Source organism: Pyrus communis, chromosome 12, assembly GCF_963583255.1.
Source record: "Pyrus communis chromosome 12, drPyrComm1.1, whole genome shotgun sequence".
Lineage (NCBI taxonomy): Eukaryota > Viridiplantae > Streptophyta > Magnoliopsida > Rosales > Rosaceae > Pyrus > Pyrus communis.
Window position 1 is genome coordinate 25,464,789 of NC_084814.1, and position 139,533 is coordinate 25,604,321.

At 37.6% G+C, this 139,533-nt stretch overlaps 16 protein-coding genes, 1 long non-coding RNA gene and 1 pseudogene across 23 annotated transcripts; 7 read left to right on the plus strand and 11 right to left on the minus strand.

Annotated features, from left to right (window-relative positions):
* The first annotated feature begins 626 nt into the window (after positions 1-626).
* LOC137710689 (uncharacterized) lies at positions 627-6,078 on the plus strand. 4 transcript variants are annotated; one of them, XR_011064999.1, is made up of 11 exons: positions 627-1,467; positions 1,608-1,865; positions 2,129-2,371; positions 2,546-2,695; positions 2,832-4,141; positions 4,293-4,366; positions 4,500-4,581; positions 4,664-4,789; positions 4,907-5,003; positions 5,345-5,502; positions 5,617-5,756. XR_011064999.1 is itself a non-coding variant. In XM_068449791.1 (11 exons), the coding sequence occupies exons 1-11, from the start codon at positions 1,027-1,029 to the stop codon at positions 5,866-5,868; spliced, it is 3,201 nt and encodes a 1,066-aa protein (XP_068305892.1). In that variant the 5' UTR covers positions 636-1,026; the 3' UTR covers positions 5,869-6,078. The 4 variants fall into 4 exon arrangements, 1 of the variants encoding a protein (XP_068305892.1); XM_068449791.1 differs by having other exon boundaries at positions 636-1,467; positions 4,897-5,003; positions 5,617-6,078; XR_011065000.1 differs by lacking the exons at positions 5,345-5,502; positions 5,617-5,756 and having other exon boundaries at positions 4,675-4,789; positions 4,897-5,003.
* Positions 6,079-6,405: 327 nt separating this feature from the next.
* On the minus strand, positions 6,406-9,205 carry LOC137710690 (surfeit locus protein 1-like). The gene is made up of 6 exons (XM_068449792.1): positions 8,917-9,205; positions 8,721-8,818; positions 7,931-8,169; positions 7,291-7,465; positions 6,928-7,211; positions 6,406-6,824 (listed from the first exon to the last, which is right to left on the minus strand). The coding sequence occupies exons 1-6, from the start codon at positions 9,095-9,097 to the stop codon at positions 6,755-6,757; spliced, it is 1,047 nt and encodes a 348-aa protein (XP_068305893.1). The 5' UTR covers positions 9,098-9,205; the 3' UTR covers positions 6,406-6,754.
* Positions 9,206-10,549: 1,344 nt separating this feature from the next.
* On the minus strand, positions 10,550-12,821 carry LOC137711749 (non-specific lipid transfer protein GPI-anchored 3-like). The gene is made up of 3 exons (XM_068451002.1): positions 12,433-12,821; positions 12,014-12,049; positions 10,550-10,849 (listed from the first exon to the last, which is right to left on the minus strand). The coding sequence occupies exons 1-3, from the start codon at positions 12,782-12,784 to the stop codon at positions 10,734-10,736; spliced, it is 504 nt and encodes a 167-aa protein (XP_068307103.1). The 5' UTR covers positions 12,785-12,821; the 3' UTR covers positions 10,550-10,733.
* A 2,319-nt stretch (positions 12,822-15,140) lies between these two features.
* On the plus strand, positions 15,141-18,340 carry LOC137710809 (ABC transporter G family member STR-like). The gene is made up of 4 exons (XM_068449940.1): positions 15,141-15,841; positions 15,950-16,129; positions 16,214-16,482; positions 16,613-18,340. Exons 1-4 carry the CDS (start codon positions 15,488-15,490, stop codon positions 18,270-18,272), a joined length of 2,463 nt encoding a protein of 820 aa, XP_068306041.1. The 5' UTR covers positions 15,141-15,487; the 3' UTR covers positions 18,273-18,340.
* A 120-nt stretch (positions 18,341-18,460) lies between these two features.
* LOC137710810 (TPR repeat-containing thioredoxin TDX-like) lies at positions 18,461-21,698 on the minus strand. 2 transcript variants are annotated; one of them, XM_068449942.1, is made up of 10 exons: positions 21,431-21,698; positions 21,288-21,321; positions 20,445-20,594; positions 20,259-20,346; positions 20,081-20,161; positions 19,901-19,965; positions 19,649-19,789; positions 19,467-19,580; positions 19,155-19,185; positions 18,461-19,011 (listed from the first exon to the last, which is right to left on the minus strand). In XM_068449942.1, exons 1-10 carry the CDS (start codon positions 21,538-21,540, stop codon positions 18,677-18,679), a joined length of 1,149 nt encoding a protein of 382 aa, XP_068306043.1. In that variant the 5' UTR covers positions 21,541-21,698; the 3' UTR covers positions 18,461-18,676. The 2 variants fall into 2 exon arrangements, with proteins under 2 accessions (XP_068306043.1, XP_068306042.1); XM_068449941.1 differs by having other exon boundaries at positions 20,445-20,597; positions 21,431-21,694.
* Positions 21,699-22,732: 1,034 nt separating this feature from the next.
* Positions 22,733-27,252, minus strand: LOC137710919 (protein TIFY 6B-like). The gene is made up of 7 exons (XM_068450082.1): positions 26,778-27,252; positions 24,675-24,868; positions 24,213-24,508; positions 24,000-24,090; positions 23,580-23,916; positions 23,379-23,439; positions 22,733-23,070 (listed from the first exon to the last, which is right to left on the minus strand). Exons 1-7 carry the CDS (start codon positions 26,860-26,862, stop codon positions 23,004-23,006), a joined length of 1,131 nt encoding a protein of 376 aa, XP_068306183.1. The 5' UTR covers positions 26,863-27,252; the 3' UTR covers positions 22,733-23,003.
* A 4,237-nt stretch (positions 27,253-31,489) lies between these two features.
* Positions 31,490-39,916, plus strand: LOC137710442 (probable serine/threonine protein kinase IREH1). 3 transcript variants are annotated; one of them, XM_068449464.1, is made up of 17 exons: positions 31,490-32,328; positions 32,918-32,988; positions 33,101-33,283; positions 33,376-34,752; positions 35,173-35,345; positions 35,553-35,790; positions 36,223-36,315; positions 36,399-36,539; positions 36,633-36,725; positions 37,148-37,352; positions 37,752-37,837; positions 37,977-38,062; positions 38,584-38,635; positions 38,738-38,794; positions 38,903-39,076; positions 39,193-39,270; positions 39,491-39,916. In XM_068449464.1, the coding sequence occupies exons 1-17, from the start codon at positions 31,623-31,625 to the stop codon at positions 39,572-39,574; spliced, it is 3,897 nt and encodes a 1,298-aa protein (XP_068305565.1). In that variant the 5' UTR covers positions 31,490-31,622; the 3' UTR covers positions 39,575-39,916. The 3 variants fall into 3 exon arrangements, 2 of the variants coding, with proteins under 2 accessions (XP_068305565.1, XP_068305566.1); XM_068449465.1 differs by having other exon boundaries at positions 32,918-32,982; XR_011064977.1 differs by lacking the exons at positions 38,584-38,635; positions 38,738-38,794; positions 38,903-39,076; positions 39,193-39,270; positions 39,491-39,916 and having other exon boundaries at positions 37,148-37,379; positions 37,977-38,029.
* Positions 39,917-41,617: 1,701 nt separating this feature from the next.
* LOC137710677 (probable inactive receptor kinase At1g48480) lies at positions 41,618-44,638 on the minus strand. Its single transcript, XM_068449774.1, has 2 exons — positions 43,075-44,638; positions 41,618-42,442 (listed from the first exon to the last, which is right to left on the minus strand). Exons 1-2 carry the CDS (start codon positions 44,420-44,422, stop codon positions 41,823-41,825), a joined length of 1,968 nt encoding a protein of 655 aa, XP_068305875.1. The 5' UTR covers positions 44,423-44,638; the 3' UTR covers positions 41,618-41,822.
* Positions 44,639-57,430: 12,792 nt separating this feature from the next.
* LOC137711021 (large ribosomal subunit protein eL42) lies at positions 57,431-59,125 on the minus strand. The gene is made up of 4 exons (XM_068450215.1): positions 58,996-59,125; positions 58,002-58,181; positions 57,774-57,848; positions 57,431-57,684 (listed from the first exon to the last, which is right to left on the minus strand). The coding sequence occupies exons 1-4, from the start codon at positions 58,996-58,998 to the stop codon at positions 57,625-57,627; spliced, it is 318 nt and encodes a 105-aa protein (XP_068306316.1). The 5' UTR covers positions 58,999-59,125; the 3' UTR covers positions 57,431-57,624.
* Positions 59,126-60,541: 1,416 nt separating this feature from the next.
* Positions 60,542-63,596, plus strand: LOC137710254 (uncharacterized). The gene is made up of 3 exons (XM_068449184.1): positions 60,542-61,750; positions 61,913-61,997; positions 62,782-63,596. The coding sequence occupies exons 1-3, from the start codon at positions 60,542-60,544 to the stop codon at positions 63,594-63,596; spliced, it is 2,109 nt and encodes a 702-aa protein (XP_068305285.1).
* Positions 63,597-63,605: 9 nt separating this feature from the next.
* Positions 63,606-64,766, plus strand: LOC137710255 (uncharacterized mitochondrial protein AtMg00810-like). The gene has a single exon (XM_068449185.1). It carries the CDS (start codon positions 63,606-63,608, stop codon positions 64,764-64,766), a length of 1,161 nt encoding a protein of 386 aa, XP_068305286.1.
* Positions 64,767-65,098: 332 nt separating this feature from the next.
* LOC137710256 (uncharacterized) lies at positions 65,099-68,061 on the minus strand (annotated as a pseudogene).
* Positions 68,062-68,945: 884 nt separating this feature from the next.
* On the minus strand, positions 68,946-70,950 carry LOC137711629 (nudix hydrolase 17, mitochondrial-like). The gene is made up of 5 exons (XM_068450884.1): positions 70,503-70,950; positions 70,101-70,206; positions 69,903-69,986; positions 69,659-69,787; positions 68,946-69,543 (listed from the first exon to the last, which is right to left on the minus strand). The coding sequence occupies exons 1-5, from the start codon at positions 70,682-70,684 to the stop codon at positions 69,418-69,420; spliced, it is 627 nt and encodes a 208-aa protein (XP_068306985.1). The 5' UTR covers positions 70,685-70,950; the 3' UTR covers positions 68,946-69,417.
* Positions 70,951-86,018: 15,068 nt separating this feature from the next.
* LOC137711201 (NF-X1-type zinc finger protein NFXL1-like) lies at positions 86,019-96,115 on the plus strand. The gene is made up of 10 exons (XM_068450410.1): positions 86,019-86,398; positions 86,713-90,252; positions 92,330-92,552; positions 92,640-92,882; positions 93,036-93,089; positions 93,458-93,718; positions 93,845-93,897; positions 93,985-94,102; positions 94,192-94,446; positions 94,953-96,115. The coding sequence occupies exons 2-10, from the start codon at positions 86,833-86,835 to the stop codon at positions 96,029-96,031; spliced, it is 5,706 nt and encodes a 1,901-aa protein (XP_068306511.1). The 5' UTR covers positions 86,019-86,398; positions 86,713-86,832; the 3' UTR covers positions 96,032-96,115.
* A 7,831-nt stretch (positions 96,116-103,946) lies between these two features.
* On the plus strand, positions 103,947-105,882 carry LOC137709798 (homeobox protein KNOX3-like). Its single transcript, XM_068448781.1, has 4 exons — positions 103,947-104,265; positions 104,473-104,592; positions 105,342-105,495; positions 105,604-105,882. The coding sequence occupies exons 1-4, from the start codon at positions 104,125-104,127 to the stop codon at positions 105,612-105,614; spliced, it is 426 nt and encodes a 141-aa protein (XP_068304882.1). The 5' UTR covers positions 103,947-104,124; the 3' UTR covers positions 105,615-105,882.
* Positions 105,883-106,115: 233 nt separating this feature from the next.
* Positions 106,116-109,520, minus strand: LOC137710731 (dihydropyrimidine dehydrogenase (NADP(+)), chloroplastic-like). The gene is made up of 7 exons (XM_068449839.1): positions 109,046-109,520; positions 107,967-108,230; positions 107,704-107,874; positions 107,359-107,471; positions 107,089-107,275; positions 106,539-106,648; positions 106,116-106,430 (listed from the first exon to the last, which is right to left on the minus strand). Exons 1-7 carry the CDS (start codon positions 109,316-109,318, stop codon positions 106,274-106,276), a joined length of 1,275 nt encoding a protein of 424 aa, XP_068305940.1. The 5' UTR covers positions 109,319-109,520; the 3' UTR covers positions 106,116-106,273.
* Positions 109,521-117,262: 7,742 nt separating this feature from the next.
* LOC137711016 (mitogen-activated protein kinase kinase 9-like) lies at positions 117,263-119,009 on the minus strand. The gene has a single exon (XM_068450208.1). It carries the CDS (start codon positions 118,678-118,680, stop codon positions 117,628-117,630), a length of 1,053 nt encoding a protein of 350 aa, XP_068306309.1. The 5' UTR covers positions 118,681-119,009; the 3' UTR covers positions 117,263-117,627.
* Positions 119,010-133,362: 14,353 nt separating this feature from the next.
* On the minus strand, positions 133,363-135,508 carry LOC137711498 (uncharacterized). Its single transcript, XR_011065063.1, has 3 exons — positions 135,397-135,508; positions 135,114-135,272; positions 133,363-135,003 (listed from the first exon to the last, which is right to left on the minus strand). It is a non-coding gene; the product is annotated as an uncharacterized lncRNA (long non-coding RNA).
* Positions 135,509-139,533: the final 4,025 nt, after the last annotated feature.

The following is a 139,533-nucleotide window of genomic DNA, read 5'->3' on the forward strand; positions in this document are numbered from 1 at the left end:
TATGTTCAAGTTATTATATTGCCCATAAGTTTTATTTTGGTTATTTCTTTACACTATGTTTGGATGAGGAAAATAAACTTGGAATTTAGGTAAAAATCAAAATTTATAAATTGACATGCACCAATTTCCTTGTTTGAATTCATAAACATAGAAATTTAGATTTCCGCATGGAAAAAAACTTTGGATTTGGAACCTCCAATTCTCAAATTTAAATTCCATATAAATAGATGTCATTTTGCAATTTCTGTGATTTAAAGTTTAAAGATAACAAATTCCGTGTTCAATTTCATTGTTCTTTTAGGTTTACCAAACAAGAAAATTCACAAATTATAAAAAATAAAATCTCGTCATTTCAATTTCCGTCAATTTAAAATTTCTTAGTAATCTTAAATTTTTTCATCCAAACATAGTGTTAGTTTCGCTAACCGGAATAATTTGGTCTTTTCATTTTTTTTTATTCGATAAATTGAATTTTGTTAATATGTGGTGTAGATTAGAAAAAAGACAACCCGGTCTAGCGGAAAAAAACGGAGACAAACAAAACCCGGGAACCGGCACGACGGTGGCGGGATCTGCAACCGCGCCACCTGAACGAACGAACAGCAAGAAAACGCGTGGCGGGTCCCATAACTGCTGTGTGCATGTAGGCCAGGTGTCTCCAAATTATTACGCCTTCAATTTTGGGAATTAATTCCAATTCATTAAAGCCTACTCCCGAATTTCTCAGACTTACCAAATCCCAAATCCTTTCCAGTTTCCACCAAAAATCGAGAGATCACTCTCGTATTCCCAATCATTAATGTCTTCATGTTCTTCTCTCGAATACTGAAAACGTCTCTCTCTCTCTCTCTCTCTCTCTCTCTCTCCTCTTCTGGCCACCGCCGCGGCTCCTCCGCTTCTCTCTCTAAAAACTCCCTCTTTTTCTGTCTGGAGTCGTGCTAATTGACAATTTAGCTAGCGGTATCACAGACATGCGATTCCGCGTCGTGAAATTCCGAGATTGACCTGGAGAAGTCGCCGATTTCGATGGCGGTTGTCACCGGAGATCGCTACCTGGAGAAGCTAGTCCACTTCGTGGAGCAGCAGGCCGGTTCGTTGATCGACGGGAGCCTAGTGCTGAAGCTGAACCCGGCTGGGTTCCACTACGTCAACTCCCGGCTCGAGGCCTTGCACGAGCTCGAGAGCCTCCTCGCCGGCGCTCCCGTCGATTACCTCCGCGCCTACGTCTCCGACCTTGGAGACCACCGCGCGCTCGAGCAGCTGAGGAGGATTCTCAGGCTCTTGACATCCCTCAAGGTCGTTTCGGTGCTGCCGCCTTCCGCCAGGGACCCTACGCCGCTGTCGTTTTGGCCGTTTGGGAGGCTTAAGGTTTTGGAGCTTCGAGGATGCGATTTGTCCACCTCCGCCGCGAAAGGTTTGCTCGAGCTGCGGCACACCTTGGAGAAGATCATTTGCCATAATTCTACTGTGAGTTTCCCTGCATTTTGCTCTGCTTTTCAATGTTTTGATTAAAATCTGCTTTTCTCAGTTACTTAATCAGATTTTAACTTCTTAATTTGGTTAATTAGGCCCTTGATTTGATTAAATTGTTGGGAAAATGATGTTAGGATGCTCTGCGGCATGTGTTTGCGAGTAGAATTGCAGAGATTAAGGACTCGCCGCAGTGGAACCGCCTGTCATTCGTTTCGTGTGCTTGTAATGGCTTGGTTCTCATGGATGAGTCTTTGCAACTTCTTCCTGCTGTCGAAACTCTCGACCTTAGCCGGAACAAGTTTGCAAAGGTTGATAATCTTCGCAAGTGTGTCAAATTGAAGCACCTAGACCTCGGTTTCAATCAGCTCAGAACGATTTCGTCATTTGGTCAGGTTTGTGTTTTAGTCCACACTTGATTGCTTTGAGAAGTTGTATGCATAAATTTTTCCGAGAAGAGTACATTTTTATAGTCCCTAAGATTGAACAAGATTTGATCTTTTTGGTTAACATTCTGTCAAGAATGTTTAATTTGGCGCATATTACATAGATAAAAGTACTAAGAAGTGCTTTTTCTGTAGTTCGTGTTCTATTGCTGTAAATTTTCTGTTTAGGAAATAGATTTGGACCCATACTCCGTTGTTGTTGGACCATGCAGGTCACGTGCCGTTTACTTAAACTTGTTTTGAGGAACAATGCTATAACTACATTGCGTGGGATTGAGAATTTGAAGTCACTGGAAGGGCTTGATGTTTCCTACAATATTCTTTCCAATTTTTCAGAGTTAGAATACCTTTCTGGACTTCGATCTCTTGAAAACTTGTGGTTGGAAGGGAATCCATTATGTTGTGCCAGTTGGTATCGGTCACAAGCATTCAGCTATGTCACTAATCCAGAAAAAGTAAGTTAAGATTCATCATTTTATTCATTTCAGATTATTTTCTTCGTTCTTCTGGACCTGAAGTACATAGATCTTAAATATAAAATTTTGAAACATTCATTACGTATTTTTCACGTCATTTACTAATTTTGTTTTTCTAACTTTTGTCTTTTGATCTGTCGTATGGCTGATTAGTTGAAGTTAGATGATAAGGAGATCAGCACCAGAGAATTTTGGAAGAGGCAACTTATTATTGCTAGCAGGCACAAGCGACCTGCCAGCTTTGGGTTTTATTCTCCTGCAAAGTGCGATGATAAAGGAGATTCAATTATTAACAAAAAAAGGGTAGGTCATTATTGTTCACAAGTATTGGTATAAATTCATGCTAAAACCTTGGTATTGGGGGCTGGTTGCTATATATATCGTCTACTCCATTATAAACTAGAAAGTCATAAAATCTTGCATCCTTGCTGTTTTGCAGAAAAAGGTATCTCGTCTTGCATCAATTGTTAATGAAGAGGAGAACACATGTTCTGACCAGGACTCTGTGTCTTGTGACAATGAGATTCAAAGCAGAGAGGATGGTGTCATATCTGACGATGAAGCTGAAATTGTTGATTTGATGACTAGAGTTGAGCTAATGAAGAAAGAGCGCTCCGTTCTTTGGTTGCGGGAGTTCAAGGAATGGTTAGATCGTGCTTCTGAGAATGATGCAGACATCAGTAGATATAGCAGGGCTAGATTGCATCTTGAGAAGGAAAACTATATAAAAAACAAGGCAAGTTGGAGGCAGCTAGGTGAAAAATCAACATATGTTCAAGCATCAGGAGACGAGAGTAGTACAAATGTTTTAGAATCAGTGGGGAATGTTGGTAGGGTCGGCCCAGTTGGCATGGATAGTAAAGATATCGGGGAGAGCTTAAAAGCATATTCGTATGAAGGGACAAGTACTTTCAGTTCAGAGGCTAAAAGTTCCCATACTCAGACATTCACCACTGATGGAGGTCATAGGATGGTCCAAAATTTGAGTATGTCTGCATTGTCTGTCATTGATGATATTTCAGAGTCTTATTCATCATCTGCTAACCCAGGATCACCGCCCCATTATCAAAAGGACATTCTCCATCGTCGACATAACTTAGAGGAGGAAATTTTACAGTTATCCGCAGAGTCTTATTCAGTGGCATCATCTGATAGTAATACCAGCTCAAGTGAAGATGAAAATTGTGAATCTAGGCAGTCGGTTCCTGAGAACTTGTTGAATGAGAGTGCCGAAGAATACCCATCTAAAAATTGTTTCAAGTATTATGACATAAAACATGAGGTTGACAGATGTTCGGTCGGCGTACGTGCCAGTGACATTCCTGCTGATGCTCATGATGTTGAAATTACTAATTGCATTAATGAAGAGGGTGATTTGCCGGAGAGGAGGAAAGGAAGACAGAGGACTAAAAGAAGAGTTATCGCTCTAGTAGAAGATGATAACATGATTAGGCAAGCAGAACTGTCACCAAAATCAAATGGCAATCTAGATAATCATGTAGGGCAAATCGAAAATAAGCAAGAGAATAAATATTTCTATGGGAGTGATTTTCAAGAAGTTGTTGATAAGAAACAGATATTGGCAAATAGAAGCAGTGCCTCAATAACCGAAATCTTATCTTCAGGAAGTGATGAATTTATTGAGAATTATTTCAATACAAATATCGCAGATTCACGAAATCACGAGATATGTAGGCAGTATTTGTGTTGCTGTTGTGTACTTGAGCGGGATTTTCTTTCCCGAGAAAGGTGAACAATTTTTTAATTTGTCTTTTTATGCTTGAATCGTATTGTCTCTAACAATGTTTTCCTGTCCATTCTAATATTTGTGCTTATGTCCGGTCAGGTTTCAGACTTCTCTGCTTTTTTTATATGTTTATGTATTTTATTTTACATGCAGAGAAGTTGCTGTTGTACTTAGTAGTGAAGACAAGCTTTATGTACTGCCCATTGGTATTGCAGGAGATGGGTCAGGTTAGGTTACGCAGTCCTTGCGACTGACATATTTCATAAAGTTTTCCTCTTTGACAATTATTACTTGGGCAATTTGTTCTTCTCTTTGATTAGATTTATGACTGCTGATTTTCAGTGTGATCGTTGTTTGCAGGCACCATCTTAAAGTTACAGGGTCGTCACAGGGTTGAGGATATCAGAGAAGTTGTAGTTGGTATAGGGCTTCAGGTTGTGAGGTTAGTGCTTAATGGTACTTACTACATATTGCAAATATGTATAATTGCAACGTAATTACGGTGTTGTTTCCTGTTGGCTTAGGGTGTATGTAGGAGGCAGAGCGACTTACCTGTTTAAAACTAGAAGCATTGAAAAATCAAGACAGTTACTTTCTACTTTAAAAGTTATCGATTCTTTTGCCCCAAATGGAGAACTTTGCTTAAGAAGGTAGTTATCGTTTTTCCCCTTCAGATGTCTATTATTTATTTGATAACCGATGCGAATATTTTGATTTCCTTGTTGTGATAGACGGGTTTTGGGAATTTAAATGGCAGTTTGGAGCAGGTTCAGGTGGAGTTATTTGAGAAACAAATATGTGGAGGTTCAAAAGTGAGCATATTCCAGTATTCCATGGTACAGTTTTGGTGTAGTTATAATGAAGGTATGCTTAGGTCATCAGTTTTCTTTTCATATATATCGCCGTCGATTGTAATCTTGTCATGAGTTGAGTTGGTTAAAATCAAAAGGCACCAAGTTTATAATAATCATTTTGGTAAACATGTCGAGAACATCCCATAGTTAGCTTTTGTTACGCTACTGTTGGTTTTGTATCATGAAGTTTGATGATGGTCAATAATGAGATTTCACTATCATATTCTTCGAACGTCACTTTGGAGTCAAATTTTCAAAGCGGGGATGGCCTTTTTCCAAGTTATTCTGATAAAGAAAAAAAAAAAAACAGAAATTTTATGCTCGGTAACATTCTTATCTCGTATATGACAGGTGAATCATGGTTTTCAAGATCATTATTTGTGGCTGGAGGGCACGTATTTTTGTGCTTTGAAGACCTTATGCAGTTCAGCTCTTCATGCATGGATGCGTCTTTGCCCCCATATTTTTCACTTGACTTGTGTTGCTCTATTGCCGACATATCTGAGTTGGTAATGCCTCAAACTGATTTTTAGCTTTTCCCTTAAAATTCCATCTAAACGTACCTGGATTCAGTAACATTTTCGTTAGAGCTAGGGGTTGATGTCTCGTTTGTTGTCATTTAGGTTGTCGATGTCAGAGAAAGTCGGTGTGTAACCATAGCTGTTGCGTGTGCAATGTCGGAGTTCTGCCCTCCAGGCTCAGCCGGAGCGGGCAGTTCAGACTCAAGTGTAAATGATAAAAAGATTGCTCCAGGCTCCATGACTTGGAAGCTCCAGTGGTTTTCCGACGAGAGTCCATTCAAGTTTGTGGCGTTGTTGAAGGCAATCCATGAAGGGATGACCGCTTCCCCCTTGCTTGTAAGATGTATATCGTGAATGAATCCCTTCCTCGCGGTTTTGTTAGTTTCCATATTCATTTCATTCTTTTAAATTTGTTTCTTTACCCACGTAGTTTGTTTGCCTGCCGGCGTTAGTGTTCGTCGGCCGGAATTCTTTGATTTGTTTTCTTAGTTTTAGCAGTTCTTTCTTATGTACAATTCTGTACAGTGTACAACATACAGGAAAGAAAATCGACAGTTTTGCCAATTGTCTCAGTTTGTACACAAATTTGGTTTCAAGCGAGGATGTTAAATGCCCTTACCTTGCAACACTCCGTCATCGCGCAATCGGGATTGTAAGTCACCACGGTGGTCACGCCAAGGGTTGCAAGGTGAAGGGCAAGCGACATCTTCACCAAAATAGAAAGATCAAAAGGGATATGATTTACGCACACTTTTCCATTTCTGCATACGCCCGTTTATTTCTGTAGCTTGATTTTTCTTTCGTTTTATTCAATTGAAAAGCCGGAATAAACCGTGTAGGCGGAGAAAAGATGTGTGAGAAAGTTGCAAGGAACACAAAAGAAACCGGAACTAAATACAACAATGCGCAAGTATGATTGAACGAAGTTAACAAAGAATACCTCCAAACAGAAAGGTACTAAAGAATTCTGATCATTATTTTACATCGGCCCTCCCTCGTAACGCTGCTATCTTCGCTACGAGGGCAGCACGAACAGCGAAAACATTATTGTCCTTGGCTGCGATAATTCAGCTTGGAACGAGCGGTTTACTGATAAAAACAGCCAATATCCAACCGGAAATGTTTTCCAGTTTCCAATCATCAAGAATCTAACAGTTCGATAAACAAAATTGACTCGACGGCTCAATGTTACAGAGCATCAAATTCTCTCGTATAGCTACCGGAATCTCTTGCGTATCTGCTATCTCCGGCTCTTTTTTGGTTTTAGTCTCAAGAAAGCCATGAATGTAACTGCTGCAGAGAGGGAATACCTAACCAAGAGAAAACAAATGTAAGAGAACAATGCCACAGCGGGTCTTCATATTTTTCGAGTCTTGATGCATGATATGATGATATGAAGAAACAAAACCATACCATGTCAAAGTATAATTCAGATGGTCCTGAGGCATGACAGAACTCCGAATCAAGGTACTGACATCCTTTGGAAGCGGGTAAGGGTTACTTGGATTGACATTTTCATTTGCGTCTTCAATGTAAACAGTATCCTCAGGGAGTCCACACTTACGAGCAATTGCAGGAACATCAATGTAGAACCATTGACCGGAGTTTGGATCATTTGGTGGAACAAATATGCTAGGCTTTTCACTCCCTCGAACTACTCCAACGACTTCCACAGGAGCAACAGCAGGGGTCTTATCCTGTAAGTGGCACAAATTAAGATTAGTTCTTCAATGTTCTCCCCATCAAACGGTGATTGATACGATGAAAACAAACAACCTCAACAACTTCAGGCTTCTTTCTCCACAACCTCCACCAAGACCTTCTTTCAGTCTCTTGGACAGACGAGGGTTTTATATCAGAAGGCTGTTCACCATCTTTTGAAACTTTTGAAGCCTCATCTTTCCAACTTCGGGGTACCCATCCTCTGTTGACCAATATTGGTGGCTGCACACTGGAAGATTTACATTTAATATCATCATCAGCGAACAGATAAGCGTTGCAATTAGCTTGAAAGTCACGATGACAAATAAATATAGTATCGAAACATAAGATTAAGCGAGGCCTAGTGGAATCTTCAAGTTCTTTATATAAGGCTAGAACTTAAAACCATATCCACATAACGGAACAAGAAACTATTTGTTTCAACCCAAGGATGTTCTACTGGAGCCAGAGTTTGACGTTGTATTAAATCACTCAGATTCCTAGCAACTTAACTAACATTTCTTTCACTCCGTAGTATAAGAGAAACTGTAACAATAAGCAGGAAGAACTTCTGAATGTTTCCATGTAATTTAACACCCTGTTAATGCTAGAGGCCCTTTAAGCACTTATAAGAAAGACAAAAAGTAACACGATATGTAGCAGTTTCATTATATAGTCACAGTTCATTAAGCATATGAAACATCAAAACATTTACCTCTCCGGTTTTTCAGGGATCGGGATAAGAGGTGTGATGATATAGTAACCGTTTTCAGTCACGCCGGAAATGCTTCTTGAACGAGGGCCCACGTAGATTGACCTTTTCTCATCAAAATAACCTTTGCATTTCACCCTTCTAAACTCCAACTGATCCAATTCTTGACTTGACGGAGAGGCATTGCTCAAGTTTAAAGGTTCCAATTCCAACCTCTTCCGTCTATAATCTAACATTTTTATCTGTACCAAGAACACACTCGTCAATAGTGATCGTATTTTAATGCAATTCTAAGCTTGAATGTGAAGTACACAAGGAACCAATTCTTGAAAGTTTCCACTACATGCAACATTAGAACTAATTCCCTAACCAGATCCCAGATTCTACTTTTTGGGTCTAATTGAAGCTAAGTACAATTTTCTTCATATATTGATAATTCGTAGAACAAAATGTTCAGCTTAACCAAAACATACAGAACCTCTAGTGATTGTTTATATCACAACAAGCAGTGCTTGGACACATATATAAAACCTATGAAATCTTTGGACTTCAAATAATTTTAATGTATGAAATGTTTACAACAACAAAACCATATCCCACTAAGTTGGGTTGGCTGTATGAATCCTAGAATGCCACTACGCTCGGTTTTGCAATAAATGTTTGTCAAACAAAATGTCAATCCTGAAATACATTTCAATATTTATGTGTATTACAAAAACAATCAGTCTCCAAACTTGCTAAATCTGCTAATTGTTTAAGCAGGAAATAAAAGATATTCAGAGAAAATCAACACCTTCTCTTGCCTTCTGATAATCTGCCAAGTCCCAAGGCCAAAAGTGATAGCTCCAGGAAGAAACAGCAACCATCTCGACAATCTCGACCTTTCCCTCTCTACACAAAACAAATCAAAGCATCGATCTTTAGAATATTTCGAGCAAATTAAGAAAACCCCAGAAGCAGAAAACACACGAACAACACATAAGGCCCACCTGGAGATTGTGAAGAGATGGTTGATTGAGACTCGGCTGCTGAGGAAGCATCGGCAGGGGAGGAGCTGGAGAAGGAAGAAGAGAGTGAGAGTGGGGCCAGATGTTTGCGGTGAGAAGAATGGGAGCCGCTAGAATAATAAAGCTTGGTTATGGTTTTGGCAATGGAGGTTTTTGCTGCCATGTCGACGAATCTAGCATTTGGCTGTGTTTCTTGCTGCGATCGAGGAGAAGGGCTTAAGGTTTTAATGCCTCTGCCTGCTCTAAAGTTTTGAACTTTTATGAACTGCGAGAAAGAACTTCCAAACATCATTGTGGTTTAAACGGGTCCAAATCCAATTTCAAACCCAAGTGAAGCCCAAAAAGACTGGTTAAATGGCCCAAATTCAAGGTCCAAAGAGAGATTTGCAGTGCGAGAGTCGCACGACTCACATTGTCACATGTTATTACTAATTTTTTTTCATGTTCTAATGTGTATCTAGTCATTTTGTGAATAATTTTTTTAATACTAGTGTTACATTGTCACGTGATGGTATAACATAGTTGCTTAACGAGAAAATTTTGTATGAGATAGATTGACTAGCTAGATAACCAACTTGAATTTGTGTGTATCTAGTTATTTACATACTCATTTTTAACTTGCACATATCCCTTGTTAATTTATGTTCTTTGATATTCTTTAATACATTTGATTTAACGGCTGAAAATTGAGAGCCATGTATGAGAGGTAAAAATTAAGGTGTGAATAGCACCTCTCACGTTATAACATGCATTATAATTACACCACGTGACAGTACGATAGTTTAACTAAATTAATGGGTCCAAAATTCGAACCCAAATCAAGCCCACAAAAGATCGTTTGAATGGCCCAACTTGAAGATCCTAACTAGGGTTTTAAAACAGCCACACTCGACACACCTCTATATAAAACCTTTCATTCCCTTCTGCAGCTTCATCTCCTTCTTATCATCTTCTGGTTTCACTCACTGTTCTTGATTATTTTTCATTTGGGTTTTTGTTAAATTCGATTTCAGTACAAGTACAAATGGTTTTTTAGAAAAAAAGGCAATTCGTTACTGGCGCGTTTGGTCCTCCGAATCGGAGGACTGATAAAATATGCAGACAGTCCTTTTAGTTGCCGAGATTTCTTGAGCAGCTATGCTTGCAGGTGTCGCTTCTCCCTTTGCGACTCTTGCATTCAGACGCTCGTAAATTTATAATTCTACCCCAATTTTTACTCGCTGCCCGTCTCAAGTCCGAATAAAGGATGAGAGGAGGGCGTGAGATGGTCGGCAGCCGATTTTTTGTTTTTCATGTCGAATTTCTTTTTCTTATTTTTTCCTCTCTGTATGAATCAAGTTTTGGATTTTTTTTTTTTATGATGTTTAATCAGTTTTTCAGAATTTTGTGTCCTTAAAATCGCTTCTTTTTGCATTTGGGTTTGTGGGTTTGGACAAATCACGATTTTGTTTGATTTTATAACATAAATTCTTGTGTTGGGGGTTTTGCACTTCTTTTTGTTTGACAGTACGATATTTTAAACTACTTTTATTTTAGAGATGAGCGGATTTGAATTCGAAAGCAATGAAACGAGTACATTACTCTTATCAATCGGCTTAACTCACACATCTCCGCGGACATAAATCTACCAAGATGATAGCTAAAAAAACTCGGCGTATAGGATGTTATGGAGCATACTAAGAAGTTACAGCAATAAGAAGATACATAGAAGTCGAAAAGAAAGAGCATTGTCATTTGATTACAATAATCATTAATCTGATAATACAGCTTATGTCTGATGATTAACTAAACTGACAACCCTAAAATGCTGCAATGATAAAGGCCAAGAAGACGGCAGCAAAGCCCGATCCACCGAGCGCGGACGGTGCGTAAGCTGCACTCTCTGTACCGCCGGGAGAGTTGCCTGAGGAAGAACCTGGCACAAAAAGAAACACGTACAATGTACAATTAGTAAGATCATCTCCAACTGACTCGGTCAAAGGGTCATAAGACTAAAAATAGTTCGGAAGGAGAGCTAGGCCAAGGGGTTTGTGGGCTTCACTAGGCCCAAACCCCCAAATCAGGCGTTAGCCATTTCCAGCCAGCCCAGTCATCTAGCGCCAGAATGTCAAGCTTGACATTTTACCAGCCTTCAACTCCAAAATGTCAAACTTGACATTTTGCCAGCCCTCCAGCTCAGCCCATTTGAATGCCAATGGGTACATGGTATCAACATGATGCCAGCTAGTTAACGTCATGCTGTCGGTTATCGTTAGAATTTGAATTTTTTTTAGACGAATTTAAAAAAAAAAAAATTCTAATTTTTTTTCTTATAAATACCTACACCATTCCGACAACACTGAAAGTTGAAGATAAGAAGTGACACGTAGATAAAAGTCATATCTAAAATTTGCACAACCAATTACATCTCGACACGTGACACTTGAAATTCTATCCGAAAAATTATTAAGATTACATAAAGATAAGAAATTTAGAAAGTTACTCAATTTAGCAACACGTGTCACCCAAAATCATATCCGAAAAATTATTGAGATGACATGAAGATAAGAAAGTTGGAGAGTTATTCACGTTAGCGACACATGTCACTCGAAATCCTATCCAAAAAATTATTGAGATTATATAGATAAGAAATCCGGAGGCTTATTCATTTGGCGACAAGTAACCCTCAAAATATGTTCGAGAATTTTATTTTAATATGATAGTTTAATTTAATTAACCATATTAATTTAATTAAAATAATAAATTATGTATGATGTATGATCCTTTGGCCTCCTCGGTTGGAGATGATTTTTTTGTCAAATAGTTATGTTTAACCTATAACCCTTTGGTCTCATCGGTTGGAGATGGTATAAAATATGACCTAGTACTGTTTATTAAAATATAATTTATTGCAAGGCTATAGGACTAAAGAGAGCCTCTTAGCCCTCATTCGATTAGAGATGACCTAAAGACACTAATCTAACCGTGAAGCTTCGAAAATCCAGCATGTTTTTGCCGTCATTTGATCGAGCAATGATGCTAATCTAGGCGAGACACGACATGATTCATGTTTATGCAAGAAAAAGTAGTAGGAACTTACTATTGCTAGAAGGTGAAGTGCCTGGTGATGCTGCATCTGTGATGGAAGAAAACAACAAATTAAGATAAACAATCATACATAAAGATTGAATTATCTGTTAATTAGCAGCCACTAACACAGACTAAAATACCATGAAATCATTTGGAGAAACAATAGGTGCAATCGGGAGTATGCTTGCCAGAGAAAAAAAAAGGGCACCATGATATATACATCTGGTTACACCTAAGATTTTGTCTTGATTTCAGAGTTTCAGATAAAAATTAACATCTTCCCTTTCTTTTTCTCCCAAACAAGCAAAAAAGAAAGAAAGCATCGATAATCCATGGAAACAAACATATGAATCCCACAAACAAAATCCAAAATGTTTAAATTTACTTTGATTTTATTAAAAAAGAAAGAAATCTCAAGTTTCTGTTTACCCTTTTTGCATTGTGAAATGTCAGCATTGGCACCACAAGCCTTGGAAAGCTTCAAGGCATCAGCCTGCGTGATGTTAAGGCTGCTCAATATGTCCTTGTTGCTGAAGAGGGTGCAAAGGCACTCGGCATCATCCGAAACCAACTTCTTGAGCGGCGAGCAGCACGTCGAGGGAGCCTTCTCCGGCGCCTTCAAATACGCCTGACAAGGAATCAGTTTCTGCAGGCATTGCGTACCACCAGCAGCGGCCTTCTGATCCAGCAATGCAGTAAGCTGCCGGCCTTGGGAGAATCCGAACAACTCGAAAAGGGACAGAAACGAGAAGAGAAGCAAGTGTTTTGAGATCGAAGCCATTTTTTTTTTGAGAGAGATTGTGTGTGTTTTTGTTGGTTCAAATGGTTTGGTTTGTGAGACTTGTTTGGTGAAACTTTATATAGAGATTAATGAGTCAAAAGTGATTTAGACAGCCGCTAAAAACTTCTATTTGTGGGTTTGGTTTTTTGTGACGGGTTTTGTTACTCCCATTGAGTAACCGTTTTCTTTGGCAGTTAGAGGTTTCTTCTGATCCAGAGATTATTTGTTATATGGTTTTTACTTTATTCTCTATGGAAGTTTTTTTTTTTTTTTTTTTCTGGTGAAATCTGCTGTGGCGGTTAAACTACTATGTCGTGTTACTAATTAACGAGTTATAATAACGGTGAAGGACATTGTTGATGTCATAGAGTACAATATCAACAAACATATCTAAGTGTTATAACATGAATAAAATGATAATACTACGTGACGGTGTGACAGTCACGCTGAAAAACTTATCGAATATTGCTAAACTCTTGGGATGAAATCAAAGTAAGAAAGTTAGGCAGTCATGACATTATGGTAAGTTGGTAACCCTACAAAGTTACTTAATTACTTGATTACTTGTTGCTCAATCAATTTTATTTGTCATGTTTGAGCAATCATAAGGCAAAGTTTACAATACAAAAAGGGGCTTTGGTATGAAAATTAACTTCCAACTCCAACCCCTTTACTTGTACAACTGGTTGAACCAAATCTATAAGTTAACCCGAACCCATACGAAACATCGAGGCATGATTGGAACTACCTCGTTTGTGGCATTTTCACAAAATGTTTCGGTGTATCTTATACAATAGAAATTTTAGCTGTTAAATTTTTAGTTAATGGATTCTTAATCAAAGATATAACAGCCAAATATCTCAATGTATAGAACATTTTTTCGACAATCAATCTAAAAATATAGGTGGTTGATAACGCGAAATTCATGCAGGAAGGTGAAGGAAAGGAAGTGAGAGAGCTGCCTGAACACCTTTACTTGTGTAGCTAGCTGAGACAATGCTATAAGTTAGGCTAACCCCTTTATCAGATTTTAGATCAAGGTCTTGTAATAAATATTGGAGGAAATTGAATATATATGCAATATTTAGAAAACGAGTACCTAGAAAATGAACAGAATCACAAGATTGCATACGTTGTGAAGTAGGTTGAAGTAAATATTTGATGTTTCATTAACTTGCTAACTGATTATCACTAATCACATGAAGGCTACTATAAACTCGTAATTGATATAGCGTTAGCGTGCTTTGCAGTTGGAGATGAGTGTTTGTATAAGAAGTTCGAGTTTGGCACGCCCGGATATTGGCACGGCTCAAGCAAACCATGGAGTTGAATCATGAATCAACACAAGGGTAAGCTTGAACCGTGCCAATGCCGAGAGTGCTATTGCATACCTCAACTCAACGTGATCGGAATGGAAGTTCTGCTTCAAACTTCTGAATTATATCATTAAAGCTTCAAACTTATCTTACTAATTTGGGAGCCAAAACTGAAGAAAACAAGGCAAAAACTTTGGAACATTAAACAAAACATTCTCCAAGAAATATGAAGTATCTGTGTTTGTCCCCACATTAATGCCGGCAGAGTTTAAGAATTATTAATAACGCAGCTGGTTGATTGCAAGGGCCAACGCTTTTAACTTTTTTCTCGACTAGCAACGTTCTCATTTAACTCTTCTCGTTTTGCTTTTTTGGCTTTCTTTCTTATCTTGTAATGTTGTATGATAATCTAAACCGTCTATTTTGTTGTTCTAAGAAAACCCACCAACCCAAAGCTATGAGACAACGACTGCATCAAATCAAGAACAGTCGCTTATGCGTGCATCAATAACATTATAGATGTAAAATCAGAGTAACCAAAGTCCATTCGGGAATAACATAACCATGTAGGGCTAGCACCTAGATGAATGGTCTGTTAACTCTTTACACTTCTGCTTATAAGCGCTTTTGCTATAAGCACAACAAATTGCCAAGTAAAATTCAAGTGCTTCCATAACCCATAACTCTTTTTAACTTTTTTTCTGTCAAAGGTCGCAAAAAGCCCTTCTGGTTATCAGAAAGCACTTTTGAAATGAGCCCCTTAATCATGTTACAAATCATATTAGAACAAACAAGCTGAAATTGGGTTCTTGAGTTTGGCAGGATCAAACTGTGTTTTCGTTTAACAATGACAGGATTGGAAATCTGCCATCAAACTATGAGTTTCGTTTTTCTTCTTTTGTTCGACCGACTACAGTAAGGGCGGTTCGGACTTAGGTGCATAGGGCGCTAACGCTTGTTCTTTGCTCTAGCCAACTTGACTATGTCTAGGGTCCGTAAACTATGTTTTCGTTTACTCTAAAACAAAAACGACAGGTTTGGAAAACATTAATTTTGCCAAGTATTCTTCAAATCGCCAGTGAAGAGGAAGTTGTCTCATGTGCACAAATGAAACAAGAACAGAACATCGTCCGGAAATAGCGAAGCTATTTACTGACAAACCAAAGGAGAATCGAAGGCGACTGGTACACGCGTAAAACAGTTTCCCATAATTCTTGCCGTCTGATTGTTCACAAGCTTCAAACACTAAAGTTAGTTTGATTTTTACCGTCACCTTTTGTCCACATTCACCTGCCCTCTACCTTCTTTTATACCATTTCACACTTCAATCCTCAGTCCTCAAAAACTTCTTGAGGCCTGAGACCGAACTGAGCATCATCGGTTGAAAATGGCGAAGATGGGGCGGAATGTCATCAACAGAAGCCTCGAGAGTCTGTTGGACATGGACCAATCAGTTGCTACGAAAGTCTCTGGCCCTCCTCGAGCCACGAAGATGATTCCAGGCCATGGACTTGAGTTCAATAACCTTTCGTATAGTGTAATGAAGAAGCTGAAAAAAGACGGGGTTTGGATCGAGAAAGAAGCGTATCTTCTCAATGACATCTCTGGCCAGGCAGTGAGGGGTGAGATCATGGCCATCATGGGACCTAGTGGTGCTGGGAAATCCACATTTCTTGATGCCTTGGCGGGACGGATTGCACAAGGGAGTTTGGAAGGCTCTGTTAGAATTGATGGAAGAACGGTTAGAGATCTATATAAGTTTTTCTCTGTGCAGGGCGTCCAGTCTTTCTTATATTTTCGGAAACTAAAAGACAATGATTGCATATATAAAGTGGATTCATATTTTCAGGTTACTACAAGCTACATGAAGATGGTGTCGTCTTACGTGATGCAGGACGACCAGCTCTTTCCTATGCTGACTGTTTTCGAGACGTTCATGTTTGCAGCTGAGGTTAGGCTTCCTCCCTCCATTTCGAGGAATGAAAAGAGAAAGAGAGTCTATGAACTCCTTGAACAACTCGGCTTGCAGGTAAATTCCAAGTCTCTATAGCACAAGTGTGTGAACTTACTGCACAAATTACATATCTTGATTCTGATGAGGTTATATGTGCAGAGTGCAACACATACTTACATTGGAGATGAAGGGAGGAGAGGAGTGTCAGGAGGAGAAAGGCGGAGGGTGTCAATTGGAATTGACATCATCCACAAACCTTCACTGCTGTTTCTTGATGAACCAACTTCTGGTCTTGACTCCACAAGCGCTTTCAGTGTCGTGGAGAAGGTAAAGGAGATTGCTCGAGGTGGTAGCATCGTGATGATGACCATACATCAACCTTCATATCGTATTCAAATGCTCTTGGACCGCATGACAATCCTTGCAAGGTAAAATTTTGCTCAAATGTTCAGAATCAAGGCCTCTTGGTCAATTAAGGATTGAAGTGTTGCAAACACAGACATATAATTTGACATGCATGATGCTTGTTAACTAAGCTATCTAATAATATGGTTGCAGAGGAAGACTGATATATTTGGGAAGCCCGCACAGTATGTCTGCTCACCTTTCTGGATTTGGAAGGCCAGTTCCGGATGGTGAGAATGGCGTCGAGTATCTCCTGGATGTGATTAAAGAATATGATGAATCAACCGTGGGACTAGACCCGTTGGTGTTGTACCAACGTGACGGGATCAAACCTGATCAGGTGGCCAGAACCCCAGTTTTAAAAACACCAAGGAGAACTCCTTACAATAAGACCCCTGCATCCAAGCACGCAATCAGCCTCCGTAGTCAAGCCTATTCCGTGGGAAACAGGACACCTGGACCAGGCCAATCTGGTCGGTTTGATTACGAGGATGCTGATGAGGATGTTGAGGATTTTGACAACTCCCTTGAAAGGAAATCAGTTCATATGACACCAAAGCATCATCTGAGCAGTGGTGTGTATAACCCTCGTCTAGCGTCGCAGTTCTACAAGGACTTCCCTGTCTGGATATACCATGGAGTCAAACGAACCCCTCGTCGCCCACCATCATGGACTCCAGTTACAACTCCAGGAACGACACCTGGACTGACGCCACTCTCAGTCTCGGGTATGAAGTATCAAGTTTCAAACCAGTATCCAACACCTCAACTCATACTGCAGCCACCAAGACGCACTAGTACTAATACCCATGCACTCTTCACCCCTTCCATTAACTCCTCCAATGCACCTTCTTACGAAGAATTTGAAATAGAAGACGAGCTTGATGAGCCTGACCTCGGGCCTAAATATGCAAACCCGTGGCTCCGTGAGGTTGCAGTCCTCTCGTGGCGCACAGCGCTCAATGTGGTTCGCACTCCTGAACTCTTCCTGTCGCGTGAGATTGTGTTGGCAGTCATGGCACTAATTCTGTCTTCCCTTTTCCGACACTTGGGTGGTGATACTTTCACAGACATAAACCGTCTTCTCAACTTCTACATCTTTGCAGTCTGCCTGGTTTTCTTTTCGTCCAATGACGCTGTCCCGACTTTCATCCAAGAAAGGTTCATTTTCATCAGGGAAACTTCTCACAATGCTTATCGTGCTTCTTCCTACGTCATCTCTTCCCTCATTGTTTATCTCCCGTTCTTTGCCATCCAAGGTTACACATTTGCTGCCATTACCAAATACATTCTTCGCCTCAAAAGCAATGTTTTCTACTTCTGGATCATCCTCTATGCCTCGCTCATCACCACCAACGCTTACGTGATGCTTGTGAGCGCCCTTGTGCCGAGCTACATCACAGGGTATGCCGTTGTGATAGCTACCACAGCTCTTTTCTTTCTGACTTGCGGCTTTTTCTTGAAGCGCTCGAAGATACCAGAATACTGGAGGTGGGTGCATTACATCTCTGCAATCAAGTACCCATTTGAGGCAATGCTATCAAATGAATTCAAAGGAATACGTTGCTACCATGGCACGCCGGCAGATCTTTCCCCCGGACCTCTAGGAGATTTGAAGATCAGTAACCTGCACTTAACATCCCCATTAGTAGCTAAGAACTGTGCGATTATCGGACAAGACGTACTCTCCACGATGGATATCAACAGAGATAACATCTGGTACAATGTTTTAATCTTGCTAGCTTGGGGTGTTCTCTACCGAATCTTATTCTACATGGTCCTCAGATTCTATTCCCAGAACCAGAGAAAATGAGGACTCTTTGTATTCCGGTACCTTTGCCTCTACTTCGAAATTGATTCTCGGAGATGATAGCCGGTACTCGTTCATAGATCATGAAAACAAGTTATCTTTCCACATTTTTTGTTTAAAAGACTATATCGTAAATAATAACGCTTACATTTCGATTCTTGACCATGTCTGGACACATGCATAAAGAGAAGTAGAGGAAATACACATGATTTCATATTGGTAATCTCCAGTAAAAGATCCGACTGGGCGAGAAAGTAACATTTTATTTCCAGTACACACACATAAATTAGTAATTTTACGACACAACTTTGTCGGAATATAACAATCTTCCCAGATGGAAACCTCTTTCAGTTTATGACTTAAGAAAGTACCATTACAGAGGCCAAGAGAATCGCACCAGGATTTGCTCAGATTGAGCCTGCATGTTGTGCAATCTTCTTTTCTAGTGCAGTTTTGTCTGCCCCCACCATCTTGTCAACCTCCTTACCGTTTTTCACAAAGAAAAAGGCCGGAACACTGCTGATATTCCAGTTTGCCGCCACATCTCTTGCCTCATCGATGTCAACTTTAAAAAAAACGACTTTTTTGTACTTTCCAGCTAAGCTTGTATACAAGGGAGATATGAAGCGGCAAGGACCACACCATGTTGCTGTGAAGTAGAGGATTGCAAGGCGCGATGTCTTTGAAGCAGCATTCAACTTTGTCTCTAATTCTCTGGCTGAGTGTATACCAATTACTTCTCCTGTCAAAACCAAAAAATGATAGAATCGAAAATAAATAGATGATATCTTGCAAATGGTGTTATCAAGTCGACATGAACCTTTAAAATACCGGCATTATTTTAATACAAAATGGCATACGAATAAAACAAACCAAATGTCATACCATCCTTAAGAGCAGACGACGCATCCCGTTCCTACATGAAATTGAAAGAATTGTAGTTTAGTTTCGTATGAAGGTTCTCTATTATTTTGCCATCGTCTTTGTCTTTGTCTCAAATTATGGGGTCAGCCATATCTGTCCCTTATATGAGGTCATTATTTAGTGACACAAGGAATTAAGGGAAAATGACTACTGCCTCCACAAGGCCTTACAATGCATAAAATGAATGAATGAGCAAACAAATACCGCCACATCTACCAAAAACGATGTGATATTTCTTAACAAAAGCATTATTAACTCTAGTACAATACTCACTCGAGCTTCAGCTTGCCGCTTTCTCTCCTGTTCAGCTCTTTTTGACTCCCTTTCTTTACGCAAGCGTTCATACTTTCTGTGATGCTCTTCAATTTTGTGAACATTAGGTTCAACCTGAAATAAAAATGAAATTGTAAAGGAACAGTTTCATTAACTTCTCCTTCTAGAATGAGGAAAATCACCTTTTTAAGCACCGAACCAATCTCCTCATCATGATCTAACTTTGATGCTACATGCAGATCACTCACTGCCTCTTCCCATTGACCCAACATGGCCTTAGCCATTCCTCTCATTTTATATCCTTTTGCAGAGTCGGGGTTAATCTGGAAAAAGCATATACATAGAGATCACTTGTCAATATTCACTACTGTAAAAAATTCAAACTTCTTGTACAGTGGATACAAGAACGAGTACAGTGAGGGTCATCAACCAACCTCTAAAGCTGCATTAGCATCACGAATTGCCGCATTTGGTTTATTCAGTTTGACAAAGAAACTAGCTGAAAGCAAGGATACGAGGTTTCTAAGGGAACGATACATATGAAAAAAGGCGACCAAAAAGCACAACTAAATAAAAGCAACAATTGAATTTAGAAAAAATAGTAATCAATTTACCTCTGGTTGCTTTTAGTATAGCTGAAGCTGGGTTCAACACTATGGCTTCTGTTATATGATCTATGGCTTCGTCCAGCTTACCTGAAAATGATAAACAACCAATTAAAAGACAGTGAAACAAGCTGAGAAATGTCAACTAAAATGCTAATTAAAGATTCAGAACAAGCAGATGCCATGCCTTCAGAGATAGCATCAATAGCTTTTGATTTTTCTATTTGTGCAGCATCCTGCATTTCTTCTGTAACTTCAATTGACGGATCTCCCATCTGGACATGAAAAATAGACCCGGTACAACTTTTAAAGGAAGGATCATTTAGAGAGGTTAAAAATTAAGCATAATAGGCGAGGGTGTTCTAACCCTTACCTTCTGTGGAGGATCGTTATCAGGCTCCACAACATCAGTAACATCCAACTCGATATCAGATTCAATGATGTGATCATCATTATCCCCAGATGGTTCACGTTTGACATCAAAATGTTGTTTCGTGTCTGACATGTCACCGTCATCTTTATCCTGCTACCAGAACCAACACAACAAAAATATCAAGCAAAATATAATACAACCACACAAACACAAACACAAACAATAAAAAGAATGCTCAAAGTTTTAGGGAATTCGTCAACGTAGCGTTATGGGTTATCCCGTTATTTCTTTGTCTGGTATAATTCATAGAAATAAATAACACTGAAGAGGACCAGAACAAGAAATTCTCCTATATGCATGAGAAAAGTGACCAAGCGTATGGATGTTCAGAGCCATTGAATTGCCAATCACTATTGCTTTCATTCAAATCTTAGCAACCCAACGGCTTTAAACATCCATGGTTTCTCATGGTCATAATAGAATTCCTCGAACCACAACACGATGCAACCAAAGTACTTAGGAAGTTTACTCATGCGTGCTTGTGCGCGTGCGCGTGACTGTGCCAAACTGTTATAAAACAACATGGGGAAATCCGAAATTCCTGCCACTTACAAAACCTACTGAAATTTGAAATTCTGAGAAAGTGAAAATTTCCTAGACAATTTCAAATCGAGCAAAAGTTGGAATCTTGACTGATCAGAAGCACAGCATTCCCAAAACGCTAATTATGCAAGTCCATAACTCCCATATGCATATAAACATGTGATACATGAATACAAAGTACAAAAAACTAAAATTTGCACAAAGATTGAAGCTTTACTGTGAAGAAATAAGAGCTCTCACCATTTCCGGAACCGGCGGAATCCGAGCACCGAGGCTGCAAACAAATAAACCCACATGCCAAAAACAAAGAATTAGATTCCAATCACATACAAGCATACACAATCAATATATACAATCGTATACAAAGATAGCAAAGTTGATACCTTTGGAGATAGGACTTGAAGAAGGCGAGAGAAGGGGTGTGAATAATTGAAGGGTTTGACTTGCACTTGCTGATGAACTCCTTCAGCTCTCGTACCTTTGCAGCATCCATTGTTCTCTCTCTTTCCGTGTCTGTCTCAGTCGCGAATCACAAGAATCACTTTTCAAAAAAGTCGAAAGTCAAAAGCCGAAAGCGCTTGAAGCTTGTGGAAGGAATTTTTGAAATTGGGATACGGTGAGAACGCACCGTGTTAGTAGTGATGGACATTTTTTTTTTTGGAAACTAGTAGTGATGGACTTTGCCGTTACCCAACCCTCAAATTTTTACAGCGTTTCGGCCCTTCTTTTTAGGGCAAAATCCAAAAGTAAGTGCAATTTAAAAAGAAAAAAAAGAAAAGAATAATACGTTACTTTACAGATAGAACTGTCCATATTATAAATTATTTTACAAATATCATTTTTGTAAAAAATTAATTAAAACTAATGTCTTTTGGTTATCGAAATGTATAAAATCAGATGAATGAAATTAGTAAAAGTATTAAGAATCGACTCTATATTTGCTACAATAAATTGACTAAACAACCTTAGTTTTAGTTTTTTTTTTTTTTTTTTTTTTGCCGAGATGATCTTTACAGAGGACTCATAATATGAACAGTTCTACTCATAATATAAAACTATGTGATTCGAACACAAAGAGTTTTGAGTATGTCTTCTTACTTATTCTTGAGTAACCAAATATTTAAAAAAAAAATAAAGAGTTGGAGGAGACAAGAAGGCATGCGGAAATCACTTTCGAAATTTGAGATTGACTAAAGTGCAAGGGGACATGTATAGTAGTACATTACTCTGATCACTTGACCTATTTCATGTACACTACTTTTGTTCGTGTGTTTAAAACTTAATCCTAACAAGTTTGCCAATTATGTCATGTAATCATTGCATTTTTTTTTTTCTTTTTGGTGCTAATTGCCATAACTTTTAATTTTGACTTTAATAAGAAGCACTGAGACAAAGAGAGGCGAACATAGGACCTTAGGTGTAGAAGTTAGACAAAGAGAGGCGAACATAGGACCTCAGGTGTAGAAGTTAGACAAAGAGAGCCGAACATAGGACCTTAGGTGTCGAAGTAACTTCTAACCGCTTGAATTACAAGTCAAATACATTCATTTATCCTCTAATTGTAATTTGCATTCTTAGAAGGCAAAATCTGTTTGCTTTCATTCCATTCATGTCAAATTGTCCAAACATAAACATATCAATACAAAAACATGGCCTCTAGATTTTGCCCTTACAACGCAGGAAGGTAAAACAATACATTTTTACAGCATAGTGAAAAGTAAAAAACATAAAACTTTAACCATATATCTATATTATCTAATCCTTCAGGTCAAAAAATTGATCTTACAACTACCAGCACACAAGCAACTGTTAAAACAATGATCTATGCCAACATCTCCGAAGCAATTGGAAGCTTTTGTCGTTTCTTCCCATTTCGACCGCACCCCACCGCCGTAAGCGCTAATTTATAGACTGGGGAGGACAAGAACTCGAAGAGTTGAGCGAGAAACTCACACCTTACGATCCGGGAGTGCTGCAGTCTGGAGATTTTCTACTGACACTGTATGGCGCTGTGCTCATCATCCTAAACACACAAAGTTCTATGTCAGTTGATAAAACTCGGTACTCAAGTCTGGATGCGATAAAAGAATCGATAAGCAAAGTGTTAATGACTGTATCAAATTCACGTCAAAGGCAATTAACTTCAATCTATACGTGTAGGGTTTTTATGCAAAAGGCCTCGATGCAAAAGAAGCGAAACCATTTGATATAAGTTGTGATTTGTTTTATGAGATGGCCGATGTGGGACTTTTTGCTTTGTTCTACAAATTCGTTTCTGTATAAGTTAATGTACGCATGTACTAGAGGGGAAAAGTAACCGTTGAAATTTACCTCTCTTTGCGCTTCTCAAAAAACCGGGCCAAGGATGCTTTACGTGATTGAGGCACAGGTACTGCAAACACGGGAACAGAGATGTTATTCATGCTCATATATTAACAAATTCAATGAAAAAAACAAGAACAGAAGACATTGTTTATCGCAAAGTATTAACAGTAACACTAGCATACATAAAAGAAAGCACACAAATTATACCTGCTGGAATCAGGTTTGTCATAGGCGATCCCACTGAACTGACTTCTGTAGAAGGCTCTGAGCGGTCAACGGGAGATGCTGAAGTTCCTACTGGTTTCACTATAGCTATTTCATTGGTGCTATTAAATGCTCCTCCAGAGTTAGAACTCATGTATGAAGTTGCAGAAAGAGGACTTGGAAGTGCAGAGACTGAAGATGTAATATGGGACTGGTTCCTGAAAAAACCGTCGCCTACTAGTGAAGGCCTAGGTATCGGTGCATGCACTTGAGTTACGGATGTTGCCTTACAATGAGTTGGAGATGATCCATTTCCAGCCAGAAACATAATAGCCTGGGCCTAAATAGAGAAATAAAGAGATTATAAACAAAGAACCTAATTTATGTGCAAACTTAAGAATCAAATATTCAAATATACAATACCTTCTCTGGAGATATATCATTATAAACGTTCACAGAACCAGCATAAAAGATGGTTAACTGAGCAGGCGCCCCAGAAGAATTGGATGCATTCCTGCAAAAGTAATTCAACTTAGCATCTAGAATTTCCAACTAGTTATGATTCAATATACGTTGTACAATTGCATTTGCTTACAAGCAGAAATGTGGTCTAAATATGGTCTGTGTTAAAAGTACCTGAGATCAGTGGTACCAACTACGGAGGTTGTAGAAGGAAGAGCAGATACAGGGGCCAGAACCGGAACTCCTCCAAGTGGTTGCAGTTTTATGGTAGAACCAATATGCCCAACAGGAGCATGGGACTGAAGAACTGGAGAACTCAAAGTAATCGGAATCCTTTGGTTGTGTTGGCTGACTACCGGGTATATCATTACATCTTGTGATTGATGAACTGAATGTGCATCAAATTGAGGCATAGGATATACCGTCGTTGCACAGTGGTTTCCAGCTCGCTTATCAAAAACGAAATTTTTCTACAAAATTTGTGCAAAAATGAGCCTACATTAAAGCAACTGTAAATAAACAATGATTCAAACTTCATTTGTGCTTCTAGTAAACTGATAAGTAAGAATATTGTTCCCAAATCCTAAATACCTGAGGCGATGTTGAAAAAGATTCAGAAAGTAAGAGAAGAAATACCTGAATCCCACCAGAGAACAACTTCTGGCTGGAGTGAAAAGCATCAGCAGTTGATATAGTAGTAAATGCAGATGAATTATCATGAGCAGTTTTTCTTGGCCCATCTTCTTGAGGAGAATTGAAAGACAGGAATTGCGGAGGTGCAGAAACCTTGTTTGAAAATGACCACTGCATCCCTGAACTTCTTGGCACCGCTGCAAAATCAATAAAAATGGAGTGTCGGGCAAATAGTTTGAACAAATAAATTCCTTCACTGTGCTGATGATCGCTTAAAGTACCCCACATATAAGCAATATGGGAAGTTTGCGGTTATATGGCTCTGTAAATAGATGCCAACAAGAAACATTTCTTCCTCGGAATGTAGTTACAGTAAATTATACCCGAGATCGAAAACAAATCTCAACAAGTGTGTTCATCACAGCTGTCTAACTGAGATGCATAAATTCTTAACACAACGAATCTTTAAGCAAAGAGATTACCATAACGATAATACAAATACAGCCATATGTAACGTGCAAATTGTTAACTTACGTTATTTTCTAAATAGATGAGGAAGCAGAAAACAACCAATGACCTCAAAGAATTAGCAAGCTCCTACAAAAGACCTCAAAGATCTAGCAAACTCCTGCAATATTTTATAATCCTCCTTTTGGAACATTTGCGGAGCACACTTTGTGATAAGAAGCCATACACTATAAAGTATTATTATTATTAGTATACTTTATATCGCGTATGTATATTTAATACGTACTTTATTATAATTCTAGGTACGATCCAGAGAGGCAGAATCTATTCACAAGAGCAGATTTAAGAACAATATATATAAAATTCAGAAGACCACAAGTTCCATGTTATCAAAAGGAATTATTCAAATACATTGCATTATAAAATTCATCAATCATAAACTTAATATAAATGTTTCACATTTGCATAAGGTTTTTTAATACAAATGTTGTACTACCTGCCAGCCTTGATCAATGCAGAAATTCTTTAACTATGAAAGCGAACGTGACACGTTGCTTTAATCCATGACATCTCATACGCACGTTAGCGGAAAAAAAAAAATTATACTGCCTAACCCAACAAACTAAAATATGGAAGAAAACAAGGGGCACATTATATTAAGTGCAAGAAGGAGTGTAAAACTAAAGACAACTACACCGTGTTCTTGTAACCAAGTCACCAGCAAGCAAACCCAAACGTTTCTATAAGACTGACTGACAGACTCACAAGTCAACACAATTACAGTCAGCAACCCCAATTTACCAATTTACATATAAATCCTTTTTTTTTTTTTTTTTTTTTTTTTTGTTATTCAAGAGATATTCTACACTGAATTCTTTAAACTACGGAGAGAGGCATTCAAACTTGGGTGTATAGGGAAGAGCAAATTACTTTGGCCAACTTTACTAAGCTCAAGTATGGTGTATGTGAAGAAAGTTGAAGTTTCACCGTAAAACCAATTGGCAATATGAGGAGTAGCTCACTATTCATAAACACATGCAAGGTCTTTTTTTTTTTTTTTTTTTTCCGATGTGGGATTCGCTTTCAGCATGCCCCTTCACGTGTGGCAAATTTTCTAGCCTAACTTGTGGACAACACAAATTAGATGACTGGAGCATGTTTGGCCATTAGGCTTCACATATGAAACAATCTCTTTCTGATACATACATGAAGAAAGTTGAGGTTCCACCGTAAAACCAATTGGTAAATATGGAGAGTGATCCAGCTACTTACAGCCACATGCAAGGTCCTCATTTCCAATTGAGTTAAATCGATATTTATCTTTACTGCAACAGACTTGTAACTCAAGTAATTAAGAGCATTTACCTATGCATACGAGGTCATGAGTTCAAAAAATCAAATCCCCCTCCCCCAAAAATATCTTTACTCAGTCAGCAAGGTGGATGCTTTTGATCAGGAAAGTGGGATTAAGAAACTAAACTGCAAATTAGACTTAACTGAGGTTCCAAACTCCACATGCAACCAAACAGATTCAACACAAGCTCAAAATACTAATTACAAACAGAGAAATTCATCCACAAGAAAATCAAACTCCATAAAATACAATTAATAACTAATAAAAAAGACCTGAAAGCAAACCTGAATTCTTGGTTTCTTTATTGGGTTCTTCCTTCAGAGTCGCACCACCACTGTTTGAGCTCAGGCCCAGAAAATCCCTCTCCATTATTCCAACCTTTCAGCTCAAAAACCCACAAAAATTTCAGACCCAAATTCCACCAAAACCAACAAAGAAGTTAACTTTCTCGAATTCTTTAGAACCCCAGCAGGAAAAAAAGGCCTGAACTTTCAGAAGCAGAGCTCAAAATTCTTGCTTGTTTGGATAGAGAGTAAGACAGGGACGAAGGGAGGAAGAGGTCTAGCTATATAATAACTTCTCAGTAGCTCCTCCTTTCTCTCACATTTCAATTGGGTGACAGTGTTGAATCTGGACCGTCGGATTTGTAAAGAACGTACTTTTTGTGGGGTGGGGGCCACCGGCCACCGGCTGGTTCTCGGTCTCCGACATCGAGTTGCCGGTCGAAGCCCACGTGCGGCACCCGAGCCTATGATGCGTCGCAGCTGGTTTGAGTAGTGAGGAGTGATGCTGGGTGGGACGCGTGTCGGGGCTCGGGACTTCCATTCTATATAATTTTTGGTATTTTTTATTTTTATTTTTGTTGGAAGTGTTGTCGTTTTTAATAAGACTGGGTTTTTGCATGTGGGCATGTGGGTGACGTTTTGAGGATAAAGAGGGAAACGACGCTTTCTCTGACCCTGGTGAAACGACGGCATTTAACCATGAAGGCGCAATCAAATGCCGCCACGTGGCGTGACTTTACGCTGGAAAGCTAAGTCATTTTCGTTACATGTTGTAATTTAGATAAATTTTTGTTATGTTTACGTTATTTGGTTTTTTTCACCTAAGTTTAAATTCTTTTCAACATGTTATGTTTACGTATTAATATTTTGGTACATTACATATTACTAATTTTGGTACGTTATGTTATTTTTGTTTTAGTATGTACCATGGTATTGGTACAATGTGTTAACTTAACTTTGGTTTGTACAATCTAATGATACGTTATGACCCTTAAAAAAGAGAGAATTTTTCATATTAAAACTTTGTACTAAAAATTAATTATATCAAATTCTTAACAATTAATTATTAGGATAATGACTCGATAAAAAATTTCAAACTTATTTTCTTTCCAATAATTTAGGGATTTTAGATCTAATCAGTTTCAATATAAATAACTCTTATTTTCATTTTTTTTTTTGTTTTCTTTAAAATTTACTTAAAATGATGAGTTGGAAATTAAAAAATGACATGGATAAAGACGGAAGCACCTTAATCAAAATACAAAGTGTTTTAATAAAAAGTTGAAAACCCACTAATGTTTAATTAATAAGATGTAGAATTGGAGCGCTTTTATCTAATTTTGCCAATAATATAATCAATAAGTATTTAAGCAATACATGCACTTTTTATTGGAGTTTTGAAAGAAAAAAAAATGCTAGATAAATCAACTATTCGCTAAATTTGCAAATTATATCATAGATTACTAATAAAAATAAGCACACTAAATTAACAATTAGAAATAATTATAATAATCAACAACTACATCGTATAATTTATAAAATTTAGTATAAATATTTTGTTTCTCTAACGTTACTTTTGATAAAAACATATATGTCTTTGTCTCTCGAAAATTGATTCCTTTCTTGTGGTCCTAAACATGACGAAGTGTGTGACGCACTTTGTAAATTAAATAATTTACTACTTATTATTCTATTGTCCAATGTGCACATGAAGGTGGGCATGTGGATGGCCTGAGAAAAAAATAATCCAAATGCTTATATTATTGTATATAAAATAGACTTGTGGAATGCATTTGTCCTTGTATAGCATTATAAAATGCGATGATGCTATTTACACATTATTTTTACATTTTGTAAACTCTATCAATTTTCAATCGTTAATTTTAAATTAATTAAAGAAGATTAAAGGATAAAAACTAACACTAAGAGGTAAAAATATAAATATGGATAGCACCATCCCATAAAATATCCATTTGAGCATAGTATATGTAACCAACATAATTGGTTTTTGTGAAGGGTGATATTGACATTTCAAAATAGTTATACTAAGCTTCGTTTGTTCCTCTTCTTCTTCTTCCTTTTTTTTTTTTTTTTGTTTTTTGTTTTTTTTTTGTTTTTTTTTTGTTTTTTTGTTATGGGGTTGCATAAGATGAAATTCTCACCAACAACTCTTATTTTTATAAAAAAAAAAAAAAAACACACAATATAAAATTTATGCTCGGGTGTAAAAGTGTAGAATATCTGCTCTTTATCGACACTAACAAGTCACTTAGTATAGGTAATAATTATAAAAAAAAAAAAGGGATTGACGGTACGCTTTTTGTATGTTGTTGCAATACAACTACAAGTGCATTTTTGCTAATCACTCTCAAGTGGTAGTAATATTTATTACCTTATTTATTATCATCGGATGAGTTTAAATTTTGAAATTTGTGTATAATACTATACAAATCTCGAACATAAATCTCAAAATTTAAACTCATCTAATAATGATAAACAAAACAGTTAACAATTGAGCATCACCATCACTTGAAGTAGTGAGCAAAAATATTCTCATACAACTACAATGCAACTTGTGCCTAAGAATAATATAATTAGCTTATAAGATCTTTGGCTCTCTCTTTTGCCTTTTGACCATCCAAAAGTTTGTGGACTTAATAACTTTTACATTTGGAAAAAAAAAAAGTTTCCAAATTAAAATAGTTGGTGGTCTTCCTCACTCGGGTCCTTTGTTCTCTGGATTGAGATTTTTTCTGAATCTCTGAGACCGAAACGGATGGATCGGAAAATTCGGAACACTATTTAAATTTTGTGATTTCGATTAACACATTTTATTGGCATACTTCACACAAAATCAGCTCTTAAACCGTCAATATCTCTTTCTTTCTCTTAAACAACTTGAATTTTCAAGTCCTCAGCACCAGACACAAAAGACCTGAAGAGAATCTCAATTCATGTTCTCCCACCCTCTTCCTCCCTTAGGAGAGATTTTTCAGTGTGACCGGAACACTGAATGATACACGACGTGTTACTATACAAATTGTGGATATGTGTGTTAAAAAGTTAATAACTTAAATAATAAAATTTCTCATTTATATAAAAACACGTAATATACTACCCGTATTCCGATCACAATAAAAAATATTTCCTCCCTTATAATCCAACGAAAATATTTTTAAATAAATAAACAAATAGTTGGTAGTTTGGACCACGTCATGGCCCATGCAGCTCTATTCACCCGATCCGTAATGGAGGCATTACCAGAATCCGGATTACAAATTGGCAAATTTAACCCAAATCATTTTGTGACGGGCCTTGTGTTGGGCCTTATGATGTTAAATGGGCTCAAATGTTAAGCAACTTGCAGGCAAGACAAGCCCAACTAGTGCGACTGCTTCAATGGGTCAATGTTTACCTAAGGTACCGTTTGGTACGTGGGACGGGACGGAACAGAGTGGGACAAGGCGTTCCGTCCCACGTTTGGTGCTCCTAAAATGGGTGGAACGAGCTGTTCCACGGGACGAGTTTTGGGTGAATTTTCGTTCCACCTCACCCCCTGGAACGACTCATTCCACATCCGTGGAACACAAAATTATAACATCTCCGTCTCCTTCTTCTTCCTCCTTGTTTCCATCCGAGGGCATCTTTGCTCCCGCTCCGTTCCGTTCCGTCCTGTCCCGTCTCGTCCCGTCCCGTCTGCATACCAAACGACTTCTTCTGGGCAAGCTTGAGGTATCAGTCGTCCCTTCTACTCCTCGCTCGTAAATTATACCAAATTCATAATATCAACTTGGAACAAAATAACCCCTTGATAATGCGGTATAGCGGGCAGTTAGTACTACGATCCAGTAATATTCATATTCACTCGTAAGTAAAAAATCTTAGATTCGATTCTCACCAAAGACAAATTTAAACCACATTATTCCTAACTTATTATGAGGCTAAGCCCACATTCATTGTGTGATTAAGCCTATAACTTTCTTTTAGTGTAGATAATATCGTTTGTTAAAAAAAAAAATATGGTACAACGGTATTTAACTAAAATTATAAGTAAAACATTTTAAGTTTGAATCTCATAATTGACGCTAATTCATTATATTCATGTAAAAATATATTTTCTTCATGTGGTTTGACTTTCACCCTACTTTTTTTTTCCCCTTCCCTTCCAATTTAAGTTTTAATGCATGTGACCCTTTATAAGTTTTTTACTCTTATAAAAAAAAATACAAAACATGGTAACATAACATTCCCTCTAAAAAAATTTAAAAAGGTCCATTCACAAAATTCCTATAAAGTCTTAAAACGTTATATTTCATTTATTGTTTCTTTTGTTTTTAACTCGAGCAAATAGTCTTGCGAAAACTAATTAAAGTATAAGAAGATATTTGATTTTTTAAGTTTTACATGAGCGATAATGAACCGAAATTTAGACTTAAAATCTCAACTGCAAAAATAAATGTTTTGATATAAACGTCATGTAACGTTACAAAAGGGGTTCATTCAAAACACAAACGTATATAGGTACAAAATTAGAAATATAGATTTCAAACGTAGAAAACTGTTTTAATAAAGTTCGAAATCGAGATTTGGGAAAAATGATTTAGACGAGGAGACCGCTATATCCACGCCTTTGGACTCGAAGACTCACATTCTTCTCTCTTTCTTCTGCAGCACCCTTCTTTCTCTCTCTACATTCAAACCATCGACTGATCGACACATCCATTTCCCGAACTTCCAACCAACTCCACCCTCTCTCTCTCTCTCTCTCTCTCTGGAAAGCAGCCCTATGCTTCCACGCTAGGGCTGCTTCGATTTCGGAAGCCGTAGAAAAATATCCACACAGTAATGGTGTTCAAGGCCAGGTTCTTCTCCTCCAAGAAGTCCGACTCCTCCAACAGCCCCGATGGCTCCAATAATAGTCCGCGATCTCTGGGTTCCAACTCCCCTATCCGATCCGATAAGAAGAAGCCCAAATCCTCGTCCAAAGACGACTCGCCGGGCCCGAGTACCAGTTCTGGCGGCGGCGGCTTCAGTCGGCGGAGTCTAGTCAAAGACTTGTCAAAGAAGAAGGATGTGAAGGGGAAAGAGAGCCCAGCTCAGCTGAAGACGCCGGCGAAGTCCGCGAGCTCGACTGGCGCGACTCCCAAGAAGTCGTCTGCGTCCACAACGGGGGTGGCGGAGTCTGCGGCGTCGGTTTCTCCCATTCTGGCGTCGTCGCTGGGGTTGAATAGGATAAAGACGAGATCGGGGCCGTTACCGCAGGAGAGCTTTTTCGGGTTTAGGGGCGACAAAGGGTCGGCGCTGGGCTCGAGTAATTTGTCTAGGCCGGGCGTCGGCGGCGATCGTTTAGGGTCGGGCAGTGGGGGCAAGAAGAAGGAGGCTGCGAGTCAGACTAGGATTGGGTTCAATGAAAATGTGGTAAGTGGGAATTGGGCTGATAATGGCAGCAATTCTGATGCTGCATCAACTGGTAGCTTGCCTTCGAGAGACCAGAGCCCGAACGTGGTGGCGCCATCGCGGTTGCTCAACGGGGAATCGTCGGCAGAAGCTGGTACAATTTTGAGCAATTATGCAATGCAGGGTTTTTTTTTTTTTTTTTTTTTAAAGTTGTGCTAGTTTAGTTTATGCTGTAAGTACTGGGTTATGGTTAAAGATTTAGCCTTTAGGTCGTGTTTTGAGCTTAGAACTTAGGAGTCACTTGGTTTTGAAATCACTCCAGTAGGTTGTAGGCATTACCGCAAAAGTGACTTGGACTCCAACTAAAACGATTAAATGTTTCTACATTTGTAAAAGGCATCGATTTCGAATAATCTGTAGAGCAATGCAAGCTTTATCTTTTGATGAGTGCAATGGTATGATGGGTGGATGTGGCTCTGTTGACGTGGGTTTCCCCGTCTGCTACATGAATCTAGCTTAATGGTAGTACTCCACCCATCACTTGGTGTACACTTAGGAAAACATGGACGACAAGTGTGGTGGTGCGTAGTGACTTAATCAAGCTTCATGAGTTGATACTAGAACACCTTTGCTCTTTTATGCAAATTACTGGATTTTTGTACACTTTCATTTTTCTATGATGAGTGGGATGCCTGTTGTGTTTCCCCTCTAATGGCTTTTGATACCTCCATCATCCTTAACAGGGAGAAACATATCATCTTGGGGTCACTCTGGCGGCTTAAGAAGTTCGGATGTATGTACACCAGAGGTGCGGGTACAATTATTTTATTTATTGTCTCCACATATTTATTTCTTATGTCTAACGGTTTCCCTGTTCTATTATTTCTTGTCATAATGTGTTTGCGATTGATATTTTTCTTTAATAGACTGCATATGATTGTGAAAATCCTAAGGAGTCCGAGTCTCCCCGTTTTCAAGCTATACTCCGCTTAACGAGTGCACCAAGAAAGAGGTTTCCTGCTGATATAAAAAGTTTTTCCCACGAACTGAATTCAAAAGGTGTAAGACCTTTCCCATTTTGGAAGCCTCGAGGCTTGAACAACCTGGAGGTACGTATGTCTTCCTTTTATACGACAGTTTTTAGTAGATAAATTTGAACTAGGAAATTTTACCTGCTTGGAATAATGCTTCTGATATGCAGGAAATCTTGGTTGCGATTAGGGCAAAGTTTGACAAAGCAAAGGAAGAAGTGAACTCTGATCTGGCTATATTTGCAGCAGATTTAGTTGGAATTCTTGAAAAGGATGCAGATAATCATCCAGAGTGGCAGGAAACACTTGAGGATTTGCTGGTTTTGGCTCGAAGTTGTGCAATGACATCATCTGGAGAGTTTTGGCTTCAGTGTGAGGGCATAGTTCAGGAATTGGATGATAGACGTCAAGAACTTCCTCCGGGGGTGCTGAAGCAGCTTCACACTCGAATGCTTTTCATACTCACAAGGTGTACTAGGTTGCTGCAATTCCATAAGGAAACTGGATTGGCTGAGGATGAACAAGTTTTCCAGCTTCGTCAATCAAGAGTTCTGCGTTTCTCTGATAAAAGAATTCCTCCAAGTTTGGCAAAGGATCCAAAGAGTTTAAGTGTTGCAAAAGCCTCTAAAGCAGCTTCAGCTAGGAAATTTTACAGTCAGGAGCAACATGGCTTGGAATGGAAGAGAGACCATGTTATACAACTGGGAAATTTGTTCACACCTCCTGTTGATCAACCCTCTAAGAATTTGGAGTCTCCTGCTGGTAGGGACCGGATGACATCATGGAAGAAATTCCCATCTCCGGTTGCAAAAAGCATGAAAGAAGCTACTGAATTTAAGGAGCAGAGTGATTCTAAGGTTGAACATTTGAAAGGTTCAGACAACAAGAGAGGGACTTCTGACATCGATCCTACTTCTGTTAAGCCTCCTGAGCCTTCTGGCAAGGGTTCTCATGAACGTTCTTCCAAGCACCAGCACAAACCTTCTTGGGGTTGGGGAAATCAACAAAATGTATCTGACGATAGTTCTATAATATGTCGCATCTGTGAGGAGGAGGTTCCAACTGCAAATGTGGAAGACCATTCAAGAATTTGTGCAATTGCTGATCGATGTGATCAGAAAGGTATAAGTGTGAATGAACGTCTTGTCATAATTTCTGAAACCCTTGAAAAACTGATGGAGTCCTTTGCTCAAAAGGATATCCAGCATGGTGTAGGAAGTCCAGACATTGTGAAAGCATCTAGTTCAAGCGTGACAGAAGAATCAGAGGTTTTATCTCCAAAACTTTGTGACTGGTCCCACAGAGGCTCAGAGGACATGCTTGATTGTTTTCCTGAAGCTGATAATTCATCTTTTATGGATGACCTGAAAGGTCTACCTTCCATGTCATGTAGAACTCGTTTTGGTCCAAAGTCTGATCAAGGAATGACAACATCATCTGCAGGCAGCATGACTCCTAGGTCTCCCTTATTGACCCCAAGTGGCAGTCAAATTGACTTGCTCCTCGCAGGCAAGGCTTCTTTCTCTGAGCAAGACGATATACCTCAGGTATCTTATTAATCTGTTTGATTTTACAAATACTTCTTTGCTCTGGGAGTTGCCCAGGCACATGCTTGTGATGCTTGGGATGCAATTGTACGGCATTTGAATATCAATTTACAACATGAACTATAATCTTTGTCAAATACAAAATGCAATGGAAAGAACTTGCTGTTCTCTCCAAGTCCTTAAGTTTTCTTATTAAATGAAAATTGTTACCTCAAGTACTGTGCACCTCCTCCAGATTATGAGTGTTTGCACATGCTGAAGTGGGAATATATATGTTATTCAAACTTTCAAAGTAGCATGAATTTGATTTAATTTTAGTATGCGTTTTGCTGGCCTTGGTGCTGTGCTTACTGGTACCGAACTTTATATCAAAGTTTTATTTTTCATGCTATCAAAGCTAACTCCATTTGAATGATACAGATGAATGAACTTTCTGATATTGCTCGGTGCGTAGCAAATACACCTTTGGATGATGATCGCTCTATGCCATATCTACTGACTTGTCTTGAAGACTTGAGAGTTGTTATAGACCGCAGAAAGTTTGATGCACTTACCGTGGAAACATTTGGGGCACGCATTGAGAAGCTGATTCGGTGGGTACTTGCTGCTATTTTTCTTGGCTTTTACAAGCTTGAAGCCTTCAACTAAAGTGTTCATTAATATACCTTGAACTATGGTATCTACATTTCTCATGAAATGTATTAGTAAACAATTCATTGAGTAATCATCATAACTACATGTAACCTTCTCAGTTCCTTTTTTAAGTTCCATTTTACAATATCCTAACGTTGATTTTCCAGGGAGAAGTATTTGCAACTTTGTGAGTTAGTGGATGATGAGAAGGTTGATTTAGCAACTACCGTAATTGATGAAGAAGCTCCTTTAGAAGATGACGTGGTTCGTACAAGCCCTATACCTTTTTCCAAGGACCGAACATCTATAGATGATTTTGAAATTATCAAACCAATAAGTCGTGGGGCATTTGGACGAGTTTTCTTAGCTAAAAAGAGAACAACGGGGGATCTTTTTGCGATTAAGGTACCACATAATTGGACATGTAATTTCTTGCTAACTGTATTGCGCCATGTCACCCTTAGTTGTTTAAGCGTACTGTTGTCCTTGATATACTTTTCTGTACATTATTGTGTTGTTTTTTTCGTTGATTTATTCATGTTATAGCCGGTCTTCTGTGTGCTTTTATTTATTGGGATAGCTTCTTCATCTCTATCTTTATTTTTATTTTTAATTTGACCGTGGAAACTTTTGGCATAATCAATTTAATGGTTTTTAAGTACCATAATTGATGAAAATGATGCTACTTTGGATGACATCTAGCCTGTCTAGTCTATAAAATTTAGTGTTTCCATCTCCACAAACACCCCGAAAATAAAGAAAATAATGTTTTGGTTTTGTCCTGTTGTTGAGCATGAAGAGGATTTGCTCATTCTTATTTTGTATCATTTGTAACAGGTTCTTAAAAAGGCTGATATGATCCGGAAGAATGCTGTTGAAAGTATATTAGCAGAACGTGACATCTTGATTTCAGTCCGCAATCCTTTTGTGGTGAGCAGGTGTTCTAGTAAAGCGTTTTACCTTGCATTGAGAAACATTTAGTTTCATTCTAACACAAATTTGAACTGTATCAGGTTCGCTTCTTCTATTCTTTTACTTGTCGTGAAAACTTGTATCTTGTGATGGAGTATTTGAATGGAGGAGATCTATACTCATTGTTGAGGAATTTAGGCTGCTTGGATGAGGAGGTTGCTCGTATATATATAGCAGAAGTGGTATGGGCTTGCAACTTGTTCAGAACTATTTTGCTGCATACTTTTTGCTAGTTTATAATCTGAGGTCCTGTTTATCTATATTTGATTTTGCAGGTTCTTGCTTTAGAATATTTACATTCACTTCGTGTGGTTCATCGTGATTTGAAGCCTGACAATTTGTTAATTGCTCATGACGGCCATGTTAAGGTACGTACATACTGATTTTATCTTTATTAGTTTTGTTGCATTTCAGTGTCAATATAGTAGTGGTTATATTATCGTTTAGTTTTTCAGTTGAAGCTGGATGGTGAAATTTGAAAAACCATCTCTACTAGAGGTCGTGATGGTAACTTGGTTTAGCTTTAGTTGGATGCTTATTTTTGTTTAAGATAAATGAAACACTTTGTATTAATTTCAATTATTTCACATTATATTATGGAGCACGAGCACTCATGTAGGCACATCCGAAGATTGCTTTCAATCTATTTCTTTCTTAAATAAAAATTTCAGTAGTTTGTGCCTTGTGGGTTGGAAAGAATTCATTTTTGTGTAGCAGTTAATTGGGAGTTATAGATGGTTGTCACTTCTTTCACCACCCAATTTTAACCTTTTGTGTTTCATCTGAGCAGTTGACAGACTTTGGGCTTTCGAAGGTTGGTCTCATCAACAGCACTGATGATTTATCTGGTCCAGCAGTTAGTAGCACATCCCTTCTAGGGGAAGATGAACCCGAATCATCTCTCTCCGAGCATCAACGAGAAAGCCGAAAGAAACGTTCTGCTGTCGGTACACCTGACTATTTGGCACCAGAGATACTTTTGGGAACAGGACATGGTTCGTATAGTCTTTTCTAAGTTTAAGGTGCTATTATTTCCTTTATTTTGTTTTAAAACTCTCCAACCTTAGGTCAAGCTTCAACATCAAGAAAGAAATACTAATTATTCAGTAATGTTCAACTATGGGCTAAAATGGTTTAATCATTATTCATTGGTACTGTTTAGTCTTTCATGGAAGCTGAAACAATGTTTAAGGGCAACCAACCATAATGCTCTTGTTTTCCCTGATTTTCCCCACACATTTAGCTGTTCTCTTATTTGGTTGATCACTATTTAAGTCTTTAAGGGCGCAACCATTGTGCTTTCGTGTTTTTACCAAATAGCTTTCTGTTCTGTTATTGGTTGATCAGTTAACCGTTATAAGATTAACAACTTGCTGCTGTTTTATGGTCCACAGGTGCAACTGCAGATTGGTGGTCTGTTGGTGTCATTTTATTTGAATTGATTGTTGGAATTCCACCCTTCAATGCGGAGCACCCTCAGGTTAATACGTTGCCTCTAAAATATGTTATAACACATAGGCTTGGTGTTTACTTTGTTTACAACAAAAATTGTTTGTGATTTCATAGTTTGTTTGAGTTCTAAATCTCTTATTTTAACCATTTTCTTCTTTTTCTTGTAGACTATATTTGATAATATTCTCAACCGTAATATACCTTGGCCTGGGGTTGGTGAGATGAGTCCTGAAGCACGGGATCTTATTGATCAGTAAGTGAAGCATTAGCAATCTTTTTATGCAACGTTATTGCTTTCAAAGATATATTCTGTCATTGCATTGCTTAGGTGGAAATATTTGTTTCTGTTGAAGTTAGAATCTCCATGAAGTTGACCATTAGTCAGTTTGTGTGGAGATCAAGGGATGTATCGGACTAGAATTAAAACCTGTCAATTAGCCAATTGGTTGCTCTGTTTTGGTCTAGTTTTGAGATACTCATGTTAATATTCTTAAACTTCTCCGTACTTTTACTTCAAGTTATGAACCCATCACTTATGGTTTCAGTTAGCAGAAACTCTGTTCTCATTTTGCAAATTAGCCTAAATGTAGAATACCAATTTGTATCAAATTTGTTAAATTGTTCTATGAATCTGTAAAACTGATCTTAGATTTTGACTGAATTTGTGTTCCTGTTTAAGGTTCAGCATGTTCAAACATGTATATATGCTGATGTCGAGTGATAGTATGTAGTTGTGATGTTTGTTTAGTTGATGCTGATACAAATAGTTTCTAGGTTATTGACAGAAGATCCTAATCAAAGACTTGGAGCTCGAGGAGCATCAGAGGTATTTGTTAGTTTAGTTTCTTATTCTTTATCATTATTTTTTAGGGCGTGATCTTTCAAACTTCTTCAATAAACTTAATAGAATTGCAACTTTGTGATACAGGTGAAGCAGCATCCATTCTTTAAAGATATCAACTGGGACACACTTGCCAGGCAAAAGGTGCGCTGCAAGATATTCATAAATCATAAACATGTAGATCAGATTTTTCATCTTCGGTTAGGTTGGCACCACCGCACCACTCCCTTATGACTTTTCCATTTCTTGCAGGCTGCTTTTGTTCCCTCTTCAGAGAGTGCATTAGATACCAGTTACTTCACCAGTCGTTACTCATGGAATCCTTCAGATGAACACGTATATCAACCTAGTGACATGGATGATTCCAGTGATTCTGATAGCTTAAGTGGCAGCAGCAGTTGCTTGAGCAACCGTCATGAGGAAGTGGTACATTAGTTCAAGAAACAAGCGCTTTTAACTACTGATGCGAATATATTTTGTATTTGCCGTATTTCCATATAATTTGCAGCACTGACGTGATCTTGGGCAACGTTCATTGACAGGGTGATGAATGTGGGGGTCTGACAGAGTTCGAGTCTGGCTCTTCCATCAATTACTCTTTCAGCAATTTCTCATTTAAGGTATTTCTTAACTTACAAGGCTGTCGTTTCTTTTATTATCTCTAAAATGACCACTCAAGGTGCGTATACTGTAATTGGTCGTGAGTTTGCCTTCATGAATAGCGAGTTGGATGCCATGTTCGATAGATTTCCACTGTGAATGTTGTTGGGCTGTATTTCAATATAATTTTCGCCTTTTCCTAATATATGATCTTACTATTTTCTTATGATCGTGGTCCAGAATCTCTCCCAGCTTGCATCAATCAACTATGATCTGCTTTCAAAGGGTTTTAAGGATGATCCGTCACTGAATCCCAGCACGTAGCAAGTTGCTCCCGGTTGTCAAAAGCCGGGATTAGGGTTCTAGCACTTAAATGATTTGGGCTTGTTTTTTGGGGCCTAAACACCTCATCGGTGTTTGTATACCCTGTACATATGATCTCCGATTGGTTTTTTTCTTTTTCTTTTATAGTATGTGCAGTTGAGCAATTTGAGTGATGAATTTGCACCTGCCGAAACTGGTTCGGAATGTGCTCTTTGCTCTTATAGGTAACTTCTCCGCCGCAGGGGCGGCAATTTTACGGTCGAGTAGTCTTTTGTATCTTAAGGAATTTGATGTATCCCAATTCATATCCCCTGTGCTGGTTGAGCTTGAGTATTTTTGTCACCGGTCTGTTGGTTTTCGCCATGGCAATGTGAAAACACATCCCTTTCTGTTCCAAATTGCCTTGCATCTTGTTTTACTCAATTTTTTGACCTGATGTTCGATCGTTGTATAAAATCTTTGGAACTCGTCTTTCGAAAATCTTTCTTGCTTCACACGCTAAACATATGATGGATGTTTCCCAGTTATAACTCATTCAATGCAGCATAAAACTCTCCAAAACTAACTCAAAATCGTTACTCTTCGTGATTTACCACTTTTTTGTGCCCTATATGTAATTTTTATGAAACTTGGATGTGGGTGTTTGAAGGTTATTTCGAAAATTTAGTCAAATTGACCACCTATCTAATATCTAACTAGCTCTTGGCTCCTTAGCACTCGCTTGCGTGTGTGCCATATCAATTAGTAACATGTACCATTTAAGCTGAATTCGTGTTTTGAATTTAACTGTGTTCAGAATCGAATATATCATATTTGCTCTTAATGCAAGATTCAAAACCAAATAGATGAATAGGTATTTCCGTAAAAGAGTTGTCTTGAAGGTCTTATTGATAACTATTACTACGTGGATGCAAATTTCTTAAGACAAAACATCAAAAATGTGTATTAACTTATTACACATAGGTTATTAATTGTCAAAATTGGGAATAAAGTTTTGTTACATAGACAAACACCTAAAACTTTGGTGTCCTTTCTGGTCCAGAAGTTACCGTTACGATTTTTCATTTTTTATTTATTTTCTTTTAAAATACGAGGATGGGACAGCACAAGCCCGGGACAAAAATATCCCATACCGAAAAAACCAAAATTTTGTTGTCTTTTTTTTTTTTTTTTTTTTTTTTTTTTTAACAAGCGATATTAGCTATATCAAGAGGAATTAGGACGGGCGTAGCCTTATAATGTGATAGCAATAATATAGATCAAATTCACCTTTTACAAGAATCGAACCTAACAACTTTCACTTACAAGTGACATTTTAACAAACGATATTAGCTACATCAAGAGGAATTAGGGCGGGCTTAGTCTTGTAATGTGCTAGCAATAATATAGTTCAAATTCACCTTCTGCGAGAATTGAACCTAACACTTTTCACTGATCGTAGTACTAAATGTCACATCCAACAAAATTAAGCATATTTTTTAAATAAATTCTGTTATAGTTTGCTTTGGATGCCAACTCCCAACAAAATTAACCATACCGAGGACCACTGCATCACTGTCTGCTCTCTTTTTACACTTCTTTCCCCCTTCACGGACCCTCCACTTCAACTGCAATAGTTTGGTCCACCACCAAGCTTTCAATCGTTACCACAAAACCTCAATAGGAACCGAACGTGACTGTAATGGTATCTCATGTCATTTACGCATTGTTATAAAGCTTTCTTCATCCTCATCTTCGTCAACAACCATCAAGTTACTTTCCCTCTTTCCCGAATTCAAATTTGTTATATCATCCCACATGAGCGGGGAATTCTTGCAAAACCAGATCACGTGATAAAAGAGATACTAAAATATCCTCGGTCGTATGGTAGAATTTCAACAGATGAGAAACAGAAATTGGAAAATGACCAACGCAGGTTTGCTTAATTTCACAAAACTTTGACCAAACTATGGATAGACATGAAGCAACCAACACATCTTAATTTCGAGTAGCTAAAGAGTCGTAATAATAACAACAAATAAAGGAATAAAGGCAAAGGCAAAGGCAAAGGCAAAAGCGGAAGTGATAATTACAGAAAAGAAAACCATCATCCAACAACAACAAATGGAACAGATCTCCACCCCAAAAGGGCAGTTAGAAAAACTAGAGCAATGGGGAACAAAAGGGTGAATAAAAATTACAGCAAGGAATTTCCCTGCAAATCCATGAGGGAAGATGGTCGAGGTGCCGTTGCCCTGAGCAACCCAACTCATCGAGAAGACACATCGTCTAAATCATGGACAACCTCGGGCTGCTCATCTTGCAAGCTAGAACGACGTAGCTCCTCAATGCGCCTTGTCACTTCGGAGATTGAAGGGCGTTTGTCAGGGTACTGGGCTGAACAATCTATTGCAAGTTGCAAGAGCTGAACCATCTCCTCCTCTACATTCTGGTACCTGAGGAGCTCAAGATCGAAAACCTCTGAAGTCCACTCCTCTTTGACTATGGACTGAACCCATCTTGGGAGGTCAACTCCTTCCTCATTCAAGAGGGCATGCGTTGGGGGCTTCCCGGTGAGTAGCTCCAGGAGCAACACCCCAAAGCTATAAACATCGGCCTTTTGGGATACCTTGCGAGGATCAGTAACCTCCGGTGCCCGGTAGCCAGCAACTCGGTTGGGAGTGGATGAGGGGCCAACAAGGTGCGCTAGGCCAAAATCAGAAACCCGAGCTTCATAGGACTTTGTGAGCAGGATGTTGGAAGACTTTATGTTTCCGTGGGAGACAGTATGACCTTGAGAGTGTAGGTATTCAATTCCACGGGCAGCTCCAAGGGCAATGCCGGACCTGATTTCCCAATTCAATGGAGTCCTACCTGCTCCTTTGTTTCCTGTAGATTAAAGATAGAACACAAGATGGCAGTAAAGATAAAGCTCTTCTATATTATTCTACCATTGAAAGTACGCATTGCCTCGACATTGCTGAAAAGATGGAAGTTGAAAACTTATTGATGTCACACTTTGAAGAAAACTCAAATGGGAATACTGAACCAAAGATCCATGAAACGGATTTGAAATCATCGCAAACTCCAGATAATTGTTGCATATATATAAGAATATACAGACAGCATAACTGTTAAATCAGGTAAAACAAAGTACCAACACAACTGAAATAAGCAGCATTGTATAAAACTCGGTTGTATCAATGCTAACAGCGGAAACAAGCACACAAAAATAATTAACACGGTGTTTGTGGAGACGCAAAATTTTGTACACCAAATCCTCAAACACAACTCAAAGAAACCAATAACTTCTAATCATCCAGATCAAAAATTGGAAAAGAAAGGGCGAAAAGATTGAAGCAAACATCCCGAACTAGAGGAACTGATGATGTATCAGAAAAAAATCATATCCATCATCGGAAAATTTCCAGCACAGAAATAAAGTAACAACAATCGAACCGAAAAGGCAGAGCAATGTGTGAACAAAAAAAGCAAGCAATCAAATAGCAAGAAACACTGACCATGCAAAAGTGCAGATAAGCTTCCCATAGGCATGTAATCATAGACAAGAAGCTTCTCATCTCTGCTGAAATAATATGCCCTCAGAGGCACCAAATTCTCATGATCCTTCGCTCCCACAGCCTCAATCTTTTCCTTAAACTCGCTCTCCGAAATCGTCACGTCCTTCAGCCTCTTCACAGCCACCACAGTCCCAGCCTCCAGAACCGCTTTGTACGCTGTCCCGAAAGTCCCCTTCCCCAAAACCTCCGCCGAAGCTCTCAACAGGTCCTCCAGATCAAACACCCTCGCCGCATTGCCAAAAAACGCCAGCTTTTTAGCACCACTAGCGCCACCGGCTTCACTTTTGCCATTCCCCACCATCGCCGCGGAGGCAGCATCCGCCACCGAATGCCCATTTCCATATCCTCCATTCTCAGCCTCCGCAGGCAGCTTCTCGCCAGGAATCTCGACTTCCCGGTGCTTCACGGTGGCAATGTCGACGGAGCTCGTCTTCTTGCTCTTCTTCTTTCGGCAGAAAAGGATCAAAAGCATAACAATCACGAAAAAAGCCAGCACAGATCCGATCACAATACCGGCAATAGCACCACCGGAAAGCTTTCTCTTTTTGTGGTGGTCATTGATGTTTATATCTCCTCCTATGGCAGGCTTGGCAGCTCCGCCACCGTCTCCAGGACAAGCAGCAAGGGGACGCCCGCATAGAGAATTACCCTGAAACGAGCTCGAAGAGTAAGACTGCAACTGTTTTGGAACAGACCCGTTTAGCAAATTGTTGGATACATTGAACTGGTCGAGATTGGGCAGCTTCAGCTCCGGGATCGCCCCCGAAAGCTTGTTGCTTTCGAGATACAAAGTCCTGAGCCTGGTGAGATTGTTGAAACCCAGAGAGATCTCACCGGAAAAATTGTTGGAGGCCAAGTTCAGCCGGACCAAGTCGTGCAGACTGAACACAAACTCCGGGATTTCGCCGGAGAAAAGATTGCCCTGCAAGTAAAGGTTACGAAGAGTAACGCAGGCAGAGAGATCTGAAGGCAGAGGACCTCTTAAAGCGTTGAGACGGAGACTGAGAGTGCGGAGACTAGTCAGATTTCCGAAAATGCCACTGGGGATTATGCCGGAGAGAGCCACGCCGGGAAGACGAAGCACCGTGACGCGGTTATTCTCACAGTTGACGCCTGCCCACAAACATGGGCTGGTCTGGCTCACATCCCAGAGCAGAGTTCGGCCGCCGACGGCGGAGCGCAGGGCTAGCAGAGCGGCGCGGTCAGAAGCCAGATCTGGTCTTGCAATGGGGAGCAAAACCAGCAGGGAGAAGAGGAAAAGGGACAGCCTTTGGCTTGGGGAATGCATTTTGGTGGAAACCAAGATGGTGTTTTTGGTGAATTGGGTAGGGGGTGTGGATTTCTGGGGTTTCAAAGTTCATACATTGTTTTGGTTTATGGGTCTCAGAGGAGGAGAGAGAGAGGAGAGAGTGCTATGGGAGCTGCATTTCCTCTTTTCTTTTTGGCCCTTTTTGTTGGCCTTCTGGTTTCCCTTGAGGAGAGAGAGAGAAGAGAGAGAGAGAGAGAGAGAGAGAGAGATAGTACAGGCTGTGAGGTAGATACTAAAATATGGAAAGAAAAAAGTAAAGCAGAGAGAGTAAGAAACCCTAGCTGTATGCAGTGACAGTGAGGAAGAGGGAGGAGTGGGGAAAACTTTTATTTTTTTAAATTATTAATTTTTTAACATATAAATTTTACCATTAATATAATAACACGTAATGAATCACTGAATAACATTTAAAAAGCTCTCGGGAAGAGTGGAAACCTGGCGGGTGGTAGTCAACTGTCATTTACTATTTTACCTTTGCTTTTTTGTCTTTTTCTTCTTCATTTTTCCTTTTTTTTACTGGATAATTTTTTAATATTTTTCTTTGTTTTTTTCTCCCCGTATTTTGATTTTAGATGTGTGACAGTTAGATAGGTTTGTTTGTTTTCTGATATTTTGTTATTATTTATTTAAGAAATTGGCTTTTTGTGTATTTGGATTTTTTTTTCTATGGTAGATGGTATTGAGATCAAATTGCCAAATTTTCCCTGAGCTTATCTATATTCCCCTTCAATTGTTTTAACATTTTTGCGAGTGTGACTTCAATACTACGGGTAATAAGATAATCATCTGTAACCCTTTTTTGTATATAAGAAAGAGTAATGCTATCTACATATTGATTTTTACTTCTAACATATCTTTTTTAATTTTTGATCATCTGATCAAATAATAAATTAAAGAAGATTGATAATAAAAAATTAACAAAAGTGTATGAAAGATAAAAATTAATACGCGAATATCACTTTTCAGAAAGAAAAAAAACTACTACATCATTTTGTTTTGGTCTACGAGGCTTCAACAATATGTCATCAGCCAAGACATCTAAATAAGATTGAACAAAGCCCAAATTAAAAAGATGAGTTGGAGATATCTTTTAGCTACAAATCTGGCTTTATGCCGTGAAATGGATCCATTGACATTCTTGTTTAATTTAAAAAGGAAATGAATGTTAAAAAAGAAATGCCTCTTTTTAGATATATCAGCCTTAGATCTTGTCACCATGATAGGATAAGATGAGGAGTATGTCGAAATAAAAGTTGATAAGGAGATTTCATACCAATGTTTCCGGAAGACATTCTAGTAATCAATAAGTTCGCTGTGGAACATGCATGGTACCAAAATTTGAGTGCTAACAAAGTTGTAGGCAACAAGTTCATTCTAGTTTTCATAAGATGACGATGTTTTCTTTTAGTTATCTTATTTTGTTGTCGAGTGTATAGCGATAACCAGAAATGGCAACATGTGGGCTAGGCCTTCATACATTAGAGTGCACCTTATGAAAGGGCTCACTAGCTCTATTAGGCTATTAGCAGAAGGAAATGGTAAACGAGACATTTTACCATGTAAAATATATCAACTAATAAATATAATTTCTGATTTTAAACAAAATTATCAAAATAATTTCCAATAGTTCCTTTTGGTGAGGAAAAAAATAAAGAAACGAAGTTCTTTCGGACTTATACCCCGTTGTCAGTTAAAAAAAAAAATTTCTTTCAGGCTTATGCCTAGTTGTTAATAAAAAAAAAAGAATTGTTATTAGCACTTCAAAAATCTTATTCTACACTCCAAACTTTCTATATTTGGAAAGAAAAACACTTATGAGAAGTGTAGAATGAGATTTTTTGAGTGTCAATAACATTTAAAAAAAAAAAACAAATTTGTAATGATTAAAAGGGCAGGCCAAGTGGATTTTTTTTGGGGATTTTGAAATGATTTTGTCCTTTTTTGGGGTTAGAAAATAGATATAATATGAGTGCACTTTTAAGATCCATATGGCGATTTGCATTTTAATCACAATGGCCTAATTATTCAGTCCATTAACGTCTTGGCACAATTAAGCTGTTATTATCAGGGTGGCATTGAACAACTTGCAAATTCAATTCAACAGAAAAACCAGCATACCCACTTAGAAATGCAAAACACTCAATTAGTTTTCTTCTCCAATGTCAGCAAGTGGATGAAATTATCGAATAATGCTTGGCTGCTGAAAGAATAGTAGCATGTTATGTTGGACTTAATTGAAAATTGATACGTGTTCATTTGTTTGGAGTGAAATTGTTTCCCGTTTTTAATTTTTTAATTGTTTAGGCACTTGTTCATTTCAGTAGGATTTGTTGCTTTTTTTTTTCAGCAACCAAGCATTATTCTAAATTATCCTCAGTTTATTGATATAACTCATTTCTGCATTCATTTTAGTACCCAGTTGTAATTTATTTGTAAAAGAGATGTTTTGGATTTTCCGATTGTTAAGCATACGAGTAATAACAAATATGTACGTTTTTTATTTAAATATGAAAGAAATACATTACAAAGAGGCAGACCCTTTAAGAAAAGAGATTCTTAAGATTAGATGTGGGACCCATTCTATATGGAACTTCAATGATTCTAACCTTCTATTTTATAAGTCTTGATTCATAAATCATCTTTGCAAAAATTCAATTTAATTCGAAACCAATTGCCTGTTTAATCATCACAATGAAGTTTCATTGTTTCTTATAGAATAAAGTGTTAGTCAATTTCTTTGAACTCAATTAAATGTCTCAAATATTTCCGATTTGACAAATATTTCCGATTTGACAAATATTTTGTAAGGATGATCAAAAAGGTACAACTTAAAAAATAGACGATTTGGATAGTAGAAATTCGATGTGGTGTGAGCCCCATAATCCCCATCCAGAAAAAAAAAATAGAAATCATTTTCCTTAAAATCTCCTACAAAGAGAACCCCGAGCAACTAAAATTACAAAAATCTCAAAGCCAAGCTAATTTCACCTCAATATGTAAGTCCTTTTTCTTTTCTTTTTTTGGAAGATAGGATAATATATAACCAGGGCAAAGATGCCAAACCACAACAAAAACCCACAACGAGGCAAGCAACCAAAACAAACCCGGAAGTGCAAGGGGAAGAAGAAACCCGACACTAAAAGGAAACAACTAGCGTCACCCATTGTACAACCGAACAAACTTAATGTGGGCAAGGTAGTCAATCATTGTTTAGTACATGAACAAGTGAAGATGGGGGTCATTCGACCCAAGTAAAGTCAATCTCCACACAACTCTGCGACGCCAAACGATCAGCTGGCATATTGGCTGATCTTGGCGTCCAAGACCAGAGACAGTCATGGAAGGAATCCCCAATTTTCTTGCACTTCGCTAAGGTTGGAAATGCCTCCCATCTGCCATTTGTTATGCTACCCTTTAAACACGAAATAGAATACAAGGAATCAGATTCCACGACCACAAGATTGAGTCCTAAGGATTGATCCACCTTACATCCCCGCAGAATGGCTAACGCCTCAGCAGCCACCGCACTAGGGGCATGAAGATGAAATCTGTGAGCAGCAGTGAAACTACCAACAAAGTTTCTCACCACCACCCCAATAAAACCCTTTTTCGTAGCAGCTACCCAACTGGCGTCAACATTGATTTTGACATATGGATGGCACGACATCTGCCATCTCTCCCACGTAGGATTACTAAAACTGCGCTGCACCATACTCCCCGTGGGAATCCAAGAAGCCTCCCTGAAAGCTCTGACATTTGTAGAGATTGCCGCCAACACCTGAGAAGGGATGATAGGCTTCCGTTGGAATAGGAAACAACACCTAGCCTTCCAAATATGCCAACAAGAAAACGCTACCCAAGCCAGGATCTTTTCTCTGTCAACTTTCAAACATTCGCAAGCCCTGATGATAGCCAATATCCATTGCATCCATGTGGTGATCTCTTCTTGATTTACCTTGTAGTTTAGGATTCTACCCAACCAAATAGTTTCCACCCATGGGCAAAGGACAAGAAGGTGTTCAATCATTTCCTCCTAAGTGTTGCATAAGGGGCAGAGGGGGGAGGAGGCAGATTTCCTACGGTAGAGGGCCGCCATAGTAGCCAAGGCATTATGCACCGTTTTCCACATAAAACATCTGATTTTTGGAGGGGTTTTAAGTTGCCACACCAATTTCCATAATGTCACCGGGATGGTAGGAGACGATGACGATCTAGAATTGGTCTGTGGGATCCCCCGAGAGTGCACCCAATGGTAGCCCGACTTGACGGAGTAAATCCCTTGCTTATCAAATGGCCATATTAACTTGTCCCTGAGCTCGGGGTCACCAAGATGGGTTGCCAAGATTACCTCATACTCCGCCGACGATTTGAATGGTTTTAAGAAATCAATATCCCACTCACCACTCACTGCATTAATTAATTAAGCCACTTTGGTGTTGCGACTTACTTGCACCGATCCAAAAGGCATTGGGTATCCACTCGGGAGGGAAGGCAACCACCTATCACCCCAAACCCGAATCTCTTTCCCGCACAAGACTTGCCAATGAGTCCCCCGTAACAAAAGATCACGCTCCATAAGTAGACTTGACCACACCTAGGACGCACGTCCGCCCCATTTAGCATCCAAGAAAGAACAATGGGGGAAGTATCGAGCCTTCAGAACCTTTGCCCAAAGTGAGTCTAGTTCATGGATGAGCCACCAACATTGTTTCGCCAAGAAAGCATCATTAAAATCCATAAAGGATCGAAACCCGAGTCCCCCCATCGCCTTGGGAAGGCCGAGAGTATCCTTGGAGACCCAATGAATGTTTTTCCTCTCCTTTTCCTGTCCCCACCAAAAATTAGAAATCAAATAATCCATTTCCTTGCAAATGATAGCAGGAAATTTGAAAAAGTTCATCGGACAGGCCAAGATAAGTCCTTTTGTACACTTTAAGCTGCATTGGATACTATTATTTGAAAAGGGCACTTACCAACAATATATTTGTCCATATTGAAGATAATCAGCTTACTTTTTTCAAAAGCCAAAACTTGAAGTTTATGACAAAACAAAATGTCGAATTCTAAAGAGGTTGACGATTTGGCAGTGGCACTGTTTTGCTCAGGTTATAATCTAATAGCTTAGCATATTGTATTTGCTAAAAGTTAAAATATTCCTAATCTTTGTGTTTTGAGTATTTCATTTTCTATTTCTTAGAAAGATTTTTAATGTACCAGAAACACAGCTCGGTAATGAAAAATTAGTTAGAATTTAAAAAAAAAAACAAAATTTTAACAAATTATATTATGACATTTAGTGTACCAGACCTTGTTCGACACACTAAAAAATTTCTCAATTGAGATAATTCCTAGGTTGTCGGATATTGTAAGCAAAAGGTAAAATAATACACTAACTATATTATAATAGTCAAGACATATTATTTAGCCAAAAACAAAATTAAAGTATAAAATATTATTTGAAAGACGAGTATACAATATACCAAAGTAGTACTGATACTTGTATAAAAACACTGTAGTAATATACAAAAGAAAGAAATACATATATTATAATAATGAAGACATAAATCATGGCGGACAACTACGAACTGAACGGTAGTTTTTTGGTGTCGTGATTACAACACCGTGCAATGTTACTCATTCATTTTATACGATTACATTATAACACGTGAATTAATAATAATCTCATTAAGCGGTAGTTGAATCTTCTCAGTAAAAAGTTTCTTCAAGTAATTAAACATCTGGAAAAAATAAAATTTTGTCTAGTTGATTGGCTATTTCTTAATTAACACTTGCTGGTGATGTAAAACAGATTAATTAGTCCTAACACCTTAGATTTGGTTTTGGTCACTGTGAGCCGTCGGATGCATTAACATGATTGCCGCAAGAGCCACCGACGAGGGGGTGGTGGGATGAAATGTCTTACTCAGGTCCACGTTGGAAGAAGATATATATAGGGGTGTGATATACACACATCTTTTTTTACTTCTCTCACATCTTTTTAGTTTTCGGTCATCGGATCGGATGAATTGAAGAAGATCAACTGACATAAATTAACAGGAGTGTGTGAGAAGTAAAAAGGGGTGTGTGGATATCACATCCCTATATATATAGGATCAAGGGACAATTATTTATACAAATACTTTTACACTCTTTTTAAGCCTTTTGATTATATGACATTCAATGGTTCTTATTTATTCATTAAATGACATAGTATGTGGATTTTAACTAATATTAAAAATAAAATAAAAAACTGAAAAAAAAACATAAAATCTGGAAAATTAAAACTAAAATTAAAAAGGGAAGAAACCCTAGTTGTACGCAGTCCTCCATCTCCCCTTTTGCTGATGTGGTTTTGCAACTTCATGTCTTGGAAACGGTAGTTGTCATGGAAACGGCACTTTGTTCATTGGAGCACAACTTGGCAAGACCGAAATCCGAGATTTTGGGTTGAAGTTGTCATCTAATAGTACATTGTAGGTTTGATATCGAAATGAAGGATTCGTTGGTCACATCTGTGGTAAACTTACTCAATTCCTTTGGCTATTCTGAGAGTAATATGTTGCAGTTTCTCCCAACCAAGAAAATGGTTCTTGCTGTCTGCTGACGATATGAGTTTTGCAGTGAACAATTTGGTGCAAATTCATAAACTAAGGCTCGTCTAAATCCATCAGCTCAATAGCCAACCAAGCGAACCCCGTTAATATGGTGGATCCGACCTAATGTTGACACTTCATTGATAAACTCTTCTCCATTTCCCTTGTAATTGTTGAAACAACAACAAAGATCTCACTCAAGAGTTGTCCTTTGAACATTGTTCCAAATGTTCCTTGTCCCAACTTGTCTCTAGATTTATTTGTAATCCGCTTGATATCAGCATATGAGTACCTCGTAGGCCTGAGAGCTCTGTAGTTTTCCAAAATTCTTCGATCATGGTTTGCCACTCCTTTTCTATTCAGTCAATAAGTATGTACACGATGGAGACCGACAAGTATCAGCACAAGTGAAAATGAACCAAGGACTGCACCTGCATAGTTTACGTTCAATGAAGTATATGTATCCAACTGGCATTCTTGTAAGTGGTTGGTTATATTAATGAAATTCTATCGATTCTCTCAAAAAAATAATAAATAAATAAAGAACCTCTACACTAAACTTTCAAATTTTCAAAAATAAAAAAAAAATCTTTCATTGTGAATGCATATAGAACGAACTTGTAACAACTAGTTTTGCGTGGTACCTGTAGAAAAATTTCAATCCCATTAGTTCTTCATTTGTACCAAATCATTAAATCATTGCATATTTGTTTACAGAACATTCTCTAGTTCTCGGTTGTGAATGGAACATTTGATAACTATGAAGCACGGGGGTCTTTGCTTGCAGGTTGTGTAGGGGGTAGTTGCGATTTCTGCAGAGGGGGAGACAGAGGATTGCGTACAACTAGGTTTCTTCCTTTTTTTAATTTTAGTTTTAATTTTTCAGATTTTATGTTTTTTTTTTCAGGTTTATTTTATCTTTAATATTAATTAAAATCCACATAAGCATTCATGTCATTTAATGAATAAATAAGAATCATTGGATGTCATGTAATCAAAAGGCTTAAAAAGAGTGTAAAAGTACTTGTACAAATATTTGTCCCTTGATCATATCCCATATATATATATATATATATATATATATTATATGTTACCAATTTTCTTATTTTTGGGTTGAAATAATAAATTTGGATTAAGACCGTATATCTACCAATTTGCAGGTATACATTTCGAATTATATATGAATGATGGATCCACACATATTCCAAATGCTACCTTGTGTAGTTGTAAATTAAACTCTCAATTGGGCATTGGATATTAAAAAAGGGAAACTAATGAAATGAGTTGAAAATTTTGAGTTTTAATGATAAGAACAAAATAAAGGGTAAAGTAAATAGTACCAGGATTCTCTTTTTAGTATAAAATTGTGGTTTTTTATTAAAATGAACTGTACTGGGAGATTTTCGTTAAAGTTCCTTATTAAAAATCTATAGCCAAATAATCTATTTATTCTTTTGAAATGATGTAGTTCGAACTAAAGAGCTATCATTATTTCACAACTTTAATAGTGAGAACATAAAATATCCCGATCAATGGGTATGCCACGTTTACAATTTATCAAATATGATTACTGTGCCTTTTGACAGAATACGTTAATCGTTAGTCAAACCCTAATGAACTAACGTACCACATTCTCAATGAAGCTCTTAGAAGTCTACAATCAACAAGCTCCCAAGCCCAATTCATTGCCAACGGTTCAAGTTGATCGCCACACAACCTACGCAGGTTATCTTAATATGTCATAGGCTTGCCCATTAGTCTCTTAGCAGGGCAAGACTCTTTAAAGCATATTTCAGGAATCTCAAAAGAATATCCATCCATTGGAACACTCTGCTAACAGGTTTAACGAACCTGAACGGCTAATAGAGTCAACAAACCTGGACGTTAGGGGTTAACTCCTCAGTTCTCTATAAATGGCAAAGGCCAGCCACTTCCAATAATTAAAAACTCTCACCACTCTTATTATTTCCTACAATCTTTCTACCTTAAACATCAGAGGCCCTTTGACAAACACCACACCGGTGTTAGTCAAACTCCGTTCATCTCTTTTCTTTATGTGTGTAGGTTTTCGTCAATATCCGAAGCAGAAAGTTGCTCCCACATTAATGTCATTTGAGAGATTTTACTATTAAACAATACAAAGACTAACTGTTAGGGTTTCGCCTGATAATCTTTTTGTTTTTATTATAATTTTTTTTTCTTTAGCATTCGATAAAAGAATGCTAAGATGTTCAAAAGATTGTAAGGGAACCGAATCATTAACCCAACCAAATGTTTTCTCATTGTGTCACCTATCTTAGCACTGGTTAACAACATCCAACGAGTTTGTGCTAAATTATTACTTGGAAGGAAACTTCTTCTAATCTTCTTTCTTCTAAAAGATCCTTATTTATATACGAGAGCACATGAGGTAAATTTTTTTTTTTAGGAAACCTCAGTGATACAAGAGAAATTTTATTGATAACGAAAAACAAAAGTTATACCTAGTCAAGGCCAGGGGCCATAAATCTTGCCCCTCGTAATACAAGAAAAAAGAAGAAAAAAATAATGAAAAAAAAGGGGACATAAACCTTCACCCTCTAAAAACGGAAAAAAAAAAAAAAAAAAAACTTATACCATTACACCAAACTTATTATTATTAAGAGGAGGGTTGATGATTTAAAACTATTACAATAATTTAATAAATGTGAGAGTTTTGAACCTGAAACGTATGAGTGCAAACCTAAAACCCTATATTGTATGAGATACTCTTAGTTGGATTGGATACTGGCCTTATGAAATCATATTCGAATCATATATATGGTAATTAAAGAATATGAACATTTGTTGGAAATCTTAGTACGAGTTGTCGATTCATAAATCAATGCAAATAACAATTGGTGGGTGTTTTTATTTGTTTATATTTTTATTTTTGTGTTGGATCATCAGGCAGATATGGAGCTGTTGAAATCATATTCAAGTAGGAGAGTAGGACCACCTGTCTAACAAACAATTTTTATGGAAGGTGCGGTGGGAGAACGATGCATGCAGTTTAACTTGTCATCACCATTTTATCTATGGACTGCGTATGTATGGACACTCAAGAAACCGAGACAAGAAAATAATAACATGTTTTAGGTTAAAATATATGTACAATGGGCTTTTAATAGAGGATTTTACTCTGTAGCTCGAGAGGATTATTTGATCTGTCGTTAGTTCGATATTCCTATTCTTAATATCAAGTGTGTGTGTGTGTGTATTGATGGGTCGATGCATAGTTTTAGATATGTTGTTGAATTTGAATATTCCGCTTTATAACAATAAAACAAAATACTCCTTAGGAAGCTTCTCGCATATAAACATCTGCATTGGTGTTTCAGTCTTTGATATATTGTCGAATGTCTCGCTCTATAACAGTAAAACACGGGATAGCCCTTAGAAAACATAGATGCACTTTTCTTGAAGGCATGTAAATATCGAATAATGAAGCATTATGAGGAGTGCCAAAACAGCCAAGTTGCTAGCCTTTCAACTAAACCCTACGGCTTACATAGGGTTTGGGCCGAGATCTCAAACCGAATCATAATCTAAATTGAAATATAATTTCGGCCGAAAAGAGGAAAACAAGAATATAATGACAAAGAAATTAAGTAGCTGTTCGTCATAATTCATGTTGCATGCTTTCCGTGTCGGCCTCTCTCTCTCTCTCTCTCTCTCTCTCTCTCTCTCTCTCAAACACAAAAGCACCAACACATCGTCATCACACATGCACAGAGAGAGAGAGAGAGAGAGATCTGCATTGCCATTTGATATCAGCTTAAATTCCTATCTGCTATCTCCTATCTGATAGCTGATTGGGAGGCCATAATATTGATCGATATGTGCATATTTCTTGCACGTAGCGCTGGACGTTGCATTTCTTCTACTGAATTAGTTGAGGCCGTTGGTCCGAAACAAAGAAAACCGCAAACTTTTGGTTTGATTAGTTGGTAATTAAATACATTGTCCATACAAGTACGGATGTAAATTTACGCCACATGTATAGTCATATATGTACAGCTAGCTGCAGTTACTTTCTTGTATGGTTAACTATAAATGACTCATATGTAATGAAAAATGTTAGCAACCTTCTTGATTGGAGTTTCTTCTTTTACGTCATTTTTAAATCCTGCAATGTTGTATGATGATTGAGCCCGTCTATTTATGACAACAATCGAATGGTTAAATGATCAATGGTTTTGGTTGATTTTTTGTTGAATTGCTCTTTAAGGGGATGACCTAAATGATACAAAACAACAACAACCAAGCTTTATCTACCAAGTGGGATCTACTCCATGAATCCTAGAACACTACTGAGCTCGGTTTTGTGCCAAGTCTTCCGTTAGCTCCAAGTATCCATATGTTCTCTTATAATCTCTTTCCAAGTCTTCCTAAATCTTCCATTACCGCTTTTATCCCGGGTCTCCGTCTCATAATTGCATCTTCTAACTAGAGCATATTGGTCTTCGGTTTATGTGTCCAAACCATCTTAACCAATTTTCTCGTATCTTATTTTCTATTACGGTCATTCTTACTTTACCTCGAATAGTTCTAAATTTATAATCATCAAACAACATTAAAAAAGCATACAGAAAAACGAGAATATAAAAAGAGATGTTTAAAGAGAAAATTGCTAACACCCCCTTAAATTATAGGTACCTACTCTCCATTTTACTCTCAGTGAAACTGACCCTTGTACTACTTAATTATATTAGTATCCTTGTTAATTTTCAAATACTAGCTAGTGATCACTCTTGTATTAGCATATTAGTAATGTGTAGGAGGGTTAATTACTTCGTAAGAAAATAAAGCTCCATTGCATTTCAACACTCCACAAACAAATATGTTTTTCTTAATTAATTAGTTAAGACTAATCAGGACTTAGATTGTACATTTTCACAAGAAAGTGTTAATTACAGTATTAAGAGGAAGACTGAAAAAAAAGACAGCTCAAGATTATTATTCACAAGAAAAGGTAACCCCTCAAAATATTTTTAGATTTAATTAAGAAATCATGAGAGCATCTGTCAATCTACACATTTTGGTCATGATCGACAACATTTTCTGCTACCATCTTTACTTTTGTAGCTAGCTTTTTCTGGCTTATGATGTTCAAGGCTGTCCACCTGCACGTCTCCACTTGATTTATTTTCCCTTTTTTGTTAGAAAGGACATTACAAGGAGAAAACCGAACACAAGACTTCGGTAAATACTCTTAACCACTTTAGCTACATATTTCTTACCAATTAAATTTGATATCCGAAGCACAATTGAATTCATATTTCCACTCTAGTCAGGGTTTACACAGTTGTTGGGAAACTTCAGTTAGACTAACTAATTAGGGCAGCTCTCTCGCTTGGTTCGCAATAATCTAACTGCTTAAAGGTCTACGAGAACTGCTTTATGAATGATGTGGTTTGAGTGACCTACATAATTGTGCGGATCAGATAGCACCAAGATACATATAGCATCAAAATACAAAAGCTCGTATACTTCTACGAAATTTGTCCTACGAATGACGTGATCCTAGTAGACATCACACCATTCAAGTGATTAGTTGGTATACAGCAAATTATCCCTTTATCTGATGCACACTACAAATTGCTCTGCCTTTGCAAAGCACAGATCTGATTCGTCTGCATTTGCTTTACCAAGTGGGCCAACTTACTAGATACATAAGACCTTGTTTAGTTGTTTTATTATCATAACATTTGCACAAATAATCACGTTAGCCTGCACGTTATATCAAAAGGAAGAATTTGGATCCCGGACCTTACTGTCTGAACTAGAAAATCAGGACTCTTGGTGTGTGTGAAAAAGAGAGATCGAAGTCTTTGATTTGTGAGATGGGTCACTGGAATGAATTAAAGGAGAACGTCAAATTTAATTTGAAAGGTTTAGATTGTCTGGTCGTTAGGCTCTGGACAATGAGATCCGGGAAGGATCTCATCCCAAAAGTAAGCCCTACCATTGTGATGATAAAAACATAAACCTTTGTATGGATTACGAGGTGTGTTGGAACGGAAAAGATTCGGGTCCTCCGACTATTATTTGTTCCTGTTGGGGAATTGGATAACCTGAATTATTGGACATATTGAACTCATGGAGTTTGGGGAGCTTCAGCTCAAAAATAGACCTAGAAAGCTTCTTGTTTTGGAGCACCAAAGCTAACACCAGATTGTTCAAACCTGGCAAAATCTCGCCGGAAAAATTGTTGTCTGCCAAGTTCAATCGCTTCAAGTCGTGGAGATCTAGAACACAAATAGGAAATGGAAAACTAAAACATAAAGAAAACAGAAGATCAAAATACCATGATCTTGTTTGGTTGTCCAACATCAAAGACAAGGATGCAGCCAGACATCCCATGAATACGAAATGAACGAAAATATCAAAATGCCATATCAATTTAAAACAGAAACTCTAATATCAATTCAAAGTCGGAAAAAGATCTTCAAGAACAATCTGCGGTTTAACAGAAGACTAATAATAGGGACGGTTAAAGCCACGATATTTGCTTTAAAGCTCCAACAAGATAGAAAAGTAACACAACATCTGTCAGAAGCAGTAAATTTAGAAAAGAGAGGTTCCCTTCCCCTTCTTGTCTCCCCCAATCTCAAAATGCTTGCACCTCTGCAGAAATCAGTGCCAACAATCAACCATTAGCCAAAAAAACGCGGTTATACACAAAAACAAGCAAATTGCACACAAAATACACTAACCTTGATCGGGTGCTGGGACACATGCTTGCAACCCTGGCATTGGAGCCTCAGAACAATCTTCTTGGTCGTTTTTGCCTGATTATAAAGTTAAACGTGATCATTATTGAAAAAACAAACAATGAGAACAGAGAAATCAATCTGCGGAAATAGAAATATCTAGACATTTGGTTTTCGATTATTCTTTATATATTCCCCGTATGAAAAGGGGGCAAGAACTCAATGCTTTACCTTCTTGTGGAACACTGGTTTGGTCTGCCCTCCATAACCTGACTGCTTACGATCATAACGCCTCTTTCCCTGAGCGGCAAGGCTATCCTTTCCTTTCTTGTATTGGGTAACCTTGTGCAAGGTGTGCTTTTTGCACTCCTTGCTCTTGCAGTAGGTCTTCTTTGTTTTCGGAACGTTCACCTACGACATTACCACATTTGAAATGATCCATTATCAAACAAATCACACAGAAACACAAACCACAACAGGGATTATGCAATCTGAATAAACAAAAACTCAATTACAAGACGCAGCATAAGAAATTACTAACCAACACCAAGATAATCGCAAAAGAACAGTTTTACACGACATGTGCAGATAAACAATAACTTCGACAATAATCTAATAACCATATTCAAGAACCAGAACACACTTAACAAAATCATCCTGAATACAAGGAAGCGGACACTTCGCGCACAGTTCATTGTCAGATACGTAACTTTGAAGTCTAAGAGGCATCCATAAACTAAGGCGTGACTAATGGAGGCGACAGTGGCGGTTGGGCACCTAAAATAGCAAATGGTTATCTTCATACTTATTGAGTACTCGATCAGGAGCCAAAGCAGAGGTGCTCCGGTACCACAGCGGGTACCGGACCACCGCGAAATCCCGGACACCCATTTTCTATTTCGGGCACTCAATAGTCATCCATAGGAAAACCATCTACAACTCCTAAGGAAAAGGAAGCACATTCAAGCATAAATTGTCACCATTTTCTTCTGAGCTAAACTAAAACAAGTTTATGCTAATTTTTCAATGATTTAAATATGGCATCCATCATACAATCAGAGTATAATCTTAACATAAATCCCAAGTTTAACAAACAAAATTAAAGCAAAGAACAATAGCAATCATCACATAACCACTAAATATTAACAGATTTAGATTGGAAAATCAAACGCAGAAGCAGTAGATATGTGATTAATATTGTTAAGATTTAGAGAGAGAGAGGTACCATGGCGACGTCGGGTTCGTAAGGAGATGACCGAGCGGTAGAGCAGAAACGGGCTCTCAGCTAAACCCTAGAAGAAGAACTTGCGGTAGGTATTTCATGGGTCGCGTTTAAGGGTTTTGTCCATTCGACTTGGGCTCGGGTCGAGGTCTACCTGGACCAGCCACCCTGCCCACTATTTTGAGTAATTTTTCTAGAATGCCGTCACGTACGTACTGTTACTATTTCATTTAAATAATTATAAATAAACAAAAAAAAGAAGATTTTTATACATATTTTTTAACTTTTCACATACCATTCTTTATTCGAACGAAAACAAAAGACATGATCAGACAAGAATATGAAAGGTGAAAAAAGTGTTTATCATTTCTCAAATTATAATTGGTGGAATAGCATCCCCAACCGAAACTACTCCACTATTATGTACATCACAAAAACTAGACTTGATTAGCGTGTCGTCTCTTTGTATTCCGAGCTCAAATCACTCTCCTCGTAAAAACTAGATAATATTCGAAATTTTCCTCGACAATCAGGACTGTGAAATACATTGGGACGACAGAGGAAGGACTTAGGATTTCCTAAAATCCAATGTATAATGTTGTTGTAGGTAAAAACTACATCATAGTTAGCAACTTTTAAGACTTTGTATTTCTATCAATGTTGTTCTTTTTTGTTCTACGAGTACGAGGAGAACCATCCTTTTGCTGCAACAAAGTGAGGTTATCGGTTTTTCCTATCACGGTACAAATACACGTTACAACTAAAACAGTAAAAAATGATGCCATATACGAGGGTTTTGGCTTGAATGAACCCCGTGACAATGGTGGCCTGTCCACGCTGAGTGATGCAAATCCCTCTCCCGACTGCCTCTTCCTGAGAAATGGGCAAATGGTTAAGAAAGGCTCGTGCGTATGCAAGATGAGTTCAAGGATCGAGGAACGTTTTCTCTTTCAAATGAACGTAAGGGCATGTTTAAGACTGAAAGTCAGAACTGTAGAAACGAACTGCGACTGAGGCATACCCCAATACGCCCTTTATCGACTCCCACAAGGATGCAGAACGTTTAGTCGCCTGGTTTGAAGCACTGGTTCTATTGAAGTTGGTGGGTTGTTAGTAGGGTTTGTCTGGTTGTCATCTTACTTTCGACTAGGGCTTATTTAAGAACAATATCATGTAAAGCTAGTATTAGTTTAAGTTAGAGATAGTGGAGGACTCATGCTTCCTGAGCTGCCATGTCTTCACTCATGCTCCTCATCATTCCTCCACTGGAGCACACATGCTTGCTGAGCTGCACATGCTTGTGAGCTGCCATTTCTGTCCGCACCATTCCTCCACTTTCTTTTCTTTTGTATTCCTCTCCTATTTATAGTTGATCTTGTAAACTATTTCATATATGATATATACATAAAATTGTCTTCATGGTATCAGAGCAGTGATTCCTCTTGGACCTGCTTCTGTGTTCTTCCGAAAGAAAAAAAACACCCACCAAATCCAAACCAGTTGAGCCATTATGGCCATACCAGCAGAAAAAATTTCAAAAAACGAAACCATGGATACCAATCCAATTCAACGTTTGAGCTCTGTGCTTCTAAACGAATTCAACTACCTGCCTTGGTCACGAGCTATTTCTCTCGCTCTTGGAGGACGTGGAAAGCTTCCATTCATTCAAAAGGATGACATCATCCCCGAAACAACTGCACCGGATTATGCAGCATGGGTATCCCAAGATCAACTCATCATGTCTTGGCTGTTAAACTCTATGGAACCAAAGATGGCTGAGATTTTCAGCTACTCAGTATCATCTCACCAACTTTGGAATTCCGTACGAGACATGTATGGAGATCTAAACAATGCTGCGCGAGTCTTTCAGCTGAAGAAAGATCTTACGGAATTACAACAGGGAAATCTCTCTTTTGTTCAACATCTTGGCAACTTGAAGGCCAAATGGAATGAATTGGATCTCTACAGACCTCATACCACGGACACAACCATTCTTTTAAAGCGTGTTGAAGACGACAAAGTGTTCCAGTTGCTTGCCAGCATTGGACCAGATTATGAAGACCTCAGAAGCCATCTCTTAATGACACCTGAACTTCCCACTTTACAGATGGCCTGCAACGTTATTCAACGTGAAGAAGTAAGAAAGAAGGCCATGAACGCAGACATGGTTGTTGGAGAATCAAATTTTAGGCCATCAGAAGCAAGAGCCTTCAACTTCTCCAGACCATACAAGGGAAAACGACCAGACTTAAAGTGTTCTCACTGTGTGAAGATAGGTCGTACAGGTATTGGACACATAAAAGAGAAGTGCTGGATTCTTTATCCAGAACTTAAACCTAAGTTCAATGATGATGGAAGAGCACCAAGAAACCAAATGAAGCCTGCCTACACTCCTAAGGGAAATCTTATTTGCGACAATGTCTCCAATAATGTGATAAACTCTTCCTCCAGTCCCATTGCTCTCATAAATGAATTTGCTAACTTCTTGCAACAGAAACAAGGAGCAACAAATCATGAAACTCCTTCAGCCATGCTCGGCAAGTTTGCTGGCTTCCTCGAACAATCAAACTCAGTGTCACAAAATGACATGCCAGGTATTATTGCAACTATCTCCACTGCTTTGGAACTTAGTAGAAGTTGTGATTTTTGGATAGTTGACTCAGGAGCTTCAGATCACATGACTAACGATGCATCTTTACTAAATGATTTTCAAAACTTCTCCACTCCTTCTTTTGTCTCCGTAGCTAATGGCACCAAAGTTCGTATAGTAGGCAGAGGGAAACTCAAAATTTTCTCGAGTCAAAAGGAATCTCCTGTCATGCATGTCCCTTCTTTTCCTTTCAAACTATTGTCAGTAGGAAAAATAACACATTTGCTAAATTGTCATGCAATTTTTTCAACTCACTATGTGATTTTCCAGGACCAAGTTTCGAAGGAAACGATTGGTAAAGGGTTCTTCCTCAATGGACTGTACTATGTCAAAATCTCTTCAAGTTTCCAAAAAGGTTTCTACGTAAACTCAAGCACTGTAAACAAGGAGCAGCTGTGGCACATGAGATTAGCTCACCCTTCTTCACATGTTATGTCTTTTTTTTTTTCCTAGTTTCTGTAAAGTGATTCCAGATTGTGAAGTTTGTCAAAAATCTAAGTTCACCAGGTTACCCTTTCCCCACTCTCTCTCTAGAGCTACCAAAGCTTTTGAAATAATCCATTCTGACATTTGGGGACCTGCCACCTTAGAGTCCTTTGATGGTTACAGATTTTACATTTCGTTCATTGATGATTTCTCTAGAACTACTTTTGTGTATTTACTTAAATTCAAGCATGAAGCTTTCCAGTGTTTCAAAAATTTTCATAAATTAATTCAAAATCATTTTAACTCTAAAATTGGCATCTTAAGGTCTGATAATGGGTCTGAGTACACTTCCAAAAACATGACAACTTACTTAAGTGAGCATGGAATTTTGCAACAAACAAGTTGTGTAGGAACGCCACAACAAAATGGCATTTCAGAAAGAAAGAACCGAGACTTGCTTGAAAAAACACGATCACTAATGTTACAAGCAAAAGTTCCAAAGAAATTCTGGTCTCAAGCTATACAAACCGCTGCATACATCATCAATCGCCTTCCTAGTAGAATCTTGAAGTTCAAATCCCCTTACCAAATTCTCAAGGGGAGAGAAATTGACATAAGTCATCTCCGTGTGTTTGGATGTGTATGCTATGTGCACATTCAAACTAATCACCGAGATAAACTTGATCCAAGGGCTATCAAATGTGCATTTGTAGGTTACTCAACTTCCCAAAAGGGATACAAATGCTACGACTCTAAGACCAGAAAGGTATGTGTATCCAGGGATGTGCGTTTTGATGAAACTCACTCTTTCTTTCAAATGCATGATGATGAACCTCAGGGGGAGCTCTCACATGAAGTGTTCCCTACCCCTCTCTTTCTTGATGATACAAGGCTGTCAACACCGCAAAATGAAGCTGTTGAGATAGAGCCAGCTCCTGAAAGTATGGAAGAAGTCAATGAAGAAGTCATTCTCGAAAGGAGAGAGCCTCAACTTGAACAATCTCCTCCTCCACGAAGGAATCCTTCTCGAAACAGACAACCTCCAGCCAGGCTTGATGATTTTGAAATCTACACGCCTAGACATCCTAGTGGACAAATGGTTTTTCATAGCAAGAGCTCTCCATCTCATGCTGTCTTTGTAACCAAGTTATCCCACAATTCTGAGCCTCGATCATTCGAAGAGGCACACCAATCTCCTGTATGGAGGCAAGCCATGCTTGAAGAACTGAAGGCACTTGATGAAAATCAAACTTGGAGCATTGTTTCTCTGCCAAAAGGTCAACGTGTGGTTGGGGCAAGATGGATTTATAAGACAAAATTTCACTCAGATGGAAACATAGAGCGGCACAAGGCAAGGTTAGTTGCAAGGGGCTTCACACAAACCTTCGGAGTAGATTACAAAGAAACCTTTGCTCCTGTGGCAAAGATGAACACGGTTAGAGTACTTCTTTCGGTGGCCATCAATTCAAACTGGTCTCTACATCAAATGGATGTAAAAAATGCCTTCCTACATGGAGAGTTAGAATAAGAGGTATACATGCGACTACCACCTGGTCATGAACGAGAGAAGGAACAAGGAATAGCCTGCAAGCTTCACAAGGCTATTTACGGTCTCAAGCAATCTCCCAGGGCTTGGTACTCAAAACTTAGTTCTGTCCTTATGTCATCTGGCTTTAAACGAAGCAATGCAGATTCTTCAATGTTCACTAGGATTGGTACGCATGGAAGATTGGTGGTACTTGTTTATGTTGATGATCTTATTGTCACGGGAGACAATCCAGAAGAAATAGCTGCTCTCAAAGCCACATTACATTCAACATTCAAAATCAAAGATCTTGGCAGACTTCGCTACTTTCTTGGAATCGAAATGGATCAATCTCCCACTGGTTTGTTTCTAACTCAACAAAAGTACGTTCTAGATCTTTTAGAAGAAGCAAATATGGTGCATTGCAAGCCTGCCAAAACACCACTACCAACAAATTTCAAGGATGAAACCTCAGGCATCCAACTTGAAAATGCATCGGAGTATCAAAGGTTGGTAGGAAAACTTATCTATTTGACTATAACCCGACCTGACATTGCTTATGCTGTTAGCTTTGTAAGCCAGTTCATGCATTCTCCCTCATCTCATCATTTACAACTAGTTAAAAGGATCCTTCGATACTTGAAAAGCTCAATATCTACTGGGATTTTCATGCAAAACAACGGACACTTCACCATTGAAGGATACACAGACTCTGATTGGGCAGGCAATGTCCTTGATCGCAAATCCACAACTGGTTACTGCACTCTTGTTGGTGGTAACCTCGTTACGTGGAAGAGCAAAAAGCAATCTGTTGTAGCTCGGTCAAGCGCAGAAGCTGAGTACCGTGCAATGGCATCGACTGCATGCGAATTAATTTGGCTAAAAAGGTTGCTACATGATCTTGAAATCATCTCCTCCAAACCAATTCTTCTTCATTGTGACAATCAAGCAGCAATGCATATTGCTGCCAACCCCGTTTTCCATGAACGCACAAAGCACATTGAGGTTGACTGTCATTTCGTTCGCAACCAAGTTCAGTCCAAGCTATTACAAACTGTATTTGTTCGTTCCAGTGATCAACTTGCCGATGTGTTCACCAAGCTTCTGCCTTCTGCACAACTTGATCGTCTTCTCTTCAAGCTTGGATCCAGAAGAACTCTCGATCCAGCTTGAGGGGGAGTATTGAAGTTGGTGGGTTGTTAGTAGGGTTTGTCTGGTTGTCATCTTACTTTCGGCTAGGGCTTATTTAAGAACAATATCATGTAAAGCTAGTATTAGTTTAAGTTAGAGATAGTGGAGGACTCATGCTTCCTGAGCTGCCATGTCTTCACTCATGCTCCTCATCATTCCTCCACTGGAGCACACATGCTTGCTGAGCTGCACATGCTTGTGAGCTGCCATTTCTGTCCGCACCATTCCTCCACTTTCTTTTCTTTTGTATTCCTCTCCTATTTATAGTTGATCTTGTAAACTATTTCATATATGATATATACATAAAATTGTCTTCAGGTTCTATGTTCGACAAGGGCACGTTCCTTATCACTGTCATTAAAGTTACAATAAATTCCAACAAAGAACAGAACGGAAGGTATTGAGATATCAAACTGGATGCCAAGTTCAACTAATAAGTTTAAACTAGAGGAAAGAAGGAAGCATAACATAGTTTAAGGATTCCAACCTGATTATCTTTGGGATCAGAACATTGACAGTAAAGTGAAGATCTCCTCAAGCAGAAGGTCTGTTGATGTCTGGAACCCCCATGCGTCGCAACTTCACTGTCTCTCCAGGCTGAATTCCCAAAGGAATCTGCAGCTCTTTCAAACCTTCAATAGTTTCAACCTGAATTTACATCACAATTTCCATGTCATACGACTTATACCAAATAAAAGAACATTGGTATTCCTAGACCTTCACTAAGTGATAATGCTAGGATTACCTTTATGACGGTCCCTAAAATGGCCTCGGTGTAATCAATATTGATTTTTGAGTACAGATTGAGACCATCTCTACGAATTCCAGCCTCTTCATCTTCATGGAGCACTATGTAGACATCACCAGCTTTACCCCTGCCATAGTGCAGATGATAAAGAAATTAGTTCAGGGCATGCCTTAATATCAAGTCTCATACAGCGAGAGTCTTGAAAAGTAGAAACAAATCGCGCCAGTTCTAAAAAGTACAACATAAAGGTGCATGCCATTGTTACCACAGATGATCAAACGCCAAACACATCAGCACTAGAAAAATGCATGCATGGGTAGATCAGATAACGTTGGTATTTTATTTGGATTTGGTTTCTGACGTACAGGTTGTATGTTTTCAAACATATTGAATTAACAAAGAACAGAAATCAACAACTTGACTAAATGAGCAAAACAGTTTTAACGCACACGTAAATTTAAATTGTGTATAAACCTTAAATTCCCCTCTCCTTGAATTTGCATTGTGGATCCATCATTAACACCAACTGGGATGATCACGTTCGTAGTTCTTGTTGACTGCACTTGTCCGTCACCACTGCATCTCTGGCAAGGATCAGTGATTATTATACCATCACCACCACATTTTGAACAGGTTGATACCTATTAATCACAAAATATCATCTGGGAAGCATATCTCTTAGAGTGTGATCTTGAAAAAAATTATAGGAAGACATCTATGGTGTCTGCATTATGAGGCTAAGAAACTTTTTGCATAACTGGACGTAATGCAGTTTCAACGATTTTTAATGTTATAAGCATGTCTTTTTGCCTGCGATATCATTCCAAATGGTGTTTTCTGAGTTTTCATCACCCCTCCTCTTCCTCCACAACCAGTACATGATTTTATTCCTTTATCAGATTTAGCACCTGTTCCACCACAGTCATCACATCTCAACACAAGAAACTTCAATTTCTCTCTGTACCCTGAAAATGGATTCTTCAAAGCTCAAACACAGATAGCACCTGCAACATGAAAGTTAAAAGAAAAGCCAAGAAAACATAATTTATGTGCCTTCAAAAACAGATTGGGAAGATCATTCAACAGTAACAGTGAAGCTATACAGTTACCGAATGTCAAGACGCTGGTTTCCCCTATTGCTGAAATTGAAGTTCATGCCTCCTGATTCACCCCTTCCACCAAAAATCCCATCTGACCCTCCAAAGTATCGAAAACGTCAAAATGATCCACCTACAGAATTTTGATGATTCATTAGCATGCAGTTAAACCAGTATCTACTTCACTAGGAAAGCAACCAAAAATTACTAAGTAAAATGCACTTAATTTCCCATGTCTGTATTAAACAGGTTATCTACTTCACTAAGAAAGCAACCAAATATTACAAGGTAAAATGCACTTTCTCATGTCTATATTACTGATAAGACCAGGAAGATCTTACCCCTCATGAACCCATGTTCGAGGAATCATATTCTCCCTGTAAACCAGCTTCACCAAAGCGATCATATAGAGACCTTTTCCCGCCATCTAATAGGACCTACAAAAATGCTTCATTAGAATATGAATGAAAAACGGAGCATGGATGCATCATATGCAATACACTCTGGAAGTTCAGAAAACAACAGTCAAATCACTACATGACGATAAAATGAATGAGAAAAAATCCCATCTTTTACTGAAAACTGATGCCAAAAGAAAAACAGAAATGCGAAAATGAAGAGAAAAATGACAATGCAGCATCACTGAAGAAGAAAAACTAGAAATCGTAAATCGTAATACCTCATACGCAGCACTAATCTCTTTGAACGTGTCCTCAGCTCCACCGCCCTTGTCTGGATGATAATGTTCCAAGTTCCACCATTTCCGAAATCAAATTTCCATCCAACACCAAAATGTAATTAGATTATATCATCTATATATGAGTATCATGCTTAATTGCAACACCCTTCCGGATGAAAAAATTAAATCTTTCGCTAATCGCCACTCATTCGAACATATCAAGCAGCTTTGCTTACAGCAATTGGGTTTCAACTTTCAATGCATCCAACTTACAAATTTCTGAAAAATCGTTTCTTCTGCTTCAATTTGTATGCAAATAACACGCATTGGAAAATAAACAACAGAAAGAAGTAGCTAACCTTTCGGTAGGCGGACTTGATCTCCTGCAGCGTGGCAGTTGTGAGGACGTTAAGGGTCTTATAGTAATCGGTTCCCGCGGCAATGGCGATTAACCGAGCGCCGCGCTGGGGCTTGGCGCGGAGGAAAGGAGCTGAATTGGATTTGAAGATTGGGTTTTTACTTCTGGTGAAGAATGTAGAAGCGGCGGAGCTGAGGGCGGAGCAGCTCAAAGAATAGGGCGGAAGTGGAACCGCAGAGTTGGGATTTTGCGGGAAATTGGAGGTGCAGGTGCTTTGGGTCACGGGCATACTTCGATTTTTGAGATTGAAAATTGACGGTGGAGATGGGTTATGGAGATTGGGAGGTGTTGGGGGTTTTGCAGAGGTTTTTGGGTGAAGGGATTTCCGTGAAGAAGAAGAAGAAGAAGAAGAAGAAGATTGTCAGACAGTCAGACGTGAGAACGAAACATAAGTTTGGGTCCCAACTGGTAAATATATTCGGATATGACAAACAAGATTGAGGCAAATGTGAGAATAATGAAAAGTATATAAAGACCGTTTACCCTGATGGAGCACCAAAAATAGTAGGTGATAATTGACTTTCTGGGATTCATTTCTATTTTAAGATAACAACTTACGTGACATCAGGATTTTACAATCATGTTGTTTCAACCTACGTCAATGCCATCCCTGTTCCTTAGCTTATGGCGTCGTCATCTGTGACCTGTCTGATTGTGAAGTCACCATTTTAATTCTTTATGTTTCAAACTATATCATTGGCTTTGTAAGATTCAAATACATGACATGTCAGCACGCTAACGGAATTTTTAACGAAATTAAACGGCAAGCCGTAAGGGCAACATTGATGAGTAAGCTAATAAATGGGGGGACGGAATTGATGAGTTTGAAATATGAATGATCAAGCTGATGACTTCACAATACATTAAGGATCATTTGTGATCAAAATCCTTCTCATTATTTTTTTTATTTTTGGGGTGATGGTATTGAACTGCATTCATGCCAAGGGAGGATTTCTTTTCGGTTGAATAGTGTTACTAGCTCGTATGTTACATGTGTGAATGACAAGATTAATACGTCATCAAAATTCTTTTATGGTCAACCTTAATTGCTTTGTTTCTACAACAAACCGTATCACTTATTCAATTCTCTAGTTCTCTTGCTCACCACATATTGCCCATCACCACCATTTTCCCTACTATTCTAATTTTCACGGTGAAAAATGCAACGCCATCGATTTTCATTCTTTGATTAAAGCGTAAACAAGAGATTTCCGTAACAAAAATAAACGAAAGTACACGGAAATCATTTCCCTAAGTATATTCACTCAGTTCGGAAATGCCCTGGCCGCAACACCAAGGCATGGTTTGAAGAATCGTCATGGAATTAGTAACACAAATTCATCAAAGAAATAAGATCGGCGAATTCTCAAGTTCACATTGAAAAGAATTAAGATCAATTGAATTGAAAGAATGGAATCTGTAAATCTACACGATGTTCTGTTTCTACATGTTCTTCTTCATTGTACAGTTTTGCAATCAGTCCCCGTTTTGGTGACTACTTAAGTCGAGAAGAAACAGTCGGAGGAACACAATATGTAGAGATGCCCACAACCGCAATTCAGCAAGGCATCCGACGTCCTCTTTCCTAATGCGAGCTCTTTATTTCGGAAAACTACTTCTTCCTCCCTACGTACACCGCTGTGGTCCGCCAAAATTTGAAAAGAAAACACACCAAAGCTAAGACTCTGTGTCTATGTACAAGTTGTGTCTTCTTCCTCTCCTTTTGGTTGGGGCTGCATTTGTCGACAGACTAATTTCTCCAAAGCTTCCTTCATCCACCAATTTTGACATGCTTCTCTAGCTTCAGCGACTGTCATCTGCAGAATACGAAATGCATTCCAAAATTTAGAACTACTAATAAATCAATTCAGCCGACGTAACAAAATTTAGGAGAGCATACAATCAAGCAAAATGTATCGCAACTCCACGTACCCATTCACGCTTGCGGGAACTCTTCTCAGGCCAAAGGTCCAACTGCTGCTGGACAAGCAAAGGGAACATGTACCCCTCATGAATTGTGCCCTGGCTTTTGCTCTTGTAACGCCACATTCCCAATCTAGTCTGCAAGTACATCATCCGAACAGTCGATGAGTAAATGGATTCAATTCAACTCAATGAAATTAAACTAAACTGCTACAGAACAGGATTGCTCTATTGGTATTTTGCAGATACTTACTTCAAGATGGCCAGTCACGCCGGCTTCCTCTAGCGTCTCTCTTTTCGCCGCCTCTTCAATCGACTCATCCATTTCCCAACCTCCCTGTAATCAATCACATTGCGAATGCAGAAACGTTAATGACAATCGAAAAACGAAACCAACAAACAAAAACAAATGCTTTCTAGTTTCTGTGGTAAAATGGGACAAAAGTAGTACCTTTGGGAACAACATTCCTTTCCCCTTCTGTGAACTAATCACAAGAACTTCCAATTCCTCATCAGATGAAGATTTTTCGGTTTTCCGGTATCTGTATGGTATGCATCTGCAGAATTCCCAAATAAGCACAACAAAAATTAGATTACAAACATTAAAAAATCCCACATATGACAGCAATAATTCATTCATCTAATCTTAAAGACCGCAACTTTACCAAAAACCCAGTTGAGATTTTCTTAAATTCAAGCATTTGATCACAAAGACCACAACTTTCAGTCATTTAACAAAAACCCAATTGAGATTTTCTAAGTTTCGAGGCTCTAAGATTGAAGAATTTTGAAATAGGTCCGAAACCAAAGATGTAAATTTGAAAAAAAATCACAACAGAGATATGAAACATACCCTACAACTTGGCGGCAACCTTTTTCATAGCGCTGGAATTGTCTTCCGGTCCGGGAAACTAAAGAAACCATGTTCTCAATTTGCATGGGGATGAATTCTCCACCATTTTTCTTGGAGAAAACGGGAGAATTAGAAGAATTGCAAATGTAATTCAAAATACTTTTTGAGAGAAGGAGACCCATCGATTGCTTCTTCAACTTTCTCTACGTGTAGATTGAAAGGAAAAAATAAGAAATACTTGGAATATTTCTTTTCTTCAAAAGAAATAGAACCCACCAATTTTAGAGGGATATAAAAAAAACAAAACCAAATTGGTTAAATTTGGAAACTGAAATTCTAAAAATATATTGGCTGTAATTGTGTGAGCAGAGAGAAGGAGCAGGGGGGCTTTGAGAGTTTCAGTTCAAAAGCGCTTTTGTGATGGAAATTGGAGAATCTGAGTGAGTGGTGAATAGTAAATACTTGAGGAGAAGAAAGAAGTACTTCTGCGTCCTGCTTCTGCCTTTGTTTGTTGGAGATATATATAAGGGCTTCTGGAAATAAAGTCCACGGCTTGTTCGTCTCGAAACGACAACGGACGCGCATGTGGTGGTGGCGGTTGACAAAGATGGTAACTTTTGCGAGCGATATTTAGAGATGGAATCCTATGTTGCTGTATTTATTGTAACTTGGTAAGCTTCTTTATCCTTTTTGGTAAATCTCTTGTTTCTTCTGTTTTCGGTTTTTGTAATTTGTTTGGTTAATTGGAGAAGTAAATCCAATTGGAGAAGTGAAAGGGATGGTAAAGATATAGTAAAAAGCAAAATAACCAAACCACCAGTAACAAAAACTAAAAATAAGAATAATAAAGACAAAAAAATTACAAAACTTTACCAGAAAAGCTCTTAATTTTATTTGTTTTCATTAATTTGAAAAATTAATATGTAACGTTCGTTCATTATGATAATAAAATGATAAGTTTGTTGGGTCGTTTTTAATTTGTTATTTCTCATTGTTGATGAATAAAAAAAATTCTTGTTTTTCATTTTTTGAACATATATTTCACTGTATTTTAAAATAATTTAATCAAGTTGTATTCACACATTTGTCTTATTTTGCGATCAACTCTCTAGACAATAGTGGAACCAAAGTGACCGTGGTGCATGTCGAAAACATATTTATACATTTGCCTAACTATTCGTGGGCTATAGACTTAACATACATCAATTGTTGGCTATTTTTTTGACAACTTAAGCTTTTACTACTTAGTAGTGGTTATAACATCATACAGTGTTATTGCTCTAGACTTATTCCGTCGTGTCACTTATCTGTCTGTTTCTTTCTAGGAGCGGGATTAGGCTACGAGGGGGGAGAGATTAATTTTGACATACGATGTTGCTCAATTTTCTGATCTTTGTAGATCAACAAACTTACCTACTTTCACCAACTTTTTGCACAACTTGATTGATACACGGGAAAAGAAGATGACCAACAATTGAGTCAACAACACGGGCGGTTCAGATCAGGGTGACGTTGGTGATCGAGTGAGGATGCTCTTACACCAGCACACACATCAGAGCTTAATATTACATTCAGCGATTGTCCACGCGCCAAAGCGAGAGTAGGAAGATTTTTCAACTCTTGATTTCTGAGGAATTTAAAAATTGCATGATTGCCAGGTTAGAACAAAGAAAGTTGGGCGTGTGAAGGAGAAAAGAGGGAGGCTTTGGCTTATCTACGAAGGTGTACGTGACGCGTTTTAGACAACGGTTCAGTCGCAGTTGGTTTTATAAAGTTAAAAAATGTGGGGCTGACCATGAAAAACGACCGTACACGGTTTCAAAAGAAAGGACTGATGACTGAAGCAGTACAGTGCAGTGGAGTGGAGTTCGGAGGCAGAGAATCTTCATTTCCATTTTTCATGCCTTCTTGTTTTGTATGATCATGGTTAAATCATGTCAATATTTTATATTATTTTTTTAAAGATAATAAGATAAAAAAAAATAGTAATATAAAATGTTGACATAACTTAACCGTGATCACATAAATAAAAAGATATAAGAAGGCACGAAAAAAGGAAGGGCAGAGAATTTGCCTCTGTGCAGTTCAGCACTCAGCACTGATATTTTTGCCCTAATTTTTAAGAAAGTCATTGTCGCTGCCTTTCATTAGGGTTAGGGTTAGGTTATGGTGAAAGGTATTTCTCTTGTATCAAATTGGTATTTGTATATTAATAATTTGCTATTGGTGGTTGAAACTTGAAGGGAAGGAAAGTGACCTTCAGTTTGTTAATATCATGATTATTATTTAATTTTAGGTTGGATGTCTTAAGTTGAATATAGTACTAAGACGATAATTTATTTATGTACACGATGTTTTTGTCTTTGATTTGCCAACCATGAGGGAGAATGTTGAAAATATGAAGGCCTTGTATCGTTTGATCTAAGGGTGTGTGTCTCATTATATGTATATGAGGTTTTATGTACATATATCATTTATTTACCAATTATTTTTTAAGTTGCATGCTACAATTTATTTTAATATTGCTAAACAAATATTAATGTTTTTGCATCGCCAGAAGCCTCATGTTGAAATCCATGTGCAAACAATATAATTATCAGATCGAGCAGGCTAAGAATCTCTCCATGCAACGTGATCGATTTGATCTCGAAGCCTCGACAGAAATTAGTAGTAAATTACTTAGTCTGAACGTACGTTTTCAAGCACGTTGAAAGGGTGGATAAATATTCAAAAAATATGTCCTGCAATTTCAGTAGTTTGAACTTTGAACACACGCACAAGAAGTTACGTGCTATTTTTGTATAATGTTGATTTAATCTTTCAATTTTCAAAGTGCTTAATTAAGCTGTTAACCAACCGGCCAGTACAATTTGTATCTGCAAAACATGCCAATAGACAACAAGGCAACTCCTCACTCACCCGATGGCAAACGTTGGGAGTCAACCTATAACTACACCCAAATGATTATATGTGAATATGTTTGAAACCAAGTTTATACATTAACTTGGTCCTTTTGCTTTTGCTGAATATCTAAAAATCAACGCAAAATTTTTTCTTGGTTAACCCTAATCGTCAAATACTGAACATCGTCCTTTTCATTTGGCATCGACTCTCACTTTCTCAATTTTATTTCTATTTTTTTTATAAATCTTTTGGTCGGTCATGCTTTTACGGGACTAACATATAAGTCAATAATCTCTTTATAGTTAAACGACTTGTACGTTTTTAAGTGTACATCAACTAAGAGGAAAAACTTGTGATAGGATGCACCGACTACGTCATTTTATAAGAATTCGCTTAGTAAACTATAGTCTATTGATACTTCTATCAAAAGTGAGGTCATGGGTAGAAATATCAGTAGACTATAGGTTTGTTGGTTAAAAGATAATCAGTTAGTGAGAAGACTCATAAGCCTAGTAATAAACCAATCCTACCGAATATCTTCTCACCAACAAGATTACTTAATCTACTCATACTTTTGTCTGCCATCTCGCTTATGAAATGTTGAGGAGCTAGCTAGAGGGATCGCACAACTTGCAATGGTCCACTGGCTAGTGATGCCATTTGTGTGCAGTAGTAAGGATTCATAGGGCTTTAGCTAAAAGGGACAATTAATATTTTCTATACGGTTATTAATTAGATTCCTAACTTGTGCTTTAGTAATCAAAGAAATCAAATAATTAGAATACACACATGGTGAGATCATTTAGAGTATAGGTCGGATATATCAGGCTAGGAAAACCCTACTTTTATTCAGAAAGAAAGGCGTGAAAGATATCATAGCTAGGCTAACTAGCCAACATGCATCTTTCGAGAAATGTAAAATGAAGACTAATAGAAATACTTGTGGTTCATGAGTCGATGAGGAGGCTGTGATTTCAAATCACCAGCAATGATAATGTCAAAATTATACAACATAAAGAATAATAATACGAGAATTACATCAAAAGGTTGTGATAGTTTACTAGCATGGGTTGACGAGGAAGAAAACGACTAAAAAAGATAGTTACGCAGCAAGTTCTGGAAAAAGATAGGGAATGCAACTTTTTAAAAGAGAGTTTTTATAGGTAGGCGTGTCCAAGTTTCCATCGTGTCTTGGTGTCTTTATCTCTTGGTGTGTCTTGTAGAATCAGTAGCTTTTCTCCAACATGCTGTCCTACGCAAGGGCCACAAGGCACAAGGGATGGGCCCTTGGCCTTGGCTTGTCCGATTGTCATGCCTTTGTTCACCACAAAAGTTACTTTTTCTTAATATGATTATCTCATGTCAAGAGGGCGACCTTAAATTATAATCCCGTATCCAATCATATTGTTCTGACTGATCTTTAAACTACCAAGTCTCCACCATCTCCCGAGGCAAGATTGCTGAGTCACAACTTCGGAGTCAACTTCTTCCTGCTAACCTAACCAATGAAAGCTCTGTATTCCTCGAGAGATATTTCAATGTGATCGGTACACGAAATAGTACACTACGTGTCATTAAATAAATATTGGGATATGTGTGTTAAAAAGTTAATAAATTAAAAAATAAAATTTCACACCATTCCTATTAAAACACATGGTATACCACTTGTGTTTCCGTCACAACTAAAAATTTCTCTTATTCCTTCAACTAGGAATCCAATTGCTCCAGGAGTCATAACACGTGTCAACAACACAACAATGAATTCAAATCCAATATCGACCAAAGAAAATAACTTTTCCCAACTATACGCCTCTATAAAAGAAGGTGACATTTCATTCTCTGCGTAGTCGTTATTTATTACCCTAAACATATAAATTTGCAATCTTAAAACACTCTTTGCCAACTTAAGCATCGAACTCTTTGATTCATACCACGTTGGTGGCGTTTGATATACTTGTGAGAATGATGAACCTTGAGCTTGACAATGGAGGTTGTAGAAGAAAGAGAAGCAGAGATTGCAGAAAAGAGAAAGCACAGAACGAAGAAGTAGAGAACAATTATTTCTGTATATTTCATTCACAAACTGTCTGAATCATGGACCCGACTTCTCTGCTCTTCTACTTTCCATACACTCTAATCCCCTCTTATTTTATGTGATCACGGTTAAGCCATGTCAACATTTTATATTGATTTTTTTATAGAGAATTTAAGACAAAACACAATAGTAATATAAAATGTTAACGTGACTTAACTGTAACCGTACAAATAGAAAAGGATAAAAATATATGAAAAGTGGGAAAGCAGAAAAACCAAGTCACTCATTACATGAGTTTCTGTTTATACTAGTTTCGTACACGTTAAGTAAACTCAATTGCAACAAACTTAACAACTTATCACCTAATTTGACAAGTGGCAGCATCTTGACCATTGATTGGAACCTGATTTTTTAAACCTTTACAGCTCTTTCCCTCATTATAGATTGTCGAAGCACCACTATCAGCAATTGTCATTTTTGCCCTTTACGTTCTGGGCCTTTCCATTTTCATTTTATGGCATGTGATGAGTTAAGCCCATTGGCCCAGAGTATAACTTTGTAGTTCAAGAAGGAGAACTAATTAAATTCTTCATGTTTTTCCAAAAAAGAAAAAAAAAATTTAATTCCTCATGTGTTGTTTTCCTCATTCGGTGTATTAGCCCAATGGATTACAATGTTTAATTAGCAAGAGGTCCAGCCCTAATTAGAGTGGGATCACTCTAAACCCACCAAATGAGAACAAGCCATCACTCAGTGCTCAAGTTAACTTATCTCATGTCCAACCCATCTCTCTTTGTGTTTGTTAGAATTCTTAATCAAGAGCTCGTTTGAAAATGTTTTTAAAATGATTAGAAACGTTTTTTTTGGTAAAAGGGTTTTTAGGATTTCGTATACACTTGAAACACATTTTGGAATAAGCACCAGTTATGTGCTTTTTGTAAAAAACACTTTAATTGTTTTTCATAATTCACTCATTTCTATTAAGGATTAGTTTCAAAATCACTTTCATCAAAAAACACTTACAAACACTATATAATAATATTTCATGCAAATGTGGGTTTGTTAAATTTTCTCCAATAGTAGGTTTAATAAAACAATATGATATTTTAGTTCTCTTCATTTACTATCATATAGGTTTTGGAACCATTTCAATTCCCACATGTTTTTATATTTACCAACACATATGATTTTCATGAAAATCAAGAATCAGATTAACTAGAGTAGAGAGAGTAGTTGATCTTATTCCCTTTTCTTGTTTTTTTCTATTCCTAAATAGCCCAATTTATTATATATCTCATTCTTGTTAAGTAAACACGTCATAAGTTTTCACAAAACCTTTTCCTCATCATTACCAAAGAAAAAGAAAAATTCATTCCTTCCTTTTCAATTGTGTTCCCTTTCATTCCCCATTTACAAATTAGAGAAACAGTCTTAATGGGAGGTTTTTGTATCGATTCAACGATAAATATATGGAAGTTGGCCAATAGGCATATAGAGTCAGATCATATTTAAGGATTCAAAACGACATTGGAGGAAAAAAAAAAATTAATGAAAAGAATTTGAAAACTTTGAGTTTTAATGAAAATGATAAAATAAATGATAAAGTAAATAGTACTAAAATCAACTTTTTAATACAAAAATATAATTTTTTATTAAAATAAACAATACAAGAAGTTTTTTATTTCAAGGAAATTAGGTAACTTCAGTGGTTGTTTATTTGAGGTCGGCTGACCTAACATTTTTAACAAATTTTTTTTAACAATTATTTCTTCACGTCAAGTCTTTTGATTGAGCCTAAAATTTGCTCTCTACCTATTTTCAAGAAAAATACTTATTCGCTTACCTCAAGAAAAATACTTATTCACCTACCTAGGCTACGGGTAGTTTTTGGTAAAAAATAAATTTTTATGTAATTCAAATTCATCTTTAATGAAAATCAAATAGATAATTTTTCTGTGACATCCCACATCGCCCAGGGGAGTGATCCTTAAATGTATATTCCCATCCCTACCTAGCGCGAGGCCTTTTGGGAGCTCACTGGCTTCGGGTTCCGTAGGAACTTCGAAGTTAAGCGAGAAGGAGGCTAGAGCAATCCCATGATGGGTGACCCACTGGGAAATTGCTCGTGAGTTCCCAAAAACAAAACCGTGAGGGAATGGTAAGCCCAAAGCGGACAATATCGTGCTACGGTGGTGGAGCGGGCCGGGGAAGTGATCCGCCCGGGCCGGGATGTGACAATTTGGTATCAGAGCCTAACCCTGGTCGTGGTGTGCCGACGAGGACGTCGGGCCCCTAAGGGGGGTGGATTGTGACATCCCACATTGCCCAGGGGAGTGATCCTTAAATGTATATTCCCATCCCTACCTAGCGCGAGGCCTTTTGGGAGCTCACTGGCTTCGGGTTCTGTAGGAACTTCGAAGTTAAGCGAGAAGGAGGCTAGAGCAATCCCATGATGGGTGACCCACTGGGAAGTTGCTCGTGAGTTCCCAAAAACAAAACCGTGAGGGAATGGTAAGCCCAAAGCGGACAATATCGTGCTACGGTGATGGAGTGGGCCCGGAAAGTGATCCGTTCCAGACCGAGATGTGACATTTTCACTTACAAATAAAAAATATACCTTTAAATCATAATACTATGCGGTTGCTATCGCAATTTTGGGCATGTTACTCAATCCGACGTAATTAATGATCATGCAGTTCGCAGGATGTGCACGTGTCAACATCTTATGTCATTACGGTTTTACAAGTCGATATGAAAAGTTGAAAGATAATGAGCTATCTGTATATCCAGAAGAAAATGATGCCCTGCGGCGTGAACATTGAACACGTGGCATAATCTACGTGTTCACGGTGACGTATGTCGGCTGCCTCGACCAACAAACTTAACCGCCCCAACCCACCACGTGAAAGGCCACATACGCCTTCCACTCCCTTACTTACTGGAATTACGAATCACCACCTCTCCAACGTGGAAAATTAGACTTTTGCCCTCAAATAAACGGAGATGGCCGGTGTCAACCGTCAAGAGTTGAACTGTTGAACCGTGCTTTTGAACGTTGACTTTTAGATAAAAAAGAACGTTGACATGACTACATGGATAATTGGATTTCGAATTGGCTTCGACTAAAAGTCTAAAACCACGTTTTCCAATCCGGATACAATACAAGCACACTAACGAACACATAAAAATCAAAAATGTCATCATAGTTACTTATGGAATGAAACTTGTGACTCATTGAGTAATTTTGCACTGTTTTGATAGACTATTAGGGATTTGATTGGCGTAATACATCATCTTATGATATTTGGATGTATTCATACCTAACATATGTTCGTTACTCAAGTCGATTTCACGTTTTTGAGCTGAACAATTGACAAGAGAATCAAATTTCTATTAATCAACTGTGTGGAACAAACGTTTTCTTTAAGTGACGATAGGGATGAACATAAAAATATAAACATTTTTAAATGGTGATTGTGATAGTCTTTAAAACCATGGGGAAGGGATGGTAATTTCGAGAAGCTAAGGACCAGTCAAAAAATAGAATCTCTGCCCCCCCTAGAATGTTTGGTAGTAATTTGGTAAACTTGTTTGGCAACATAGAATTTAATATAATATTTTGACCTTTGAAAATTCATTGACGTTCAAATTTTTACACCCAAAAACCTGTTCGGAAAATCCCAAAAGGAAAATATCTGATACGCCTTGCAGTTGCACCACAAAACGTAAGCCTGATTGAGTGAATGCAGAGATATCATGGGGAAATCCAGATCATAAATTGATATTGCTTCCCATTTGGAGAAACATCAAATTTAGTGAATACTAATTATTCCCGTCAAATTATGAGGATTTAATAACAAGATTAGCAACTAAATTAAAAATATTAAGATTAGCTTGAAATATATAACCATTTAGCGAGCAAATAGTTAAACCTGATCTTGTACCATGTAGTCAAGGGAGAGAAAATTACATACAACTAAAAGTATATTGTGTGGAAAGAAGTATTCGAGTAATTTAAGTATTGTCATGCTTTTTAACTTTATCATATAAGAATGTGTGATTAATTTATGAAACTACTATATGATGGCATTCTAAACAAATAAAATATTGTCATGAATTTTTGTATTTTTTTACATGACGGATAAGAGATTGATTTGAAATACTGCAATCAAGTGACGTGTGCATGGTGTGATGAAATGCACAGGACCTAAACCCTCTGCGTCAACAAGGTCCAAAATGGTCGACTCAAAACTAATCCAAAAGTAGGATATTTTCCACCTAACGTCCTTTTCCATCTTCCCTCACATCCTACGTCTCATGCCTCCCAATTTACTATATATACCCGCATACTCCTCATCTGCCCTTTAGAATTTTACTTACATACAAAACATATAGATATACATCAAACAAAATTGGACAAGTATATACTTCTGGGAGGAAGAGGAAGAAGAAGATGGAGAACAGAAACAGCAACAACAGCAGAAAGATGGAGGAGGGATTTGAGGAAGTGGGCTTTCCAGTTCACAGCCAAGTGAGGAAGATCAAGCAAGAATCCGACAAAACCATCGACTGGTTGCCGGGAAATCCGGAGATGAGAACACCCGTCTTTAAAGAGATCACCAGGCAGGTCTCTCGATCTCCTCTCGGAAATTCTTGCAGGCCGATCTCCGTCGGCGACTCTTAAGATTTAGGAGTAGGAGGGCTTTGATTTCTCGGAACTGATGGGAGGAGATGATGGGCGTTTTAGGGATCTTATTTGCATCTTTCTGCTCTTGCTCCCCTGTTCTTTTTTCTTTTTGGATCTGGTACTTTTAGACGAGTTCCCTGTGTAAATATAATACATCTTTGTAGTTTATTATCTTGCAGTTATGCAGCCATGCTTGCGGAATGATTTCTGCTCTTTTTTTTTTTTTTCTCTTTGCATCTTATTTAGTTATGTTTCTTAATTTTCTTTTAGCGTGGTAACTATATCGATCTTAAGAAAATAATTTTCAGTTTTTGAAAAAGTAAAAACAAAATAATTATTAAACGTCCTTTTACAAAAATTAAAAATGAAATGGTTATAGACAGCGCGGTGATGTATTCTAAAAACTAAATAATATATTTGTTCTTGTCCTGACTGTAGAAATCGGTTTAGCAAAGATTTGAACCAAAAGGCCTACCAATCATGTTATGTCATGAAAAGTGAAAACCCGGACGAGAAGAACTTTATCGTAACATAGTGTTGTTGGGGGCGGTATCACAGTCTTATAAACCAATTACACACAGTCGAAAGCAAAAGTTGAGATGAATAATAATACACAATTGGTTTGTATATTGTTATGTTTGGCTTTGCACTTTAGTAATACATAGTTCTCTTGGTTTTTGGTGTGAATTTAGTTCTTTGTATGAAGAGTCACGGTTGGTGTTTGTTCTATTCCTGACCAACCAAAGTTGGTGGTATAAAAGGAATATACTATTACATGAGTAATCTGGAAAGAGTAGTCTTTTGGCAAATTTCGATTGTTTGTAATTTTGTAGGTGTTATTTATTTATATATATTTAACTTAGTTTTAGTTGAAACGGCAAGTTGCTGATATTTCTATGTTTTAATTGTTTAATCGTTTAATCGTTTAATCGTTTCGGATTGGATGACCAAGGCTAAACCAGTCACATTCAGGGCCGGGACCCTTTTTTCCTATGAAGTATAAACCCCTTCATTCATATTGACTTCATAAGGATTTGATGTGAAAAATAGAATGTCGGTTGTCGATTACCTGATGTGCTCTTTTCCTTCTTCAACGGGTTTGAGAACAGATGCGTAAGATAAACTTACACAAACACAATTACATTGACTTAATAACTTATAAAAATGGAATTCAATTATGCAAGAGTTTCTCATGAATATGCAAATTCACATCGACATTTTCCCCATTCACATTCAAATGGAACGCACCATGAGAAAGATAATGGAAAAGACAAATATGCCATCGAAACAAAGCGGTGGTGGGATAGTAAAATACTCTCACAAAAAAAGACCATCAGTGTATTTAAGTACCATTCGACTTCGGATGGATACAATTTTTAATGCGGCCTACTCTTTGTAAAAGTAGCTTAATTAGTTGGATGGTATTTCATGGCATGTTCAGTAATCCGAATGTCCCTGCATAAGTGCCATGGCCAGTAATTTAGGAATTTTTTTGAGACCAAAATATTTGAGTCTCAAATTCTTGTGAAAGCTCCCTTACGTGTGTCATGGTCAGTAATTCAGTATGTTCTTGCATAAGTTTTTCTCATTGAGGTCAAGCTATTTCATGGCACATCTATGCATTTCAATATATTTTGAGAGCTAGTAATGGCATTTAGTCCTGCACTCAAGGTCATTCCTAATCAATATAGTTTATATTAAAAAACTGCATAATTTAGGGGCTCATTTGGTATATAGGATTGGATTATAATAATTTCTCAATTTAAAGATATGTTGAGCGGAGATATGAAAAAAAAAATATCCAACTAGAGGTTAGAGGATGAATTACTCGTGAAGAAACTTATCTTTGTTTCCTTTTCAAAATAGTAAGATTAGAAGAGATGATTTTTTTGTTTTTTTAATGTTTAATCCTCTTCTAATCGGAAGGAAAAATCCTTTGCAGTCTGTATAATTCGTCTTCATTATTTTCTCACACAACCTTAAAGGGAAACCAACCCTTCTCACACAACCTTCTTTTCAATCCATCTCACACTTCTAATACTTTCTGGTTTGCTAGGATTATCTTTACTAAACATGCGCATATAGACAACATTATAAGGATTTTCTTAATGTTCACAGAAAATATTTCGAGAAAATAAAAAATTTGCATTTTTTTATAGAAAAGGTGAATTAACACTCATGGTTTTCAGTCAATTCTGCAAATTCGTACATAAATCACCGTTCAATCCATTTATTTTCACCTTCACCTCATTGTAAAGTTTTGAAAATTAGGGTGAGACTTTCTGTTGAGATTCTTGAGTGTAGAATCCCATTTGACAATGTTCTGGGCTTTACTACTATATTTTTCACTTATTTTTTTAGTTTTCGGCTTAAATACTCTACTAAATATACATTTACTGCTCAATACATCATAAAACTGCTTCCAAATTCATTAAAAAGTTTAACTTAATGCTCAGGAAAAATATTTTGTGAAAATAAAATATTTGCATTTTTGTCAAAAAACATGGATGTTAGGCGGGCTCGACACATGCAAAACGAGGCGGACTCAACTCGTGCAAAGCAAGGTGAATCATGGCTGGCAAAACTAGGTGGGCTCCTCTCACATAAGACTGGGTGGGCTTTTGGCATGCAAAACGAAGCAAGCCCACGCACAAAAAACGAGGTGAGATTCGTCGCACAAATTGAGGCCAGCCATGCGCACGAAAAACAAGGTTAGCCCCTTGCACGCCTAAACAACGCAGACAAAAAAAAAAAAAAGACGGGCTTCTGGCATGAAAAACAATGTGGACACCTCACATGCAAAAAGAGGCGTACCCAAGCACACAAGACGAGGCGGGCTCCACGCACGCAGAACGAGGTGAACTCCTGAGTGCTCAGAAAATGAGTGCATGAAAAAAAATATTTTGAAGAGCATGAATACGATAGTTTGTGAAGTGGTAAAAGAAATAAAAGAAAAATTAACAAAAATGTTTTGAAATTCTTGCCGGTGCCAGAAATTTATTTTTAAATTTTTTATTTAATTTCTCTTACCGCCACAACAAACTGTCATATTCATGTTCTTTAACATATATTTTTCCGTACAAAATCTATTATAACTCGTAACGATTTAAAATCTAAATTTAAAGATATTTTAGCTTTTTTTTTGGTTAATTTTTCTTTTATCTAAATCTAAACTACATACTAATAGAACTTTTTTGTCAACCAAAAGATGGTGAAAGACCATTTAATAAAACAAATTTTTGCTATTTTTTCTTTAAGAATCACCTACAGATAATTTTAACATCTCTAATTTTAAAAAATATACACTAAATATAAATTTTAACATCTCTATATTTTTCATTTATTTTTTTACTTTTTGGCTTAAGTATTCTACTAAATATACACTTGCTGCTCAATAAATCGTAAATCCACTTCCAAATACATTATAAAGATTTCCTTAATGCACATATAAAATATTTCAAGAAAATAAAAAATATGCATTTTTTACAAAAAACGTGGATGTACTCACGATTTTCAGTCGGTTTTTTCAAGTTCGTACATAAATCAACATTCAATCTATTTATTTTTACCTTCGCCTCACTGTGAAGTTTTGAAAATTAAGGTGTGACTTTCTGTTGAGATTCTTGAATGTAGAACCCGATTTGACAATGTTCTGGGCTTCACTAGCCTTGGAATGAGGCATGATTTGGCTTCGTAAGGTGCCTAGGCTTCAATTTGATTAGGAAAATTTTATTGTGCTATAAGCAGTCTTTTCAATTTTGAGAGATGATTATCGATTTGCCTAGCCATGAGGCTCCCATTTGACATGCTCTAACAAAATAGAAAAGAGTCTTGATCTTGCTTTTTATTTGTGTAACTACAAATTGCCAAAAAAAATAGAAAGAGTTTTTATTTTTATTAATTTTCTTTTGAATAGATATAGAAGATCAAACGTTTGCATTAACTAGTGATCTACGATCAAAAGTTGTACCTCATATGATAATCCCACTTATTGATATCTCATGTAGGATTTGATGATACTAGTCTTTTCCTTATTTTTAGCAAAGTATATATAATATAAGATTAGGATTCTCTCTTCTCATCTTTACATGCTCTTCCATCCCCTCATCTTTTTATAAAAAATTAATATAAGATATTGACGTGACTTGACCGTGACCGTTCAAATAGGAGATAAGGGAATGAGAGGGAAAAAAGAAAACACAACCAATCGCACACTCTAATTTAATTTTAATAGTTGATTTTGTTAGATTTATTCAATTCATAATACACAGACAACATAAATTGGATGATATGAAACACATGTGGTTATTAGATATGCAACTTGGGTCGGGTCAACCCAAATCCACCAGTGCCTAACTCAATTTCAAACCCGATCAATCGAGTAAGAATGAAAAACCCCTGCCCAAACCTGACCTGACTTCAACCCGATCATTTATTGGGTTGGTTCGATGTCCTTCTTACCCATGTTAACCTAAACCCTACCCGATTTTGTGCTCGAATTCGCTCATGCACAAATTAACCATTCCACTTAATATTATATAAGTTATGTATGAGTTTTGTAATGGCTATACTTGAAGTTTATTGTTGGTTTTATATGGATAATAAATGATAATGTTACTTTTACATTTATTTTGGTTGAAGCCTTGATATGCGTCTTGTAATTTAATTGATTAAAAACATTAGAAATAGTCTCCAAGATGTTTTCTATAACTTTTGTGTGGATGGTGATGTGTACATGAAATTTTAACTAATATTAACATTGTTTAGTTCAAAATTTGAAAAATCATGCAAAATAAGGTGTTAGATTGAACTCGATAAATTTGGGCGAAACCGAACCCAACTAGAATAAACCCTAACCATACTAAACCCACATGGAATCGAACCCAACCAAAACCCAAATTGTGAAGGTTTGGTTGACCATCCAACCTGTCCAACCTGCTTGAGTTGCATCCCTAATGGTCGTTGCTTCACACGTAGGCCAACCTGACTCTAATATTATAAAAGAAGTTAAGGTTCCACCACAAAACCAATTGACAATATAGAAAATAGCTAAACTCATTGTAAGCTCTAGCAATGTTTAAATCCATCACTTATATGAGACTTTGTCATTTACATTCTTATATTAGAAACACATTAAAGAGAATCAACACAACGCGTTTGCAATTCAATCACTTTTAATTTTATTTTTTATTTTTTATCAAATGAAAATAATAGCGTTTTTTAATTGTTACAAGCGCATTTAGCCTATCAAAAGCAATCCCAAACATGGCTTTGACCAATAGGCTTTGATGTGCTTTTAACAAAAGGACTTTTAAGAAAACGCTTATGAGTAAAAGTATTTTCCATCATGACTCCTAAAGTGATTGAGTAATGCTATTCATAACATGTTTTTGTATACCACCTTAGGTGGCATCTAATGTGGACAGCCACATCAATTGAAAAATTTGCAAAACTCAAGGAAAAGAAGGAGAAAGACTTCTTGTATACCACAATCATCATTTAATTAACTAGTTTTTCTTAATTATTAGTTTATCAAATAATGAACTAAATTTAAAAATTTGATTAATTCAAATAATGTGGCTGCCCACATCAAATGCCACCTAAGGTAATATGAAAATATGATACAAAAAAATAGTATGAATAACATTATTCAGAGTAACCATTCCATTTTGCGCCTTGTTGCTATTGGGTCATGGAAAAGAGATCAGAGGTAGACCAATACACATATGCTTGGGTCAAGTGAATAAAACGGGGGGAGGCCCGGGAGTGGCCTGCACACAAAGGGAACGGTGGTGGGCTTGCGGCCGGACTGGTTCGTGGTGAGCACGCAAAAAAGTCAGAGGACTAAACAAGTGGCAGTAAACGAAAGGTCAGGTCAGAGTCTGCGATTTCGGTGACGAACTACCCTCACTGCCTTTTCCTTTCCTTTTTCCTTAACCCCCAAGCCACACCCTCACTATAAATACATATATATAAACCGTAAACATATATAAACAACTCTCTCTCCTCTCCCCCTTTCTCATCCCGTTTCTTCGCCGGGTCGGTTTGTGTCGTCTCCGAGACAAACCCATCTGAAAAATATCCACCTGCTTAGGGACCCGCCGCACAACATCAACGCGCACACAGAGGGGATAATATTTTCAATTTTTCTGCTGTTGTTGTTTTTCACTTGAAATCCCAGAAATAAAATCTAGAAAGAGGGAGACTCACCGGAAGTGCGGGAAATTTTCGCTCTGCTTCTTATCATCTGGGTGGGACAAATCCGATCAGGTAATTACTTGATTAATTTATTTTGGTTTCTCTTGTTTTTTTCGACTTCGAATCGGATTTTTAGTTGTTTCGATTAGGGTTTCTGTTTTTCTTTTTGGGTTTTCAGAAATTGTTGGAAAGTTACGAGCTTGATTTGAATTAGATATCAATATTTTTTTTTTCTTGTTGGGATATCACAAAATGTTGGAAAGCTTTGAGCTTGATTGGAATCAAATATGAATTCGTTTTAGATTAGCGAACCCATGAATGCTTAGTGTTTTGTTTGTTGAAATTTGTTAATCAATTCAACTCCAAATTGAATTCATTGATTGCAGTTACCGGTAGGTTTTCTGGGCGTGGATTTCTTTGAGGAGTTATTTTTTTCTGATTCGATCGCCTATTTCGGCACACTGTCGGAGAATAGGAGGTCGGATAGCTTGGTAGTTTCGCAGAATATGAGTTTTCATGTCCAAAATGAGCGAAGGGATAGGTCCAGGTTTCTTGCTCAGCCTGCTACTCAGCCTACTCAGCCTGCTCGTCGAGAGTGGGTGCTGAGAGGTACCAACCCTACCACTGCCACTGCTGCTGTTAACCCGCCTCCAGTCTATCCGAACCCCACCGGCAATGTCAGCCAGCCTAATCCAAGATTTAATCCAAACAACCTGAATGGCAATCTCAGCCAGCCTAATCCAAGATTCAATCCTAACAACCTGAATGGGAATGCTGGCCTGCCTAATCATAGCTCTGTTCCATCAGAGATTCGTCCACACAGAGGAGGAAATAATGGCGTTATTAAAGGCCATATGGGCCAGTCAGCGAACCATAGAAGGGAGAGGGGAAGGAGTGAGAATCAGGAGGAAAAGGGATTGAAGGACTCGAATTTGCCCCAGCTTGTGCAAGAAATTCAGGATAAGCTGACAAAGGGCACTGTCGAGTGCATGATTTGTTATGAAATGGTGAGGAGGTCTGCACCTGTTTGGTCCTGCTCAAGCTGTTACTCAATTTTCCATCTGAATTGCATCAAGAAATGGGCTCGAGTTCCCACTTCTATCGACATGTCTGCGGAGAAGAATCAGGGGTTTAATTGGCGGTGTCCTGGATGTCAGTCCGTCCAGCTCACATCTTCAAAGGAGATTCAGTATGTTTGCTTCTGTGGCAAGAGGACAGACCCGCCTTCAGATTTGTATTTGACACCACATTCGTGTGGTGAGCCTTGTGGGAAGCAACTCGAGAGGGAGGTCCCAGGCAAGGGTGTGAGTAAGGATGATCTTTGCCCTCACGTTTGTGTCTTGCAGTGCCACCCAGGTCCATGCCCTCCGTGTAAAGCATTTGCCCCGCCACGTTTATGCCCTTGTGGAAAGAAAACAATCACAACGAGATGTTCCGACCGGGCATCTGTTCTGACTTGTGGTCAGCATTGTAATAAGCTGCTTGATTGTTGGCGTCATCGCTGCGAGCGGACTTGCCATGTGGGTCCTTGTGATCCTTGTCAGGTTCTGGTTGATGCATCCTGCTTTTGCAAGAAAAAGGTGGAGGTTGTTCTCTGTGGAGACATGACTGTTAAGGGAGAGGTGAAAGCAGAAGATGGTGTTTTTTCATGCAGTTCCCCTTGTGGAAAAATGCTTAGTTGCGGTAATCATTCCTGCAGTGAGGTTTGCCATCCAGGGCCGTGCGGAGATTGCAATTTAATGCCAATTAAGATTAAGACATGCCACTGTGGGAAGACAAGCTTGCAAGAGGAACGAAGGAGTTGTTTGGATCCGATTCCAACCTGTTCTCAATTATGTAGCAAGTCCCTCCCTTGTGAGATGCACCAGTGTCAAGAGGTGTGCCATACTGGGGATTGCCCACCTTGTTTGGTTGAAGTGACCCAAAAGTGTCGTTGTGGTTCAACTTCTCGGTCTGCGGAATGCTTTAAAACCACAATGGAGAATGAGAAATTCACTTGTGATAAGCCTTGTGGGCGGAAGAAGAATTGTGGAAGGCACCGGTGCAGCGAGAGGTGCTGTCCTCTTTCTAATTTGAATAATGCTCTCTTGGGGGATTGGGATCCTCACTTTTGCTCTATGTCCTGTGGGAAAAAGTTAAGGTGTGGTCAGCATTCTTGTGAATCGCTTTGTCACAGTGGCCACTGCCCTCCTTGCCTTGATACAATCTTCACGGACTTGACCTGTGCATGTGGGAGGACTTCAATCCCTCCTCCACTGCCATGCGGTACCCCTCCTCCATCATGTCAGCTCCCGTGTTCAGTCCCTCAGCCTTGTGGGCATACATCTTCTCACAGCTGCCACTTTGGAGACTGTCCACCATGTTCGGTGCCTGTGGCAAAGGAGTGCATTGGTGGGCATGTGGTCCTCAGGAACATTCCTTGTGGGTCGAGGGACATCAAATGTAACAAGCTCTGTGGGAAGACAAGGCAGTGTGGTATGCATGCTTGTGGCAGGACTTGTCACCCACCTCCCTGTGATACATCTTGTTTGGCAGAACAAGGTTCAAAAACTTCTTGTGGACAGATATGTGGTGCTCCTAGGAGAGATTGCAGGCATACATGTACTTCACTTTGTCACCCTTATGCTTCTTGTCCTGATAGCAGATGTGATTTTCCTGTCACAATCACTTGTTCTTGTGGCCGGATGACAGCAAGTGTTCCTTGTGATTCCGGTGGCAGCAATGCTAGTTTCAAGGCTGATATTGTTTATGAAGCTTCCATTGTTCAAAGGTTGCCAGCACCACTGCAACCAATTGAATCAACCTGCAAGAATATCCTGCTCGGACAGAGGAAGCTTATGTGTGATGATGAATGTGCTAAGAGGGAGCGGAAACGGGTTCTTGCAGATGCTTTTGATATAACTCCTCCAAATTTGGATGCGCTCCATTTTGGTGAGAGTTCTGCTGTTTCTGAGTTGCTTTCGGACCTTCTTAGACGCGATCCCAAGTGGGTATTATCTGTGGAGGAGAGATGCAAGTACTTGGTGCTCGGCAAGAGTAGACGTGCTACAAGTGGTCTCAAGGTTCATGTTTTCTGCCCGATGCTGAAGGAGAAGAGGGATGTAGTTCGGATGATCGCTGAAAGATGGAAGCTTGCAGTTCAAGCCGCTGGTTGGGAGCCCAAGCGATTTATTGTGGTTCATGTTACACCTAAATCCAAAGCCCCCGCTCGGATACTTGGGGTTAAGGGCACAATAACAGTGAGTGCACCCCAGCCTCCGGCTTATGAACATTTAGTGGACATGGATCCGAGGCTTGTAGTTTCATTCCCAGATCTCCCTAGAGATGCAGATATAAGTGCACTTGTATTGAGGTTTGGTGGGGAGTGTGAGTTAGTCTGGTTGAACGATAAGAATGCATTAGCTGTATTCAATGATCCTGCTCGAGCGGCAACTGCAAGGAGGAGGTTGGATAATGGTGCACTATATCATGGCGCTATTGTTGTTCACTCCAACGGCAGTGCATCTATGGCGGCATCAGGTTCTAATGCTTGGGGTGGATTGGGGACATCTAGGGAAGGAGGAGCTTCTGCAGTGCTGATGGGTAATCCATGGAAGAAGACTGTTACACAAGAGTCCGGTTGGAGGGAAGATTCATGGGGCAAGGAAGAGTGGCCTGGCAGTTCTACAGATGCGCCAGCAAACGTGTGGAATAAAAAAGCACCAATTGCTGCCTCAGTAAATCGATGGAATGTACTGGACGGTGACACGGCATTGGGCTCATCCGCTTCATCTCCCAGAGTTGAGGAATCTAGAAAACAGTCTTTGGGTCCATTGAATTCGGCCTTGGACTTGAAAGCAAGTGGTTCGAGTTCGAGTTCCACTTTGGAAGGGCGGCCTGTTGGTGTTATTGCAGAAACACCTGAAGTGGTTGATGACTGGGAGAAGGCTTATGAATAAAGATAGAATGGAGAAACAGATGAAAAAAAGTTTAGGACCTTCGGCTTTGCGGGATTTGTAGTAGTTTTAGTAGATGATCTGCCTTTTGTTTTCTTTTGTTTTGCATTTGGGGGTGATTAAATTTTGTAGCCCAAAGAAGTGTTTAGTTAGCTCCACGTTTTTGTATCAAATGGAAACCATTTTTCACTTTAAAGTTGTCTTGGTGGGCTGCTCGTTGTTGCATTTTTGTTTTAGACATAGTTTGTGAAAGTGGATGACATACATCTAATACAAGACTTCTCCTTCTATCTTTTTCATCATATGACATAACACTTTTAGTTTTGGGTTTAACAATGAATGAAGATTGATACCATTTAAATAAAAAATTTGGGGAGTGATGCTACGATCATGTTATTTGTGAGACATCTCTCGCCATAAGATCCTACATAGGGTGAGAGCTGCAATAATAAGGTTGTCCTACCGAAGTTTATCTTCGCACAAAGGTAGATGGATTCTAATATATAATTGAGATATGTCTCTTCAAATCCCTTGCTGGGCCTACATAGTGTGAAAAACTGTTTTATCAAAAATTTTCTTTTGATAAAGAGATTCTAGCATATAACTGGGATATATATTTGCTCTCCATCTCTCACTTCACATGACTCCGTAACCCCCAAGTTCCTTTCACACTGCACCAATAGGCATATTTTCATAATTGATGTTGACCATTTGATTGGTTATGGTTTCGAACCTTCCATAGTCGAGAAACAGATGAACAACCAAAGTTGGACAAACTACAAGTCCACTCCAAATAAACAACAGAAGATACGAACAGGCGAAACTCCAAATAAACAACAGACGATACAAAAAGGCGAAATCAATCACACAACACGAACATGTCACATGTAGGATGTTCCTCCCTCCTACCCCAAACCCACTTCCCAAACGGAAAGGCATGTGAGATGTGGATGCGTTTGTGATTTTCTCTAATATTAATATCTCGACACGGGGTACTACGAATATTTTTTCTATTCGTAGGTAGGACTTAAGGTCGACTATCAGATAATGATTAGTACTTAATTTAATATGACCGGTGCTTAGATCATATCTCCTATCGATTCCTTCTAATAAAAAAATATATTACTGATTAAAATTTCCAAATAAATTATTCATTAAAAATCATAGGCGTCACTCTCAACCCGGCATTCCATCACAACTACGGGTATATATAAATATGAAATATTATCATCCCCTCATAACTATGTAAGTTGTAACATCTCTCTCTCTCTCTCTCTCTCTGTAAATTGGAAGTTTAAATTCTGTATTGTGAACTCCGTGTGTGAAGCATTGTGTAAGTCGCTGTGCAGTTGGCGTTCTCTCTCTCTCTAGTTTCTTATATATAAAATCTTCACAATAACGTTTGTTTAGTATCCATCGCTTTAACTTTTTGTTTTCAATCTGTCTTCTGATCTCAGACGTCCATGGAACCTCAGCTCACTGCTCCTAACCAGTTCAAGGTAACTTTTTAGCTACAAAGCTTGTATGTAATTTGTTTTTTTACTTGATTTTATTGGAAAAAGTTGTCTGGTTTGTACTAAATGGATTTATGAACTAGCTGAAGCATTGAGCCATGATCTCACTATACCATCTCCGTTTCGGGTTGTTGTGCTCACTTGACTTGCATTGCTCTGACATTTCTGTAGCAAGTTTTTTTTTTTTTTTTTTTTTAATCCGTTACCATGAAAATTGAAAAAAGAAAAAATAGCCAAGATCCAAACTTTCAATGTTATCTACAGAATACTGCTTAAGACTGTTTTCTCGTGCATTTACTGTCCGAATCGGAGTTTTTTTTTTTATCAACGGAGATGGGGATTCAAAGTTTCAAACTGAGGACAATTTTCAATTGGCTAGAATCCGTTACTTGAACGAAACTAGATCTTGTGAAATCATATTGAATAGAGAAGAGAAGGATCACTAGACAGTGGTTAACATCTGTCTAGATTTGATCGATTGGATCTACTCGCAGTTCCCATTCTGATTTTGCGATCAGTATACATCACCTAAATTTTGAGTTGATAATATGCAGGAGACATGGAAACACACACTTCTTTTGTCATTTCAGAGCCTTGGAGTAATATATGGTCAAATGAGTACTGCTCCCTTGTACGTCTTCGGGACATTGACTGCAGGCGATATCCCATCAGAGGATACCGTTTATGAACTATTCTCCTTCATTTTCTGGACTATTAACTTCATCTCTTTACTCAAGTATGCATTTATAGTATTAACAGCTGATGACAATGGAGAAGGTAATGTTCTAGTTTCATCACAGGGGCAAGAATTTATTTTCGAGTATTTTCCATTAGATTTAACTTTTTACTTTGGCTTTGTTGTAGGTGGTACTTTTGCTTTGTATTCACTTCTGTGTAGGCATGCCAAAGTTGGTTTGCTTCCAAATGAAAGTAGTGCTAATGACGTTATGCATTATGAGACGGGAAGTCCTTTCAAGATAAAGGCAGAATCAAGGGCTCGAAGAGCCATAGAAAAACTTAGATGTAGCCATTATTTGATGCTGTTCCTGGCTCTTTTCGGTTGCTGCATGACAATTTGCATTGGGGTGCTTACCCCAACTCTTTCTGGTTTGGCATTCCTCATTATTTTTTATAAATTATACTGTAAATTTATAAAAAAGTTTACTTTCTGCATCGAATTTATGCCAAATTTGATCATATGTACCGTTAATATCATTTTATAGATTGAATGATTTGTTTTCTGTTCTTTTTCTTAACCAGTCTATTCAGTTTCATCTGGAATTCAAAGATCATTGTCGGATATTTCACACAGAAGTAAGAGCCGCCTGTAAATTCAGTTACAGAAATATATATTTCTTTCAACCATCCTTTAATCACCATATAGTCAGCCACTCCTCTGACACAAATGTATCTCGTGGCTCTTAATTTCTAACCAGTTTCAACGTCGGAAAAACAAAGGGAGGCCATATCTAGAGCTTTAGAGAAATGTAAGTATTCTGTCATCAAGTAGATACATCCATTGAATTTGTTCCATTTTCTTGCTTGTGTTGTTTCGTAGTCAGTGAATAACACAGACAGTAAATAACACATTTCTGAGCCAGTCAATCATGCTAGCTAAAGTTTATCCACTTCCCACGGCATCTTCTATACTGGTCACGATTTGGATATCCTATTTGTTTCAGATGTCCCGGTTTCCACTGCATCTGCTATATTGGTGTGCCTCTTCACACTACAGCACTACGGGACTCGTAAAATTGGGTTTATTTTTGCTCCAATTGTCGTCGTTTGGCTGTTCTTTATTGGTGGAGGGGGTGTATATAACATTTTCCACTGGAACAAAGAAATTCTCCTTGCTACATCCCCCATGTACATGTACAGATTTTTCAGGAATATTCACATCAAAAGTTGGAGGTCATTAGGCAGCATTGCTTTATGTGTAGCAGGTTTTATTCTATTCCGCTTCAGCCATATATTCTCATGAGCTTCATATAATGCTTTTTGTTTTATTTTGGAATCATATGTTTTCACTAGACCTTGTTTTTCATCCAGAAATACTGTTCCTTTTGCAGGATCGGAAGCAATGTTCACATCTCTAGGTCATTTCAGAAGGAAATCAATCAAGGTTTTTGATACATCTCATATTCTTTCAATCATATCTAAGTGTAGTTCGCAATTGAAATGAACTTACGGACGGTGTGTCGTGCTGCAGATGACATTTGTATGCTTCATATATCCAGTCCTAGTTTTAAGCTACGCCGGTCAGGCTGCATATATCTCCAAAAACTTGGATGTTAAAGATTTCAATCATCTCAGTCAATCCATACCTAGTAAGTTGTATGATTTTTTAAATTACTTGTTTTGTCTGCAATTTTTGAGATTTCTAACATGTGGAATGGATTGTGTATGAAAATTCCAGAACAAATGCGCCACTGGTTTGTAGCATTTTCCCTTCTTGCTTCTGTTGTGGGAAGCCAGGCAACCATAACAGCATGTTTCTCCATTATAAATCAGTGCCTGGCACTTGGTTGTTTTCCGAGAGTAAAAGTTATTCATACATCAGATAAGATACACGGGCAGGTCTACATTCCTGATATCAACTGGCTATTGATGGTTCTAAGCCTCCTTGTTACGATTGGTTTCCATGATATTATCAAAATTGGTAGCGCGACAGGTATTTATTTCCCAACTATCTATCTTCTTAGGTACTAATGTGAACTAGTACAAAAACTCCTGACATGTTTTATGTCGGATAAATATCAACAATCAATGATAAATTTGTATATGCCAATAAATAATAAATGCAAATAAATAATTTAACAAAGTATGAACAAAATGAAATAATATTAGACAGACAAATTGAAGATCGAAGCTTGCATACCGCAATGTTCTTGAAACAGAAATTTCGTCCCTACTTAGTGCTTGTAGTTCTACGGACGTGTGCTTCACCGGGATTCAACGATCTAAGTTAGAATTCTAGCACCGAAAAACTTGACTTCCGGTGAATTTCTCCAATCACTTTTTGTAAGGGACAAAGCCTTATAAAGTGAGAGAACTTTTTGGTAGTGACCAATGTGGGACAATGAAATTTTTACTCAAAATTTTCAATATTTTATTCTCCCCAGAAATGCTTGTAACAACAATTGGTTATCTAATCGATGTTAGTTAAATCTTCCACAGGTTTGGCTGTAAGTTCTGGAATGCTTGTAACGACTTGTCTCATGTCACTCGTAATTGCGCTATACTGGGAGAAAAGTTTGTTTGAGTCCGTCTGCTGTCTAATATTCTTTGGATCCATTGAGGTGATGTATGTATCGGCTTGTATGTTGAATTTTCACAAGGGAGCTTGGTATTTTGTTGTCCTTTTGGCTTTGTCCTTGACTATCATGCTTTCATGGCATTACGGAACCAAGAAGAAGCTCGAATTTGATATACAAAACAAGGTCTCTGCAGAATGGCTCACAGGCATTAGCCCCGGCCTAGGAGTTACTAGGGTACCCGGGATTGGTTTCATTTATAGTGATATAGTGACAGGAATTCCAGCTTTCTTCTCACACTTCATTACCAATCTTCCAGCGTTTCACCAAGTTTTGATTTTCGTGTCCTTCAAGTCTCTGCCAATGCCTTATGTCCCTCCAAGTCGGAGGTATCTTGTTGGCAGGGTTGGCCCGAGCAATTTTAAGATATATCGCTGTGTTGTGAGATATGGATATTGTGATCCTATTAGGGACACTGATAATTTTGAAGAACAGATTATTAGTTCGATTGGTGAATTCATTTGCATGGAAGAAAATGATTTTGATTCCCAAAATTCATCCGAAGGAAGAATGGTGGTTATTGGAAAGCCACCAGCTGATGGAACCGGAAGTGCTTTGATTCCTTTGAATGATACTAATTCATATGAGATGGACTGTGTAAGTATGGCGAGCAACGAAACTCGGTCTCCATTAAGTGATGCAATCGAGAGTGGTTTTGTGCCGGTGATGAGAAAAAAAGTCCGGTTCATTTTGCCTCCGAATAGTCCGCAAATGCACGTATCTGTGAGGGAGGAGCTGCAAGAACTGATTGATGCTAGGGAGAGTGGGACTGCATACTTCTTAGGGCAGGTGCATTTAGCAGTGCGTGACGGATCAGACATTCTAAAGCGATTGCTGATCATGACTTATGTGTTTCTTGATAAAAATTGCAGAGAGCCTCCAGTTGCACTCAATATTCCTCATGCTGCTCTTGTTGAGGTTGGCATGGTCTGTTGCATATGAATTGTATTGCCAGACACCGTGCGGGCAGGGGATCGAGCAACGAGTTGTACAGAGAGCGAGAGGAGAAAAGGAGGAGGACAGAATCTGGGATCGGAGGAGATATAAGAAACCAGTACTGCTAGTTTAAGTTTCTGACTTGTACTACAAGATGTTAGGAGTAAAATCTATAGTGCATATATGAACAAGTATTTGTGGCCAGGAGTAATGCTACGTGCATGCCTAGCATATCCTTTAAGCGGTGGATCGGGAAGAGATCCTCTCCCGATCTCTCCCACCAAAATTATCAAGTTCACTCATCCGAATCCTTAAAATTTGATCTAATAACTATAAATAGAAGGTCTCTAAAAAAGTTATAATAATTTTAACCGTTGGATGAAATTTTAAAAGTTCGAATGAATGAACCTGATGATTTTGATCGGAGAGATCCGAAGAAGAACTCTTCCTGGTAGATCACATTCACTTGTTAAATTAATTTTCTTGAAGTATTCAACGCGATTGATCACTGACATTTTTACTTTCTGTATAAGATCAAGTTATTTAATACCAAATTAAAATAGCTAAGAACCCAACAGGATTCTCTCTGGATCCTTTTGGTAAGGATTCTGAAAATTTGTGAATCATGTCCATTCATTGTGTATCGTGCTGTTAGTTTTTGTCAAGTACTGTTTATATTTATTTTGAATTAAAATATTTAAAATAATTTCTGATAGCATAATATACAATAAATGAACCAGATTCACAAATCTCTGAGATACTCACAAAGAGGATCTGTACTAAAACACTTCCAAAGTAATAAAAAAGAAGGAAAAAAATTATCCTTTACGAGACTTGCCTGTCGTGTCATAATTAATTGATTCAAATTTACCGCCAAATATTTTTGGTAATAAAAATTTGACAATTATTTTAAAACAAAACGGTGAACTCATTGAACGATCCACGAATTTGTTTTCGTAACTTTTTATTATTGATATAAAAAAAATTGATTGAAATTTACAGCCAAACATTTTTGGTAATAAGAATCTGACAATTATTTCAGAACAAACGGTGAACTCATTGAGCGATCCACGAATTTGTTTTCATAATTTTTTATTATTTATTAACAATAAAATTAAGTAAGTTGAGGTTTCACTATAATATATACCATAAGTAATATGAGAGGAACAATATAATGGATGATTAAACTCACTATAATAAAAAATATATATATATTTTAAAAGGTTTAAATTTCCATTAAAAAAATTCAAATAGATCCATGCAGGGTGAGATATAGTTGCCCCAAATAAATATGAACGATGACAATACAGAAAAGATATACAGGAATTTGAAATGTGGAATCCTCGCCATAAACTCATGCATGCCTATTGTTATTGTGGCTATATGGCCTCCAGGTGAATAATATGATGGATGATTAATACAAATTACTAGTGTATTAATACAAATCAAAGCATTAATTATATATTAGACTATTAGTTATGAATGGGGGTCCTCCTTCTAGCTGGGGTGTAATCCATGACCAGGAACTCCAAATCTTGTCCAATTATGAGATTTTTCTCTCGTTTAGTTTTGAATGAATCTGTATAAATGGTCTTGACGGCTTTGTCTTGAATAAGATCTGCACCTTTTTCATCGACCCCTATAACTCCTGATGATGCATTGCGTGAAAGTTAACAAGGAAATGATTATCATATCATATCATATCATACATTACTACACATTAATTAAAGAAAAAGAGAATTTACCATAATCTAATTAAGTATAAGGAAAGTAAAACTAGAATTTGATGAGAGTAAAATGAACGTATGTCTACCATCAACAACGACGATCGAGATGATGAAGATCAAAACCATGAATGCAAAAACGCGCTTGTTTAGCCCTAAAACCGCCATTGCAACTGTTTGAAAATCGAGGAAATTATTTGAGATTGAAAATGTGTTTATAAGTTCTTGGCAAATATTAAGGTATGTTTCTGCAGCTTGTGCACCTTCCTCTTCCGCTGGCTTAATGAATTTGCTTCCTATGTGTGTGAAGTTCGTGACTCTAATTGGATATATATGTGAATATGGGGGCAGCTGGATGATGGAGTGTAAGTTAACGTAGGCATAAGCAAAGCCAGAGGTTTTGAGCATATGATGTCAAATTATAATATCAACTTCAGTCAAATCTTCGTACGGACATAATAGTCCCAACAGTAACGTACTATTGTTTTCTTCTTCTCATACATGTATAGCTAGTTTTCTTGAATAATAATATTGATGACATAATGTGCTTGCCTTATACATTTTTTTTTTTTTTTTTTTTTTTGTCAAAGCTTGCCCAATACATAGTATGGTAAAATCTTGTTGTTCCCTTGTGTTGTACTTTTATGTGTAGCGACTTTTAACAAACTACGTAGTAAATATCAACGTCATAGGCGAATGCGAAGAATTAAACAATCTCAAAATAAAAACACAAGATATTTACATGTTCGGCGTAAAATCTATATCACGGGCGAATCACAGCGAAGGGTTTCATTAAATTAACAAATGGAGATTACAAAAAAGTGTTTAACTCACAACCAAAATCCCACAAATTACAATGCCTAAACCAAACAAATAAAGAACCCATAACAAACAAAGTAGTCTCCCGCTAAATTATTCTATAATTCCCAAACTCATAAATTGACTTTCATCAAATTGGCGTTCAAGAGACCGGTTCAGTGTTGATCAGTTTAGCAGCTTCAGACTTACTATTCATTTTTTTCTGAACGAAGAGCATTGCGACGGATATACACATGGGCTTCTTCCAACTAGGGAACACTAACAGGATCCTTGCGCAAGATTTCACCTCAAATTTGTTCAAATTCGGATTCGAGGCCAGCCAAAAAAATATGCATTCTCTGGCGTTCAATCTATTGTCGATACGCTTTCACATAATCTTCATCCTTCATAGTCACCTTGTCACGGCAGTTCGCATGTTCTTCAATTTTTTTTTTTCTATCTGTTTTTTTTTCAAACCTAGCTCAGGATGTCAAGTTAGAATTCGTAAATGCTTTAATACTAATCTTCTCACTGTGAGGAAATATATATAGTAGTAACCCTAATCACAATTAATCTAAGAAGTCTATTAAGAAAAGGAATCCTCAATATAATCAATTATAATAATCACATTACTATTCTACTATATTCTAACAAAACAGAATTCCAAATTGAAATAGGTAATACAAACCAAATTTTCGCATCATCCTAATTTTGAACTGCAAAACGACACTTTATATTTCTGCTTTCTGACCACCAGCTGTAAAACATAAGGTATATATGTGTATAACTAAAACTTTGAAGCCTTAATTAGTTACTTACGTACCTGTACTTACGTGCTTCATATACATATTTTCTCCCATTCATTATAGCCAGAATTAATTTGAGATATTATACGTAAATATTAGAGGAGGGCGATAAGCCAGCATGTACATATATATGCAGGTGGGTGCAGTTGATCGATCGAATTATTTGTGAACAAACACATGCATACATAGACCGTAATCATTCAGTTTATTATTAGATTAAGAACTAGTTGGCATTAGACCAAAAAACAGTTGGTATAAGCTGATCAACTTTCGAATGCTTATCCTATCAATAGCAAGAAAATTTAAAAATTATTTGAGGAAAATTAATCAGAAGTTTCTGATAAATTGGCACTTGGCAAAAATAATTGGGAGGCATGGTGGAGCCATATCAGCTGAGGTGTATGTATATGATCCATGAAGGATACAGCCATGTCAGAGAGAGAGAGAGAGAGAGAGAGAGAGAGAGAGAGAGAGAGAGGGGATGGGGTGCATCAGTCGTGCTCCAACCACATGGTCTCCATCAGGAGCATCACGTGAAGTATTTATATATTTCCTTAGCGTGTCCGTGACTTGGCTCCTTAACAAGTACTCCTAATGGTTAACCTAATGAAGGGTCGCACGCGGCAAGCACATGGGCTTTGTTGCAAGGCCGGAGTTAGAAATTTTTATAAGGGTGAGCTAGCTTTCTTTTATCTGTATAAAGTGACTTGTTTTGTTTTAGGAGTTGTTAACGTAGAGTATAGAGTAATTTTTAGTTCAATGGCATGAGTTAATTTTCGCTAAGTGGATGAATTTCATAAGAATATAGCACCAAAAAATTGTTTACTAGAATATTTCACTAGATTGGAGCCCACTCTAGCTTAAGGTGGCTTCGCCCTTATTTTGTTTGTAACTAAGCTATCTCTGTTAAAAAATGTGTTAATAATGAGTCAATTTTGTGCGTTTAAATATCACTGTTGAGTTGATAATTTCGATTTCAACAAACATAAACTAGAACATAAAGTCTATCTTTAATGATTAGTCATGCATGTTAGCGCAACTCCTATAAATATAGCTCCTAGAATACAAGTTTGTTGACGTACTTGCAGTCGGAAATGGATCGTCTCTGGATCTCTTCCATCAAATCCATCAATCTGGACCCTTGAAATTTGATCTAACGGCTAAAGCATGGGCCTCCCTCAAAAGTTATAATAACTTTAGCCGTTTGATCAAATTTTAAGGATCCGAATTGGTGGATTTGATGGAATTAATCCAGAGGATCCCTTTCCCTTGCAGTCAAGAGCCACCAACTAAACTTCTAGCTAGATATAGGGTATAGCCTTAGCCTACCCATCGTCGTCTTATGTCTAGTCATTTAGTCACAATCATTCCCATTTTTGGGGTTAGTTTTCAGCTTGTCAATGCACATTGAATCGATCAAATTAAACCTTCCAACATGGAAGCGGCATAACTGCAGAAACGCACATGTATATGTTGGTTATTGGCACCATCTGTTGTGTTTGTAGATAAGATTTGGATTGTAAATGGCTCGCCATGCAGCGACGTCGACACATTAATATATTAGACTATGGAATATTAATATGAGATTAGTTAACCCTCGTGAATAAATTAGTTTACATCCGACTAACAGAAATCGACCTGGATTAATCTCTTCAACGAATACATGGGCTTGGTTTGAGCGACGTTGGGCTTCTTAAGCTTCTTTCACAGAAGGACACAACAGTAGTAGCTAGGCCAGTCTAATGTTCGTGGGTAGTCGCTGAACAAGAACATTTGCGTTTGGAAGCCCCTTTATCACTTAAAGCGGAGCAATGCATGTGTTTGATTTAGGGTTCACACACACTGTTCATTTACACTCATCTTCTCGTTTTCACGCCTTGATTCTCCATTTTTTGTTTTACTCGTTGCCGAAGTACGAAAACAATATGAAGAAGTACTGCCAATTTATAAATGTCTCTCTTTTTTATTTATAATTTTATAGTGTTCATAAATTAAATTTTATGAAAATATTATAAGTTTTAATTCTCAATATGGTAAGTATCTTATATAAGAAAATATTTCGTAAAGATTTTTGGGTACACATGTTATTGCATATTTTCTTAGGTTTTTTTTATTAGCACCCCACATAATGTTGAATACACTCCACATTAAAATTTAATTTAAATGACTTATGTACCATACTATGCAATGACAATTTCAACCTTATAAGTTAAAAAAAAAAAAATCTAAATATGCCCTAAATTACTTTTAACGTATTATTTAGCTTATTCAATTCTCAAAACACTCTCACCTCCATTATAGGACAAAACCCTAACCAATGAAACTACAAACACGTTGATTGAAACACAAGATCGACGTTTTAGAAGCTTCACATAAAGTAAGACTTCATATTTCATTATTTTAGTGATTTCAATGACATCGATATTTATTTAAGCCTACTTTTGCTTCCCAAAATACCTGTGTTATTAAAGCTATAAGTGGTAGTTTTTTGTTCCCTTCTCTTGTTGCCATTTTACGATGCTCCACCTCCTCGGTGGATCGCCATTACTTGACTTTGAAATGGTCTTCCTTGGCTCTGAGATGGCCATTATTTTAAGACCACAGAAATGAAAATATGTCTAAATTTTGGAAACCGCACTTTGGAAATGTATGGAATTGCAATAGGTACTAACTACTAACTAATTGAAATGGTCTTTCTTGGCTCTGAGATGGTCATCTTAGTTGCTCAGAGAGGGTTTTGAGCTTGTCAATAGGTACTAACTACTAACTAATTCATGTTGCAAAATTTAGTTGCATACTGATTGTTAAAAAATGTATTCTGTAATGAGTTCATGTTGATAAATGTTGAGACACTCAGTTAATCAGAGCGTTCTTTGGAGAGGCTAATGCTTGTCTAAGTATTTTGAAATTGTCGTCGGTGTAGGATTGCTTGAAGAACTCAAAGAAAATGTGGAGTGTATGTAAACAAATCTAAGGTGTATATTAAGATTATGGGGTGTGAGGGTATTATAGAGAATTACGTGGGGTGTTTTAAGAAATTTTTTTAATTGAAAAAGTAATTGTGGGGTGTATTCAACAATATGTGGGGTGTTAATATAATAAGCCATTTTCTTATGTGCCACTAATTCATTACAATATATTTAGGTACGGACATTTCGGTACACTAGGTTAGTACAATATGTTTAGGTACGGACATTTTGGTACACTAGTTTATTATAATATATTTAGGTACCAACATTTCGGTACACTAGATTAGTATCATATATTTAGATACAGAATTTTTTGGTGCACTTATGTTTTTGCATATTTTCTTATGTGCCACTGATTCACTACAATATATTTCAGTACGGACATTTTGGTACACTAATTTAGTAAAATATATTATGATACGAGCATTTAGGTAAGCTAATTAGAGTAAGTAAAATAAATATAATGAATTAAAATGTGTATAATAATAAATAATTTTAATTTTAATTAATAACATTAAATAAGATATCTATTAAATATTAAAACAAAAATATAATATGAATTTGAATTAAGTACACATTAGAGGACTAAAATCAATATCCAATCTAACACTAGATTTTTATTGAATTTTAATATTCTTCAAGAATTAAAATTCAAAAACCCTTAAAATGTGGAGTATGAAGATTATTAACATTACGACAAACCATATGTATGTTGGAAAAGTTAAGTAGTTAGCCTTTTGGTTTATTATAATTTAAGGGTAATTTTGTATGTTGCGTCTTAGCGTTTTCTTGTAGGTTAAGTATTTAGATTCCTTGCCTATTAGAATTAGGGTAAATTTTTTTATAAATAGGATGTTTTGTAATTTAGTTAGACATAAGTCATATAAGATGTAATATCTTCGAGTTATGTAGCATTTTTGGCAATTCTATAGCGTTTCTTTGTTTTCAGTTAGTAAATTAACAATCGTAGTTTTGTATCTGATTATTCGTCTGTACTACTCTACGTTTCACTATATATATAATGTGACATGCCCTTGACCTAGTTTATTAAATTCTCGCAAATTATAACAGTGTACAATCATGAATCTTCCTTTGTTATATAGGTACTAATTGTAATTGTTGAAAAATGTAAAAGGTTTGGTGGATGATTTGTCTGGGTACGTACGTATATAGTCAGATAATCTATGATACCAATATATCAGAGCCTTGAAGAGTCATTTTCGTATGAGTGGATAAACAGTAGTGGAAACATTCTCTTCTCAAATAAATTTGGCAAGCATCGATAAAAGAAAGCACCCATTGTGCATGAACAGTTAGGAATTTGGATGTATTGCTTGAAAAAAGTGATACAGATTGACTAGTAAAAAGGAAAGTGATCTATTTATAAAGACGGAGAATATTACAGTCTGGATGAATATGAAGAAAATGCACTAACTAGGTCCCCATTGCTCGGGAAACTCCTTGATGTGTTACTTTCCTTCTTGTATAAAGACAGAAAAAGAGAGAATGGGGAGATAGAGAAAAGGCCAAAAAAACCAGAGATTGATACCTTTCATGCATACGAATCATCAGTTTTATAATATATATGCATGCATGAGTCATTCCATTTGGTGAATTCCAAAAAATGAGAGCGTCTCCGTACTCTGCGCTACTCTTTATACGTGAGCAGAAATGGTAAGAAATGATGTGATGGTCAAACATTAATTAGGGTTAGGGCAGAGAGGTTGTCTGACTCTAACAGCTATATAGTTAATTAGCTAGTATTTACAGTTGCAGGGTTGGAACTTTCGGAAGGTTATAATATGGAAGATGATTTGAGTAGTTCTAGTCACAAGGAGAAGGAAAAAGAAGCAAATATTGAAGATCATGAGATTCTCAAAAAGAAAATCTCTACTCATCCTTTATATGGTTTGTTGATTGAAAATCACTTGGACTGCTTGAAGGTTCTCTCTCTCTCTCTCTCTCTCTCTCTCTCTCCCCCGGGGGGGGGGGAAATGCTCCTCCGGCCTTATGTTTGTGTGTAAATTGATATGTTCATTGGAGTAAAGGCTTTAGGGCATCCATCCTAGCTCCTGCACAAAGAACACTTTCTGATTAACTACTTATTAATTAGATAATACTTCTTGTTTATATTCTTTTCAAATTTTCAGGTTAGTGGAATCAACGGCGAACTAGAGGCAAATGATGGCTGCGGAGATATGAAACAGCTTGACTACAACTGCAATGCAAATTTAGGCGTGCTTGGACATTCTGACCTCGATCACTTCATGGTGCGTAATTAAGATCGAACCCTGAAGGCTATTATTTCACATTCATTACTAATAACCCAAATCCTTTGTCCCTTTTATGCATCATGTTAAAAAACTAATCAATTAATTAACTAATGCATGCACAGCAAGGCCTCGTTATTGGTATCTCAGATTGGATTGGAATGGATATATAAACTACTAAATTGACAGTAGTTAAAAGGGAGAAATGGAAATATTGTGTACACCTAGAAGGTGAAAGATGAATTACAAATGAAAGAAACTTATCCATTCCAATCCCCCTTAAAATGGTAGGAGTAGAAGAATGTGTTTCTTACATGTCTAACGCTTTCCAAATGAAATATCATTCACTTCTCTCTTAGATGTATTTGAAATCTAAGAGCTATTCGTTCCAATCCAATCTTAGAGGCCAAATGACACCCAAGCGTATTCAAGGAAGTTGCTCAGCACAAAGGGAAAAAATAAAGGGCAAGAAAAAGAATACTACTCAACCAAAATTGATATTCACCAACTTGCTATTAGTCGTACATCTCTTTTCCAATATTACTGGAAGTGGTCTCAAATTCAAATCCCTCTTCCTGTTGATAGTGATGCTACTCATGCATGCCACAGTTTCCTGAAAGACCACGCAATATGTGGAGGAAGCATGTGTGTGTGTGTGGGTGTGTGTATTCGCATATTCTTTTTCTATTTCAGTTAGTAACTTGTGTGGGGTTGTATTGATTGATGCGTGTGGTGGTGATCGATGACAGGAAGCATATTGCTTGGCACTTGGGAAGCTGAAAGCAGCAATGGAGGAACCTCGGCAGAAGTCCATGGAGTTCATAACTAACATGCAGTTGCAACTTGAGGATCTCACAAACAACTCCCATCTACCTGATCAACCTGCACCCGCCTCACTTTCTGGTTAGTTTGAATGACATTTTTGAAGTGTCAATAATAGCTTCGTAAAATTAATACATGAATACTAATTACTAACTACTCTTGTTCTGAACCTTGAAATTAATATCACAGGTGAAAGCTAGAGATGACTGTAGCACAAGGGCCATGGGACAAAGATGAATTCTGCAGGGTTTAAGATGTGCTTTCATAACCATTAATATGAATATTGCAGAATGGTATTTGCCACCATTGATCATGTTTGTGAGTTGTGACAATTTCAAGAACCTGTAAACATGTGTTAACTGGTCCTTAATCAAACATTAGATATCAAGAAGTGAATTTTAGGCATGTGAGTCGGTCAAAAACACTTAGGTCTTGAATTCAGAATATTTTCTTTTTAATTTTTCACCTTTTGCGGCTTAAATAGTCATTTCATATAGAGCATATGAATCGTTTACTATTAAATTTTTGAGTAATGCTAGGTAGATCAATTTTTTGAGTGCATTTTTGCTCACCACCCTATTTATGATCTGAGATTTGTACATATCCACTACACAGATCTTGAAATTTAAACTCATGTACTTGTCAGCAAATATATACTACTGTTGACGCGCAAAAAAAAAAAAAAAAACAACAATTAGAGATTAATTAATTCATGATTCTGTTTAATTAGCTTTGATTAAATTGGAAAGCATCAGAAGAAGTTTATACATTATCAGCTTAAATGTTCATGCAGTGCAGCTTATTTCTTCAAATATCTAAAGAACATCCCACTTTATTTCAATTGGTTTGGTTGTCCAGCTTAGTTGGAAACCATGCTCTCGGTCTCTTTCACGAAACCGTCTCCTGTCCAGTCTTTATCAGATTGCAATCCTTTCCGGATGGCTTTCCTCTGTTTGATTGCTTCCTGTTGTCTTGTTACTAAATCTGTATGTGTTGTAAAGTATTCGAGGGAAGCCCTGCAAATTCATCGAAAATACCAAAATAAAATACGAGTGAAATTCATTTTTCACCTCAAAAGAAATGTTCTGTTTAGATTGAACATTCGTTCTTCGTAAAGCACATACCCCCTGAAATCTTCAATGGATGAGAAATTGTGCTGTTTCATAAAATCCTTCAGCTCGGAACAAAGTTTCTTCACAACACCATATCCGTGCATCATGACCCCGGTGCACACCTGCAAATGAAACTCAATAATTTCAAATGCGCATTAAAGCTCCACTTTTGTATATGCTAAGACCTTTCCAGTGACTTCCACCAGTCGTGCCTTCCAATCAGTTATCATGGCACGTTGCCTAAATAACATTTGCAGCATGATAAATTAAGTTTCCAGAACCTGAACTAGTCATTAGACTCTTCCTAACGTAAATTAGCATTCGAGAGGAAATCTTATCTCCATAGTCCAAACCAACAATGACATCTCCGAGAGACAAAAAAAGCATCTGTTTATTTCTAAGTCAATTATGAGATGCATTATTCATTGTCAGGTTATACTGAGAGAACCTGTGATCCATTCTACAGTGGCGTTGAATGTCCAAAGAGTCGGTCACTCCACCTAACTATAGAAATCACATCATTTTAATATACAGAAACTACAACAGTTAGTTCTCAACCCACCTGAACAGTATTTGCTCCAAGAAGAATGAACTCAGCAGCATCGCCACCTGACTCAACACCCCCAATACCAGAAAGCGAGTAATCCATATCACCAAACTCTGATTTCATTAATTTTGCTATGTTCATCACTTTTGCCAATGCAATCGGATGAACTGCTTTAGCCGAATAGCCCCCAGGAGTTGAGTATCTGAGAGAAAATTTAGTCATGTTTCCCTGAGATGAATGACAATTCAAACCGAACAATATGAATTTCTGGTTTTGGCAGCATACCCCTCCACACAAGGCTCAGGCCGTAAGGTAGTTAGATTGATCCCCATTACACTCATGATGGTATTAATAGCCGCCACGCCCTCACATCCTGAGCTCAGAGCCACTCTAGCTGGCTATAAACAAAACGATAACGGATCTGAGCAAGATCACAATAGATATAACTGTCCATGAAAGTGATAAACATCTCGTAACATGCATATAATAGAAAATGTACAGAAATATGAAGAAAAAAAGTTTAGAGAAGAAACTACTGTTATTTAGAGCTGTTCATGTTGAATTTCTCAACAAGAATACAAGGAGTCAACACATCTTTAGGAATGCAAGAGAAGGCGAAAGCAAGTTAACCTGTGTGATGTCAGTAATGTTAGGAGTCATCTTTGCCCAAACAGGAACTGTGGCTTTGGCATTGATCCAGCCACAGACTTCTTCCAGAAGTGCACAGTCTTGACCAACCGCAGCACCCATCCTGCGCTCTGGCATACCATGAGGACAAGAAAAATTGATTTCAAGGGCATCCTAAGGTAAAAAATTCTGGTGTTAGATGGAAGACGATCCAAGATCAAAGTACGAAAGTTATAACAGAAATTTATTTAAGTACTATAACTTACAACTCCAGTTTGCTCAACACGGTCAATAAGTTCCTCCCAGCCAGCTTTGCTGTATTCCTCCATAATTGAAGCAATCAGAATCCTATCTGGATACTCTTCTTTTAGTTGCTTAAATTCTTTCAACATAATTTCAAGAGGTCGATCACTGATCAGTTCTATGTTCTGCCACCCAATAATTTGCCCTTTGGCAGAGCCATTTCCATCTACTCGTAGCCGAGCATATCGAGGAGTGACATTTTTTACTTTTTCTGCATCTAGTGATACCTATCAAAACATAAATTAAGATTGAATTAAAAAATTGCAATGTGAAGAGGAAAACTCAAATGCACGCAAAACAGAATACCTTAACCAACTATTATCTGGACTTCCTATCTTTAAGATCCTTTTCCTTGCATGGTAGCCACTCAACTGGTTCACAGGTCATTTTTTTAATACAAAAAGGCTAAATTCACATATTTGTCCACTTTACTATCATCAAGTTTACTAAGACTACGTAAATCACTTTAACTAAGAGATGGCATTGTAGATGCTGAAAATCAGAAAATCGCAACTAAAGAATTGTAGCAGAGAAGGACCGACCAAGATGCCACCGCACGGCAACTACTACAAACCAAATTGTTGATCTCCAGCAGGGTTTTCACACATGCATCAAAGACTCAAAATTCAACAATTTGTTGATCAGCAAATGGGCTTTCACTTTCGACAATTTTAGCCACAAAAATCACTAAATCTTAGTACTTTTCGGTCGAACACATCTGCTAACAGGACAATTAGCATTTCTATACAACATTATTAGCAAATCACTTAAACCATTTTGCTAAAATGGCACCAACTACATAAAATCAAAGATATCAAACACACATAATCATCCAAGTTTCATTCTTTACTTCATCATACGACCACCCAATATCTCTGCTAATCATCATTCTAAAATTTCGTTTCCTGGACTTTCTCAGTAACCAAACAGCTGAATTATGAAAAAGCTTATAATCAAACAGTCAACCTCGCATATTCACAATCTTTTCATCCAATTCAAACTCAGGATCCGAACGAAAGAGAGAGAGGGCAACAAGACTTACAGTTTTGGCAATCACAGCACCCCAGCCTTCATCAAAGGCCCTCTTCATCACCGTATAGTTAGTCCCTGGCGGACCCGACCCGATAACGAACGGGTTGGGCATGTGCAACCCATTAACAGTAACACTAAGATCAGGCTCCGCCTTGCTCTCGGAGGCCAACACCCTGAACCCAACTCTGCTAGGCCGAATCGAACCCAGCTCAGGACGAGTCCTTCTGGAAAACTCAGCAACTGGGGTGTTGCCTTTGATCTGCGTAAAGCTGAAAGACGCCATGGATCAAGAATTTGAGTCCCTCTTCTGCAAGTAAACTGGAGGAATGAATAACAGGAAGGAGCAGAGGAAGAAGAACAAGACGGTGATGATCGAGATTGAATCCGAGTTAAAAATATTCAGTTGGCTCTAGAGAGAGGGAGAGAGAGAGAGACGGGAGGTTGGAGGAATCGGTTGCGTCTTGTAGCATTTGATTTACTTGGATTGAAGGTGGAAAATTGGAATTTTATAATTCGAAGAGAGAATGCATGTGGATGGTGACAGACGGGATTAGCACTTGGTTGTTAACATTTTCGGGAGTTATTCCATTCATGGTAAAGGCCTGTGGTGGTGGATAAATCCAAATGGATTACATAAGAATTTCTATTTTGTCGTGACACTTAGTGTGAATGTTACATATGAAATTATACGAGGAAACAACTCAAATTAAATTTTTGGGGGCATACATTAAAAGTTTTAGGTGAAAAGTCCTACGTGGTAAGATTTTTTTTCATACATGTAAGGTTGTGTCGGATCAAAATGTTTATATCTAGAGATATGTTTGTAACCTCATTACAACACATAAAATTAATAGTGAAAATAATAATATCAATATCTCATCTTTCTATTTACTTGCATCTTTTATGTGACTAAATTACAAAAAAAAAAAAAAAAATCATGATACATTGCATTCATTTCACTTATATCTCTAACAAAAGTTATCTCTCTCTCACACTTTTATCTATTTATAACAACTTTTCTCTTTCTTACTGCATTACATGTAAGAATTATAAAGGGAAAATTTCCCAAATTGTCATGTGAACTTTTTCTCAAGTTGCAATTCGTCACATGAAAAACAAACGGAAAAGGTACCTTTTTTTATTTTAATTTTAATTTTGTTTACAGGCAATGCTAAATAGACTTGGCAAATAGGTCGTATTTGTATTATAATCGTTATTTTAATGAATCGTGTCATGTCAAATCCGCTACCTTAATCAATTCTTTCATGTAATTCGATAAATATGATGCACGGATACAACAGTTTTGTCACGCATCGCGTATCAGATATACGAATGGATACAATACGTCTCCAATATGGTCGAATACGCATCGAATACGTATCTGGATCAACAGAAACGGTGTTTGACGGATGGATACATGTATTCATGACGGTTTGGATACGGATATCCTTGCATTTAATTGCCTTTGACACAATATGGCGGAAAAAGGCCTTGGGATGGAGATGACACAATTTGGTGGAAGGAGGCCTTGCGAAGAAGATGACGCGATCTGGTGGAAGAAGGCCTCGCAGGTAGATGATGCGATCTGGTGAAAAGAGGCCATGCGAAGAAGATGATGCGATTTGGTGGGAGGTTGACATGCCTTATGTCTTCTTTTCTTTTAAATTGACATATATTCATGTCTTGTCATATCTTTGTGTTTGTGTAAAGAACGTGTTTCGTGTCAATCCATTACCTTAGAATTTTAACACACTATACACTTAACAGCAATGTGATGCATGTTTTCCATATCTCAAATGTGCGCGTTACAAACTTTGATATTTTAAATAGAACGGGTTCTTATGACTTTTCATCACTAAACACTTTATTAAAAGTAAAATGATGTTTTTACTATGCAAAAATTAAGGTGAAATTAGATGAGACAAAAGTCCATATTTCAATAAAAATTTGAAATTAAAACTTGTTTGAAGACATAAAAGTTATCACTTAGGGCACGGTTTGGTTTTGGGATCCCAAACCACCCCTTCCAACCAACCAAATCGGTGTGCTCAAATCCCAAGGCGCCATTGAGCTGGCGTGGGCTCCTAATTGTGGGAAAATGATCATCTCCTGATCCTCTTTGTGGGGATCTGAGAAATCAATTAATCATGTACGTTCATCGTACATTGTACGATCAAATTTTGTTAGATACTATTTATATTTAATTTTAAATTTTAAATTTTAAAAAATTTCTGACTGTATAATGTACGATGAATGAATATAATTAATTGATCCATTGAATCATCACAAAGAGAATCCAAAAATGATCCTTTTTCGAAGATCCAAATACCATATCTTACACACAAGCTACACATAGCAGGTATACTCTGGTAGCTCCTTTTTTGTGTCACTTTTGCTGGAGATACTGACATATTATATTATTATTATCATCAAATTTCAATCAACTAAACTTCAGGTTGCTGACTGGTCCAATATTCTGACCTATTTTTTGTCATTTATCTTCATTTTAGTATATACATTCTGATTTCGCTAAACTCCTTGAAAATCCCTGATAAGCACAAATTTGTACTGCTTATTTTATCCTCAAAAACGATATTTTGTAATGATATCTTTGCTTTTAGTTGAGGTCTTGACATGTTTATGTATTTTTTTATAGCTAGATTAATATGACAGAGAATTATATTATAAGTCATTGGTTCCCACGGCTAGTCAAATAGGTCTGGGAATTGTTTCAAGTACCATTGACCTACATTTTGTATGTCATTGGGCTTCAATAGTTTACATTGGTATTATTTAACTTTTGTGAAGGGTGAAGGAAAAGGCACGTGACCACTTCAACAACTCGGTTGCATTTATCTTTTCATTTTCACGAAAAAGAGAGAAGAAAGCACTGCTTTCTCTTCTAATATACATACCACGTCGATAACTCGGTTAAGGAATGAGAATGATTCAAAAAGATGGGCACCCAAATTTCCATTTCAAATTTCAGTTCGTGGGTTCTTAGCATGAGCATGGGTTTTGGTTATTGGTCCATTACTTACTGGTGTCAACTGATTTGGGGAAGCCACTTTCAGATTTATTGGAAGTCGAGTTGGGAGATTAAAATTTCAGTTACTAAGCAACTGGAGAGTTGAAGAAACTGATTGGGAGGCTATGATTGTAGTGAGTAAACCCAGGCGGTACAAGGCAATAACTTGGCTTTAAACCTTTATTGATTACGAGAAAAAAAGCTACGGCGAGTAGAGGGAAGACAAAGAAGAAAAATAGAAACGGCTGGGCATTAATCTTGTCAATTTGGGCTAATCATAAATGAAGCAGAAGAAGAGAAAACAAAAAGATTAAAAAAAAAGAAAAGAAGAGGATTATCATTGAAGAAGGCATCGGCAAAGGAAGGGGATTTTCAGGCTTTTTCTGAACTTATTTTTCTTTTAATTTTTATGAATTCAATAATATTTTCGGTTATGTTTCGGAACTAATTTTCCTCTAGGGCTACGATGTAGCCATGACTATGAATGCTTAAACTCTGAATTGAATTATTTTCAAGTTTTCAATTTTCATTGAATATCGTTTGCTATGCTTATTATATGCTTGATTTTAGTCTTGGTGATTAGTTACCATCTTGACTTTTTCTTAGTAAATTTGATGCAAGTTGTGCAGATAACATGCTTTCAACTTGAGTGATAGCTTCTTGCAAATAGATACCATAAATTACCTAGTAATAGATGCCATACTCGAGGATTTGTGTAGTCTTTATATAAATTTCCACTGATCGTAATGAGTTTTATTATGTTAAACTAATCCAGATGCCATGGATGGTTGCATAGTGGAATATACGTAATAGTCTAGATGCCATAAATATTACATGAGTAAGGGAAATTTGACTATCAATGAGATTGAGTACTTGTTAATAATTCGTTGCAAGAAATTAGTAAGATTGGTTATGGTGAGTCGGATGCTCTAGTGTTTTACTCGATTGAATTACAACTTGTTTTCTTGGAGGAAAACTAATGAAAAAGGCTAGAAAACTTTGAGTTTTAACGAAAATGACAAAATAAAGGGTAAAGTGAATAGTACCATGATTGACTTTTTAGTGTAAAAATGTGGTTTTTCGTTAAAGTGAACAATACTGGGAACTTTTCGTTAAAGTTCCACTTTCTTGGCTGCCACTTTTTACATTGTGATCACACGTTCTTGTTTTCATTTGTTTTGTTTTTGTTTGGGTCCAAAATAATATTTTTGGGCCAAGCGTAGGTTCGGCCCAAAGCTTTTCCAAATATACTATAGGTTGCCTAGTGGTCCCAGGCTGTTCAGTAAAGGTGGTCGAGTCCTATTGCAAGAATGAGTAGTTTGGATGAGCAGATGGGTCGAAGAAGTCCCAATACGATAAGGGGTCCTAGTGCAATATGGATTCTCGATCGACAATGAATACGACTTGAAAATGGGGGTGAGTTCAAAGTCCTAATAGGAGTAGGATTGTTCGAGATAAAGTTGGAACATAATGAGAAGTTCTAATCCGAATGTGGTCTCAACTTGATTTTAAGGAGGATTTGTTGTTATACATAGAGAGCAGAGTGCATCATTCAGGCTCCCTCCAATTCAACACACAATTGCCCTGCGCAAACCTCTCAAACATCTTGAGAATTTTTATTTTCTTTTTCCACCAACACATCTTCAGTTTGGATAAACAGCACTGTGAAGGCAACCGGCAAACATCTTTAGTTTGGATAAACAACACTGTTGCCGTAGAATCAGCCTACCAAGGAGCATCTTCAGTTTGGATAAACAGCACTGAGTCAAGGTCGACTGGTTATCTATCCAAGTCTCGGTCGAGAAGGGTTTCCGAATCCTTATTGGCAGAGGTCATCTTATTAGCCTTCTCGGCGAAGTAAGGTGTTACGAGTTACGACATTGACACATTGAACGCCAAGTAATTTTATGATTGGATACTAACAAGTGAGTTTCAAAGTTCGGCATTCTGACGGCCGAACCACATTTACGATCAAGACATATATCTTCTTTGAATACTTGCGTCCATATAGTTTGGTGTCGATTCGACGTGCTTATACTCTTACGAATATAATCACTGTGACCGAATCTGACGTCGACGATTTGTGAACTTTGAAGAACTAGCAGCCTTGTCTTCAAGCTTGAGAATCCAGATGCCGACACTTGTTCCTTCCTCGACCGCAATCGCAAAATCAAGAAGTTAGCAATGTGCTCAACGCAACATCAACAAATTGTACTCCTTGGCCAAGCTCGGCCGACGAGTTGGCACGCCCCACATCAACCGAAGGATGTAGTTAGCTCATTAGTTACTCACCCTACGCACCATGTAGGCTTTGTAATTTTTAGGGTCAACAGTTTTACTTTTAGTATCAACTCTCAAAACCATCATTATTTATTAATCTTTGTTAAATTTCACTACGTTACAATTGGATTTAAGTTAGTTGTTTAGAATTAGATTAATTTATGTGGGACGATTTTAAGTGCTTGCTTTCTATAATATCGAACGATTCGTATACTTGCGAGTATAAAATTTGGAACTAAGTTGGACTAATTTCGGTTAGTTTAAATTTCGCAACAATCCCCGATTTCTCCCTGATACATGCAATTATATTATCTATGTTTTGACGGGTTAGCTAACAGTTTGCCAACAACAATCAGACTATTAATAGAAGCTTGTCATATGATCTTTGAGTGATACCATATTTGCATTGGCCGAATGTAGGAACTGGACGCTCACCTTTCTTCTCCAGGATAATAATTTCTTCGAACTATTACTTGCCATTTGATTAGTTTGTTGCGTGAAAATTGTGATGCTTCTAACTTCTAAGCATGACCTAAAGATGACAGGGTGTGATTTTCGCATTCTCTTTCGATTTTGTATGCACTTCTTTACTTCATTCTATCCTCTAATTCTCCATGACTGTGTACTCTAGACGAGCGCGTTCCAATTCCTATGGACTGTTAGCATAGTTTTATGGGCTAGGTTTCCATTTGGACTATACTCATTAGGTTATCGAATACAAATGTAGACTTTTCTATACCTATGTGCTACGCCTTGCTGTAGAAAGCATGAATGAAATTATTGTTTAATTTCCTTTTTTTTTCCTTACATTTTCTATTTAAGTTATATGTCTGAGTGAAAATAAGAAGAGTGCACAAATTAATCATTCTCCATTAGCAATTTAAGTGTTTAATTAATTGTAATATATAGTTTTGTTGTTGCATAACATATCATTTAGAGCATGTTTACATACATAGAGATATAAAAATCAAAATCATTTTAACTTTTGAGTTTCCTATGTTTATACTTCATAAGAATATGGTATGAAAATCATTTCACTTTTAATTAACTTTCTATTGTATTTACTATAACACGTACGAAAACCAAATAATGCGAGTACTTTTCCTTCAAATCCATAATCAAATACCTACGTATCAGGAATCAAATTAATTAACTAAGTATATTGCGGCTAGTTGATCCGGTTTTCTTTCATTTCCCTATTTCTAAGGTCTTTGATTTCTTCATTTTTAGATTTACGTTAGATTTCCGATTTTAAAATTTGAAAATAAAACGTACTTAACAATTTATCAAACCTAGTTAACTATTTGGACGGTGACATTTGAAGGACCCCATGATTGAGATTGACGACCCCTCAAGGATGATCAAAGTTGGGGACTGAATCGTGAGACATGGAGCGTTGTGGTTCATGCATGATATTGGGCAAAGCTTTGATTTTGACATGTATATTTTGCTGACTCATCATGTCTTGTATTTTTCAGGATCGATCGAAGCTGTCAAGAAGCACCCAACTTTCGTGCCATGACAGCCTTCGCTTTCACCAAATTTGTTTTCATCACCGGATTTGGCAGCCAATCATCTGGCTCGAGAGAAAAGGCTAATATCAGACTAAATTTGTAAATAAAATTTGCAAAATAAATGATGTGTCACCAATAAAAATAAGCACGTTTATCATCGTTTAAGTAATAAACTAATCTTTAACTTCTATGTCATTTAATTTTTAAAATTTTGTGTGCAAATTTAATCTCCCCAGCATTATTGAGAGAAAAACTTGTGTAAGTAATCAAGATTGCGTCATCACTTATCTGTAAGGTTTGTCTCACTTGATATGAGAAAGTTGCCCCTATAAAAAAAAAAAAACACTCTAACAAGATTTTCCCTCATATGCAGTGTGATTCCACCCAAAAATCTTTAAACGGCCAGGATTGTTTCAACAAAAACGCAGGAAATTGCTTCGAATCTTTACATACGATGTCATATATGTATCTGCTGGGCTCATGAATGGGACATTCCAATTTTTATTTATTTCAACAACTTGGAAATTTGTCACTTGCCAGTGGTGGCTAGCAAGAAACCAACTTTATAAGATATTCTTGAAGATTGGATGACAACAAATTTATGATGATTGTACGTCTTTTAATTTAAACAACAATAATTAATTATGCACGTTGACATGAAATGAGGAAAGTAGTTCAATTATTTATAAGCACATGTAATGTCTATTATTTCATCGATGAGGGATTGATACTCTCAAAAATACCCCCACGTATGAAGCAAGTTGAAATTTTACCATAAAACCAATTGGCAATATGAAGAATAAACCAACTACTTATAATCATATACAAGGTTCATTCTTTTGCCGACGTGGGATTGATACTGTTAACAATGAATTTGTGAATAACTGGAGCCAAAACATTTTTCTTCTAATCTTAGTTGTTGGATTGAGAGTTGTAGTGTTAGCATGATTTCTTTACTTCTTGCACGGTTTAGCCTAGCTATCTGATCATAATCTTTGTTTTAGGAGAAGACCTGATCCTGGTTAATTGGTCAAAAAAAAAAAAAAAAAAAAAAAAAAAATCCCAGCTCCTTGTTTCGTCATAGAAAGTATACGATTATTGATTTTTTTCTTCCTGCAACTTGACTAGTCTTTGAACACCAGCTAGGAAGTAGGGTTGATCAATTACGTACAGCCTCTACTTAATTGACTAATATATCAAACTATTCATAGTTTAGAGAAATTAATGTAATCCTCAATGTCTCCCTTTACACTTATTAGTCGGTTCCCTCGTCAACTTCAAGTGTAGGTTGAACTCTGACATTTAGTCAGTTTAGAAATTTTAATAATTAATTTCGTGATGTTCAATAGCCGGAATACAAATAGAATCAAAGGGAAATTTGATATTCATATGATTCTCTTAATCATATTTTAATTAACAGATAAGATTAATTAACACCATAATCCACAAAGAAAGAATCCGAATCCGGCCAGTATATACAAAACATCATAAAATTCCTACAGCAACTAGTGTCCGAAAAATTCATGCCAAACCCGGCGACTGACAAATAATTACAGCCGGATCCACTCGCACGGATATTTGACACGGGAAGGTTTGACGAGCAGGAAACGAATTCTGAATCTTCAAAAAAGTTGAAGTTCCACCAAAAATCCACCGACAACATATTAGTATAGAGGAGCATTTGGCCTTGATCAATTAGCAGACAATAACCCAAGTTAATTACCCAGCTCGTCCTTGTAAAGATTTCTAAACTTCCCCACGACGGATTCTTCACATCCTCACGGTATCTTTACAGACGAACGGGTGGGTCAGAAGCTGAGCGGCGGACCACCTCTTGCCAGACTCCTTCTGCAAGCAACACTCCATGAAGCTCCGAAACTCCTCGGACACCCCCTCCGGCAAGGTGGGTGGCTCTCCAAAACATATGGCGCACATGAGGGTGGCCCAGTCTGGTCTCTGACCTGGAGGCAAGAACGGGAAGTGACCCATGTAGAGCTCCATCAGGGTCAGCCCCAAACTCCATATGTCACTGGCGTAGCCGTTGTAATTGCCGCCGTACGTATCCGGGTCGAATCTCTCCGGGCTCATGTAAGCGCAAGTTCCGACGTAGGAGTTGCAGGCGTCCAACGTTCGGCACATGATCTTGCTCACGCCGAAGTCGGCGATTTTTACTTCCATGTGACTGTTTACTAGAAGATTTGTTGGTTTGATGTCGCGGTGAATGATTTTGTGGGTGTGGAGGTAGTTGAGGCCGTTAAGAACTTGCCGCGCCACGTAGGCAAGTTTTGGCTCGGAGAAGGTGCCATTGGATTTAAGCAAGGTCTCGAGGGTGCCGGAGTCCATGTACTCCATGAGAATCCCGATGTCACCGGAGGGCTGTTCGAAGATTCCGTGGCAGTGGACGACGTAGGGAGAGTCTGTGCGGCGGAGGATTTCCATCTCGCGGAAGAGCTGACGGCGGACAGTGGGGTCGGAGTCACCTTGGACGAGTTTGTAAGCGTAGTTGGCTGAAGTCCGCTTGTGGCTGACCTTGTAGACGGTGCCGCCGTTTCCATGGCCGAGGACTTCGAGTCTCTCGAGGTCAGCAGCGGAGATAGCGGCACAGGAGGAAGTGTTGGTGGTGACGGCGGTGGTGGGGGCGGTGGGAGGGAGGGGGACAGAGAAACGGGGCTGGCGCTCGGAGATGTCGGGCAGGGGGAGGCGAAGCTTTAGCTGGCGGCGTTCACGGATGAGACCCATTTGGATTTGCGGTGGTTGTGTTGGTGGAGTGCGGAGTGGAGAGTTGTATTGAGATGAAATGAAATGAAAGGAGAACCCTTTCATTTATAAAGGGCTTCGTTTTTTAATGTAAGTGGGAGTGAAAAGCACGTGCGGGCCCTGCAGCCGGCGGAGGAGGGTGGAGGGAGTAGTAGCACGAACCACGAAGGTGGAAGGATAGAGAGGATGTGGATGTGGTGTCCAATTGGGGATTTTTAAGTGCTACTTGTTGAGATGATATATCGACATGTGATTAAATGACAAGTTGATAGCATGCCACTTCATTTTTTAGAAGTAAAGAAATGAAGTTTTAGCAAAAATTCAGATGAATTTGAAATGCAAAGCCAAAGCAGCCTGCCACTCATCATTCATCAATGCTCACTATAGCAAGTGGCCTTTGGCCACCCTCTCTCTACTCCATCACTCTGCAATATTTCTCATTACTTTTTTAAAACTAGATCACATATTTAGTCTGGACAGTTTGCAATAATTCTCTCTACATATAGAATGATCTTATTTTCTATCAGTGAAATTTGGGGAAGCTGTCAATAGAGGCTTAAAAGAATACAATGATATATTTATGCTGAGAAATGCATAATTTGGATTAAGCTACATAATGAGTATGTCATAGTAATTAGGTCTCATCCTCGTCATTGAAATGAGAATGAATATCATTAGGCCGTATTATTAAGTGCAAATATATACATATATCTTTAAAAAAAAAAAAAATCTCATGTTTAAATATTGAGTAGGATAGCCCAGGAATAAAAATTCATTAGTCTAGCTTCCATTTCTTGAGAAAATTTTAATTGTAACGGGAACACAAGTAGTACACTGCGTGTTTTAATAGAAGTGACGAGAAATTTCATTTTTAAGTTATTAACTTTTTAGCACACATATCTCACTATTTGTACAATGACATGTGGTGTACCATCTCGTGTACCGATCACATTGAAAAATCTATCCCATTTCTCGTGCTTATGAGTGGGACACTTATCGGATAGAGAATTATGGAGGGTAAAAGCAATAGCAACCACCCCAAAGAAAAAACAAAAGAAAATTAGAAGGTTTAAGTAGTTTTTATTTATTTTTAAATTAAATTTTTTTTTTTTATATGGTTGTCTGGAAAAACAAAGGAAACATAAACAAAAATGGTTAATCTCAATTTATTACATTGAAGTTTCTTGATTTTCAACCTTTCATACATCAAGTTTTTTTCGTCTTAGTCTGGTACTTAAAGTCCTAATTTTGGACACTTTCATACATCCGTTAAGTTTTCTGTCAAAATCTCTGTTAACTGATGACGTGTCATCCATATGGACAATGACAGGACGACATGTGTCAATATAAGTCCACTTGGATATTCAAAAAAAAAAATTTTAAAATAAAATAAAATATAATTTTTTTTTGTCATCCCCCTCCCTCTTCCCCCGCAGCTTCTTGCTCATATTCAATTTCCCAAAACCCACTTCCCTCTGTAAAATCCCCCAAAACCCACCTTTAAATGCATCATCTTCACCCTCGCTTTCCTACTCCTACTTCAGTTCCCAACCTCCACTTTCGACAACTACCTCAAAAAATCATGTGGTTTGTCTCTAGATTCCACCACTTTTGCTTCCATGAAGCTCCAGCTCGAACCCATAACCACCCACAACCTTGACTCGGTACTGAGTCTGTTTAGAGCTCACGGGCTGACTTGGAGCCACATCAAAAAGCTATACCAAACGTCTGGGTTGCTTTTGGCTGATTTAGACAGTAGAATCAGACCCAATTTAGAGTTGTTTAAGGCATTCGGGGTTTGAGGCATCAATGTCATTGGATCTGAACAAATCGTGTTCTGAGTCATCGATCGGAGGTCCATATTGAACACCTGGACCCACCAATGACGCCGTATCCTTCTGTTCTTGCTCTTCCATTCTTTGTCGCTGCTCCTCTTGACGTCAGAGCTGGAATCGTTGCTGACGGTGATGCTCTTCCATCTTCGGTTTCACCTGCGTGTTATATCTGTGATTATCTTAATCATAGTTTAGCAATTAAATAAGTATTTTAATTAAGTTATTAAGTGATTAGTTATGCCAGCTGGCTTTAAGTGTTTGGGGAACAATATATGTAGCCAATTATGAAAGAAAATGGGTAACGATTATATTTAGAAAAGAAATATATTACAAAAACATCTATCTCTCTCTCTCTCTCTCTCTCTCTCTCTCTCTCTCTCTCTCTCTCTCTCTCTCTCTCTCTCTCTCTCTCTCTCTCTCTCTCTCTCTCTCTCTCTCTCTCTCTCTCTCTCTCGCTTATCCTTCATTGTTATTCTGCCATTGCCATTGCTGCTTGTAGGTTGAGTTAGGAAATATGAGATTTGGTGCATATCAATTGGTATCATTCTTCTTGATCTTCGATTCCCTCTTATATGCCCTGTCACACTCTGATGACTCGATTAACCACCATGGATGCTCGTCTCACTACTGTTGAAGAAACTCTTGCAGACCTTCCCAATTTCCTTCGATCCTCCATCACCACCACGAATGCTGAGCTCTCGACTAAACTCGCCGCTGATTTTGAGGCTAAGTTAACTTTCTTCTTTGAGCAACTTTGGTGCGAACAATCCTTTATGGGGGTGCCAGATCTTCCAATCCAGCATTGATCACCACCGATTCCGATTTAGAGACTCCTCGCACACCTCGTCATGATCAGTTTGACATAAGAGGCGGAGCTCTGAGGCCTCATTGGCAACAACGGGTGGATTTTTCCCAATTTTCCCATGACGATGATACTCTTACTTAGATCTATAAGGCTGAGCAATACTTTGCTTGTTACAACACTCTAGATCCTCAGAAGGTCCTTACAGCCTATTTCTACTTTGAGAATGAAGCGATGCAGTGGTTCAAATGGCGCAATTGCATCCTTACTACTCATTCTTGGGAGGAGTTTACTAGTGCACTTTGTAAGGAGTTTAGGCTATCCGAGTTTGAGGATTGTATTGAGGCACTCTTCAAATTGCGCCAAACAGGTACTCTTAAGGATTATGTGACTGAATTTTGTAGGCTTATTAATTGTGCTTCAGATGTTGGTCATGTGCTCCTCAAGAGTTGCTTCCTTGGAGGTTTAAAACGGGAATTGATTTATGATGTCAAATTGTTGAAGGCTGTGTCTGTTCATGATGTCATATCTATAGTTGTTCTGGTTGATGCTAAACTTTATGAGTTGCGTGTCTTCAATCTTAGAACCCTTCCAGCAGCTAAAATCACTCGACTGCCCATCCTGCCTTCTAGACATAGAACCACTAATTCACCATATCGTAAGCTTACTCCTGATGCAGTCTAGAGAAAGAAAAATATAGGGGAATGTTGGTTTTGCACTGAGAAATAAGTCTGAGGGCATAAATGCATGCATAAATAGTTGCTTTTGTTAGATGCGTGTGATGATGAGGACTTGTGTAAGGACAATAACGAGGTTTTGCAAGCTAAATTGCAAGGAATGACACTGAGTGAATGTGCATTTTATGGCATGAATGTTGAACACTCTATGCAAACTATGAACGTTTTAGGCAATGTTAATAACCAACCTATGCGAATCCTCTTAGACACAGGTACTACCCACAACTTCATTGATTCTAGGTTCACTAAGAAGTTGGGGTGGTTTTTACAAAAAACCAACATATTTGAAGTAATGATTGCAAATGGAGGAAAAATCAAAAGTCAGGGTTGTTGTAGACACATTCCTTTGGAATTAGGAGGATACCATTGTCACATTGATTTGTTTGCATTGCATTTGGCAGGTTGTGACTTGGTGTTGGAAGTGCAATGGTTATCTACTATGAGTCCGGTACTCTGGGATTTTCAATTGTTCACAATGGAGTTTCAAGTGGGCAAAGACAAGTTTAAACTGTCACATAATATACCACCATAGCTTGCTATCCAAGAAATGTCATTATAGCAGCTTAACAGGGAATTCTATCATTCCAACTTGGGGGTCTTATTGTATTCATTAGAGTATAAACCAAGGGATACTAGCACACTAAGTACTCAACAGATGAAAAAGTTGTAGGCAGTCTTAATGAGATTTAAGGTAGTGTTTCAGATTCCTTCACAGTTGCCTCCACATAGGGCACATGATCACAAAATCCCACTTCTCCAGTGTACTAAGCCTCCAAGCATTAGGCCTTACCATTATGGCTCTGCACAGAAAGATGAAATTGAGAAAGCAATACAAGAACTTCTCAGTTCAGGGTTTATTAGGCCTAGTCACAGTTCATTCTCATTCCTAGTGTTGTTAGTGAAGAAAAAGGAATGGACATGAAGGTTATGCATGGATGATAGAGAATTGAACAGCCTCATAATTAAGGACAAGTATCATATTCCACTGATTGATGATCTTTTGGATGAATTATATGGAGCTTAATATTTTTCTAAGCTTGATCTCGAGTTCGGCTACCACCAAATTTGAATGCACAAGGATAACATTGAAAAAACAACTTTTAGAACTTATGAGTGACATTATGAGTTCTTAGTTATGCCATTTGTTCTCACCAATGCCCCTGCAACAATTCAAAGCCTCATGAATGACATCTTTAAGCCTCACTTAAGAAAGTTTTTCTTTGTGTTCTTTGATGACATTTTGATCTATAGTCAGTCTTGGGAGAAGCACCTAGTGCATTTGCAAAAAACTTTGGAATTGTTACAACAATATCAACTATTTGTCAAGAAACAAAAGTGTTCTTTTGTGCAACACCAAGTGGAATACCAAGGCCACATAGTATCTAGTGAGAGAGTCTCTGCGGATTCTGCAAAAAAATCCAAGCAATATTTGAGTGTCCTGCTCCTAAGAATGTGAAGGAATTGAGGGGATTTTTGGGTTTAACAGGCTACTATAGAAAATTTATACCTGGCTATGGCAAAATCTGCCAACCATTATACAAACTCATTGGAAGTGAAGGGTTCATTTGGACACAAGCAACTGAGGCTGCCTTCCAGCAATTGAAACAAGCCATGACTTCACCCCAACCCAACTTTGCAGAACCCTTTATAGTTGAGTGTGATGTTTCTGGTTTAGGTATTAAAGCAGTTTTGCAGCAACATGGGAGGCCTATTGCTTTTGCCAGCCAACCTTTAGGTCCACGATACTGGGCATCGTCAACATATGAAAGAAAGTTAATTGCCATAGTTTATGCAGTTAAAAAGTGACAAAGTTACCTCCAAGAACGCCATTTCAGTCTGAAATATTTCTTGAGTTAAAGAACCGACACCCCATTCTAACAAAAATGGGTATCCAAACTGTTGGGGTTTGATTATGAGGTGCAATATAGACATGGCAAGGAAAATATTGTGGCAAATGCTCTCTCTCGGGTTCCAGGTTCACACTTTTCTTTGAGCTACCTTTGGAGGAGAAAAGAGAATTACTAGCAGTCATTTATCCATATTTGGTTGGTTGGATGACCTCGAGAGAGATTTAGAACAAAGATCCTTAGGTTAGATTAAAGAAGCAAGAAGTAGAGGCACAAGATAAAGCTTCTAGTACTATTGTCACTGCCTCTAAGTATCACATGGATATTGGTTTCTTGAAATACAAACATAAGATTGTCTTGGGGGTTTATTTCAGTTGGAGGAGAAAAGTTTTTGAGAAACATCATTTCACCCCCATAGCAGGTCATGAAAGGGTATTGAAGACTTACCAAAGACTGAAAAAAGGTTTTTATTGGGTTTGGAAGAAAAAAGACATAAAAGTTGGGTGGCTGAATGCAGGACTTGTCAACAAAATAAGTATGAAACAATATCACCACCTGGGTTATTGCAACCTCTTCCAATACCACATCAAGCATGGACAGGTACAAGTATGGATTTCATTTGTGGTTTGCCTTCATACAAGGGAAAATCAGTGATTTTGGTGGTGGTGGATAGACTTTCTAAGTATGGGCATTTCATAGCCTTAGTGTTACATCCCGGCCCAGGGTCCACCACATCATGGGCTTGCTTTACCACCATAGCACAATATTGTCCGCTTTGGGCCCCGACCACGCCTTCACGCTTTTGTTTCTGGGAACTCACACGAGAACTTCCCAGTGGGTCACCCATCATGGGAGTGCTCTCACGAGCTATTTGCTTAACTTCGGAGTTCCCATGGAATGCGAAGCCAGTAAGCTTCTAAAAAGCCTCGTGCTATATGGAGATGGGAATATACATATAAGGCTTATATGATTCACTCCCTTGGGCGATGTGGGATGTTACACTTGGGACATCCATACATTACTAGTATGGTAGCATAAGAATTTGTGGAAAACATCTTTAAGTTACATGGCATGCCACTGAACATAGTGGGTGACAGGGATACCATTTTCCTTAGGAGGGAGTTTTTTAAACTATAAGGATTGAAGTTATGCATGAGTTCTGTTTATCACCCCCAAAGTGATGGGCAGATGGAGGTGGTCAATTGATGTTTAGAAACCTATTTGAAATGCTTTACTAGCTGCCAACCCAAGAAGTGGCTCCAGCGGCTTCCTTAGGCTAAATGGAGCTATAACACTTCATTTCACACTACTTTTATGTTCACACATTTCAAAATTTTCTATGGCTTTCTTCCTCCACACATTGCCTATTATGAGCTTGGTTCTGCTAAATTGGAGAGTGTTGAACAAGGATTGATTGCAAAAGACAAGATGTTGACAATGCTTAAAACCAATTTAATTATTGCTCAAAACAGAATGACAGTGCATGCTGATAAACATAGAAGTGATAGAACTTTTGATGTGGGAGATTTGGTCTACTTGAAGGTTATTCCCTACTAGTTGCAGTCACTAGCAACTCATGCATACCACAAACTTCACCCTAAATTATGTGGCCCCTTTGAAGTATTGAAGAAAGTTGGTAGTGTGGCCTACAAGCTAAAGCTACCTGAGACTTCTAAGATACATCCAGTCTTCCATGTCAGTTGCTTAAAAAAACATGTGGGCCCTGATGTTAATCATGTACCACTGTTACCACTAATGACTGATGATGGACTACAAGCTCAAGAACCAGCAACAGTGCTATAAAGAAGGGTCAACAAGAAGAACAATGCAGCTGGGGTTCAACTGCTCATCCAGTAGAAGGACAAGAATGCTGATGAATCCACCTGAGAAGATTATGATGAGTTCATTACAAAATTTCCATAATTCAAGTTTTAAAACAGCACCTTGAGGACAAAGTTTAATTGAAGGGTGAGGCAATGTTATATTTGTGATTATCTTAATCATAGTTTAGCAATTAAATAAGTATTTTAATTAAGTTGTTAAGTGATTAGTTATGCCAGCTAGCTTTAAGTGTTTGGGGAACAATATATGTAGCCAATTGTGAAAGAAAATGAGTAACATGTTATATTCAGAAAAGAAATATATTACAAAAACATTTCTTTCTCTCTCTAGCTCTTCCTTCCTTGCTATTCTGCCATCACCATTGCTATTTGCAGGTTGAGTTAGGAAATCTGAGAATTCGTGCATATCACTGCGGCGGAGTTTTGGGGTTCAGATGATTTGATGGGGTTGGGAAATGAAGGTAGATGGTGAGGGTGAAGAGGATGAATTTGGAGGTCGGTTTTGGTTTGGGCATGGTTTTGGGGATTCTACAGAGGGAAGTGGGGTTTTGGGAAATGGAAGAGTAAGAGGGTGCGCGGAAGTGGGGGGAGGGGGAAGACAAATTTTTTTTTTATAATTTTTTTAATATCCACATGGACTTATATTGACATGTGGCATCCTGTCATTGTTCTTATGGGTGCCATGTCATTAGTTAACAGAGATTTTGACGAAAAACTTAACGGATGTATGAAAATGTCCCAGAATTAGGACTTTAGGTACCAGACTAGGACGAAAAAAACTTGATGTATGAAAGGTTGAAATCAAGAAACTTCTAAGTAGTAAACTGAGATTACCCCAAACAAAAATTACATCACATGATTCACATCTTCATCTTTGTATGGTTGTCTGTGAAAAAAAGATTATAAGGTACTTTTAAAATTTTTGTTTATGTTTCTCAATATGAAGTTTCCCACCAAATAAACCGATTATAAGCATTTGTTTTACTAAATACAAGAAGGTTTGAAGATTGAAGGTATAAAAGAGCCAAACAAAAAGTATAAAGAAAAAGCAGGGCAGACATTTGCAACTGGTTGAAGAATGGTGATTCTCTATAACCGGTTAAATTCCCTCTTCAATTGGTGCTTAATTGCAGAATCTGTGTTCGTCCCTTTGGTGCTTTTCAGGCATCTGTGTGTATGCTTATTATAAATGGTGAGTTTCTCAACTTCTGTATGGATTTCCTCTTTCAATTGGTGCTAAATTTTCGATATGAGAATATTTATTGGTAATTTGTGTTTGTAGATTGCCTCTTTCAACTAACCATGTCTGTTTTCTCAAATCGACTTAATCTGTCCCTAACCATTTTTGTTTCTCATATTTGTACAATATTTATAAATTATACGGAATTCCCCGTCTGCACCAGTTCCATGCACCCAATCGATCAGGTCATTTTTCTCTAACCTTTTCCTAATTTGAATTTTAATGATGTGGGGTTTTGTTTAAGTATTGGTATAATTTGTTGCTTGATCGGTTTTGTTGTTTTCCTCCACATTTTGACTTATATTCGTTGTTCTACCAATTTTATTTGGGTGCTAAACTGCTTCTGTTAACCAAGGTTATTTTACTTTTAGTTAGATTTTTCTGCAGTTTTCGTTTGATGATGCTTTCAATTCTCCTCTCATCTCAAGCGCATAGTTTGAATATATGCGTTTTAAATCTTCCCTTTTATCTGGACTAATGGTTATTTATTTTTATCTATCTTTTCTTGCAGGAAGGGAAATGGTGAACGCTTCATGCATGAATTTTCACTGCATTTCACACACAAATGTGACTACAAAACCAGAGGGCTGCTTAAATATTAGTCACCACCAAGCTAAAAGGCCATCGTTGTTTCTTTATTCCTACACCGTACACATGCATGCAATGTATGTTTTTTTTATTTAAGCTTTTCAATTCTTTTATCAAACATCTATAACAATATTTGGAAGTTATATCGATTTTTTTTTCTTAAACACTATATACAATTGGTTTTTGAGGGATTTCTTAATTAATTTGGTCAGTGTCAGGAAACAGTAGTTTTTGGAAGTTTATGGTTGTCTTGGATTTTGCCTTAATTGGAAGAACTTGGCTTTACATGATTGAACATTCCTCAGAGATCCAGCTGTTGGAGAATATGAACTGAAAACTGTTTAAGACTTACAAGACAAAGGAAACTATTAAGAGAATGATGAAAATTTTGTTTAACACTTAGGTTAATGAAATTTGGTTGAGCACTTGGTGAAAAAAATGTTATTGGAACTTAAGAATTATTTTAGATTCTTACTTCCCATTGGTTCGTCTTCCTCAGCTGCTCCTCCCTGCTTTCTTCTGCTCAAAGGTCTAATTTTTCTGGTATTTTTTACTAAATTTGGGTTCTTTAATTTCTGGAAAACTAATTTGGGTACTTTTTTTCTTGACAGGAAAAGAAAAATCATGCATTAGAGATGGAAACTGAATCATCGATAGCATGCAGAGGGGAAGACAAAAGGTTGTGCTTACTATAAAAAATGAAATGGTAATTAAACTTTTGATTAAGCTTAAATTTTGTCGATTTAAGCTTATATTTTGTCGCTTCCCCAGTGGTTAAGGCCTCCGTATTAATCTCACTGCCGGGTTCAACCCTCCCCCTTCCCTTAGTTTTGAATCGGATTTGTATCACTCTAAATTATTCGTTTAATTACCAAATGAAAGATATGGCTATCCAATCCAGTTTTGTATTTTCAACATCTTAATCATTTTTCTTTGATAGCACTTTGTTTTGGTTTGTAAATGAACTATATACTTTATCTTGGATCACAATATAACGTTTAATGATTGAATTTGTAAGACGGTTTAATACTTTTTTTCTTCTTCAGAAAGTTACCATTCCTGCTAGATGCTCAAGTATTATGTCTTCTACTCTTCTACTTTCTCTTTTTTGTATCTTCCCCCATGTAGTAGGCTGATTACTTGAAACTATAAGTATAATACTGATGATGCAGTACAATCTACAAATCAAATGTTTCTTATAGGAAGCATATCCATATATAGAAGGCAAAGTTTTAAAAGTTTCACTTCATTGGTTCTTAGCTATTGAAGGATTCAATTCGTCCTCGAATTGTACTTTGTTTTCCACTTCAATGCATTTGAATATTTAGCTTTGTCCGTAATTTGCTCAGGTAAACTTTGTCTATTAGGGATAGTTGAAGGCTTTACTTGAAGTTTTCCTACAATCTCACCAACTGCAGTTGGAGGAAATTACTACCTAATAAAATGGGAGTGAATGATGTTGTTTGTTATTCTATTTCCATTTAAACAATACAAATTATGTACTCCTCAAATTCTATAAAAAATTTAGTTTAATGAAATGTAGTTAGGTTTTTTCAACGTACTAATGAGTGTAAACTTTTGAATTTTAGGTAATTAATGGAACACAATGATCATACTCGTTTTGTTTTTTAAATCTTCCCGTTTGGGCTCTTGATGTAAGGTAAATAGAATGTAAATGCAAACGAAATACATATATTACCACGTTGGTTCAGCTGTCTATTTAGTTTTTGAATTATTTGCAAATAGCTGTGTTGATTTGTAGTTTTGTGGGGTTACTGAAGTAAAATGTGCATTGCCCAGACTGATGTATTTGAGAATGCGTTGTCTTTTTGCTGGCTTTTGAGTATCAATTCAATGCTAGGTGTTGTTATCCAAATTTTGTATCTTCTCTAGAAATGATTCATAGTTGTTGTGGATTATTGTTTCAAAACACGCAACAGAGTGAGGGCAGTTTTTCTAGTACTCGTACTAAGAATTTGGTCTATTATTTTAATTAGGTTTATTATTTACTGTATAACTGTGAGACGCTGCATTTTAAAAATAAATATTTATTTAGAGTTTTGATGCCAATTTTATTGGTAATTAATGGTGCAACATGGAACTTGGAGGTGGCAAGGGTGGATATGTTTAAGTGCTTAGACACTTGTATTTCTTACACGTGTGATTATAGGTTTGATGAATAAGCACTATAGGTTGCTTAGTCTTCATCAAAAAGTGGCTGTGTGGAAAGATTTTAGGACATCAGTTTATCCTTGCATTTGAGACCGCCAAAACTATCCATTTGCAACTAAGTTGTTGCCGGCTTCCCTAACCTATAAATAGGAGCTTTGCTCCTTTTTATTAGAAATAAGGCAACATGAAGAGCATGCAAAGTGTTGGTGTTCACGTAGAAAGAAAGAGAGTTTAGAGTTGGAGTTTGATGGGTTGATCTTGTTAGTTGGGTTGTTTTGCCAAGGTTCTGATAATTAAGGTAAGTGGTTTATGTAATGTGTTTCAAAGTATTCTTATTTTCTGATAAATGAAAACCACAACCTATTGTGGGTTTTATCTATTTATAAATCTCTATCTATTTTAAGTCAACCATGTTGGATTTGTTGAAATGCTTTTGGAATTATTAATATGGTGATATGTGGATTATTTGGATATGTTCATGGAGCATGAGAACTTTAGTGTTGCATTATTCCGAGGGATAAATGTAAATTGCACACGAGGACATTAGGGCGGAAAGGCCAGTAGGGGTCATGTGGTGAGTTACAATTTATGAAGGATGTAATGAACACATAAAGGGATGATGTGATATGAAATTATGTGGTTAAAACTTTGATATTATTATTATATTTTCTAGAGTGTGTAAAAAGGCATCGCTTGACTGGCATATTACATATTCTACTCACTGAGCGATAGTGGTTGTTGCCCACCCCTCACCTATTATTTTACAGATGAGTTATTTGGCAAGATAGGTGATAAACGAAGTGAGGTTGTGTTAGACGAGGGATGTAAGAGTTTTAATTTATTATTTTTGTAACACCCTGTAAGGATTTTGGAGTTATTTTAATAAGAGGAGTTCATTTTCCAACCCGTGTCAATTTCCTTTTATTGATTGAGCTTTTAACTCACGTTTCGGATTCAGGTTCGAGTTTTTATTACCGAACTTCGGTTCGTGGCGTGACAATAACATACAAAAATATCATAATTTTTTCTTAGTATTTTAGTGAATTTGATGGTATGAATATGAGATGAAAGTTCAAGTGATTACAAGTTCGTAGTACTTTTCGAAATACTTTTAAGAGATCGTATGAATTTATAGTGAATTTTAAGATAAATAAAGTTGTCAAATATGTGATATAAAAAAAGTATTGTTTGAATAATACATCATTCTTTTATTAATTAAAATGTTAAATGACACAACCTGATTGGACAACAATTAAAAAAACAATAGTACACAAATACCTTTCCACACACATAGGATGTGTGATTATTGCTTTAATACAGACCAATTGAAGTTAAATTAAAAACAAGATACAGGAATGAAACTAGTGATAAAATGATATTATCACTTTCACAGGGAACACGACGCATGCATATTGTAGCACAAGGAATAAGTCTTTAAACCCTTAGGTGACCGGTCTAATGAGACGAGTGAAGTCTCGTGAGGGTTTTCAAAGACATTACCCACAAACATCAAATGATAATGATGAATAATTATCATGGAAGGCTGCGGATGGCTGTGTAGACATCCGCTTCATGGGAGTCAGGTTTTTCGTCGCTGAGGCGTAATTCGAATCTATTCTCGACGAATGGCCTTGTGTAGAGGCCGCTTTGCACGTGGCGCAAATAGCAGAGCATGTTGTTGTGGTTTTTGCTGGCCTGTCCGACACGCTAGGCTTGAACAACGTGCAACCCCAACTTTTTGTGCTTTCATCTCGTCGGTCAGCCACTGCCATGATCAATTGCTTGTCTAGGTCCATCCTTCTCAAATACTTGTTGTACAAGCATTTGATGTGCGCGTAATGATTCTCTTGATAGTCCTTACTGTTTGCCTGCTCTACTTGGAAGATTGAATGCTCCCTCTTAGGATCCTCTCCGGGGAATTGAACAATCTCATGATTTTGGTTTTCTTCATCAAGTATGTTGCTCAAGTATTTGTCGCAGCTGTTTGATTTCAGTACAAAAGTGTCAGGTAGTGCGAGTGGATCCAAGTCTATGACTGTGAACTGAACCACACGGTTTTCAAGGTTGGTGCCTCTCTCGTCTTCGTAGAGGCATTGATTGAAGTTGTTAGCAGCGGCTCCCTCTGCAAGACGTCCCATGCCCGTGGGGAGTACTCCTTCGATCAATGCGTCACCCTGGTTTACAGTGTACAACCTTACATAACGCCGCAGTGCCACGTGGAGTAAATTGATGTCTGCTTTGTTGTCTTTATGGATAATCTGAGGCTAGAAACAAAGTGCAGGCCCAATGGCCTTGATCTTCCTCTGGTTCTTCACCCGCGGCCACAATCCAGCGCTCCCATTCGTCACCTCTTCTCAAGTATTTGCCGTTGGTAGCGCATTTAATATGCACAAGTTCACCGTTACCGTCGGCCCTCTCCACTTCGAACCTTGCGTGTGAGCTGTTAACATCAGCTTCCGAGAACTGGACAATCCCACGATATTGCCCGATGTTTTGATTTATGATGCGCAAGCAATTTTTGCTGTGGTTTGATTTCAACGCAAAAAACCTTGGAAGTCCTGCCATGTTAACTAACTGGGATGATTTATTCTCTCTTATCTCTTACTTCTCTCGTGTATTTTTCTTTGCATTCTCCTTGCTCCTGTTCGCCCCCTAAATTCGTCATGGGCCTCTCGGGCATGGCGTGAATTTACTCGAACAAGAAATTGGTGGGTGTGAGTGTGCCACTACTAGATGCCGCTAGTAGACGGGATTTGAATGTTTGAGATTGCGCATGAGTACGACTTCTAACCAAGAGATTGTGTTATTGAGTGGGAGTGGCTCAAATCAAGGTTCTTTCTTTGTCTTAAAGATAAGGATTTCACTTATGTGGAGAAATGTAATAATATGTAAATGGCAAGTTTGCTGGAAGTGTAAATGATAGAGGAAAGTAAATGATTGTTATTGTAGATTGCTTGTAAATTAAATGACTGGAATGAGTTGTACATAAATGTAATTATATAAAGTACAAAGCATTATAAGTACATAAGGATGCCAAATACAAGGTTCGAGCTTGTTCCCAATGGTTCGGGCAAGCTGCTCTAGTCTTGTGGCATTTTTTGGTGGTTTGGGAAATGGCTTTGAAGTTTGTAAATAAAAATATAAGGGACATCGATACTACCGAGTGAGCAGCAGAGCTAAAAACAAGGAAAGTAAAGGGTGATTGGCTAAAAGTAAAAGTTCACAAGGAAATTAAGGAGCTGATTTAAGTAGAGTTGCTTGATTGATTGGTTGAGTGTCCATAATCATTTTGCCTCTGCTTCTTTATATAGAGAACTAAGAGAGACCCACTTGCTGAGAACATTGAACCTGTGGAGAGAACTCCACTGCCAGCTTGCATATGAAATAATATTAAAAGAGGCCAACTCACATTTCCACCACATGTCTATTAATCTTACTTGCAATGGATTAATATTTAAAAGAAGTAAGTTGGTTTCTTTCCTCCACATGTCTACTACCCAAATGTCCGCATGTTGCCTTCCAATCCACTTGCAATGGGAAATCAAGCAATTGCCTTGATTAAACAAAGTTTTTGGCACATCTCCACCACCCAAACAAAAGGAAAAACATTATTTTAATGTCAAACCATCCCACTTGATCCAGCTAAATATCTCACAAGTTAGCCTTTTTGAACAATAATCCTCCAAATGCCATATTTTGACTTTAGGCCCAAATAAGTAAAATTGTGCATATTTTAGGTGCAAACATAAGCCCCCCAAGTATTACAAATTTGAGCAAAGTTTGTACAACTTACAACTCCAATAGGCTCTTCCAGAAGATTGATGATAACAGGCATACGAAACATTCAGCATGAAGAACACATGAAAAAAGCCTCACCACTAAGCCATATTTTCTCTTGTAGCAAATGGGAATATTCGAAAGTCCACCATGACAATAAAGGCACAATGAGTGGAAGCCTTTAAGCCATGTACTGATCATAAAAGGCAGCTTTGTTTGCTATGACTTTTCAATGCTCATCCATATTCAAATTTTCAGTTCGATTTGGGAACCCAAATTCAAATGAAGCTCCAACTTTATACTTCTCAACCACGAACTCAAGTGAACACATATAAAATCTGACGGCTAATAGGTCTCCAATAATTAACCACAACAAAAACTCTTGGCGCGGCTGTTGATGGTGGTTGCTAAAGTAGGGTAAGATTTGATCGTAAGCATTAGAGAAGGTTGATAAGGCCGACAGAGTCATCTGGCGATGATGTGAAAGAGCAGCAGAGAAGTCAGACATGCCTGTCAGGCAAGATAATAGCTTCATTGGGCACCAACCCTTTGTGCAAATAGCCCATCGGTTAAGATATTCAATCAGGCAATCCTCTGCGGCCACGGTTGTAGTATTTGACTCCATCGTCGTTGTCGTCCTAGTCCACGGGCTCTCGGTTGCCTTGCTAATCAACTCTTTGAACTTGCTCCGTCGAATCATTGAGTTACAGTCCCACATTCTGGATGAACAAGCCGCTGTGGTGGAGTGTCGTTTGCGAGGCTCAGGACACTGCCGTTGAAGTGCTTGCTTCTAATGATGTAACATGGAAATCACTTGTCTTTAATTCGGAATCCCCTGTTTTGGTTGAATTCTGGGCTCCTTGGTGAGGGCCTTCTGATATGAGATTCGAAGCAACGAAAGATCCTTGACCTGCTGTTAAGGCCGGTCCTGAGTTTATTTGGTGCCCAGTGCGAAAGCCCAAAATGTGTCCTTTTTAATACAGAAACATTTGTTTAAAATAAATATTTTGCGAGGATAATCACATGTATATGTAAAAAATTCATCACTAGTTGCATGCAAAATGCCTTCCAATTTCTGTCATGTATGTGTAAAATTTTATTCACATCAACAAAATTATGATTAAAAAAAGATGAAAAATCACATATATGCAGAACACATTAAACACATCCAATACATCCCAATCTAATCACATATTCATCCAATCATATAAAATAACGTATCCCACTAAATTAATCTCAACTGCATACCATGTGAACCACCAAGTTGTTGAAGAGAAGAGCATGCAAGAATCGACGGTGCAACTCCGGTGACCAGTTTTGCCTTTGTTTCCCTGTCTATCTTTCTTTTCTTTCTTGTTGTTCCCACCACTTCCTCCACTCACGGTGTCCATGGTGGAACTAGTAACCGGAGCCGAAGAAGGTTCTTTAGCCACTGGTCCATTTGTCTTTCCAATGTTTTTTTCCCCTTTTGAAAGGTTGAAAAGCACCCCATTTCTCTTCATCTCCACCACTATAGCCTTTAACTTGATCCTCCTGCCATTACCCTACACCTAAAAATCAGTACTTTCCACTTCTTCACCTTAAATTTTATAAGCAACCAAACAAAAGGGCAATCACAAAATTTACTAATATTGATGAAGGTGGAGTCTTTATTTTATACCTCTTTGAGTGGTGCATCTAGAGTTGTATGAAATCCTTGTTAATGGAATGAATTCCTCAAAAACATGCCCCTCACTTGAAGTCTGCTCAGAACACTCAGATTTTCCATGCATGTAATCTGCAGTTGCATCTGAAATCTGCTGCTTGCACCTCTCAGTAGCTACCAAAAAACCCTAATTTTGAAAACAGAAACCAGAACAATTCAAGCAAAAGAAACAAAGCTTCTGACTCAGAAAACAAAAATTAAGCTGAAATTTGAAAAGGGTATGTGTTCTCCGTAATACCTTGGGCTTGGGCAGTTGGGTGACAAGCTCCAAGCAGAGAGGGAGCTCCCTCTGAAAAACTTGAATCTTATGCCTCTCCTCCATGCCCAAAACCTGGACGACTTGTACCCTCCAGATCCCCTTTATGTTATATTATTTTTTAATCCCCAGAACCTACACAAGTTATTCCCTCAAACCTTTATTTTGGGCTTTGGACAAGAAAAAAAAAAATTTATACCTAATTATTTGGATTTTGTTTTTTGGGTGCCCCTTTCAACTTTGGGCCCTAGACAATTGCCTGCTGTCACCAATGAGGTCAGTAGACACGCCATCATTTTCAGGTGTAACCCAAGATACCCTTCAACTTGCCCTTAGACTCCTTCTTGGTAGCAGCCTTGATTTGTTCATAGGTTGCAGCTTTCTCAAGCCTCATTTTTCAACAGCCTTAGCAACTCTAATGCTGCTAGGAATAATGTTGAAGTAAACGGCATGTCCACCTCTTTGGTCATTCTGTGATTGACCGTTAACAGTCTTTTGGGTGGCAGTAATGGAGTGCATAGTGGTCATAAGACCCTAAACAATTCCTAACCTGTCGTTGATAACTTTGGCAAGGGGAGCAAGGCAATTGGTAGTGCAACTAGCACTGGAAAGAATGTTGTTGTCTGGCTTGTATTCCTTCTCATTGATACCAACAACAAACATGGTAGCGTCCTTGCTAGTTACAGAGATGATAAATTGGAAAAATGCCCGAAGTCAGGCAAACTGGAAAATATAGAGAAAGAGGGAGAAAGAGAAAGGAAAAAGAAAAAGAAATGGGAAGAGGAAGAAGATAGAGACTTCGGGTAACTATGCTCAGATTTTATTATTATTATTATTATTATTTTGTCTCTTTTTCATATAATATATATAGCTTATTTGGGCAAAGTAGAAAACAGACATTGAGAGAGAGACATGGAGAAAGAGAAATGAAGGGAAAGAGAGAAAAAGAAAAGGAAAAAGGGAGAGAGAGATAAATAATAAAAAGGAACAAAAATAGAAAGAGAGAGGGACCTTTTTTTGGGCAAAATGGAACAGAAGAGAGAAAGAAAAGGAGAAGGACAAAAGAGAGAGAGAGAGAGAGAGAGAGAGAGAGAGAGAGAGAGAGAGAGAGAGAGAGAGAGAGAGAGAGAGAGAGAGAGAGAGAGAATAAAACTTATATTGGGCAAATGCAAAGTCTTGTCGGACATTCGGGCGAGCTGCAAAAGCAAATTTCTACATACTTCTTCCAACCCCAGCTATTCAATTTGATTTGAGAACCAAATCTGAACGAAGCTTCCATTTTACTACTTCTCACCCATCAAAGATGGTGGCTAACCAATGGCAAAGCTAGGATTTGTGAAGGGAGGGGCGAAAATTAAAAGAGTAAAAGGTTTCAAAATAAATGTAGACAACCAAATTCTTTTAGATAATAGATAATATTAATTTCGCTCATATATTTATCAAAACAAACAAGTTACAACTGTTGCCGATGAAATTTTATGCCATAAATTTGCTAATTATTCGATAGCTTTAAGGGAAGGGGGCATTGCAGTGATGTCCATCTCTTTGATCATAATACTATATGGTCTCATCTGGTCTAGAGGACTGAATTTATATGTTTGTCTATTCAAATCCAATCCTAGAATCCAAACAAAGCCTATATTTGATACAAGCCACTGTAGTGTGATATGCCAAATGTGAAAACAGAGAACCTTATCATACCAATTTGAGTTTTTTGCAAACATATCTACCTAATAAACATTAACTTCTTTTGTTTTTTTTCAAGATAAAAACTGCAACTTTAATCAATAGTTGATGTGTCAGCCCCTTCCAAGCATCAAATTTTAACAAAAGTTGTACTCTTTCGAAAAATGGCGGCTAAATTTCGCCTAAAAATTTACTTATTAGTCAATAATCAATATCCATAGTACCCTATAATTCTTATAAAGAATGTCAATTAAGCAAATATTTATGTTAAATTATGAATTAGTAATTTAAATTTAAAAAGGCAGAAGGCATGGCAGTGAGGTGGGAATTGGGGAAGTAAATGTGAGGTTAATAAATAGGGACGAGTGGTCCCCCTTCTGTTGTGTTTTTCTTTTTTTTATAAATATTTTTATGCCCAAACGACGCCGTTTAATATCGATTATTTTTATTTTAAAAGGCAAAGGACACGTCTTCTTCATATGATTGTTTATAACAAAACACAGGTGCTGCACGGAGATGCAACCTGCAGAAACATGACTTCACTTTGCCTTCCAATCCACTTGCAAAGCATGCAATGCAATTGTCTTGATTAAACAAAGCTTTTGGCACACCTCCACCACCCAAACAAAAAGGAAAAACATTATTTTAATATCAAACCATCCCACTTGATGCAACTAAGGGTTGGTTTGGTATTGTTGTGTTTTGAATAAAAAAAAACTGCTTCTGCTGTGATGTGTGAATAAGAAGCTGTGAAATAAAGCAGTAGAGTGTTTGGTAAACTTTTTTGTAAAAGTGCTTTTGAAAAAAAAAAAAAAGTAATATTATAGTATTTGGTAAACTTTTATATAAAACAAATGTGAAAAAAGCTGGTTTTTCAAAGCTGAGTTTTACAACTTCTTGTTTTTGGCTTCTTTTTCACCAAAAACTGTGAAAAAAAAACTGAAGCTGAATGTTTACCAAACACAAAAACAGCTCCCAACTTTTTTTGATACCAGCTTTTCTCAGAACCAGACCTAAATATCTTACAAGTTAACCTTTTTGCACAATAATCTTCCAATAACATATTTTGACTTTAGGCCCATATAAGTAAAATTGCACATATTTTAAGTGTAAACAGCTCCAAACCAGCTATCCTATTTATAAGCCCGCATAAAGCATGCGATGCAACCAACACTGGAAAAGATAAAACACAACTTGAGACCGTTTACTTGTCTTGCGTCACATTTCGTACGTTCACATTCATAAGTCTTTATTTTAGTAGTTCAATATATGTGTGTAAATATTTTTAGTTAATAAACATGGGTGACCACCTTGGAGTGACGCACTATTTGGGAAAATAAGTTGATCTAATTGGTTGATTTATATATATTCCAAACTATTGTGTTCCAGACGTAGCTTTCTATCGGAATAGTTTATATTTCAAACAACTAAATGAGCAATTGTCAACTTTCATAAAAGAACATGGATAGGTGTAGAGTGTTTTGTTAGAAATTTCTTGCTTCTAGCTACGATGAAGAATGAAATTTGTAACATGGTGAACTCTATGACTTGATGTTTTGAAGCATTGAAATTTACTTTCTATCATTTGTGCTTAATTTGAAATGAATTCGGCACTTTTAATTGAAGATTTTTTGGTTTCCTGGATATAACTATGTGGTGTATTATTTTAATCAAATTATAATGGTAATGGTGGGGAGGTAGCATATATAATAGGCATTATATATGCTAGGTTCAATGTTCAAAACCTTCCCTTATAAAGTTATAATTGGAAATAATATAAATTAAAAAAACCCAAGAAAGAAACGAAAGTAAACAATAAGGATTAAAAACTGGTTCATCGGATTTTCTTTTCTTTTCTTTATTATTTGTGTTTCTACGAATCATAGTGATGATGGATCTATTTTATCGGAATTGGATCTCCTCATGAGCAAATGGTGGGGCAAACGGCTACAAACAAAGAAATTCTTTTAAAAATTATAATAATTGTAATCGTTGGATCAAAATCCAACGATCCGTATTATGTGATCATGAGTATCCCCACTATTTGCTCAAGAGGGATCCAATTCCTATTTTATCAACCATAAGTCATAAGACGGCCCGATTAGTCAAATAACCCTTCCTTTAACAAGCTTTATACCATTCTTTCGGCACGACTGAGGATATAGATCTATAGCTCTCAAGGCCAGAATGTAAGCAGCCAGCTCAAGTTATGGTCTTTAATTAATATAAATTTCCCCAATCAGTTTCCCATCTCTATTCAATGATATGGACATGGATGATCTCATTGGTGTGACGCAAGATTTGTTATAGTTGATATTGATTGATGTTTGTATAACTCTTCTGCGAATTCTGCAACTTGTGGATATAGTTCTCATTATAAATTAAATAAAGCCAAAACTCATATAAAACAAATAAAGAATTTTTATATGGAAA

Coding starts and splice junctions, on each gene's coding strand:
- LOC137710689 (XM_068449791.1), top strand. CDS start 1,027: ATGGCGGTTGTCACCGGAGATCGCTACCTGGAGAAGCTAGTCCACTTC. Junction 4,367..4,499: donor TATTGCAGGAGATGGGTCAG/GTTAGGTTACGC, acceptor CGTTGTTTGCAG/GCACCATCTTAAAGTTACAG. Junction 4,582..4,663: donor ATAGGGCTTCAGGTTGTGAG/GTTAGTGCTTAA, acceptor CTGTTGGCTTAG/GGTGTATGTAGGAGGCAGAG.
- LOC137710690 (XM_068449792.1), bottom strand. CDS start 9,097: ATGGCAGCAAAAACCTCCATTGCCAAAACCATAACCAAGCTTTATTAT. Junction 8,819..8,916: donor CATCTCTTCACAATCTCCAG/GTGGGCCTTATG, acceptor TGTTTTGTGTAG/AGAGGGAAAGGTCGAGATTG. Junction 8,170..8,720: donor TTATCAGAAGGCAAGAGAAG/GTGTTGATTTTC, acceptor TTCTTGGTACAG/ATAAAAATGTTAGATTATAG.
- LOC137711749 (XM_068451002.1), bottom strand. CDS start 12,784: ATGGCTTCGATCTCAAAACACTTGCTTCTCTTCTCGTTTCTGTCCCTT. Junction 12,050..12,432: donor CATTTCACAATGCAAAAAGG/GTAAACAGAAAC, acceptor CTTCCATCACAG/ATGCAGCATCACCAGGCACT. Junction 10,850..12,013: donor CACTTCACCTTCTAGCAATA/GTAAGTTCCTAC, acceptor TTTTTGTGCCAG/GTTCTTCCTCAGGCAACTCT.
- LOC137710809 (XM_068449940.1), top strand. CDS start 15,488: ATGGCGAAGATGGGGCGGAATGTCATCAACAGAAGCCTCGAGAGTCTG. Junction 15,842..15,949: donor TTAGAATTGATGGAAGAACG/GTTAGAGATCTA, acceptor TCATATTTTCAG/GTTACTACAAGCTACATGAA. Junction 16,483..16,612: donor CGCATGACAATCCTTGCAAG/GTAAAATTTTGC, acceptor ATATGGTTGCAG/AGGAAGACTGATATATTTGG.
- LOC137710810 (XM_068449941.1), bottom strand. CDS start 21,540: ATGGATGCTGCAAAGGTACGAGAGCTGAAGGAGTTCATCAGCAAGTGC. Junction 20,598..21,287: donor TTCCGCCGGTTCCGGAAATG/GTGAGAGCTCTT, acceptor TGGTTCTGGTAG/CAGGATAAAGATGACGGTGA. Junction 19,790..19,900: donor ATGCTAATGCAGCTTTAGAG/GTTGGTTGATGA, acceptor TGCTTTTTCCAG/ATTAACCCCGACTCTGCAAA.
- LOC137710919 (XM_068450082.1), bottom strand. CDS start 26,862: ATGGAGAGGGATTTTCTGGGCCTGAGCTCAAACAGTGGTGGTGCGACT. Junction 24,869..26,777: donor TAAAGAAACCAAGAATTCAG/GTTTGCTTTCAG, acceptor TTGATTTTGCAG/CGGTGCCAAGAAGTTCAGGG. Junction 23,917..23,999: donor ATGATATATCTCCAGAGAAG/GTATTGTATATT, acceptor TTCTCTATTTAG/GCCCAGGCTATTATGTTTCT.
- LOC137710442 (XM_068449464.1), top strand. CDS start 31,623: ATGGTGTTCAAGGCCAGGTTCTTCTCCTCCAAGAAGTCCGACTCCTCC. Junction 36,540..36,632: donor GTATATATATAGCAGAAGTG/GTATGGGCTTGC, acceptor TTGATTTTGCAG/GTTCTTGCTTTAGAATATTT. Junction 36,726..37,147: donor CTCATGACGGCCATGTTAAG/GTACGTACATAC, acceptor TCATCTGAGCAG/TTGACAGACTTTGGGCTTTC.
- LOC137710677 (XM_068449774.1), bottom strand. CDS start 44,422: ATGCATTCCCCAAGCCAAAGGCTGTCCCTTTTCCTCTTCTCCCTGCTG. Junction 42,443..43,074: donor CTTATCTGCACTTTTGCATG/GTCAGTGTTTCT, acceptor TTTAATCTACAG/GAAACAAAGGAGCAGGTAGG.
- LOC137711021 (XM_068450215.1), bottom strand. Junction 57,849..58,001: donor AACCAGTGTTCCACAAGAAG/GTAAAGCATTGA, acceptor CTTTATAATCAG/GCAAAAACGACCAAGAAGAT. Junction 57,685..57,773: donor TGTCCCAGCACCCGATCAAG/GTTAGTGTATTT, acceptor TGATTTCTGCAG/AGGTGCAAGCATTTTGAGAT.
- LOC137710254 (XM_068449184.1), top strand. CDS start 60,542: ATGGATACCAATCCAATTCAACGTTTGAGCTCTGTGCTTCTAAACGAA. Junction 61,751..61,912: donor CCGTAGCTAATGGCACCAAA/GTTCGTATAGTA, acceptor GTGATTTTCCAG/GACCAAGTTTCGAAGGAAAC. Junction 61,998..62,781: donor CTCTTCAAGTTTCCAAAAAG/GTTTCTACGTAA, acceptor GTGCATTTGTAG/GTTACTCAACTTCCCAAAAG.
- LOC137710255 (XM_068449185.1), top strand. CDS start 63,606: ATGCGACTACCACCTGGTCATGAACGAGAGAAGGAACAAGGAATAGCC.
- LOC137711629 (XM_068450884.1), bottom strand. CDS start 70,684: ATGGGTCTCCTTCTCTCAAAAAGTATTTTGAATTACATTTGCAATTCT. Junction 70,207..70,502: donor GGTTGCCGCCAAGTTGTAGG/GTATGTTTCATA, acceptor GGAATTCTGCAG/ATGCATACCATACAGATACC. Junction 69,987..70,100: donor AAGGAATGTTGTTCCCAAAG/GTACTACTTTTG, acceptor GATTGATTACAG/GGAGGTTGGGAAATGGATGA.
- LOC137711201 (XM_068450410.1), top strand. CDS start 86,833: ATGAGTTTTCATGTCCAAAATGAGCGAAGGGATAGGTCCAGGTTTCTT. Junction 92,553..92,639: donor AGCTGATGACAATGGAGAAG/GTAATGTTCTAG, acceptor GCTTTGTTGTAG/GTGGTACTTTTGCTTTGTAT. Junction 94,447..94,952: donor CAAAATTGGTAGCGCGACAG/GTATTTATTTCC, acceptor AATCTTCCACAG/GTTTGGCTGTAAGTTCTGGA.
- LOC137709798 (XM_068448781.1), top strand. CDS start 104,125: ATGGAAGATGATTTGAGTAGTTCTAGTCACAAGGAGAAGGAAAAAGAA. Junction 104,266..104,472: donor ATCACTTGGACTGCTTGAAG/GTTCTCTCTCTC, acceptor TCAAATTTTCAG/GTTAGTGGAATCAACGGCGA. Junction 104,593..105,341: donor CTGACCTCGATCACTTCATG/GTGCGTAATTAA, acceptor GATCGATGACAG/GAAGCATATTGCTTGGCACT.
- LOC137710731 (XM_068449839.1), bottom strand. CDS start 109,318: ATGGCGTCTTTCAGCTTTACGCAGATCAAAGGCAACACCCCAGTTGCT. Junction 107,276..107,358: donor CCTGAGCCTTGTGTGGAGGG/GTATGCTGCCAA, acceptor ATTTTCTCTCAG/ATACTCAACTCCTGGGGGCT. Junction 106,649..107,088: donor TTGGAGCAAATACTGTTCAG/GTGGGTTGAGAA, acceptor TTTCATTTGCAG/GTGTGCACCGGGGTCATGAT.
- LOC137711016 (XM_068450208.1), bottom strand. CDS start 118,680: ATGAAAGGGTTCTCCTTTCATTTCATTTCATCTCAATACAACTCTCCA.